This window comes from Symphodus melops (genome assembly GCF_947650265.1).
Source record: "Symphodus melops genome assembly, chromosome: 10".
Taxonomy (NCBI): Eukaryota; Metazoa; Chordata; class Actinopteri; order Labriformes; family Labridae; genus Symphodus; species Symphodus melops.
The window spans coordinates 6,691,997-6,798,124 of NC_136700.1; the positions used below are offsets into that span (position 1 = coordinate 6,691,997).

The window sequence follows — 106,128 nt, forward strand, 5'->3', positions numbered from 1 at the left end:
AACACAACAAGAGAAAAAACATCATCAGTAGCACAATTCCAATAAACAGCAAATTTATCATAGAGGGAAGAAAGACAGAGCAGGAGTCATTAAGAGGGATATTACATCCTGCAGTGGTACCCAAATATGTGCCTTTGGGGTCTTGAGACCATTTTTTATTTTATTTTTTTACATGTACACTGATCGAGATCGAACACAAAAAAAACATTAGTCGGTGCAGTAAAGGTGTGAGGATCACGAAGAACATAATAACTTCCGTTACATTCTTCCTCCAGGGGGAAGATTCGCAGTCTGAGTCTGATTTCTTTTCTAGTGAAAAGTTTGAGTGTGGTTGCTTTTCTAGTGAAAAGTTTGAGTGTGGTTGCTTTTCTAGTGAAAAGTTTGAGTCTGATTTCTTTTCCAGTGAAAAGGTGTGAAGTGTGGTTGCTTTTCCACAGTAGGAAAACAGAAGTGGAAACGTGTACTAAGGCGGGATAGGGAATCAGCAAGCAGTTAGAAGGAGTGGTATGGGGCGATAATCCACAAACTATGCGGTTGCTGAGTGTTTCGTGTTTCCACCTTTGGTGGGAGACGCATGGACAGGGTCTCCCCAAAGGGACCCCCACAAGGGGAGGCACAAGATGGTAAAGCTCCAATGGTGGCCACACAGGAACGCTCTGAGCACCTCAGAGTCATTATGGGGCTGGATTAGGGGCAGCTACTGGGCTCTCCAGTAAAGAGGCGGCAGTGGCTGGCGTGAATCCACGTGGCCATCTCTGCGACCTTCAAACGGTGTGGGTCAGCAGAACCTGGTTCGGACCTAACCGGCGCTTGGACTTTCAGTGGCGGTGCCTGTGGTCCTTCACAGCAACCCACTGTCCTGGCCAGAAGGTGTAGAGCGGTCCAGAGGCCGCTGGAACGGATAGTGCAGCTTCCACCGCCTGGTGGAGACAGAAAGGGACCGTGACAGACTTTTGCAATATTTCAACATGTTATGTTTTAATAAAGCAGTAGATGTAGGAGTTAGTTTTGTGCTGGTTTCCCCTCCAGTGTTATCTAGATGTTCAAACAATATTTCATAAAAGTTAAGTGAGGTGCGTGCACGTGTGCGTGTACGCATTTACATGAGAACAAGCGGAAGTGCTTTTGTCTAGGATTACTTGGTGTCTTCACAACATTTAGCCAATCTGCTTTTTAAAGTGCCATTTTCATGCTCACAGCACCACCTGACTGTAGATGGGAGGCACAGAGTGTTTTTAGCTTGAACCCCTACAGAGCACTTACTTCTTGTTTGGGCTTTCGTAATAAAATGGATGCCATTATCACTGGAGTTTAGGTTTAGGTGTGTCCCACCTTGGAATGATCTCTGTCAAAAGAGCTTTTGCGACGGCACTTCTGTCAACATGTTTAGTTGGAAATGCTTCGACACACATGGAAAAACATGCAAACCACAGTTTAAAATATGTTTACAGTCAGATTTCAGAGAAGAGCGATGTTTCCATAGTGCTCCAATGTCATGAACTACTCCGAAGGGATAACGGGAGTTAGTGTAGATCATGACCGCTTTAGATGCTAATTTGCAGGCCTCAGTTGAAGCCAAAAGTTCTGCTGTTTGTGCAGAGTAATTAGATGACAGTGAGCCAGAGGCCAACACATTGTTTTTAGCAGACGGCGTATTCTACCCTCTTCAGTCCAATGTCAGAGCAGGAGGAGAAACCATCAACGAACAGGATTAGGTCAGGGTTAATCAGGGGTCGGTCAGAGAGGTCAGCACGAGGTGTGCAGACCTGATAGTGACATTGGGGAGACCAAGCAAGATGGTGGAATAGCGCAATCACCTGGCAGCAGACAAGTGTCATGCATTTTGATCAAGCAAAATAATAAACATTACGAGAAACAAGGACTGTAAGATCGAAGCCAATAATGTCACGTGAAGCTAAAACAGCTTCTTCAGCTGCTGCTACAGCTCTAAAAAAAACCCAGGAAGTTCTACAGCCACAGGGTCAAGTTTGGATGAAAAGTAGGCCACCGAGCGGAGTTTATCACCACGCATTTATAACAAGACAGACGAGAGAAATCCTCCCTTTTCGTCCACCGTTTAAACAACAGGACAGGAGGGGTCAGGAAGACCAAAGGCAGGTGGCGACTGAGACAGGGCTTGTTTTAATCAAAATCAGAATCAGTTTTATTGGCCAGGCATGTTTAACACCCAGGGAATTTAATTCAGTAGACTGTGCTCTCTCTCTACAAAATAAACATTAAATAATAACAATTAGCTAAAATATAAACAATTGCTCAAAGGAGCGCTCAGCTTCAGGAAGAAACATGCAGAGAGAAACTGTAAACTCTAAACAATCCTTCCTGAGGCTCCATCAAGGACACGCAGATAGCTGCCACGTGGGCGCTCCAAAACAACGTTAGAGTCAGTCCGTCAGAGGATTATTTGTACCATTGTTTTCCATAAACATGGTCGAAGTCATTAGACGCATGAGAGGTACAGAGTAAGTCAGTAAGTCGCTTGAAGTCTGAGTCAGGAGCAACTTTTCTTTTGTCATTTTAACAAGTTGCTGGGTCGATTGTCCTAACTGTATTCCCAACTCATAGATATATTTTAGTTCCTCCTTCAGCTCCTCCTCGCTGCGGGCAATCGTCCCTTCAACGGTCAGGTTGCCAGCAGTAATGGTACACGTCAGAATGTCAGTCAAGGGCTCGGCCCCCTTCGCATCCGTGTCTTTGGGACAGGCTCTGGAAATGGGCAGCTTATGCAACAGTGTCTCTCTTTTCTTTTCTGCTCCCTTCTCGCTCATTCACCACGTCCTGGGCGTGTAAAACGTGTCTTCGGAGCTCTCCATACCTTACACCATGACGCCATGTCTGCCCTGCAACATCCATAATGTGGTTGCAGAGGAGGCCTGAGTGACGGTTAAAGGCTTAAGTCAGGCAATGCAGGAAATCAGCAGCTTGCTTCTCTGGGCGCTGCATAACACTCCTGACAGCGCCGGTATCAGTGTTTCTGAAGAATTCGTCTCTCAGGTCTCGGGTCAGAGTAGCAACAGCAGCTTTGTATTCCAGTGTCTGTGTTATCCCAATCCGGATGCTTTGCTCTTTGGTCTGGAGCTGGCAATGTTAGGGCTGTCATAACGTTGCGATGTTGGAGAACCGTCTGCTGGGCCCTGTTGACCATGGGAGGAGGCTGGTCGTCTGGTTCCGGCTGGTCTGGTTCCAGTGGTGGCAGGGACGGCGGCATGGGAGGGTAGGAGTCCAGGTCCAAGTCCATCACCCTGAGGGCCTGCAATGGTGCCTGCAATGGGGCATAAGGAGACAGACGTGAGGTATCACTAGACCTATATGGAGGTGGGCTGAACTGGTTTTTTCTTCCAGTTACATCTCCACTTTAAACTCTTCCCTCTGCCATCTTTTACATGACCTTTTTTCTCTCTCTCTCTCTTTTGCAGCGAGAGTCTCACTGCAGTTTTCCACATTGTCATGCATTTGCTATGACTCCCATATCTTTCCAAATCCTTGACTTTCACCTTTACCTTTTTTTTTATTTATACTGTATTTATTATTTATATTATTATTATTATTATTATAACTGATTTAAGTTCAACGAAACTCATTCTGGAAATCCATATTCATTCATCCACTCATTCAGACATTCGAAACATTTTTCACCGTATTTGGTTTTTTTTTGTTGTTTGTTTTTTCCCTTTTTTTTTCCTGTTTTCTCTTTTTCTTTTTTCTTTTTTTTATATCATAATATTACACAATGGACTGTCGGGGAAAGGTACTTGACACTTAGTGGATCCGGACCCCCTGTTACAGTCAAGACGTCTCTTGCTGGCTTTCCTAACTTTATAGTGCCGAAATGCTAAGGGCACTGGCTTGCCACGAGAATATTCTCACCCTTTGAACATCCCTGGAAAGTCCCCTGATTCTTCACTTTTATAGTGCTCGAAATCATAAGAGCACTGAGTCCCCCGGAGAAAATCCAGAGCTCCTAGCTTCATAAAGTTTGAAATACTAAGAGCACCTTGAATTTCCCACTGGGAAGTCTGATTCCTTTTATATTTTTTAGTGCTCGAAATCATAAGAACACTGAGTCTCCAAGAAAAAATCCCTGATTTCTATTCTTTATAGTGCATGTAATCATAAGAACACTCAATTTTCCCCCTGGAAAATCTCCGGATTTTCAGATTTTATTGTGCTTGAAATCATAAGAGCACTGATTTTTCCTTGGAAAGTCCCTGATTTTCTCTCTTTATAGTGCACGAAATCATAAAAACACCCGTCTTCCCTTTCCCAGAGAGTCCATAATTATGATTTGAATAGTATCTCACCCAGTATTCTCTCGGATCAAGTCCGTTGGATCCAGGCGGCCGTAGACGAGATTCCGGCTCCCCTGTTCAAACAGGTGGACTGAGTTTTTTTTCCCTCAGGCTGGCCAAGCACCATTCTCCCGTTCCCCTCGTGTAGCAGCTCGCTGGATCCTGCCGACAACGCCAAATTGTTGTGGAATTTTTCCCATTACCAAAGAGTGAAAATAAAGAGTGAGAAGATCTATTCAAAAAGGAACCCCAAGATCGATCTGGTCTCAATGAACATTTATTCGAAGGCAAGATAAGCGTTCGAAGACCCCTCTCTCACACGGTGAGGAGAGAAAGAGGCCCCGAGAAAAGGCAAACATGAAAACTTACACATTTCCATCACATTACACAGAGCACTTCCCCATCACGCCACATAGAGACACTGCCCACCTGGCAGGGCACAATCTATCCCCTAGTGTGAGAAAAGAGACTACATGACTATTTACCATCTCCCAAGGCTGAGAAGGAGATGGAGTCCAGTGAGAGAGCCTGGGTGACTCTTCCCACATGTACAGAGTGTGAGAAACAGAATAAAGAGAACAAAATGATGGGAAACAAAACACCCAATATGCTGTGCATGTAGTGTTCTAAGACATTTCAGATACATTTTATATGACAGATTCTATGAGACCTTCGTAGTACACATGGAGTAAAATTTTCCACAACATCAGTAAATGCAATATTACATTAAAGCTTATCTAGTGTGGTTTGAGTGTATTCTGATGCTGCCAAAGGTTTCAGTGTCTGTAATGTTAATACATTTAAACTTTATATTCCATGGTTGCACTTAATGAGGTTTGAGTTGAAGTTATTTATCTTAATTTTTCCCCCAGACTTATCCCCGTTTCATTCTTCGCCCAGAAGTTCCCTCAACGCTGGGCTACAAATTGTTTGATTGGTCTGGGAAAAAAAAGACAGTTCTAAATGTGTTCAGTTCATAATGATACAAACAAAGCAAGCTATGAATCCCAATTAAAAATAAGCTTGTATGTGTCGCCTCTTTTCTCATACATGGCTTGAAAAACTAACCTTTTATTGAAGTTTGTTTGTTCTAGCATGATATCCATTGTGCTTGCATGAAAGGCTCCTGCACAATAAATAGCTGCTCCATCATGTGATGTTGAACATGTGACAAAGAAAGTCTGCAAGTTGAGTCCACTTCTTCCAGGATGCATTTGAGGGATCTAAGATTAAGCTAATACTTTTGTCTACTCCTATTATAATGTCAAACATTTTAAGGGATGATATTGCATATTTGTAATTTATTGCACAAACACAGAATGTTTACACTTTTCTTTGAAAACATCGTTCTTATTGGAGGGGTGTTTATGGCTTCTTCTAATGTGTGTTTTTTGTTTAACAGGTTTTGAAAGAAAGACTTTGTTACTGGACATGGCAACACCTGTGTCTGTGCTCCGCCTGCCAAGAGGACCGGACCCCAATAGCCGCGGGTTTGACCCCAAATCCCCCCGCTTCATCGCTCTGTGCCGCACCTCCATTCCAACATCTGCCAAATCAGAGACTGACCCCGAGCAGCTGCAGAAAGAGCAGCATGCACGTTCTGTGCTGAGGGAGACGTTCCTCCGATTTCTCCTCTCTATGACTGACAAGAAGGTTCAGTTTAACATGTACGAGAAGGTGAAGGTGGAGGCCACGTTTGGAGCGTCTGACATCGACGTACTTAACTTTCAGGTGTCAGACCTGCACACTCCGATTGGGGTGCAAAAAGAGGCACTGATTAGGAGTCATGACGTGATTTCATTCACATACGATGTATGAACATCAAATCTAATGCTCTTTGTTTGTTTGGTGATATTGTGGGTGATCAGTGTGTGTCTACATTGCTGCTTTCTATCCTTGCAGTGTGGATCATCCAGTCACAACAGTCTGTAAGCGTTCAAAGACTCGACAAGCAGTGCCACTATTACAGCACTAGAGGGAGCCCTTTGCCTGTTTCAACAGAGAGGCCAAAGCCTTGTGAGAGAGCTTGTTCTGGGTTTTGCTCTCAGTTCTGAGACAGTGTCAACAGATTGAAAAATCAACAATTTTGACCAAGTTGATTGTAATGTAATAATATTTTGTTACTTTATTTTTCCCACAAGAACATTTTGAGAATAAGGTTGTTGGCAGTATATTCCCTCAGTTTAAAATTGAATTCAGTCATTGAGGTTAAAACATTGAATGGTAATAAGATGATGTATTCAAGAGGAAAAAACAAAATGCCACTCGTTCTTTTGTTATCAATATGTCCGCTTGTACATTTCTTCTTTGCAACTCAAGACTCATTGAAGTTCATATGCACTGTTTTTGTTTCCCCTCAGTACACTTGATGAAGAGATATCACTCTACTGGTGTTTGGGTTGACAGTTTATATACCCTTTGTAATCCAACAAAAAGGAAAATTGAACTTTCCATGATCTTTTGAGTTTATTTCTTTTGTATCAAAATGTTTCATTAAATTGTGTTTGGAAAAATACCGAGACGTGGTTCCAAATAAACTTGTGCTTTGTGAATGATAACTGAAAAAACTGAATTCTTATCAGATTGCTGACACTTTGTCTATTTGTCTTTAAGTCTAACAGAAGGATAATATATTTCTGTGTCAATGTCCATCCAATTAGGTTAACAGAGCAAAACAATTACGAGATGATCTGTTCAATAGAAACTAGAAAAAAACCATTTCATTCAATATTCTTTGTGAATCATTGTAAACATGAGGTGAAAAGGTCGACTGTGGATTGATTGACATCACAACACTGAATCTCTGAGTTTCAGACCACTTAAATGTGCTGCAGGAAATCCACACAGGACTTTGTCAGAGTTTTGTGGCCAGGCAATAAGGAGAAGAAGCCACTGATGTGTGCATCTGTCATTTGATATCTTGATTGTTCTAGATCTCTTTTTGGTCTTGAATATTTTGACTCTTGCGTGACTTTTGTTCACTTGTATTTTGCTTGTTATTGTGTTGTGCTTTTTATAACTTTATGTCCAATATGGTGCTCAATAGATCTTTTCTCTGAACTTTTCAGTAGTCTTAACACTAAGTACCATGTCTGATGGTGGCACAGGTTGTTTGTCTGTTATTTCAATTCTTGGTCATAAATATAATCCAAGATGGGGATGGGTCGGGCAGGGGCATCAATACCATTTAATCTTCTTAAAAGGTGTATTTTGCAAGTTCTCAATAAGTCATTTTATCTGAGTGCCATTAGGCAGTCGTGCTGTGCCTGTCTCTCCTTCTGTACCTGAATTATCTGACCACTCAGTGGAGACAGTCATCAATGAGGCAGTGACTCATCCTCTCTCTCTCTCTCTCTCTCTCTCTCTCTCTCTCTCTCTCTCTCTCTCTCTCTCTCTCTCTCTCTCTCTCTCTCTCTCTCTCTCTCTCTCTCTCTCTCTCTCTCTCTCTCTCTCTCTCTCTCTCTCTCTCTCTCTCTCTCTCTCTCTCTCTCTCTCTCTCTCTATCTCGCCCTCCCTAATCCAAAATGTGACTTAAACCTTGCATGACGTCATCGAGCTTGTGTGATTCAATCAGGAAGCCTTCAAGGACGACCAATGTTAATTTCATAAACACAAGCATGCTGTTCTATGACAAGCAGCTCTCAACTCCCTCAGTTCTGACTCACCTCCGGGATGATCCTTCACAGCAGGAACACACAAACATAAGCATGTTTTTTTTTTTTTTTTTTTTCTCTCACAAGAAATACAAGAGATTCATTTGAAAAGATCCGAAATTTTGTTTGTAGTATCTACAAGTGAGAAGTTATCTTTCAAAGCATATGCAGGAGGAAATATTAAAAGATATTTGTGCATCAATTGTTCCAAAATAAAAATACAGCTAAAAGGGTTTTTTCAAATGTTTGAAATACTGTTAAAGTTCACTATAGCAGATCATAAAATAGAAGAACAATGGGGAAAAGAACTTGAAATCAATATCACAACAAAAGACTGGAAGACAACTTAAGTACAAATTTAAGAATAATACAATCAAAATACTGGAGGGACTTGTAAATGTAAATATGAGATATTTAATCACACTATGCCAACACAGTAAATATTCCCCCCTTGCAGGTTCAAACTATTGGAGAGGGTGTGGGGAACAAGTGGCAAACTATGCACATATTTTCTTTCAATTTCCACTTTTATTGTAATTTTTCTGTAAAAAAACAAAGGGATGAAAAACTTTATAAATATTGCTGATATTGCTTTTTAAATAGTTTGCAAGTGGAGCAGATAACAACAACCTCTACCTAGACTTAAGTTACAGTTGTTAACGATTGAACGAACTTTACACAAGGAAGAATGAACATGTGTTACAAGGTGAAACTAAACAATATGTAACCAAAAGAAAGACATGATGGGTTGGACACACTAGCCTGTTTGCTAGGTTATGTCTTCTCTTTTGTGTTGCGGGTACATGTGAAGTGGAGGCATGGCTGTCCAATCAGCCTGACTGAGAGCAGGTCAATCTGCTCAGAGGGAGTTTCTTCATGCCACTTGTTTAGTTACTTGGTCTTCCTTTTCCATCCAAAACATGCACCATACACTTTTTAAACCTCTGCTTATTTACTCTACCGATGTCCAAACTGCATATCTCTTTGCAGTTTCATTTATGTTTTGTAAATAATTGGCAAAATTTTGGTGTAATTAAGGTGTCTCTCCCCTTATTTGACATGGCCTTTAAGTCGACCGTGATGCTTCCCAAAACAACATAAGAGACCATGAAGTATTGTCATGGGATCTAACAATGTGCTTTGAGGAACAAACGTTTAACCAACGTAAGTAAACTTTTTTTGTGCCAAAATGTAAAGATGTTTATTCCTGCTATACAAATTAGAATTTTAATATGGGACCTATAATGAGGATTCTGACTTTCGGAGCCAGCCTCAAGTGGACACTCGTGGAACTACATCTTCATTGTCGTCCTTTTTTAAACACTGGAGTTTGTTTGTTTGGAAAATTGAGTGCCCTCTTGTCAAGACCTGGAGTTAGATTCATGTGTTCTAATTCGAACCTCTGACAGACAGAACACACTGTCTCAGAGTTATCTACTCTTACTGTTTGTCTTTCCTGACAGTCTGCTTCTCCCTGATTTCAGTAGAAAAACATTCCTGTCTCTTAGCATTCGAGTGTACAAGCATATGTGTGAGTGCGTTTGTGTATGTGTGCGTCAGTTATGATGGCACGTGGTATCTGCCCTGTTTAACACTGCCGGCTAACAGGAAGCACATTCCTCTCTGTCCTGTTTGTGGCCCGTTCTGTCTTCCTGTTAAGTGTCTGATAACTTACAAAATCACTTAATCACCTCTTAGTCAAAAACTCTTGCCAGGAGACTAAAATAATTGGACAGTGACCTCATAAATGTGTATTTTTAGCATGTTCTGTTTCAGACATTTAAGAGATGATGATTCAGGAGATAACGTTGATGAGTATTAGGGAAAAAAGCCCTGTGATGTTGTTTTTACAAATGCACTGAACTCCTACAAAATTTCCCATAAATTAGTGTGGTGAGTTTTGAATGCAAATGGTTGAATTTTTAATGGCTGGCATTACCCCAACTTCTGAGCCATCGTATGAAGCAACAAGAAATATTCAGGAGAATCAGAACGAGCCAGAAGGATGGGTTGAACAAAATTAAATTCAGCAACAGGTGTGGATACTCACACTGTTGATGCTGTGAATTCACATTCCATGTCCTGGTTTCCAAATGAAGTCTCAGTAGAAAAGTTTTCTCTCCAATCCATTTCTCTTGTCTTATCTAGCCAATAGGTTTTCTAAGTTTGGTTAAGTCTTCCATTGCACCACATGTCTAAATATGTTTAAATCTGCAACAAAAGTTGCAGAACTTCATGGATTTGTGTTCTGTATACTGATTACTATGGTGTACCAGTGACCTTTCTGCTCGCTCCTTTATTGTATAAAAACCTGTAAAAGTTTGTGAAGTACTTTGGTCTTGTCACTGTCCACACATGCGACAGTCTTTTCTTATTTTTCTAATCTTGATTTTGAAGTCAAGCTCCAAATGTTCCTGTGCTGGCTGCCACACAGAACGATTAACATCGTTTGATATGCATTGACCAGGCCATGGGCATTGGAAAAGATCAGAAATTCCTCTGTTTGATTTCATGGTGACGAAGCATTTTCATGTTGCACTGCTGTCACGATTTGCAGAGACGTCTGCTCTGATTGTGGAGTTACTAGAGATGGTAAATGGAATAATGCAAAATCTAACAAAAAAAGCAAATCTACTCATTCGGAGCTGACCATGCTTTAAAATAAGTTCATTAATGAAGAAAAAACGCCATTTTAAAAAAATCCAAGGCTGCTACTATAACAAAATGACCACATTTCTCCAAGCACAACTAAAAGGGGAAATTTACTGTTAAGGTCTCACTAGAACTGTTGATAAAGCAGCCAGACAGGCAGACACAAGGGGAACGGCTGAGTCATGGTCAGTCCCCAGGTTTGGTTTGTTTGAGTCGTGTCGCGGGGGAATGTTGGAGCAGCTCCAGCAATTGTGAGGACCAGGCGCTGTGTGGCAGCCTCACTTCCCCGACTCAAGTGGTCAGGGAGATAAAGAGGCTTCCAGGGGAGCGTGCCAGCTGCAGCCTTCCCTCCAAACATAAACATACACTGGGACTATGAAAATAATCAGAATTAAATGTAAGTAGATTTAGCTTGAGCTTCAGCTGATTTGCTTTTTACAAGCAGTAAATAATGCAGTTTTTTCCTTTCTTTTTGTTTTTTTCATCGGTCAAAACAGTATGACCTTGGAAGAAGTAAATGAATTGTACTGTATATGTCTAGACAGGAAGACATATGAGGAGGAAAGGGAAGTGCTCAGAATTAGCATGAGATTAAAGTTATCTGTATTTATCTATAAGTTGGTAGACTTCATCCAGGTCCACTCCCATTCCCACTGGAGTAAACACAGGAAGATGCTGCTTATTAGTGTCTGTGATTCCGAAGACCCTCAGATACCAGCTCTGATTGGATAAACTCATCTTCTGTGAGAAGTGACCGTAGAGAGAAGTCATTTTGCTGATGGGTTTTGAGTCTTATGAGAACTCTAAGGTTTGTCTTTAAGGTTTTGTGTTTATACATGCAATGCAAACTAGAGAGCTAAACATAATTGGTTTTAAGCCATTTCAATAGTGCAACTTTAGATGAGGGGAATTGTTTTTTGGTTCAACCCTTATTCAGACTGAGATATCCTACAAATAATCTATTATTTGTGACACAATTTTCTTTCATTTAACAGTCAAATGGATCATCAAAATTGAAACTGAAAACAAGTCTGATTCTGCAGCATTCTCTGATACTTAACCCACCAACAATTTCAAGCATTCAAACAACACTGACAACGCTGTTTTAGCCAGTCACAGGAGAAAAGAAGAATAGCATAGCCTACTCACTGCTAATTTGGATGTCACATAAATGTCTTTCGCACAAGGTCATTCTGTGTCGATGTATGTGCAATATGAAACTGTGAGTCAACAGTGTGCTAACATAAGCCTGCTAACCCAATAATGCAGACCCTAATAGCAGCTCAAACCAAGGACAATTTTGTCTACCAGTTGCTCTTTATTGTGCAAAATGATGGTGTGTCTTTCGTGGGAACCCGATTGGAGATGTGTTGGAGGTGTGCTGCTGGAGGCTTCAGAATCACAAACGTGTCACTAAACAGTGTTTTGGTGAGTTTTGGTGCTCAAGGGTGACATCTACTGCATCAAAAATGTGCACATTCTTCCTTTAAAAATCTTTCACATTTGGCTAAATTCCTTTAAGTTGCTAACTGTTTTATTTTATTTTTTGTCTCAAGAGTATTTTTATTTTATTGTTCTCAAAGGATCCAATATTTTCTTCCATCTTTAGGTTTTTGCATTTTGACTCAGTTAATTATTTCATTTACCACATATGTTTTCATATCCTTTGGTTATTAATTGTACCTTTTAATCTATTAAAGTTTACACATGCATTAGTACTGTAGATCTCTACAAGTGGATCTTTAAAACTTAATCCAATTTCATTTCTTGTCGATCAGTGAGGCAGGAACATGTAAACCTACTTCATACTTTGAATATCCAGGCTGCAGTTTTGACATTAATTCAGTTTCTTACTCACTTCTCAAACATGATTGAAGTCACAGGTTGCACAGGTTTCCCGTTGGAAGCGGCTGCAGGCTCACAACTGAGCTTGACTTCTGCTGTGAGTGCCCACGCTCAAAACGGATCATATTATTATTATCAGCATGCAATGTGGGAAAACACATGTTAGTACTCTGTGAGTGCACATTCCTGCAGAAATGTTGATGCTGACCTTAAATGACTACGTTGCTCTTAATGATATGTGGTTATGGTGATTGTGAGGGAGGCTGGATGATAGTGTTTGTACAGGGGAAGCTTCCCTGTGGGTGGGTGGGGGGCTGCTACAGAGCAATTTAATCAGGAGGAGGATCACATACTTTGGAAAGTTTATCTTCCTGTAGCCATTAGCTGACTCTGTGGGACAAGGCAACAGCAACAAACTCTAAATGATGAATGTATGTTACTGAACACCAGTGGTTGAATAAAACCTCAACAGTTATCCAACAGTTATACACACATGTAACTTAACTTAGTCTGACGATAAAAACATCTGGGTACAGATGTCAGTTTCACTAATTTCAGGAAAGGCATCCTTTGCAACCTCTGCAACATAAATGCCCAGAATAGCGTCCGTTCATTTACTCTCAGGCCGTGTCTTCAAAGCATGCAATGTTGAGTACAAGAGAAACGTCCAGATGTACACCAGATCGGCCAAATTTTCAAGCACACTGGTCAAACTAAACCGCCCCAAGAGTTCCCGAGCCAGCCAACTAGCAACATAATATTGACAATAACCTTAATTAGATATGTTGCTGTCAAATAATATTTAAAAACCCTTGGCAAGACCAAAAGCCTTGCAAAGTTGGTCATCGCTCTCAGGGGCATATATTGTGTTGCTGATCTCCTGACCTCAACCCTTAATCTCGCATGTGTTGTTACCATAAAAAGTATACTGTCATCTGCTAACCTTTGATAGTTTCACATCGCAACTCTCTGTGAAAATTTGAAAGTGGGAAAATTCAACAAAGGCTCTTAACATCATCATTGCCGTTTTCAAAGTAGTCGGTGCAGAAATTCCCAGAAAAAAAATTCAAATCAGTTGTCACTGAACTCAAGGTTATCACTGTTGAGCTAGAAGGGCCTCAGGAGGCAGGTATGATGTAAAAAGAATGACTATCGGACATGGAGGGAACTGAGTTTGATGCAATGGGGACAGATAATCACGGCAGAGAAGAACATACAGCATTTTGTGGAGAGCTGTTATATTATGCAGATACTTGGAGGGGCTGGCAGAAAAAAAAAATCTGGGTGTAAAATTGGGATGTTCGGGTTCACACATGCAGCAGATCATGAAAGTTTTCAGGAGTTTTCTGCCATTGTGATTAGAGCCCATGCTTCATTTGATTGTGATCCCATAAAATATAACAGAAAATTAAAGGTACATTCTAGAAACAATAATTCCTCCCTCTGTTGGTCTTGTTGGTCTTAACCAATCAATATCTTCTAAATTCATCTTCCTGATGATAATCTGCTCCTACTTTTATCCGCAAAGCATTTATTTTCCCTCCATACTGTTTGCTCTACAGATGAACACTCTTCCTCCCTCTGTCTCAACCTTGTCTCGTCAGGTACTGTCCTCTTTATCTGCTTCCACTCCTCCATGTCTCACCTGTTCACTCTGTGTTCTCTAACAGGCCGGCCCACTCACCCAAAACAGCTTAAAACACTTTAACTGAGTCACTTCACCTTCCTCTGCTTCCCCCTCCTTCTTGTTTTTTATCTTCATCAAAACTGCATTTCAACAGTGGACTAAAAGGCTGAAGTAATTGCTTATAATTTCATTCAGACACGCACTCACGTCCAGACACCAATCTCTATCTCTGCCTTACTTGTTTCTTCCCTTCCTCTCCTTCTCTCTTTCTTTCATTCTTACCCCAGGAGACATGATTTACTTGTGTCAGGGACAAGGACATCTGCCTATTAGCAAGTGCCACTGACGTAGGCAACGCCATCCCCTCCTTATTATTCCCCTTCCTCATCTGCCTTCTTCTCTCACTCCTCCTCCTCCTGCCTTTCTCAAATTGGGGTCGTCAACCTTCATCGTGCAGGCTGGTGAATCATCGGTGGGACTTGCGCCGCACCGGGAGGAGGGGACGTCGCCCGTCTGCCCGACTAGGATACTTCCGTCCTCCTTCCCAAATTACCAGGGTAACCCGACATTGTCTGCTCTCTACTGTCACATCACTCTGTCGCACAAAGAGAGGAATAAAGAGAAAGAGGAAGAGGTGGAATATGAATGAGGGACATGGTGGTGTAAGGGGAGCAGCGACTTGTGAAAGATACAGTAATATACCTTTATAGGGGTATCAAGGCTCAGCAGCCGTTTCTGTCCTTATTAAACAGCCATTAGTACAGTTACAATTTAGTCATACCATTAGTTCATTTACTCATTGACTACATTAACAGTGGAGACTGAAAGTAAGCAGAGAGAGCAGCTTACATCTCTTTTTTTTTTCTTATTATGTTTCACCACCAGGATTTTCACTGAAAGGGTCCAGGAACAAAACGCAACAGTTAACTAGATGGTCACTTCACTCACATTTAAATAAGTAAATTCCAAGGAGTGGAAAGTAAAGAGCAAAGTTAAGAAGTAGACGGTTTAGTCTCTTTTCTTCAGTGGAACTTGTTGGATACTTTACATCAGTAGATTTTGTTACTTTATTTGAACATTATCTCTAAATTATCACACAAATATCTCTGCTTTATCATGATTAGGTATACTTAATTAAAACTGGCTCTTAACGTTAGCTTGAAGCCTTTCGAAAGAAATAATTGATTATTATTATTTCTGAATTTCTGCATGCTGTCTTTCAAACACAAAGACCAACATTCAAGGCGCTGGCAACCTAATGGTTAGTGCTCATGTACAGAGGCTGTGGCTCAGGAGCAGGCGGCCCAAGTTCCAATTTGACCTGTGGCTCTTTTCCCGAATGCCATTCCCCACACTCTTTCTCGCTGGGTGCTGACTCTATCCACTGTCCCAGCTCTGAAATAAAGGCATATGAAGCTTAAAAAAATAAATTTAAAAAAACTTTAACGTTGGATAAACAACATGATGTGGAAGGGATAATTCCTCGGAATATGTCTCCCTTCATATCATAGGAGAATGATGAAAAATGTTGAAAAGGACAGCTGTATCAAGACGACACAGAACAGAGACTAAAACATCTATCAATCACTTTCAGCATCATGCCCAAGGACATTTTCGGTGAAAGAACAGTCAACCTTTAAATCAATGGATGTCCAGCAGTACATCCTGATCCACAGTCAACACAATGTTCAAGAAACTTTGAAGATTTCTTTTTTTAATGTTGGTGAACTATACTCTTAAAGAAACTGTAACCTCCCCTTATAGTAGCTATAATACATATAAAGAGGAATGCCTAACTCCTGACCGTACAAACCAAATAAAAAGTCTATGTTTATGTTCCTCAGTTTAACTCAATGTACTGAGATACAGGCTGGTGTTTGTCTTTGGTCCCACCAACACTCAGTGTTTATAAGCAAGCAGAATGTAGAGAACAGCAGGATTGTATGTGTATGTTATCTGTCTGTGTGTGTGTGTGTGTGTGTGTGTGTGTGTGTGTGTGTGTGTGTGTGTGTGTGTGTGTGTGTGTGTGGAAAAGGTCAGCTTCGACTTGGTCCAACAGCACGTCGACTTGGCCGCAGCTTGTTTGCTGATGCTATCTGTGAGCAGGAATCTGAGTAAACAGTGAGGCTAGATAACGCGGAGATCATCACTCACAAACTCCTAATTCCCCAAATTGGGTTTTGGTGCATTCTCACTGAAAACAAAAGCTTTTTTTTTCCATTGAAAACCAACTTTGTCATTTTTCAACACATACAGGTCTGTCTGTCTCTCTTTCTATGCCAGAAAATATAAGACTTGAGTGCTCTTTTCCTCTTGTAAAATTGCCAGATTTCTGTCCTTAAGCGTGCTCCTGTTCTCCTTGCTACAGATATCAACGGGCGCAGATGTCCTGTCTGGACAGAGAGACACATCCTGCCAAAGAAAGTAACCGAGAGATGAATCGCTTTACGAGTTTGTTCACGCAAGAGATGTGCAGTGCAGTGCATCAACAGGACATATCAACATACTAGACTTAGAGACGTTTGTACAGTTGCTAGCTTTTCCTTCACATTTTGTTCTTCTCTGTCACTATACTGGAAATGTATCTGATCCTGAGGGCTGTGTAAGGAGTCCGGGCTGCATGTATGTATGACACTGCAGGCCACACCTGGACACATCTGGGACCGGAGAGGGCAGCCCCTCTCTGACCCCGATACATCTGGAGCAGACACACACAGAGACAGCGAGGGGATACGTAAATAACACTCACACATATTTACAGTATGTGTTCTTCATGTAAAATACACAAACACAGGAAGGCATGCACTTCTACACAATTTTACACACACACACACACACACACACACACACACACACACACTCCCATTCATGTTTCTTGTGTGTGTGATTGCATGCACACACTCACTCACACACACACACGCACACACACACACACACACACACACACACACACACGCACACACACACACACAGTGCACCAGATGCATCTGCCATCTCATGAGTTGTGAGCCTCCCTTTTTATTTTATGCATAAAGGGAGACTTGTGTTTTATCACACTGTCCTGGAGAGAAATATGAGCAGGTGCTGCAGCTGTTTGGGCTGCATTTTGACCTCCCAGAAGATCCCCCTAACAGCAGAGGATAAGACATCCTAAATTAAACCTTTTGAGCCTCCCCCGAGTCAAGGACAATGTTGTAAAATGTTTAGCATGAATAACCGGTCATCTGTATTCAAAGCAATACTAAATGGTGTAAACGTCTGAGATCACGTACCTTTCACCAGTTATCTGTTCTAAATGTGTGCACGTAGGCTTCTTTAATATTCTCTAAGATTTCACATGTACCTTTTTACATATCAGCACTCAATGAATGTTTTCCCTGTCATAAATGGGTTGATGCCTTTTACATCACAGCCTCTATAATAGTGTGCTCCTGTATCTCTTTGACTCTTTCCTCTTTAATCAGTTTGCATTAATCAAACCTTCATTATTGATTTTGTATCAACTTTTTATGTGTTGCTTTTCATCTGTTTTGTGGCCTTGTTGCCATCACAGCTCCTTACTCAGACCAGATCCAACAGTGTCTCTCTCACTTTAAATTCCTACTTTTATGATCACTACTCCCTCCTTCTCCTCTACAAGATATCTGTGATCCTTTTATCGCAAACATAGGCAATACTTTTACCCTCTGTCATCTTCATATCTTCATTTTCAGCTCAGGTTCACCTAACCAGCCGTTTATATTAATGCTGGTATCTGTAAATTTCTCCCACCCATCTTAACTGTACTCGAAACTGTTTGCATGCAGTGAGATTGAGTGTCACAATGCAGAGTCGAGCTAAGTGGGGGACTGCAGGTGTTCCTGTTTGGGTTTGACGCCATGGAGCGCTCAGCGTTTCTTATTTTTAGTCTCATGGAGAACTCTTCTGCTGGTGGGTTGAGTGGGACACTCGTTTGGTAGTTTATTTACTTCCAAAGGCCAATTACTAGGACAGGTTTGTGTCAACATGGAGAGCCAGCTTCCTGTTATTACCGACCACACACACACACAAGCACACGCATATACAAACCTGTACGTACTGCAGTTGTGTGAAGACATGCAGACATATGTGCCTTATGGGGAAGACACATCCACAAACATCCTCCCCTTATGAAGACTGGTTTCACAGCAGCTCAATTTCCCAAAATACTTTATATATGGATGGATAAATGTACTGCAGAGGCATATAAACAAAAAAATCAGGAGAGACACAAACAAATGAGATGATTACATGATTTTATCTCAAATCAGCCAACATATTTGTTTGCATAGCCAGGCATACAGGTTAGTACATTTTAAGTGCTTAAAGAGGATTGATTTGTTTATAATCAAACAAAAAATCAATCTGGGTCTTTAAAGTGCCAATTCATAGCAAGTGTTATCTTCAAGGCACTATAATAAGGCTGTATACTAAAAACTAGTTCCCCATGAAATATATTTGTCACTGGAACCCTTGTCAATAGTTTTAATAACAGGTTGAATTCCTGCTATACTTTGGTGACTCTGACAGTTTCTATACTGGATTTGTGATATTTGTTACTAGCTAGAAAGTTACAGTATGTGTGCTGTATACAGTTAAAATGCTAACTTGTCTTTTGAAAAGTTAAGAATGTTATAACAAAACCAACTGGGAATAGTTGGAGTAATGTAACTGTACGCAAATACACAACTAAGCAAGGCCTGCTGATGAGTGTGGAAAAGACTGCACAGTGGGAAGCTCTAAAGATAAATGATATATCCTATTATTTTCATAATGACAGTGCTCATTAACCTTCAGAGACTGTCAACATTTACTGCTGCAGAACACGTTTATACTTGACATGGACTCAACGTTTACTGTATAAAATACTCAATGTGTACAACCAGAATACTCTCAAATTATTTTAAACAAGAGTGATAAGGAACAGCACAATTAGCTTGTAGCGTTTACACTATGAGGAGAAAAAAGTCGAAGAAGACTTTTACCAAGACGTGTACATGAATGTTTGTTGATGTGTGTAACTGTGTACGTGGTGTGTGTGTGTGCCAGCACTTGAGTACCATTTCTCCCTGAGCGCTGAATCACTGAATGAATCCGTGCAGCAACAATAGTAGTTCCTGGAGTGTGTAGGCGGCTTTTTGAATGAAAAACGAGCCCATCCTTGTTGAAATGTCCTTGAGCAAGATAATGAAAGAGTATCAGCTCATAGGATGCTCTCTCTCTCTCTCTCTCTCTCTCTCTCTCTCTCTCTCTCTCTCACACACACACACACACACACACACACACACACACACACACACACACACACACACACACACACACACACACACACACAAAGGATCCATCTCTGCCTTTTCAGTGACCTTGTCTTTAGCATCTGCAAACACCATATCTACTGTAGAGGAGGAATGTGACAATGAAACTGTCTGTTTTGTTAGCTTTCCATTCCTCATACTGACAGTATAAGCAATTAGTTTGATTACATCATTTTATCACTGATAATGATTTTCTCTTTCTTTACACGCTTGTAGGTAATGCTCTTTTTTTATTGGTATTTAAATTATAAATTTTTCCACATACATTTCTCAAAAAAAAAAGAAGGAGTTTCAGGTAAGAAATCGAGGCCCTCTAAAGCTATTCAGAAGAGAATATTTAGTGAGGGGGCTGCTTGTCGAACTGCCACTAACTTCCAAACCTCTGACATAATATCATTAGTTTTTGTCAATTTCATCACCTTTGGAGGTAAATGGGGTCACTTGAAACATCACCTCATGTTGCTGTGCGATATGGCAGTATGATCTTTCAAGAATGTGAAGAGAATCAACTTGTTATCGAAGTTTCAAAGTAGTAAAGTTAAGAATTTCAGATTGATGCCTTCCCTGATGTTTTTCTGCTTAAATGTTTGAAAAAAAAAGAAGGATGTGACTCAAGCAGAAAAGGCCACGAAATAATAGAATGAGAAATTCCTAATCACAGCTACACACGTACACACCGTCACATTAACTCACCAGGTCTCTCTCACGTCTAAAGAAACACTGACCTCAGGGCAAAGGCATGAAATCTTATCGCTGCAAAAACTCACTCAGGAATGAACAACATCAGACCCTGTTTGTGTGACCGTTTCTGTATAGTCTGCGTGTATGTGTGTGTGTGTGTGTGTGTGTGTGTGTGTGTGTGTGTGTGCGCGTGTTTGTACTGCACTGAGTTGCTACCTCGGTGCAGTACACTCCTTTAAGAGAACATCAAATAAAATGTAATATTTGTCTACTCTCCTTCCTCTGCACTCCACGTTTTGACATCCATTTGTCCTTCCCATCATGCAACACTCACAAATCATCCTCCTCTTCTTTTTCTTTTATTTTGTGCTGTGTCATTCCCTTTTAAGACCTCACAGTGTCCTAAAGTGTCTTAGTATTCAGTGGAAACAAATACTGAAACGCTCTTCTCGTCACGTCTCTCATGTATGCTCTCACCTCTTACTGTTTGGCTCCAGCAGACGTGTCTGTTTGTGTTTATTGACAAACTGTGTTCATCTACTCATGTAGAGTTTAACAAATGTTTCATCCTCTACATTTTTCAGTGATTGAAGAAACTTTTTATTTGTTCATTATCGAATGAGAAAAGATCAAGATCTTTCTTTCAGTACAGTTTAGGTTAAAGTAGTACCACAGTGATCTCCCTCTCTAAGAGCTTATGCTCTCATAGAAAGCTTTCACAGCACAAGCAGCACTTTTAATAAGATTTGATTCACCTTCATGTAACACACTCTAAGGTTAAAGAGTAGAAATCTCAGCATTGTGATTGTTGTTGTTATAAATATGCATGAAACAAAAAGAAAGACAGAGATGAAAAAACCTGAAAATCATCTCAAATGTTTTATATAAATGAATGCGTCTCTGTAGATCTGTCGGGCTCTTTCCACACAAAACAAAATCAAAAAATGACAATTTCCCACCCAAAATTCTTCCTGCCCACCTCCTATAATTCCTGCATGCAGTTAGGATGAGCTGACGTGTAAATACAGGTAATTACATACAGGTATTAAAGGTATTAAATACAGGTATTATCACAGCTAGCGATATATGACTAGATCAGTGCAGCATCTTTTTTACACTTTTTATGTAGTGTATCTCGGTCCAATTACCCCTCATCATTGCATTGGACTGTTGCTTTATCTTGGATGTTTTGTAAACATCACACAGGTACATGTGTGAAAAGGGCTGACACATAACTTGTGTGGATGCGTACAGCATGGCTCATTCATGTGAGCTCTTAACATAACTCTGTGGTCTGTTTCTCATTGTACACAAGAGGCACAAGAATAAGCAACACAATGTAGTGTCATTACACACACACACAATAAAGGAAAATGTCGGAAAAGTGGTAATCACTCTCCTGTTCCTTGTGTTTTTCTTTCAGACTGCTGAGGCATCAATCAACTTAAGTGTTTGAACATAAATCGTTGCCTATTTTAGGTCGGTAAAGCTTTTCTAGCATGACTCACTCTGCTCCATGACGTGCTCTTCTCAGGAAAATGTGATTTTGGGGAAAGTCTATATAGACGGCCGAGTCATTAGGCCCCTTTGTTTCAATAAGTTCTGAACAACACTTCACATTGAGTTGGTAGTTATCAGTGTCAGCTTTTTATCTTCATTTCCTCCGTTTTATTGTCATTCCACTGAAGTATTTGTTTGTTGATTTATATGAAACACAACAATGGTGCAGTCCATATTCAGAATCATGTATTCAATCTGTTTTCAACATTTCTTGGTCTGGTCCAAAAGAAGGACAGTTTCCCAGATTTTCAAGAAGTGATTAAATATCTTATTTAAAAATTACAGAGAGAGATGAAACTCTACAACAGAATCAAACTGTTATTAATGTCTACATTCATTTTACCTGTTGTGAACAGACTTATAAACTGAAATATGCATAATCGTACAAAATCACCTATCAATATCAACTATCGATGATCATACTATATGCATAATGTTTCTATTTGTTGCATTCTTATTTATTAAAACTGAAAAGTCTGAGAAGTTACTCAATGTTTTTGATCAATAGAAAAAAAATGATTGCTGAATTTCAACATTCAACATCAGTCATTCATTCATCTGTCTGTTGATTAAAAGCATAATAAATGATTTGAACTGTAAAGACATCTTTTCTCATGAATATGTTGTTATTGTTCAGACTATCCATGCTGATTATATCAATTATGTGACACGCTGAAAAAGAAACAAGAAAAGTTAAACAGGTAACATTTTGGACACCGTCCTCCTCCTCCTCCTCCTCCTCCTCTTCCTCCTCTCCTGACGAGGCCTCGTCCTATGTGTCCATGGAGGGATGGAGCCGTACGGAGGTGGGAACTCTGGGATGCAGGACGGATGGATGGCTTGTTAAGAGGGCGGTGAGGTATTACTTTAAAGTTTCTCTCCGCCCCCGTCGGAAGTAAGCGGGACAGGCGGCCGACGGCTTTTCCAGAGGATGGGAAACCTGGAGGCTGGAGTTACTGCTGTGGTGAGAGGGCTCACAGCCACAGCTGCTGATCAGCTATGAAGCCTGGACCTTTAATATCTATTGGCCTTCACGCATTCATATAGAACCAATGCTCACACAAGTCATATCTCACATGGCCATGCTGGGGAATTTTGCATGAGTTTATGACTTTTTCATATTTTTAGGATTGGAAAGAATTTTACTGCTTCTGAACTCCTCCTAAGGTCCTTGTACACTTACATATAATTAAGAAAATACACAAAAATTAACATCAATAATTGTTTCGAGTTGCATCAACAAATCAAGTTGACATATTCTGCATGTCTTCAGAATTATTTCCCCTTATTTTGACATGATAAATATGATGTGTTTGCAAATTTCCATGACTTTTCTTGAGTTGATTTACCAACCTGTTGATCAGTGCGGTCTGTGAGGTGGTGTGATTTACACTTCTGATTGATACATTATGTTGCAAGCTTGTTCACGTATGTTGTCTGCAGGTGTGGACAAAATCCTGTAGCTCACACATTAATATGAATTTAACTGTTTCCTCTGACGCACCAAGAGAAAATCTCGTCTAGATCCTGTCCTCAATATTAACAAAGTAATGAACATACAGTCACTCTTTTACAGTCACTATAATGGAATACATACGACCATATAGTTGTACAAAGGCCTAAAGAGAGACAAAAATGAGATTGCTAACATGTCAAAGATGTTGAGCCTTTGAACCCAAAGAATGATACTTGGGGCGGGGGCTTCAGGGTCCATTTGTTTCCTTTAATTACAGAGAAGGAGAAAAAAGCAGATACAAACTGGTCTTTAGGAGGGATATAGATAATAAGGGGAACAGACACACAAACAAAAACGGCAACATAAAGTCAGGCAAAGAGCTTTAGATCAGTGACCAAGAGCTAGTGTTTCCTCTTGAACCTAAATTATCTTAATTAAAAAAGGAAAAATAAATGTAACACAATTAATGGAATATATATAATGGCTACAGGAGGAGCTCAATGATCAGGTTCAGCAGGATTTATGTTCGTCAACTATTGTCACAGCTCAAGAAATGGTAAATGAACAGGGAACCATTGGGCATTTTGGGTTTAGTGCCTTGCAGAAGGACACTTCAACATGTAAACTGCATCAGCTGGGATCAAACTGCCAACCTTTATTGAGAAAGATGAACGACTCTACCATTTATCCACAGCTACCAGACAGAAGATTTGAAATTCTAAGTGTTTTAGTTCCAGATTGGATGTTTACAGTAGGCTGCCAGAGGAAGTGTGATGGAAATAAAGAATTCCATCATCATATACTGATTCTGGTGATACAGAGACTGTCACTGATAAAAAAGAAAACACAACGACGTTTGTCTGACTTGGGGAAATTACTCAGCCAGGGAATGAATGAGGTCTGTGGATGGCTTGTGTGTGTGTGTGTGTGTGTGTGTGTGTGTGTGTGTGTGTGTGTGTGTGTGTGTGTGTGTGTGTGTGTGTGTGTGTGTGTGTGTGTGTGTGACAGGAAGAGCAGGTGGAGGGGACAGAGAGGAGGAGCAGGGGGACGTGGGCTAGTGATTCTCCAGATGAGATCTAATATGTGAGACGATGCATCCTAAAGAGACGTTTTCTCATGGGCCCACACCATGAATACAAATTCTCCTCTACCACCCCCCGATCGGCACTGGAAGGACGGATGCACCTTGCTTCAACCCGTTGTGAAGAAGTACTTCTTTTTTTTTTATTCCCATCCAATCACAAAACTCAACTGAAGTGACTTCACAGCAGCTGTTATGAGTCATCCATTCATACCGTTGTCTTGAAACTGAATCTGTTTGCTCTCATTCGTGTCATGGGGCCTCGTATTTATAATGACGGAGCGAGTGACTGTGAGCATGGAGGCCCACACCTGAAATGTTGCCAAAGACGAGCAGCAGGTGAGTTTGTTAGAGGGAGAAATGTGGAAACTAATCAGTCACTTGCTTCTGTGTGCTAACCTTAAGGTTATCTGGAACAGGTCACTTTGTGTGTTGATCAGTGTGTGTGATTTTGCTATTTCTTGTCTATTTGAGTGTATTTGGTATTGGTATTTTTGTCCATGTGAAAAGGATAAGCATTTGTTTCCAAGTTTGGTTTTGACAATATGCCTGTATTCGCTTGCATGTGTGTGTGTGTGTGTGTGTGTGTGTGTTTTTGTGTGTGTGTGTGTGTGTGTGTGTGTGTGAGGAGAAAGAGAGAGAGAGAGAGAGAGAGAAAGATAACAGCTTGTAAATCTAGGGCCGGTCTTGGTGACATCATTATTTAGGAGGATCTTAGTGGCCAGGAAAGTCAAGAGCTAAACGTAGTTTACCAGCTGGGCACGTAGTATAAGATAAAAAACTTAAAAAGAAAAAAAGTGTGTGTGTGTGTGTGTGCGGGTTGGGGGAGAGAGAGCAATAGAAGAGAGGGAGAGGAAAGGGGGAGGAGATACAAAAAGGGAGGAACACTGTGTAGAGGAGGGGAGAGAGATGTAGTAAGGAAGGTTTAGGAAGAAGAAGGAGTTGTTGCTGGTGTTACACTTCAGACAGACTGACACAACTCATTGTCTTGGCAACTTCCCTGCACATGTGGGTTTTAAACCAACAGGAGTGAAAGTGCAGGCGGCAGAGAAAGGGTGTTGCCAACTAGGAAAGGGTCAAACAGGCAGGCAGGCGGAAGGGAAGCCGGTGGATGTTTTTAGGAGTTTTCTTATCTGACACTGACAACAGGATGAGAAGCTGAGCGAGGACTCAGAGAGGGGGAGAGAAACATGGAGGGAACAGTCCATTTACACAGGAGACATAGGAGAGATAGGGACAGGTTACCTCGAGAAAGGTGAGAAGAAAGAAGAGAGAGAAAGTTAAAAAGTCAAATTTATCCAATTTGTCCAAAGGAGCGGGAGCGAGAGCCGAGGGATCGTAACACTGGAGCTCAAGGATAAACCATGGACTCTGCATACATCCCACTACACCTGGACGTGAGTACTACATGTCTCACACACACACACACATGTACACACATATGTCTGTCTGTCAAGCCACAAGCCACAGGAACTGTGCTGCTGAAACCATTAGTTACTCTGGGGATCAACACACACATACACTCCTGCTCATGCATACACTGCTGGCACACAGTGTTGCTCACTCAAAATCTTGTCCGGTGAGGAACTTGTCCAAGAATAATGTGCCCATTATAAGTTCAAAGAGCATAACGTAATTCACCAGCATGCTCAGTATGAATCGACCCTCAGTGTTAACGCTCTGCAGCTTTTTAATGTGAAAAGCAGAGGTGTGTTTTTGTTCCGTATTTCACGTCAGTTGAGCTGTCAGACACACGATGAGAGCAGCCTCGGAGCTTTCAGCAGTCACGGGTTAGATATGTCAGTGTTTCCACTGATGCCTTTGCTGTGCTGCGCCTCGCGAGGCCTCCTGTTAACCACAATGCTCTTGTGAGACTGAGATCTCCAGGTGTCACTGGCTGAAACACAAAAAGAGATTCTGCAGGGAGTAAAGAAGCATGAATGAATATGAATGAGAGGAGACACCTTTTGATGCTTGGCTAACGCTCAAAGAAAGGATACTACATCCAAAACAGTGTGTGGGTGTGCGTGTGTACCTGTGGGAGTGTTAGCATGTTTGTGCGTGTTAAATGTGCGGGGAAATGCGACCAGAATGCAGTTCAATTTTGAAGACAGGCAAAGTTTGAGGTCTTCTTAACTTCTAAATGTCTACTAAACCAGGCCAGTATGTGCATTATGTGTTTGTCTGTGTGTACGTGTGTGTTTGTGTCCTTACCTTTATCCAATTTAAACATATTTGCAACCTAGCTTATCCACAGGTTTGTGTTTCTTTGTACTGAAGAGCTCAGTCTGCTTTCATTGTCATGTCTGGACCCTGTGCAGTTCTTAGCATTTGATTGTGCATGTGTGTATTCATCAGTGTGTCCAAACCTATGCTCAACTGCTTTCACAGTTTAACAATTCAGTTTCTCCACAGCTAGACGTTTCAAAGTGTGTTTCTGCTTACATGTTAGCGCTTACTCCCACCTTGCATATTGTATGTTTGCAGCCTGTGCTTCTAAGCATGTGTGTGTGTATTCAACAGAAACAGTAACATAATGTTTGACGCGTAGGTCATTAGCCTGCTAATCGACCCAGCTGGGATGAATTAGAGAGCTGTGCTAAATAGAGTGCAATAAAAACCACACAGCAGCCAACCTGGAATATTGTTCTAATGATTTCATCTGTTACATCTCAGCGAGCTGAACCACAACTCCAACAGCAACTCTTCTGGACGCCCTAATTAACTCCATTCACAGTTGAGCATTAATGGCTAGTTAATGGGGGCTACTGTGAAGTCATAAAATCACAGTATTAAATGTATATACTATGGTTTGAATTGGCTGGTGTGGAAAAGAACAGCAGTGGAAGCAGCTGTATCCTCGGTGTATGAGTACACTGAACATCACACTTGTGATCACAGGGATATCTGACACAACATATTTTCAAATATTTCAGTGCACTCAGAGCGAGAAAATGAACCCTGTGGCATATATCATGTTCTGCAAGATTAAAACAGCAGCATAGAAAAATGAGATCTGGAAGGGGGTGGGGGGTGAGGGGGTTAGAACATATGAGAGGAGGAATTTGGGAAAAGAAACACGGGAAGAACAACAGGAAGGGAAAGTTGAGGGACCAGGCGTAACATGAAGACAGCGGCGGTGGATAAATCAGCCGGCTGCGGTGACACTTGGGCCCTCTGGCCTGGCAACAGACCACTGCACTCTTCCGCAAAAACACCATTCATTTAAGGCCAAGGAAAAAAGAGCAAGATAAGCAAGAGAGAGTCAGATAGAGACTGGAAAGTTGATGCAGACGATCATGGAAACAGATCTAATAAATGAGAATGAACAAGAGATTTCAGAAGAGGGGAAGAAGAAAATAGAAAGGCATTTGCTTTAAGACAACCCTGAAGACAAAGCAGAAGGACAGAGTTCAAGGAATGTAAAGAGGAAGGAGGAAAAGGAAAAGGAACAGGGGTGAAAATAAACAGATAAAAAGAGAGGAAGAGACAGAAGCCCGAAAAAGAGGGCATCAGAGGTCGGAGGTTTTAATCAGCAAGTTCAGAAAGACACGAGGCACGCCGGTGACAACACTCGCCTGCCTCGCGCCAGGGTCATGCTACTGTCAGCTTGGGAGGTCAGGTCCCATCTAATATGTCTAATACAGTAGGCAGAGCCACATGCTTAGGGAAGCTGGAAACACTGCAGCAGATTACAAACCCTTCATTTCACCTTATCTCTAACTCATTCATCATACAGTAACACAGAACATTTGATTAGTTTGTGCCAAAAGACTACAGTAAGGAAGGGGCAGTAAGACGTAAGAGCAGGAATTGTGGGGGTGTAATCATAAAAATGTCACGGTTCACAGATAACTAGAATGAGTCGACATCAGGGTGGGTGGAACCCTGATACACTTGATGGATAGAGATGGTGAATTAGACTTGCCTCGGACAGAACCACACATAGAGCAACATCAAATGAGGTGTGTGAAAGTGATGTATGGCAAGCTGGCCTCTACTTGCAAACCTCCTTTCGTCCTCTTCGTCAGTGTTTCTCTTCGCAGAGACACGCACCCTGTGGTGTGACGAATAAACCTTTGAACCACCTCGAAGTCACCTGGGTGGTTTTGTAGGTGAGGAAAGTACAGGAGAGCTGTGTTGTTGCCCTCAATCTGCTTTACAAGCCCTCACAGTATATGGGAGAGGCCTGTCCAGCAGAGTGTCTAATCTGTAATTGTCTTCTGCTGCATGCCTCAGGTGAAACAGCCCTGGGTGGGGCTGCAACAGTTTAATGGGTAGCTAGCAACAATCCCACGCTTGGAGGTGGCTTATTTTCCCAGGCCTGCCCTTTGAACCTTGTACCACACCAACAACACACATATACACAGGCACAAATACATAAAAAACAAACACACCTTCACACCTGTGACCTCCTTTTAACCCTTTTTCTGTCAGTGTGTGGAGATTAGCAGTCATTACAGCGTCATTATGTGTTTGCTGGACCGTAAAAGGCCTCTGTTATCTTGTTGTAAATGGTCAAATGAATTCTCTGTCCCCAAGAGAGATGAGATAAAGATATGGAGGAGGAGAGAGATATGGGAGGGCTCAGACAAGGAAAGAGATAACGGCATTACAGTTCACCTTTGAGTAAGAAATAAGTCAGCTGCATCTTATTTTAAAGAAGTCCTGCAGGAGGACAAACTCTAAACTATTCCACCCTAATCCATTCAACCCATATTTTGCAGGTTTTAATCCTCTCACCTCTACTTCATCAGGTCAAGAAGGCGGTTAACTTTCTGGTTTCTAATTATCAGCTCAGTCATTAACACCTGCGCTACACAGAAGTCCAGGGTGTTAGCCAGGTCGTGGAGGTAATTGTGTGACCCCTGTCTGTGACAACGTTCTCGCACTGAGCATAGTCATAGAAGGAAAGGAGGTGATTTTAAACAGAGCACTGCATAGCTGATGCACAATGCTGCTACTTTAGCTATTTGAAAATCATGTAGCACGTCTTCATGTGAATGTAGAAAGTAAAGAGACTAGCTCTGTGACCATGAGTCCAAAAGCACACAACATTAAAAGTTCTATAGTGCATTCACTTGTGTTTCAGAGGGCTTTCCATTCTTTGAAAACATTCAATTAAAATATGGAAACTAAACATCCTCAAAGAAAGAAAAAAAAAACAGTCAATAGCTTACAGTTCATATACCTGTCGCAAAATTAGAACAGCAACATCATCTTTTTTTTTGTAAAGTAAGTACACGTACATGCATCAGAACAAGACAACTTTTGTGAGCCATAAATCTGAGTTGTAACATTTCAACTAACATTTTTTATCACTAATAAATGTTGATTCAAATACCAAGTAGGCATCTAAAGCGTGAAATTCAATGATCTCTCTTTTTCACTCGCCCCACACGGACAAAAGCTGTAGGAATGTTTTCATACTTGTATTCTCAAAAGATTTGAAAAGGAAAAAAGAAAAAAAAATCCAGTTATCCGTCATTGTGACAGACACTTACAACTTCATTACATGTCACTCAAGTCCACCTCGCTTGATAAATGTTATTTGTCTTTCATACACAGCACCTTAATATGTTTTACACACAAACAAGCAGCATTAAATTAAATGAAATTACAGATAAAGCCTTCTTTACTCCTGCTTCGGTGTTCTGGGGGATAGATGGGCCTTGGGGGTAAGAAGATCGTCATAAATTAACTGAAAAAAAAAACAAAGTGGCACTGTTTCTGCAGCCAGGAGTAACGAGCAAACAACTTCATATGTGGACAGTAAATTTCTTGAACATATGCCACATGAAGGCTAAAGACTAATGAGAAACTAGCGTGTCCAGGAAGGAGAGGACATAAGCATGATATACAGAGTACAGGAGCATCTCAGAGCAGCTATCTCTTTTGCAGATTTCTCTACCAATACTTTATATGGAGTCATTATGTCATATGATTTACACCGTCCCTGAGTAAAGCACATAAATCCTAAGCACATAATATAAAAGCACTGCTGCATAGCCTGATTTCACAGGTTTATTTCTTTATAATTAGATCACCTCTCTTTTTTTAATCCACCTCTTTTCTACACTTCCTTTGTTTCTCCACCAATCCCTGTCCTCCCATCATCTTTCTTCTTCTCTCTCCAGGTCCACCATGTTCCCTGCTAACCTCCTGCTCCTCATGGTCCTGCTGCTACCTCAAGCCTCGTCTGGTCGCCAGGGCGGAGACACCAGCGAGATCAACAATGGCAGGGTACCCCCCATGCCTTCCTCCTTGCCACCCTCGTCAGCTGGTTCCTTCTTAAAGCCCAGTCTGGCTCAGACCATTCAGAGTCTCCTCCTCAGCCGGCTTGGCCTCCAATCACAGCCAAACCCTCGGCCTGGAGTCCCAGTGCCCCGATACCTCCTGGATCTTTACCGCTTCCACCAGCAGCAGTACCATCTAGTGGAGGACCCTTTGTTTAGCTTCCCCAGCCAGCACATCCAGCAGGCTAACACTGTACGCAGCTTTCACCACAGTGGTAAGCCTTTTTTTAGCCCAAGGTTTTACTGGATGTTAAATAACAATTAAGATATTTGATCTGTCTTTGATTTTGTCCCTTTTTAACATTGAAGCTGTTTTTGCAATCTTTTACATGTCACAGAAAGTATAAAGATCCCATTTATGACAGCATCAGATGTTTGTCCTGACTCACCATTTGACAATCTAAAGCCTCAGTCAGATCCATCTGTGCACCTTTAGATAAGATGAGCTGTTACAATCCTAAAGTCTTCTCTCAAAACGTGTGCTAACAAAGTTGGACATCTAACACCAAATTCATTTTGGGCCCTCCACAGTCATTGTGAGCATGGCTGGAATAACCTGTTAAGGGGTCCTTACTGTATATTAGGGGGTTGCAAGAAATCTTAATCCTGCATTCATCCATTTATTTTAGTTCATGCTTTTAAAATCAGCAGCACAAGAGCAAAGGCTGAAGACACCTGATTAGCGAGCCCTTTTGCACTGACTCTGCGAAGTAATCAGAACACTTAAACGCACTTAGAGGCTGTTATCTGGACTCAAAGGTCATTCAGGGAGAAGTTTCCCCCAACCCCTCTAGAGGCGCTGTTTTTAAGCACCAGCGTAGTCAATATCACAACAGCGGCCTTTGTAAAGAAGTCAAGAAGTTTACAGCCAAACAGCACTATTGCACATTCAGGCCTGTTACAAATGTAACAGTAGACCACCAGAGTAACATAATGCTTGTGGTTTTATTCACTTGCGGTACTTAATCTTAAATAGCTTTAAGCAAGTATAAGATAGAACTTAGAAAAAGCCTACAATAGCATCACATCTGTATACCTTCACTAGTGATTTTCTGATACTGGTGGATCATCTGGGAGTTGTCTAGTTCTGGAGAATGAGAAAAGATCTGTCAAATATTGCCATTTTGTTTAAACCACACTTAATTCTAATATACTTTCTTTGTTTTTTTCCTAGAGCACCTTGCAGAATTTCCCAAGGCAGAGGATCATAAGAGGGTGCACATCTCCTTTAATATTTCCTCCATCCCTCAGGATGAGAGGCTGCTCTCCGCTGAGCTTCGGATCCTCCGCAGTAACAGAGCCTCACCGGGCTCTGGAGCCCACAGACTAAATGTATACCTCTCTGAACACCATGAGGATCCTGAGTCCACCCTGCTGGAGACAAGGTTACTCAACACTGGCCTCAAAAGTCAAAAAGCAAATAGCTGGGAAGCTTTTAGCTTAAACACAGAGCTTCTCCAAAAGGCTCTTGCTGGAAGTGGGACCGGCAGCCTTGGCTTCCTCCTGGAGATTCAACCAGAGAATAGCACCACTTCCTTCCCTGATTACAGCCTCTCTGCTGCAGGTGATGAGGACGTAGAGAGACATAAAGTGGGACACCTAAGAGTATGTAGGTCTGTGGGTCAGGAAGAGCACAGCTGGGCCCAGGAAAGACCTCTCTTGGTGACTTATACTCATGATGGGCATGGAGAGCCTTTGGTAAAACATGGCAGGAGGACACCAAGTGGTGGCCAAAGGCTGAGAGGAAGAAAAGGGAAAAAAGAGAGGGGCAGAAGCAGCAATAAGGACCAAATCTTGCGGAGGGCCAAAAAAACTGAGTACACAGGACCAGGCTGGAGTGATGATAAAGGAGGAATCAGTTGGAGCGATCGTGGAAGGGTTAAAAGAAATGGCGGTCGTGCTGCCAAACTGAAACGCCTGTCCCGTAACAGATGCCGTCGTCATCCTCTCTATGTAGATTTCAATGATGTGGGCTGGCACAAGTGGATCATAGCACCAAGTGGCTACGACGCCTTCTTCTGCCTGGGAGAGTGTCGCTTTCCTTTGGCTGACCACATGAACTCCTCTAGCCACGCAATGGTTCAAACTCTGGTCAACTCCGTGAATGGAGCAGTGCCCCGGGCATGCTGCGTCCCCACCTCCCTTAGCCCCATCGCACTGCTCTACCTGGACCCTCAAGACCGAGTGGTGCTGAAGAACTACCAGGACATGGTGGTGGAGGGCTGCGGATGCCGATAGTGGGTCGAAGCACTCATCCCAAAAAAATCTAGATCAGGATGCCGGAGTATCATGGAAATCGGGTAGAGACAGAAGCAGGAAAATGCAGATGGTGAGAAGAAGAGGCCGTAGCCAGCTCACTGCAAGCAGATAGAGATTGATCAAGAATATATGTAGCAGCAAAAGAAGGATGAGTGGGGAGGAGGAAGACCAGAGAAGGCATATAGTAGCTTTATCATCATTGTCAGAAGCAAGAAAAGAGTCAGGCATAGAAGGAAAAGTCAGACAGTCAAATCTGCCACACAGTAGCATAAAAGATCAGATAATAAGGCAACATATGTAAACTGCCAGGAATTACTGTTCAATGTTCTCCCATATGCTGATGATGCAGCTGTTTACACCACCAACCAACAGGCTACTTGTTCTCTCATGAGAAACCAGCGCTTCAACGTCGAAGGTGTCTATTCAACATCGTGGTGTTTTCCACCCATTACACTCTCACATGATTGTCTGACAGGCATATGCACATGTGTTTAGCTTTTTTAACGTTGAGTTAAAATGGTTATTTCTGGGGAAGGCAGTTGAGAGCGTTAGATTTGAAACTCTGGAGCAGGATTGTGCAACTTTCTGAAGGACTTCCTGATGATCAACATCATTTGCAATATGACGATGGCACTAGCACAGTGTCCAAACTGTGCGCCAGTGTTGTTTTTGCAGTATTTGAACCAAGAGGTGGGGTGCATTTGTTTTCATTAAAGACATACTGTTGCTTACAAGCACCCTTACATCACAAGCTATTTAATACCACAACAATAATGCCGATGAACTGTTTTTTTTTTGGTTTTTGTTTGAATGTACTACCATCATCATTATTTAAGAAGACTTTTTTGTACATTTCTTTTGCAGATGTGAAAAAATACAAATGACGGTTGTGTTGTGATTATACATAATTCCACTGAAAGGCTATTCTAACTTAAAAGACACATTAAGTATTTAAATAGCTGCAACATGTTGTATTTAATCTTAAAAATATTTAAGATACCTGCACTCAACAGAGTAAGTTATGGTAGCTTTACATCTGTAAAACTGTTCAGTATATTGAATTAACAGTCTGTGTTACTTAAACATTCCACCTTATCATTGCACACATTTTAGTGTACAACACATGATAGCAGACATGAGTGGTGTTGCCTTGAACAGCTCAATTAACAAGCCATTTGAAAGCTCTATGTATTGTAGCTACTGAAGTGTTAGTCGTGTCTGCATGTGTCAAGAAAAAAGGAAAACTGAAAATAAAACTGAGACTTTAGAGCCTTTCAAACGGGGACTTTCAAAGTGTTCTCTGCTGAGCTTAGTAACCGTTTTCAGTGTTGCATTTTTCTCTCTAAATGGAAACATTTAAGCAACAGCTTGTAAAATGTTTGACAATATACCTCTAATAAACAAAGCAAACAGAATAACTGTCACTTGACTTTTCTTACCATCAAGAGCTTTATCATTTTTGCAAAGTTTGGGGAAATAAAAGATATTTAAAAAGCCATACTTGGTTTGTTTCCTCTTCAGCCCACACTGGAGATAGTGCCATGTTTAGGAAGAAAAAAGGTTTCTTAGTCTTACATTGAACCAGCTATATGTTGAGAGTTTAAACCAATGGGTAAGGTCTTATCTTCCCGTCCTTACTGCCCAAACCAGATCCCACTGTATCATTTTGTACTACCATCTGTGAACAGTGTCCACATGTTTCTGTTACCAGGAATCTCAAATGAAGGCAAAAAAAAGACAAAGACACAAGAGGTGAATTAAGATGAGTCACGGTTCAAATCTCTGTCACTTATTGGTCCTCAATGCAGGTGGGTGGAGCCAGCTCAACTTGACCTGCACGATCTTGCATGTTTAAAAAAATGATCCTGCCCGCTCAGATTCCAACAGATGGATCATCTTATGGCAGCTTACAGGCGAGTGCAGCATGGGAAGAGAGAGTTTAACTGAAGGTTAGCTCCTTATATGACCATTGTCCCTGGATTTGTCTACTGTAGAATATCTTGCTATCTCATTCTTTCACACAGTATTTGTTAGAGGTTATGGGTTAATAACAAATTCTCTTGGTTTGCTAAAAGTACAAACATTGGAGGAAAATCCATGGCATGCACATGACCTTTGATGGTGGTTTAAAGAGTCGTGCAACACATTGCTATTTAAAAAGAAAAATCTCAATACAACAATTCATGAATATTGAAAGACATATGGCTGAGTCGAGCCGTTTAGTCCTCAAATTGCGTCTATCGTGTCAGGTCTAACAAATTGGCAGTAATATTCACACACTGGAGACAGAGGATGCTAACGGGCCTTTCAATATTAACATATTACATTCATACAACAAATGTACCGTTCTAGGATCCAATAAAGAAACCTTGAACCAATCACACATTGGTGTTGACTAAAGACCCTGAAACATGTGAGTACAGTAGCCAGGGATCGAACCCTGAATTTATCGTTGAGAGAAGACCAACTTTACCACTGAGACACAGCTTCCCCATATTGTGAAACCGCTGGTGCACTGCTTTTCAACCTGTTAAATTCTTCTTTGTACTGGGATTTATGGAAAGTACGTGGCTATGGTATACTGCTGCATAGTTTTTATTTTATTTAAATAAATATTGCTTACATTATTGGCACCATCTACAATATGAGATACAGATATTGCCACTTGATGCATTGTACTACAGTAAAATCTGTAAGATAATAAGTAAGATAACTAGCTTTTAATACTTAACTTCTTCTTTCCCCTCTTCTCTTTCTGTTTCTCTGTCTTTTAATGTTCTTCTACTGTTTTTAACTGTTTACTGTGATTTCTTTTTACATGTAAAGTGCCTTTGAGCCCTCGTAAAAGCGCTTACAAATTAAATGTATTATTATTATTATTATTATTATATTTTATATACAGGTGTGATAACAGCCTGAGTTACTGCCAATACATTTCATCTCACTTACTTTAACGCATCATGTTTCACTTAGGCTGAGTGATAACCTCTGCGTTTTTCCGTCATGACCCCCTACTCACCAGTTCACCAGTCATCCATTAATTATTCTGCCATCCCAAACTCAAAGATGTCTCTCATCTTCCAGCATCCTTCTTTCCAATCTCATCTCTCCAGGAGTTTGTCTTAGGCTCAAACTGTTTTCTCTTTCAAGCCTTCACCTCTTTGAACCTTCTTTTATAGTTGGATTCGAAACAGGTGTGGTGGTCCAGTCGTCCCATATAATAAAGGGAGCAGACTTATTTACTTTTTAATCATTTGTTCATTTACATCATCACTATTTTATTGCATTGTAAAAAAAAAAAAAAAAAAAAAAAATATATAAAATGTTTTAATGAGTGTCATTTTCGTGTTCTGGTCCAGAAAATATGTTTGCAACAAAATGGATATTATGTTTAGAGGATTATTCAGACCCTTTCAAATTGTCTGATATATTAATGAGTCCCAGCAGGTGGTGATAAAATGATGCTCTACCGACCTTTAACGTCTTTACTTCCAGCATCCTGCTGTTATGAATTGGCATCTCAAACTCGTGAAAAACAGCCAAACTTCAGTTTTCAAACACAATCTTAATTCCAATGTTTCCAAAGATAGTCCAGATATTGTAAGTTGACATTTATATGTAGTTTCTTAAAAAATATAGGGTTTCAATATTCAATCTGTGTGAATGCCACACGCTCTGTGTTATATGTCAGACAATATGGATTTGACAGTTTTCCACTTTTGATGCCACTTTAGAAGAGGAGGTTAAACATTTTTTAAATAGAATATTGTTTAAAATGGTTCAAGATGCTTGATACATGTGTATGTTATTCTCCTCTAGTTGCATTTGCAGTATTTGCCTTAAAGGCAGCACCATCCATTCTTTCCATTGACCTCTATAACATATCTATCTCTGAGCCACTTGTTCTCGCAGGTGCTGGTTATGAATTTTTTCAGGGTGAGGTTGTTGCGCACAAACTCAGGATATGACCTGGCTTATCTTGTCAGATGTTGAAGTCTGTTTGAGGCTTTGTATCAGTGTCCTTGACCCAGTCAGCCCTGAGGAACACCTTCAGTCTGCCCATAAATCATACAGAGGGCTACAGAGGATCAGGGGGAGTTTTTATTGTCTGAGACTGGGGCCGCACGGACACATGGACACACTTCTGACCAGGTGTCTGTCTTTATCTGTGTCAGATAAGACCGAGGCGAGCAGAAGGGAGTACAAATGCCTCACATTACAAAGAGCTCTTCAGACAAAGAGTGGACAAGCACTATCTGGGATTTGTTTTAGATCATTACAACCAGAGTCTCGCTAACAAATATGATACAGCCAGAGCAATAACGACATTTTAAAAACATTCAGAGAATCCGTAAAAGACGGATTCAGTCCATTTTTGTTTCAATAATTATCTCATGTTAATCAACGTAGAGAGGCCTATGTCCTTGAAAACTATCCTTTGATTAATAACATGAGAACATGAGAAACCCTGCTATATTCAGTTACACTGATATAAATTTAAAACCTGCCATGTATGACTCTCTCTCTCTCTCTCTCTCTCTCTCTCTCTCTCTCTCTCTCTCTCTCTCTCTCTCTCTCTCTCTCTCTCTCCTGTGTGCTCCCCAGGTGTTGTTCCTCAAGTCTTCGCAATCAGGGGCAGAGATATAAAGAGCAGGAGAGAGAAGGTGAATTTATCAGAGGAACATTTGACTGTGTGCTAATCTGAAGACTCATAATTGTGTGCCTTCTGTTGAAAGACAGTGTTTATCCAGTGGGAAAGACTTAGTGCAGATTGTTTAACATTTTATGTTTTGGTTAAAGTATAGGCTTCTTTTTAGTTGTGTTTTTTAAAAGAAGATTATTTTGTCAGTATACTGCGCTGCAGCTGTAAAGCACATCAGTTATTTAGTATCATATTGGGATGGTGGAAGTTGGGATCACTTCCTGGTTCACAGCAGTGCAGTCTGAGTGTAGAAAGAGCATTAGAGGACTGTCCAGGCTATCCCTTACATTCACTCAGATAGAGCAAGAGAAAGTTTGCAGCATAGGACCGTAGGAGTTTCTGTGCAGCTCACACACTGCACATTTGATATTTTTAATGAACCTTTCTGAAGTCTATTCTTGGATTACTAGCAGTAACAGCATGTACGTTTTAATATTTCAGAGGAATGAAAGACAATCTACACAAGCATAGATTAAAATGAACGTGTCTCCTTTCGTTACAAAACCTCTTTTGTATGGCTATGCAAACAGCTACAGCTTTTGCCTGCCAATTTATTCAGACAGTGGAAATGAATAAAAGCCAAGATGACAAGTGATATAGAGGCAGCAGAAGTCCAAGGGCATCACTTGTGCAGTTGGGGTCACAGACCCTTAAATGGCTGTAAGAGATTCCCTTTTGGACATCAGAAACAGTTTTCAATCATAGCTAACCCCGTAAGTACAATAAATTGTGGTTTGATACATATAGTGTGTCACACTATAAAATGATAGTGTCCCAAATCACTGTAGCAGATGTGGATGAATCTACCAGTTGTGTGCTGCTGCTGAGTTGGTGTTTTCAGTGTGGAACACATAAAACAGATAGCGAGGGTCTTGGGTTTCGCCTTCAAGCTTCAAAGACAGACTCATGCTGAAACTGAACGAGAAAAACTGGACCTCTGGGTCGCAGAGAGAGGCAGGTGCAGAACTTCGAAATGCCGGGGCAGGCAAACCGGAAGCAGGTATGTCACGAGCCAGATCCCCGGTCTGCTGAGAGGACTGCTGTGTCTGCCTGTCTCTGAGTGTAAGTGTCTTTTTCCCCAACTCTGTGTGAGTGTATAGAAATTGCATAAGGAGCAGCTGTTGCCCTAAATGTATCTATGTCAGATGTCTTTGCATGAAGATACAAGATAGCATGTTGACACCAATTCAAATATTGAATTGAAAAACAACTTTCAGTTCCCCACCCATGTCCACATTGCTTCTGTCATCTGTTTATCTCTTTCGTTTCATTTCATCTTCATCGCCCCTTCTCCCTTTCCCTTACAGCTCTATGATGAAAAATTATGTTTTTTCAGGTGTCTCAAAATGCGGATGCTGTCCCTGGTTGAATGGAAATGTCATTCATTCCTTCCCCCCTCTCTGCTATTCCAAACTTCTCTCACCGCCTCTGATTTGCTTTCGACACTTGAGGCAGGCATTTGGGGAAATAAACCACTGGAGTGGAGAAGAGGTGTGGGGGGGAGGGGTGTGCATATGTGCATGTGGGGGGGATTTCAGTTTAGTTTTAATTAGACCCAAGCTGAGACTGGAGGAGAGATTTAGACCTCATGGGTCCTCCTCTTAGGGCATTTACTTCTTACACACACATTCAAGGATCAGTGTGTGGGATTTAGGAGCATGGAACACAATATTCATGAGTCTTTTTTATTGGTGTATAATAACCTGTGAATCAGAATTGTAGCATTTTCATTCACTCAGAATGAACTGTTTGCATATACCAAGAGAAGCCAACAGCGGAAAACGCTGACTCCAGAGTGGACCTTTTACATTTTTTGCAAGCTTCCTTACCATCCAAGGGAGGGAAATGTAGAGTTAAACCAGTAAGATCAGTGAAATACATTAAACCTAATTCTTGAGTAAGAGCTTGTACTTGAATGATTGAGTAATCATAGAGGTGTACGGGGGAAAAAAAGAACTGTATTACTGAAAACGAGCGTCAAATCCTATTCTTTAGACCTTTTATCATTGTATTTTATATACAGTGTAATGGAACACTGTAAACGTGAGTACAGCTAAACATTTTCATTGTCAACTTGTAAGGAAATAAATGCCTTGAGTCTTTTTAGGCCAACTGCCTGTGATGTCCTGTATTTAAGCAACATGATATTAATTCTCTCCCATTCTTTTGTGAGGTCTTCGACACTAAAATATCAGCATGTTTATTTGACACGAATCAAAGCAATGCTCACCCATCATTTAAAGAACAGTCAAATGCCCTGAAAGACTTTTTTTTTTTAACACTGTCAGTTGAAATGATCCCTAAATTAGGCATAGGATGAAATTATCCATTTATTTTCTATGGCTTGCCCAAACTTCCTGGAAATCTCTGGAGTGAAGGCAGTAAAAGTGAGCCGTTAAATGAAAGCATCAATCATCATGGTGTGCTCAGTGTCCTTCGTCACTCCCATCACAAAAGCCAGACCTGCGGAGTAACAGCAGAACAAACACATTCATCACCGATGTTTACCTATTGATGAGCCAACACACAAGAAACCAAGAGGGAGAGGGGGGAGAGAGAGTGAATCAGAAACTTTCACAAAGCCGCGGAAGAAAATGAGGGAGAATTATAAGGAGGAAACAACTGATGAAGGAAGCGAGAGCTGGCAAAGCGAGAAGTGAGGAGCTGGTGGACAGATGTTGGTCTGTTTACTTCGAGGATATTGCTCTTCTCCAGATGTTTAGAAGCACAGAGGGATGAGAGCGGTTGGCAGCTGCCAGGTTGGACTCATCGTGGTGTATTTTACGACCTGAAAATTCAAAGTGATTCGTGGAACCAGGTAACCAGGACTGAACACAGGGAACAAACTCCAGTCTCAATCACATCCACTGATCCCCTAAATCACCCAGCGTGAAAAACATAAAGTGAAAATAGCAATGTGGACAGGGTCTGTAATTAATAACACATGTCCAAATGTAGAAAATGATTCAGTGCTTTCTTTCTTCTCACACTTCCACATGTACCTCTAACCTCCGGCTATATTTCCAGGTTTTGTGACCTGGGGGGATTTTTCTGGCAGTGGCCTCTTTGTTTCTTGTCTAGCGTGTCAAGAGGAAGAGGTTTAAACCGCAGGATTTGAGATTGCTGTTAAATTCTTCATAGCAGGATTAACTCCTGTGCAAGTACATCCGCTGAATATGAAGGAATGTGTCAGTGTGTTTCAATGCAGCCACTGTCTGTCCCTCCTTTTCGTCAGGCAGAAACAGGGAGGAGGCAGAAAAAGTAAATGGGAGAAATCAAGAAGAATGACAAGGGGAGGAAATGAGTTTAAACTCAAAGTGGGGCCTTAAATTTATTCTCATATCAAATCAAATCTGGGAAGTCAACGTTATCCCCCTTCATCCTGCATCAGAGCCATGTAACACAAAAACAGCACTCTTTTGGCCGAGATTTAAAAACATGATCAATGAGATGTCAGTGAAACAGAAAACATAATGCAGAACCCCTGATGAATGATCGCCATGGGTGATGTTCCCAAAAAGGAATAACAGTCCCCCCTTTCACTACCCTTGTCTTCATATCTGTATTTATTGTATGAAGGTCTGAGCAAGGTCTTTTTAAAAAAAATAATTTGTTCATTGAAATTTCACGTCTGTAAACAAGTATGGTAAAAGGCACATATGTCCCACCACTGAGCAGCAGCAGGACATGATGCTCCTGAGATGCATTAACACAAGCAGCACTCGATCCAACCTCCGTTCAGAGAATTGAAAGGAGGAGAAGAACCAAAAAAAAAAAAAAAAAAACGAGGACAGGGAGAGGGGAAAGAACGAGAAAGAGAGGAGGGGGAAGGCCTGGCATAAAGATTAGATTAGCACTTTAAAACATCTGTGAACTTGTCCGGCCCAAGCTACCGCTTCCCAACAGATTTGGGCCTGATCTCACAGTTTCTTTCTTCCACTTCCCCTCCTCTGCTCTTCGCTCTTTTCTCCACCCTCATCCCCCTTCATGTGGTTTTTCTTGTCTGTTTTTTTTTCTGTCATCAGCCTGTCGACATCAGGCCAGACATTTAATTTAATGTCAGGCCTGATTTTGATTTCCTCTTTCTAAAATGTTATTAGCGAATACTGTTTGTGTTTCCTGTTTGATTATGTCCCTGTTCCAGAGAACCATACTGTATACAAATTAAAACACAGTGACAACATGTTAGATGTCCTTAAGTTGCTCTGTCTCACCAGGGATGGGATTGCATTGGCCACCAGTGTTTGTTGACAAAGTTGTCAAAGTTATCAATGTAACTGCTAAAACTAACAGCTGCATGAAAACAAACCTGTTTTAATAGAAATGTGTACAAAGATGACCTTGGATAGGCCAACCTAAGATTTTAGTCACACTACAAAAGATAACCAATAGAAGACCTTTTTTCATGATGGGTACCCAAACCTTCTAAAAACATTTAACATTGTATTAAGAGGGATTATAACGATGGTGGTGAAAACAGGATACAAGAGATCGGGTTCTGTGTTAGGAAATAAACAATGAATTGTTTTCTCCTCTGACATTGTATCACTCTTGCCACCATAGAAGCAGGTTTATCACTGTTTCGATTATTTCGATTAGAAGTATTTGAATTTGAACTGTGTGTTTCTGATTTATTTGAACCATACATGGACAAAATACGCCTCAAACAAGACCAGAATAGCTGTTACAGTCTTGCTGAACTGAAGAAATCCACAGCAGCATTATCATGATTTAAAAATACAGTGCACAAAAATACAGTGCACATAATGTTAAGTGTGTATAGGCTACATTGAAAGACAGGGTGAAACATCATTATCATTCACTTTGCTTCATAGAAGCTAAAGATACTGCCATACTTACAAACATAAGACACAAATACATTTAAAGGCATGAAATTAACAAGTAAAGCAGCACACATTTCTCAAGATCATCTATTTCTTTTGAATTTTGTTTTTTTTTTAACTTCAAAAGAAGGCTGTCAGAATAGTTAATCATGCAGACCCTTATGCATCAACAAATCCTATTTTCCTTATGTTAGGTATATTAAAAATATATGATATTGTCAACCTTTACACACTGGCGGTGATGTACAAGGCACACAGTTGCAATCATCCACCGTATATTCAGAACATGTTTGAGCCCAGAGAGAGTCCGTACGAACTCAGATGAACTTTTTCGTTTAAAAGACATAAGGCAAGAACTAATAAAAAAAGTAGATGCAAGAGGAGGACGATCATTTAGAAAAATCAATTTATTTAAGGACATTTAAAAGACAGCTGAAGTTTAAGGAGAATGTCTATTTTTTTCCTCTGTTGTTTTTTTGACTGAATAAACGAGAGCGCAGCATACATTACTTATTCCCAGTTCAGTTCTGATATTTGAACCTGAAGAAGCTTTAATATTAAGAGTGTGCATAAGCACAAGGAGAATGAACCCATCATCAATGCATGTCTCTATCGTTCCTTTTTAACTGATTGGACAAAGTTGGCAATCAGAAACATGATAAAGAGCTTGATGATAGATTCATAGTGTGCATACCATGTCAGCCTAATGTTCCTATGAACCGCTGCAGCACCAACATTCCCACCTTCCCAGAGGATTGTTCATTTAGGGCTTGATAATGTGTGTTACATTAAACACCCTCTGCAAGTGAAAGTATGGGATGACTTCCTCACTCTGTTCACATCACTATTATGCATCCATTGAGGATACTGCGTTGGCCTGGCGCAGAGGAAAAGGGGCTTCCTCCAGTTCTTCTCCCTTTTAGCTATGAGCTTGTTTCCAGCAGCGCTGAGCTGTAACTCCAAAGGGAGGAAGGGCGGGAACAGTATGAAGGCAAAGCGATGGAAATACTGATATACCCTCTAATCTCTACTGGTGGGCCGATGGAGACGCAATTAGTCTGTCTGAAAATGAAGAGATGAGCTGAGACTCTTTAGGGGCTGTTGGAATGTCAGTGAAAACCACAATGTTGGGCCGAAAACTGCATATCTATAAACCGCATGAAATCTTGCATGCCTTGAAGCATTCTAACTCTTTTTAAACACAGTTCTCAATGTCCTGTGAGTTACTGGCAAAAGGGGAAAAAGTAATGTAGCACATAACTGAGTTCCTGCATTATTTATTTATAAAAAAGATAATTACTGGGGTGTTTACAATCTCTTGTCACTGTGACAGCAATGATTCCATATAAAATATGGTTTGAAGGTACGATAACTTGGCAAAAACTACAGAATAAAACAGGAAACACAACCATCTTAAACTCAAGAATATGAACAATTGACCAACATTGTCTTGCTCAAGGGAACATCTGCAGTGTTCAGGAAGTGAACTGATCATTGGAAACAACAGAGATGTGAAGGTATGGCAGCAGTAACCAAAAGGGGAGGAGGTCAAAGAAGGATTAGTTGCCAGGTACAACTGGCTGTTTGTGTCTGAACGCTCTAAAAATAATATTTTCATTGAAACACAATCTTCTTCATGGCCTGCTGTAAAGCTCCTCTCATTTCTCTTACTGATGTATTTCCCCTCTCTGTTTTTAACGTCTGCCTTTTCTGGCTTTACTAAAACACAAACCTTACTTTAATCCAAACTCCAGATTTTGCAGACAATTTCACCATCAACCAGATGTTCATCCCAGATCAGTGGTTTACTGGAAGCATGTACCCTTTTTGAACAAAAACAAGCCGCCACATGGCCCTGCAGATTCCCAAAACAAAGTCTAGATCAGGTGTGTGTTGTGTGTAAGAGTGTGTTTTTGTGGGGATACTATGTACCTCACATTTGGCAGATCTTAACAACAGATATTAGGAAGGAAGAGAACAGAAGCCAGAAAGAGGCTATTTCCATGTGAGTGCTTACGGGACATCGCCTACGTCTGCTGTAATATCAAAAAGCTCTAAAACAGGTGCCCAGGTATAATAGGCTACTTGTTAAGACAATTCCTGGCAAGAGAAATTGTTACAAAACATTTTCTATTTTGATATAACATGATGTTTTATTTGGTAGACAGAGAGAGACATGGTGGTTGTATTTGCAGCAGGAACACTAAAAACATGTGTCTTGAACATCTTCCACACTCCATTTTAAATAATTAATGGAGCAGTAAAAAAAGGCTAAGAAGGTTGACTCCATTAAAACACAGACCTGTATACCCGTACAGCAGAATGCATAAAAATGGGGAAAGCAGCACTAGCAGCAGATCAGAGATGAAATTGTATGTTGCTCGTGTGCCGACATGATGTTTGTATAGATGACAACATTATGCACATTATTACTCTTAATGTTTGTATTCGTTTACACAACTAATGTAACTGAGCAGACGTGCAGCGAAACAGTATTTTCCACTTTATTGTTTGTGTCAGGCAGATTTAGCACCGTTTTTAGAGCAGGCCTTCCATGAACAGAGGCTACAGTCCTTGATGCACTGGTTGCAGATTCAACTCACAGTCCTGATGATATTTGATGCATGATGTCGCCTACTCTCTCTCTCTCTCTCTCTCTCTCCAAACATTTCCTGTCTATCTTCAGCTACCCAATCAAATAAAGGCAAAAGGTGTGAAGGGCTGTGCTCTGCTCCATATTGTTTTGTCCTATTAAGTCAAAATCTCCAAATTCATAGTTTTCAACAGTGAGTTGCATTCTTTGTTTATTCTTTGTGTATTATCGAATATACATTCAACACATTGCTCAAATGTCTATTTCAGTGCATTTATTTCACAATAATCACTGTTATGTTGATACCTCTACATAAATCATTATCACCAGCTGTAATGACAAACATCTCAGGTTTGCAACATTACAAACTGTCACACTTTCCTCTGTCCGGTGGTCCTCACGTCTGTCCCTGTGTCCCATTATCCCTCTTCCAGTCAGTGTTTTGGCCAAACACCACAATAAGATAAATCACCGGTCTGTTTGTCACTGGAATGAGAAAAACAAGCCTGAAGCTGCCAGAGCATCTGTTCTTCCTTCTTAAGCTTACAAACATAAACAGATATGCATGCAAACAAACACAAGTCTGAGAGCTGTCAGCGCAATGAACTGAATCCTCAAACAGGTTAGTCTTAAATATACACTCAACAAAAATATAAACGCAACACTTTTGTTTTTGCTCCCATTTGTCATGAGATGGACTCAAAGATCTAAAATTCATTCCAGATACACAATATTACCATTTCTCTCAAACATTGTTCATAAATCTGTCTAAATGTGTGATAGTGAGCACTTTTGCTTTGCTGAGACAATCCATCCCACCTCACAGGTGTGCCACATCAAGATGCTCATCAGACACCATGATTAGTGCATAGGTGTACCTTAGACTGTCCACAATAAAAGGCCACCCTGAAATGTGCAGTTTTTGCTTTATTGAGGGTCTGGGGACTCAGAACCAGTCAGTATCTGGTGTGACCACCATTTGCCTCATGCAGTGCAACACATCTTCTTCGCATAGAGTTTATCAGATTGTCAATTGTGGCCTGTGGAATGTTGGTCCACTCCTCTTCAATGGCTGTGCGAAGTTGCTGGATATTAGTGGGAACTGGTACGCGCTGTCGTATACGCCGGTCAAGCACATCCCAAACATGCTCAATGGGTGACATGTCCGGTGAGTATGCTGGCCATGCAAGAACTGGGACATTTTCAGCTTCCAAGAATTGTGTACAGATCCTTGCAACATGGGGCCGTGCATTATCTTGCTGAAACATGAGGTGATGTTCATGGATGTATGGCACAACAATGGGCCTCAGGATCTCATCACGGTATCTCTGTGCATTCAAAATGCCATCAATAAAATGCACCTGTGTTCTTCGTCCATAACAGATGCCTGCCCATACCATAACCCCACCACCACCATGGGCCACTCGATCCACAACATTGACATCAGCAAAGCGCTCACCCACACGACGCCACACACGCTGTCTGCCATCTGCCCTGAACAATGTAAACCGAGATTCATCCGTGAAGAGAACACCTCTCCAACGTGCCAGACGCCATCGAATGTGAGCATTTGCCCACTCAAGTCTGTTACGGCGACGATCTGGAGTCAGGTTAAGACCCCGATGAGGACGACGAGCATGCAGTTGAGCTTCCCTGAGACGGTTTCTGACAGTTTGTGCAGAAATTCTTTGGTTATGCAAACCAATTGTTTCAGCAGCTGTCTGAGTAGCTGGTCTCAGACGATCTTGGAGGTGAACCTGCTGGATGTGGAGGTCCTGGGCTGGTGTGGTTACACGTGGTCTGCGGTTGTGAGGCCGGTTGGATGTACTGCCATATTCTCTGAAACGCCTTTGGAGACGGCTTATGGTGGAGAAATGAACATTCAATGCCCGAGCAACAGATCTGGTTGACATTCCTGCTGTCAGCATGCCAATTGCACGCTCCCTCAATGCTTGCGCCATCTGTGGCATTTTGCTGTGAGACAAAACTGCACATTTCAGAGTGGCCTTTTATTGTGGGCAGTATAAGGTACACCTATGCACTAATCATGGTGTCTGATGAGCATCTTGATGTGGCACACCTGTGAGGTGGGATGGATTGTCTCAGCAAAGCAAAAGTGCTCACTATCACACATTTAGACAGATTTATGAACAATGTTTGAGAGAAATGGTAATATTGTGTATCTGGAATGAATTTTAGATCTTTGAGTCCATCTCATGACAAATGGGAGCAAAAACAAAAGTGTTGCGTTTATATTTTTGTTGAGTATATATGCTGATGAGCAGGGAAGCTCAGATCTGAGGGATGGGAGAGGGAGGTAAGAATTAAATCATGGAGGGGCAGTGAAAAGGTCAGACACATCAGACTAACCAGAAGGAGCAAACTTTGACAAGAGTAAGAAAGGAAAGACGCAGAAAATAAAACAGTCTGAGATGATAAAGCTGGTATTTCAAAAAAGCTGCGTCATGGTCGCCATATATCAGAATATGTATATAGCCTAGGACACATCAATAAATCCATACATGAAAAGTTTGCAGGGAACATAAATCCATTACAGATGAAATAATACAAAGGGTTAACATGTACAGACCACCCACTTCCAATGTTTTTACCCAAGAATTAAACACGTTTTGATCTCTGTCATATTTCCACATATTTCACATGATGTAAAAACAGCTTCACTCACCTGAGAAAGATTCTCTCATACTTTGCTTTCAAACTATTCTTTACCCTCTGTGACCTGAAAACTTAACTTTAATTCATGATGTCAGATACAACTAGTAAATATTCTCCAGTCTGAAATAAAGTTGCACAGATTAGAGTTCACTTTTTATGATCAGGAAAAACTGACTGAAAAGTTTTTAGTCACACACTGGGAATAGTTTCTGTCAAAAGAATCAGAGAAATTCTAAGAAACATCCAGCTGTGAAATAGAGTAATATGCTTAGTGTATTAGCTACCACAGTTGAGCTGGCTGTCCAGTAAAGAGGTAGTTATTGTCTGGGAAAAGGCTATTGCAACAACATTTTTTGTAACAGAGCCCAGGAGCCAGTAATAAGAAATGGACAGTAACTTTAATGGAAGGGATCCATTGCTCTCTCTTTCCCTCTATTGCCCTCTCAGTTGTAAGGTGGGAATGTGACCGGTTGGAGGCGGAGGACGAGGACTCAGTGCCAGGACTGCCACTTCCTACATGGAGGTTCTCAGGGAAGCAGGAGGGCTGGGAACAGGAAGCTCCCCAAAACACATCACAGACAGACGGAAATGAATATTTAAAGAAATGAAGTGTGTGAATGCCTCTGTGTGTGTGTGTGTGTGTGTGTGTGTGTGTGTGTGTGTGTGTGTGTGTGTGTGTGTGTGTGTGTGTGTGTGTGTGCGAGAAACAGAGAAAGAGAGAGAGAGGACAGGAAGAGAAGTAGGTCGAAAAAAAGGACTTGTGCAGTGGAGAATTATGTGGGAGGGAGCCAAAACTAGTTATGGCTGAAAAGAAAGAGAGACACAAAGGAAAGACAGAAAAACAGATGGAGGAATTAAAAGCATGGGTCTTAGCACAGGTGGGACGGACGGATGAGCGGCTGGGTGGATAATGGAAAATCTCTTTGTCCTTCGTTGTTCTAATGATGTGGCAGTGGATATGTGGTGGTCTTCTTCTGGTCAGTCCCCACACACAGGTGCTTAGTACCAGATCAAATCTTACCCTGATTTTATATATCCCCAGGTCCACCCTGTGTTTTTATAATGTTTAAAAAGGGAAATGGTTTTTATTGGGAAACCAGTGACATGTGGTATGGACATATGGTATCCATCACAGCTGGCTACGGACCTGCGGCGGATAAAAGACGCGTAGGAAGATGCAAAAGATGAGGAAGGGCAGAGAATTCTACACTGCTCTAAAATTCAATATCCCGAAATAGTAAGCAAGGGGAGGACCAGACTTCAATCTATTTAAATAACATATCAAGGTGAGGACTGCATAGTGGGAATGTTCAAATGAAAATGTTTCCTTTGTACCACACATCGATTTGAGGATATATAAGGTTTATGTGACATTTTGATTTATGCCTTCAGCTTATCTTGATAAAAAATTACGTCATCCGACAGTGAACTGGGTTATTTTTCTGGCCCATAAATCAATTATATGATGATAACAACAATAACTGTGTGTAATGTTCATTTAAACTAGTAAAATATTAGCAATCAGTTTTACCTCAGGTGTTGAAAAAACAAAGGTTGTTGTTTGTCTGAAGGCTTACAGCCCGCTTCAGCTTCACCTTCACCTCTATGCCTTTTTCTGGATTGATTAAACAATACTGTAGGAGGCCTTGTCCCGGCAGCAGAAGCCAGGCTCAACAAGGCAATCTGGCACTAGTACCGCCCGACATCTTTGACACAAAGCTACCACCATCTGACTGTGTCGTCCCTCAACCACCGCCAGAAACCCAGCCACCACAATCAGACTGTTCATCAAAGATATTTTCTTATCGTTTCCTGCTCAGCAAGAAAGCTTTGGCAAACAGAAAGAACACTTAACATTTGATGTACTGTGGTTTTTCATCACCTGATTTTTCCCACACAACCACTCTCTAGTCCTATTTTTTTTTCACACAAGCTTCTAAGACAAAAAACAAACATGCTTGTTATACCCTTACATTTGTTTTTCTGCCAAAATGTCCAAAAAAAAAGCTAAAACTGAAATGATATTGAACATAAAATACCGCATAATTGACTCAGAGCATAACGTGAGACCTTGTCTTGGAGTTGTTTCTTGTTTATTTAATAGGAGAGAGCCCTGGCTGATGCAGAAGAACTTATGGAAAAATAATCACAGCTTCACAGGATTTTTTTTTTTTTTTCCAGAGGCGTCACACTTCAAGCACCTAAGGATACGGAGACCTCAGCACACTGGGCTGCACTCTAGCTGTCTAGAGGTTTCATCATCAAAGTAAATCGACTCACAGATCGACTCACCCTCCAATGCAGACGCCTCCCATTAATAGTGTTTTTATTACTTTAGATTGCAAGAGGGGCAAGGTGCATTTGCCACCTTTTCTCTGCTGACAAGCACCATATGAGGCTAATGATGCTGTCCTCTGGAAATTTATGAAAGAGAGAGAAGATTGGTCTGTAAAGAATGGGCTATTATTGTTTGAAAGAGATGAACAGTATCAAAGAAAAATGTCTGGAGAGCTTTTCTAATTTTGAGTTGGGTCATGCACGCCCTTTGAAAACGGCTCGTAATTCAAAAGAGAACACTCTTTCCACGTAAAAGCTTTACTCCTGTTGTGCAGCTGGTCTGCATGTCTGAAAGAAGTCATTGACCCATGAGTTTGATTCATGTAGAAGATGAATCGCTTTCTGTAAAACAGACAATCTCCTGTAGTCTCCATAAAGTTGAGGAAAGGGGAAAAACTAGCGGTCAAAGTAACAGCGCTATCCACCTTAAGGCCACATGGCCACAAATGTATTACTGCTCAGAGAAAAGAGAAAGAGACCTCAGTGTCAGCTCAAGACGCTCTTCATCGCAAACCTGCCCATGTCTCTGATGCAAAGAACTAGCTGTCAATTAATTTTGGAAAAGACATCACACAATTTGCTGTGATTTTGCCAACACACATGAAAGAAGTTTTCATATAGCTTTGATGTCTGGTTTTGCCTTCAACCTGTGAGTTTCATCGTGTTCTTGGATCAATTCGTTGCTTCCTCCGCTCCCCTTTCATCACTCGGCAGCAGACTACAAGCTTCAGTGTTAGTAGCTACTGTTGCTAATAAATACAGAGGGCCTTCAATCTTTATCCAGATGAAGACTCCCAGGAGAACAACACAAAAAAAACAACAAATGGCTTGTTTCAATGATGACAACTTGCATGATGAAAAACTACAGCTTACAGGGATCCAGTCTCCACTGAGTGCAAATAAATTGTGTTAGGAAACCAGCTCAATTCGTGCACTGGCTTTATGCTTATACTTTCTTGAAAGCCCATCCGCAGAGATGTGCACTGGGAGTCGCTTTGTGACAGCTCGTGAGTCCCATCCTGTCCTCCTCATGTCGGGGAGGATGTTGAGAGGTTGAACAGAATCACATCCAATCTGGCCAAGGACGACCTGCTGGGAAGGTCCCCGCTCAATTTGTCTTCCCGCTGCTCTGCAATTGGCCCTTTGCCATATTTTAAAGTGAATACAAACAGTCAAAATGTCTCTGTCCCCCCTCCATCCTATTGGAGAACGCAAAAGCAACAAAGGACGAATATGGTAAACTTTGACTTATCATTGCATATAAGAAAAAAGAAACTGATATAATATGTTTAAAACAGGTGGCTGACATTGCTTTCAGAGTGATGGTAAGATATTTACTGACAGCTCAGCAAAGGGAGATCGTCTTGAAGGTCCTCTTTGTCCATTCTACATAATTAATACACCCCACTGGGAGTTTAACCTGCATGTGCAAAAGCGAGGCTAGATCTATCCGGTTTATTTATGTCTGCTTATGTTTTCCATAAGAACCAAATCTTTGATTGCTTTTCATACACCTATCTTCATTGACTAACATTACACCTTTTTTTTCCCCAGTCTTAAAAGCTGTTCTGTGTCACCTTTTAACTGAATCATATGCATATGGAGATGGCACTGCATTGATATTGAGACCCATTGAGTTAAAAGCAATATCACTTCTGGAAAAGGTTTCATGCATTTTGATTAACTAGAATATGTGATGAATTTAAAATGAACATGTTGCAAAGATCAAGAAGATATGGCTGAACATTTCAGTGAAAGCATGTGAGAGGACGTCAATTCAGAGGTTGATAAAGAACTTTGATCCTTAAGTGCTACACCCTCAGAATCAGATATTACCACTAAAAGTTAGAAAACACAGACCCCTAAAAACAATTGTATGAAACGTTTGTCTCTTTATGAGCCTCAGTGTGTTCTACTGTAACAGAAGGATGTTTGTACACGAAGGTAAAGGAGATGAGTCATCAATACCCCACCCCAAAAGCAGTTAGTAAGCACAGCAGGCACTGAGGGAGACAGACACAGTTAAGCAACTCATCTTCAACTGAAGGACCATGACACCATTAGGTGTTATTTAAAAAGTGCTCCAGCATTAAGAGTAAGTGGTTGTGTAAAATACAAAATAAGGCCAAATTGCGTCAAGTAGTGTTAAATTTGAAGTATGTGCTGCCATCTGCTGGAGGTGTTGATCAGCACATTTAAAAGATGGAATCTATGGAAATATTTCATTTTTTATAGTAATTTACACAATTGCTTAAATGATATGTATTAAATGCAGCATAGATGTTTTAATAGGGGAAAAGCCAGTAAAAAATATGCAGTATAAAGTAGTATTCAATGTAAAACACTTAAAAGTATATACCTAATGTTCTTAGCTACATAAAACACATGCAAATTATCCATGCCAATGTGCAACTATTATTGAAATTTCCCTGAAGCAATTACAATTTCTGACCAGTAATCTTTGATTGACTAAGAGGTTCGACTGTCTAAATTTCATTGACCACTCATTTTAATTTGTAATCTCTCTTCACCATTCTATTTTGATTAGGTGTCCTGTCACTGCTCACAGTGAAATGAACCTTATAGGACAAAAGTGTGTGATCTTTGGCTAATTGGAACTGTGTAGGTGGTCACGATAACCTACCAGGTGTGAGCAATCAACAAAGGACTGCCTGAATGATATAAAAGCAGAGCTCTGTGTTTCAGTGAGGAGCTGTGGTCCTGTCTTGAAAGAAGTTCAGAATACTGGTGAGTTTGTTTACAGTGAAGTTTGATGTGATTCACCTCAATGGGTGCAGAGTTGTTCAACTGAAGGTGAAAAATGCCTTTTAACTTTAGGTTGGGGTGGAAACTGTTGTTACTTTCAGGCCTTTTCTTAACTAGCCTCTATGTAATCTGTAATTAATTGTTTCTCTTTACTTAGGTCAAAGATGTCTGGACGTGGGAAGAAAGCTGCACCCAAACAAAAAACCTCAGTGTCCCGGTCTTCCAGGGCAGGGGTCAGTTTCCCTGTAGGCCGCATTCACAGACTACTGAAAAAAGGCCACTATTCAGAGAGGGTTGGCAGTGGTGCTTCAGTTTACCTGGCTGCTGTCCTGGAGTATCTCTGTGCTGAAATCCTGGAACTGGCAGGAAACGCCTGCCGTGACAATAAGAAGCAACGTATTGCCCCCCGGCACATCTTGCTGGCGGTGAAAAATGATGAAGAGCTTAATAGACTGCTGGCAGGGGTCACAATCTCAGAGGGTGGTGTCATCCCAAACATCCAGGCAACCCTTCTGCCCAAAAAGAGCAAGGCACCCAAGGATGACGTCACAGCTAAGGATGTCCAGTCTCAAGAGTTTTAAATGATTTATGTGTTCTGTGAATGTATCTTAATAAAAAATGTTCTTAAAGCATGCTTGTCTTAGTTATTTAGCATGGTATGTGTCCTTACTTCAAGGGACCCATGTGTTTCAATGGCAGCGGAACTCTTAGCATAAGTGATTCATTGTACTCTTCTTTAAAACGCCATTACCCTCTGAACATTTTTCTTCAGTCTCACTTTGTAAAACTAATTGGAAGACTCGTACCAAACTGTTTCTGCAGAAGAATTGGAGAAACACACATCACTTCTGCAGGTGTTTGAGTTGGCTGCAATGCAAACCATGGCCTACCTTAAATCAATTTATTAAACGGTTACATTTCAGTGAGCCAAAGTGTCATTTTTGCATTGCAGCAACTGTAAGTGTCAACATGTATAAATAGTACAGCACAATTGGTCCAATCTTCACTGTAAAATCATTGTCAACGTAAATGAGACAAATTATCTAGGGGTTAGAGCCGTGACCAAAGAAACAAGATGACATAGCCTAGGGTTTAAAAAATAGAAACCTGGTTGTTTAGCTGAATGGAGAGCCTTAATGGCAAAGTCTATATTTTTGATTGCTGAGAGCATGTCACCTACTCAATTTAAACGTGCGTCAAACTTCCCCGTTGTTCACCCCCAAATAATTTTATAATTTCAATTGAGTTGAAGGATCAACACCAAACTTTGCTACACACAGTGTAAACTGTTTAATCTACGGATGCTGTAAAGTATTGTCTTAACTCGCTTCTTCTTTTGCAACCCTCTGTAACACTGCGCGTGCTGAACGTACCCCTGCAGGTACCCGACGTGCTGACGTCAGACGTGTGAACAACAAACAGTTGTCGGACTTCAAGCTAGCGAATGGTAAGGCTAGACAAAAACAGGTTGAGCGCACATCTCCCGGATAGGGATCTACATCGGAGACCTGAGTGGCTGCTATATCTTTATAATCTCATATTAATCCATCGTGTCAATAGCGGCAGGTGTGTTAGCTCCGGGACGGTTCATTGGCGCTAACAGGAGCCGCTCATTACTCGAGTGTGACGCCTGTGTGTGTGTCTGTGTGTGTTGTTTTTTTTTTTATCGCTGGTCGAGGTTTGTGATGCCAGGGTGAGAAAGGAGCAACAGCCGGAAAATATTTTTGCTCGACGCAGAAGAATGGACTTTGTTTGGGAGAGACGGACTGACATTACAGTCCCTTATTACACGGGCCTCCTGGACGTCATCGTCGAGCAACAACTTTAGCGAGCTAGCTAACGTTCGCTCGGTCAAAAATACATGCAGCTGAATTAGCTTGGCGTCGGGGCTGTAGCGTAATGGAGGCACCCTGAGTGACTTGTTCGTTTCAATTTGACTGTACCGCTGCTTTTAAACACTGTTAGCAATGTGCTGACTGTCTGTGAGTCAGCTGTCGGTTCACATTTGAAGCATAGGACACGGTTAGTAAAAATAATAAGTGGTGTCTGCCTGTCTTGACTAATGTTGAAAAGTTCCCTGCTTTAAAAAATGTTATTGAAGCAACAACTTTGTTTGCATGAATATCACACATTCCTTGTATTGAAGGTGTGTTTAATCTCACTTTAACAAGAATACTTTTATTTTGGGGTGAGTTGACTCGCCCTCCTCTTCATTTAAACAGTTTGTGATTGCACTTAGATATAATTTAGTCTGTAAGGACACAGTTAGGTGCCCTTCTACATAAATTGATCCTAGACAGAGATCTAAGACGGACTTATCCATGTCAGTTTGGTTCCTAGTTACTGTTTAACTCAATATCAAGGCTGTCTGGCACAGTGAAGTCTGAGTTTGGCTGGAAATGAAAACATGAATATCGAAGAGCAGTGTCTAGATTTGTGCAATGTCAAGACAAAGAGCAATGTGGATGATGATCACAACACTACCAACAACACAGAAGGGGTCACTCCCCGAATATCTGAACTGATGACGGACAGCAACATAGAAATACAAAATATTGTTCCCACAGATGCCTCTGAAACGTACCTGATGCCTCAGCTCACGGACAACCTTCAGGCAGCCGAGGAGGATAACCACCAGGCTCAAGATGCTCTGGAAATAGACGAGGTTAATGGGAATACAAAGGGAAGTGACAAAGACACCCCTGCAGTAGTGAATCCCACTGACTTAATCCTTTCTAATGACGAGCAGCACAGGGACAATGTTGAAGTCGAGCCCATACAAGAAGAAAAGGATGACAGTCTGGCTGGGTTTGTTGTCGAGGAAGGGGATGATGATGGTGGTGACATGGACATAGGTGTGGATCTTAGTCTCGACGAGAGTGGGGTGCTGGAGGCTGAATTGACAAACACGTCACTCTCAGACAATACTTCAGACTCAGAGTCCAAGTCTCAGGATGTCCCAGCTGAGAGCCTGTCAGAAGGGAACCAGACTGGCAGCACAGAAGCTGCCCCAACAGACCAGGCTGGACTGTACCCTACAGTGAAGGAGGGAGATGACAAACACAAACCAAGTGGCAAAAGGGTGACATTTCCTTCAGATGAGGATATAGTGTCTGGTGCAGTGGAGCCCAAGGACCCCTGGAGACATGGTAATGTATTTGTCTCTGCATGTCTTTATGTGTGAATTACTTTCCATTGATTGCTCTCGTCTATTGTACTAGTATGAGCATGTCATTTTAATACTGTTTGTCAAGATTTCCTCTCAAAGGACCTTTTGCAGCATCTATATGAAGTGCCAAATCTAAAGAGCTTTCGTTCTTGTTGAAAGGCTACATGCCGTGTCATAGCCTACAGCGTACAGTTCATGTGTCGTCAGTAAAAACGTGATTGTGGGAAGGATATTGACAGTGATGCCTGAGAGGTGTGTCTCTGAGAGGAATGTTCTTTTGTGTCCTTATTCAAAGCTCGTCATCCTATGTACAGTAACACCACCGCCAGTTACGTCCTCAGGCAGCACCTTCGCCCCTGCACCTTTTTCAAACAGAAGTTCTTCTCTTGGTTTGAATAGTGAAATAAGTCAAAGAAAACCTTGTTTTTCCACCCTAAACAGCTAAATATCTCGGTATAGTCCCAGGCTGGTGCTGTTTGCCATTTTGTGATCCCACCACTCCTTGAGGTGTGCCGCTGGGTTCCTGTTTGTTCAGTGAAAAACCCGACTAAAGGAAGCTCATGCAGGATGGTGCTCAGCCTTTACTGTGTTTATACAAGGAACCAGATCTTACGTCCAAATGAGATCTTTCACATTCATATGCTTTAATGAATGTCTTTTGTTTTACATCGAATCAAGGTTTTTTTTTCTGATTTCCTGGTTTGATTCCTATTAGATCTGTTATTTGATTTTATTACATTTTTGTGTCTGTTTATTATTCCTCCTTTTAACACTTAGGCAGAGTTTTTCAGCTGTCGTGGTGGCTTGTTTTTCTTTTCTTTTTTTGAGAAGCTAGCTACGCTCCTTTTTAGAAAGTGCTGGAGGTGTTTGCTCACAGTACTGTGACAGCAGTTGACAAAGTTACACAGTAAACTTCTATCTGACAATATGTGATATTTCATTGTTGTTTTGACTGTACAGCTGGCCCCGTGGTTTCAGTGTCCATGTGACTTTTGCAGTTCTAAGGTTAAGCCAGTGAATGTGTTTTTTTTTTTTTCTTTCCTAATGATATAACCTTTAAAACTACAAATGTAGGCCAGGCCAAGGCAAGGGTCAGTGATGGGGGAGGGGGCATAAAAAGAAGTAGCTACAAGCTTGATATGCATGAACAGTGCTGTCTCATAATCTCCTTTATTACATGTGTGTGATCGGTCAGTCGGACACTTGGAGAGATCCCATCCTCATCCGTCCATTCATGTTGAGTGTAATCGTAACTGACTCGGCATCATATTACTTCTGTAGCATTCATGCCCTTCACTTCCCTTGACCAAACCCTGTTGAATTGTCAGATGTTTCTGTATCTGTCCATGCCAGGCGACTACTCTGATAGTAACATGCACATTAAATATCTTTACCCTAACTCCACGGGGGCAAAGTCAAGCAGTAAAGGCCGGTGAGCCAAGATCTCAAGGACCTTATGAAACACCTGGCACAGGAAACAGTCAAGCATCTAGATGACTGTATTGTTGGCTCAGATTCTTCACCCCAACACATTTATCTTGTAGTTTATTTATGTTCCAAAGGTCCAACTGATTGTGTCAAGGAGGGGACGGTGGTAGGACTTCATCACATGAGATGTGATGTTTTGTTTTACTGGTTGGGAACATGTCAGTCATTGGGTTTTGTGTGAAAGCTTGCTTGTAGAGCTCTGAATTTTCAACCCATGAAACCGTTTTTTGTTTTTTTTAAAGTAAAGTAAACTGCTCTGAAGAGAAAAACTAATGTCAGTTTAATATGGCCCCAAAGACAAACTCCAAAAAAAACCTCCAAACTCCAATGTGGCTGCATCTTTGTCCCCTTGAAATGACGTGCATGCCATTCAACAGTTCACACAGACGCATAGTTGGCAGAGCTGCTGGGTGTAAACTGGGGTTGGTATCTTGACAGACGATATTACTTTATTGATCCCAAGAGGGGAAATTCTGGGAAAATCGTGCACACGGACGTTCAGAGTTGAATATAAAATGCAACAGGAACTGGTTGAAGTTCTTGAAGACAGTTTGCCTCCCACCTCAAAGGCTTCTTTTGGTCATTTTCTTCAGCTCACGATTAGAGAAGCCTTTTCAGACGAGAGTCAAAAGGGCTTTGAAAAAAATCCACTCAGTCCGGTTTCATTTTAAATAAAACTTTGCATTGCCATGACCTGACTCAGAACTTAAACAGAGTATTACCATAACAACAGGATTTTAAACCCTTGAGGTAAGCAGATGAAGACCCTTTTTTTAAATTCCTTTTCAAACTCATCTTCAGGGTTATGTGTTTTTGCAGGGCTGATTGTTTCTTTACAGCACATACAACCTCGATTTATAATAAGTTGGGAAAATGTGTAGTCTTTGAGTAATTTAAGGACTCCTGTCCTATTTCTCTTTTTTTTCTGATCCTTTACGCTTTATGTTAACATCAACATCCATTCTTTGCTCTGCTGACATCTCTGTTGAGGACAGGCTCAGAGTTCATCTGAGTATGTATATCTGTATCTATATCTGTTATCTGCGTTTAAATCCAGGAAATGAAATGTATCTCAATCTCATCTCTGAGGCTCTTCGTGCTTCATTTGCTGCTCTGTGCCACAATAGATTCAGGATCCAGCCGGAGCCTTTATGTGATGAGCCAGTGTCAGGTTCTCTAGGTCCCTGTGTTATGTCATCTGTCACAAACACGACAGCCTGAGCTCACAGAGCCACAAGCTTCATCCACTCACAGCTGGAGTTTTAGCTGGTTAAGAGAAAGGGCCATATTTTTCTTTTGCAGATTGAAGTGTGATTTCAGCGAGCATATGATGTGTGGGCTTTACATCCAAACATAAAAGAGTTGAATTGCTTCTGCGAGCTTTAGTTTTGAAGTATTATGAGGCTATAGTAAAAGTTTAATATCACTAAAATATTCTAAGGTTGTAGTAACTAATGCCTATCTTGTTTTGTTCTGACTTAGAGCATACCATCTCATGAACTTGCTCACCTCTCTGTACTTCCCAACATGTTGCGTTGCTTCCCCTGCTCCCTTCGCTCCTCCTCCCAGACCGGCCAGTTCAGTGAAGCTCTGGCCAAAATCAGGGAAGCACTGTGTCATGGAAGCATGTGCAAAGCTCTATCAGACGTTTTAGCTATTCATACACTCTTAAACGGAGACAAACAGTTTATGTTCAGTCACGTTTGCTTGTTTGTGTTTTTAGAGAAACACTGGAGAGATAATTAGCAACTCTTGAAAGATCATTTGTTACATCTGGTGTCGTTTTTATTCCAACGTTTTGTAGTTGAGTAGTAAATTCCTTCACTTTAATGACTGTTTGTCCTGCAAGCCACCCGACTCTTTGGCCGACGTGCCGTTCTGTCTCTTGTTCAGACCCAAGGCCCATTTGGCACCAGGATGTTCGAGGCTCTCTGACCCATGAAATGTTATGTGTTGTGGCTGGGGACCAAGTTACATACTGATAAGCAAAGCTTCCAGTTCACAGAGTGGAAAACCTTGACTTCAGTTCAGCTTTTGGAAGCGTTCTGGACTAACTAGACACTTGAACTTGTTTTTAAACGACGTTAGATCTGAACCACCCTCGTCACATTTGATAAACTGAACAATAATGTTGACTCTATTTCTGCAATGTGCCTGTCTCGTACATTTTAGATGTGCAAATGTTCTTCTATTGGAACAGACATGAGTGCAAATATTTGAGAGTTCATTGAGCCAAGTTAAGTCTAAAGTCAGCTGGTAATGCCAGCTGTCATACAAATGTCACCTCTTTATTAACACGAGGAGACGTAAAGTGAGTTTGTACTTCTACTGAGGAGAATAAATTACAAGTCAAAAGATATTTAATGAAGTAAATGTTTGTCATTCTGTTGTTATTCTAGTGGACATGGACATTTGCTGAAAAAAACAACGGCATGATGACATTGTTTCCAAAACAAGAAGTTTGCACGTGTGTTTAGATTTATTATCTTACCAACAATACACGCTAACAATACGTCTGTGATTCAGTAATATCTGTATCACAGACGTAATATAATATCTGCTGAGTGCACAGCCCTCTAGTTTTAACTCTCATTCGTTGTGCAATTCAGCCGGTCTACATGAACCTTTGTTTCAGTCGTTGAGAAAGAAAGTCCGTCTGTGTATGTTTTGTGATAAACCCTCCAAACGTACCACGCTAAGCTGGTTAGGGAGGAATCGACTTACTTACCCATCACTCCCGATGCTTTTGAAAGTTACACATTTCAATATGACATTTCTCACAGTAGTTGCTTTGTCTGCAGTAATGTGTCAACAAACCAAGCATACTGCAGCTCTGTGTATGTGAGCCCTGAGGGCCAGTACAGGACTAGTAGTGTGTTGTTGGATGTAAGTTTCCGAGGAAGCCTGGGGGTTTGCAGGTGTTGTAATTGAGTCAGATCTGGCCTCAGTCTCACCACACTGCGGTCTGTTAATTATTGATCTGGACTTGGAATAGATGACAGGGGTTTTACTCATATGCAGTGATTACACTCCTGCAAAGCAGTGCGAGTTCTTAAGCCACATCATTAAATTCATCAAATTTACTTTGTTTGCTTTTGACCCACTGCCCTGGGCATGTCTGTGCGGGGATGGATTGAGTTCAATTATGTAAAGGGGGTGGTGAAATCCTTTGATCATCTATTCTTAAGCAGAAAGCTTGTGCCTGAAATATGCCCATTCTGTCTTCCTTCTTTGCATTTACCCGCCGCCGCTGCTGCTGCTGCTGCTGCTGCTGCTGCTGCTGCTGCTGCTGCTGCTGCTGTCTTGTCATGCAGACTGGTAGGGGTAAACAGCAGCAGTGACACAGTCCCCTGCCTTTTTGCCCCACCTCTGACCAGCCAGGCAGCCAGCTGTCATGTGTGAATGACGCTGCTGTCACCATCCACAGCACGGCTGTGTGAAATGGCAGGGAGTGAGACTGGGAGAGGGGGCTATTTTGAACACTGGCACTTGAATGTTAAGTAGGAGATGGCAACACTTCTGTGCTCCACCTCAAACATACTCAAATCTGTCTCTGGAAGTGTGCCCAAAAGGCTTTGCATGTTATTGCATACGTTGGTGTCATCGTGTGAATGCTGTTGTTTTCACTTAGACAAAATGCTGTTAGCTTGTAAAAAGTGTTTACTCCGATGTTGTCAGTCTGTTCTCAAAGCATGCTGAAATGCTCCTTCTGGTTTGGTTGAATTAAATTATGTTGAACTGACAGCTGTCATCTTCTGTCCTCCTCATTTCTATCAATGAGGGACGAAGGAAAAAAGGGAGGCCTCTCTTTGTGATATGATTCAGTACAATGGTACCACAGAAAACCTCCTCAAAAGGGACTTTACAGTTGAATCCAATTTTGATCAGATTCATCGTCATCTTGAGACAACATGCAACATCTCTGGGTGTGTACAGACTTGCACAAGTTAAAGACGGCATAATATAGCAGACAGAACTTAGACTTGGTTATATTTGTGTTTACTGTGCTTTGTTTCAAGTCAAAAAAATTTAAGAAACCTTTTTTTTTTTTTTCAACCACTGGCTGAAAGGAATTTCACCTTGAAGTGTTACCTGTTGCGTCAACGCTGCATCCTCAGTTGTTGCTTTTTATTGAAGACTCCGAAACCTGATGAATGATGTCTAAATGATCATTTTAAGGTGATCCTGAAGACCTCATGCTTCCTGCTGTCACCTACTTTATCTTTCCCTTTCTGTCACAAAGCAAATCCTTCTAAAGAACTGGTCGTCACTTCTTATGGATTAGTATGGCCTGCTAGGATACTGTTACATCACTTCACATTGTTCTGGGCTTAAACCAGATGTGACGACAAAAACTATTTTGTAGTAGTTTTACAGTCTTCAACATATGTAAAGCTCTCCACACACGGAGTAAGCTTTATCCTTGTCAGTGAGTGAAACCCGACTGTGTCGATCCGTTAGGGCGGAGGTTTTTTCAGACCTTATTTCAGGTCGTACATTTTCAGTGGAATCTTTGTTTGATGCCGAGTCTGTCAGTTGTCTGCCTGACGATGCAATAAAGTGCCCCATCTTCCTCTGTACACGTGCAAAAACTTGCTTCGCCCATTTCCCCCTCCTTGTTGGTGTGGGGGAGGGTGAAGTGCCTGCACAGTCTGTTTTCACTCTGTTTCAACAGGCCGAAGAATCAGAGTAAGAGATTAAGGTGTGAAAGATGACGAGGCCAAAGCAGATAAGTTTCCAGATATCTGTGGAAACCAATATCTTCCAAGTCCTTTACAACCATCACAGATGTATTTATTTCTAAACCATTCAAACGAAGGCCCATGCTACATGTGTGCTACCTGCTAAGTTGTTTTTTTTTGGTTTTTTTAATTTTTTATGATGGTATATTTTGTTAGGCAATGAACCACTTGTGGTTTGACCTTCAAAGATGACCTCTTTGAAGTCGTTCAGTTCATTTGGATTTGCCTTAGATCTGACTTTACGCTGATTATTTCTTTACAGAAACGACTCAGCTATATATGATTTGCAGGGACGTTGCTTTTTTGATGATGCCCGGGTGGGTTGGGGTACAAAAACACTATGAAGCCTTTTGTAGGGACGCTAACATTTGAAACAGCTATTCATCCACAGTCCAGTCATCTGTCACAGTAAGAGTAGCTCAAACTGAGGCAGCTACTGGAGCCCACACTTACTGTCGGCCCTCTGTGGGTCGATGTGTTCTGACCTTTTGTGGGTGGCTCAGGAGGCTTTGACTGCATCAGTGGTATGATGTGCAGCTGCAGAGAGGAGAGAACGTCTTGTGTTTTGTAGCTGCTGCAGTTAGTAACAAACAATGCATTATGTACGAGGAGTTGTCACAATTACACAGAAGGAAGTTTATATGCAGTATGAACTCACAAATGTGGCACAGCGTTACATTGGCAATGACTTATTATAATGAGTTCACAGCTGAATACTTCTGTTCTGCTTTACACAAAATACAGAAATGAGGAGGCAATCTGTGTCCATCAGAAAGTCTGGCATGAAAACGTCATTTGGCCGAAAAACATTTAACTCAGTTTTGCAGGAAGTTTTTCTTGTTGAATTTAAAAGCAGGTTTTTTTTTTAAATATTAGCCACTAAATCTGTTTTGCCCTTAACATGATCAATTCTGGGTAAGGCAAGTTCATAATTATGCTTACCAAACATAACAAGAGAAAGTTGTGCACAGAATGAAAAAGAGAAAAACGGGGATCGTCGGTGGCGCAGCGGCAAGGCGCGCGATCCCATGTAGTGAGGCTATAGTCCTCGTGCGGGCGGCCCGAGTTCGCGTCCGGCCTGTGGCCCATTTCCCGCATGTCTCTCCCCACTCTCTCTCCCCCTTTCCGACTCTATCCACTTTCCTCCCTCTACAATAAAGGCATAAAAAGGCCCAAAATAAATCTTTAAAAAAAAAAAAAAAAAAGAGAAAAATGTATTTTTTTAGTTTTTTATTAATCGGTTTACCGGTAGTTAACAGGGACGCATAAAAGGAGGTTTCTAGCTGTGGCTAATTTGCCTCCCTTGTCCTTGACTAGGCTACAATTTTTAAGAAGCTCGTTCAAGCTTTTGACTAAAGTCACAAGAAGAAGAAGGATGCAGTCAACCTGATCTGATGTCAGACAGGTTTGAGGGATGTGTGTTTTTTCTTTTTTTCTTCCTACCTTTACAAACAATGACCTGCCCAGCAAAACCCTTTCCAAAGCCTAGTTCATACCAGGGCTGGGTCTCTCTCGCACCTTGAAATCTCCACTCACATCAAGTTAAAAGGAATGATAGAACACGTGTGAGAAAGATGTGTGAGAAAAAAAGTGTTCAGGTAAAGTCTTCACAAAGTTGACCCGACTGGATCGTTCACATCCAATTAGTTACATAAATCAGATTCCCAATGCAGATTTTCTTTAACACACGAGGAATTGAACTTCAGTAGACTGTGCTCTCAAATATAGACATTAAATATTAACAATTAACTAAGAACTCTAAACAAGTAATTAGAGACTTATGTATAAGAATAGAAAGCTAACAGTGCAGTGGTGAGTAGTGCAAAAGGACGATGAAGTGAACCTGAGGTCGTTTATCTTTGCAGTATTTACCATCTGAAACGTGATCTACAGAAGTTACACTGTCGTGTCTTTGTATTGATTCTAAACTCAGGTCATTTGAGGTCTACTGCTCTGATCACTGCCTGCTATTGTTGGACTCAAATGCATGTTAATCATTTTGCGCTGACAAGCTTGACCTCACCTGCTGCTTTTATAACTCAAGTTCATTTAAGGTGTGGAAGGACCGAGCAGGTTGGCGGCTCTAACTGAAAAATCTTTGTTTTCTTGAAGGAGCTTTTGGCATAATGTCAGTTCAGCGCTGTCATCTCAACGTGTCTGCACTTGTCGTAGCTCTGCCAGTTGTTCAGCTAATAGATTTATAATTAATGGCAGGTAAAGCTCCCTGGTTGCCTTCATTTTTTTTCCCTCGCCCCAAGATACCAATCCAACTGGCTGTGAACTGTGGACAAGATGCCACAGAGCAACAATATGCTCGATCTTAATCCAACCTGGTTTAATGATGACCTACAGTAAATCAAGCCTCTGTCTTTACACTTGTGTTATAATCACAATCCAGTCGACAGTTTCAGGCACATCCTTCAACATACAAGATCAAACCAGTTTGAATTCGGTCTCTCTTGTCGGGCATCGGTTTCCATTTTCCTGCTCTAGATCATCCTTATTACCTTCAGTAAGGTCAAAAACTCTGTGTCAAAAAATTCTCTGTTTCGTTTTATGTTGCCATGAAATTGATTGCTAAGTCAATCCATCCGGACATTTCTTGTTTTGTTTTGGGGTTGGGTTTTTTTGAGTAAGGAGCAGGCAAAACAAGATGTATTCTTCTCCCTGCTCCTTTCTGAACATGGATTGGATTGTGAATAGTTTTTATTCTGTGAGCATTGTGTGTCGTAATGTGCGGAACAAATAAAAAAGAAAAAATGAAGAAGAAGCTCAACTTTGATTTGTATTCACTTGTTAGCACATAAACAGCCATTTTATGGCAAAAATAACTGCAGCTCACAAAATGTTCGCTCAATTAAAAGCTACATCTGCCGCAGCCAGATAGTGGTCGAGCACTCATCATTATTCCGAACCATGAAGCCCACAGTGCTAAATTTACCTCTGTTGATCTGAGTCAGCAAGCTCGAAACTGTTACTGCAGAATCCTGCTTTTATTATGATTTTGCTCACAGGCCCGGCAATGCTAGCCGAGAGAGAGATAAAGTGTGTGTTGTCGCACGAGAAGACACAAGGCTCGCTGTTTGTCTTTGTCAAAGTCGAGATGCACTCCTTTTTTCCGTGTGGTTTTCGTCTCCTCTTCGCTCCTCCACACCTGAAATCTCAATCCAGAGCAATAAGCGGCCCTTCCCTTGCTCTCTGCCTTCAGTCCAACATGAAGAGCAGGTTTTTGACTGTCAAAGGAAAGGTCAGAGCACAAATAAGAAAAGCGTTTGACAGCTCACTTTGGATTTTTAACATGAGCATGACATGAGCATGGGCTGACTGACTTCTCACCGTGTGTGGGGGTGAGACCACCTAGTCTGGATGGCAGTGATTTATTCAGAAATCAAGGTATTGCCTCTCAGAGGATGAGGTGTGTTTATTGATCCTTTGCACTCTGGCTTTATACAAACCTTTTTCTGCACTTCATTACCTCTCCACTTCCCCTACCTTGGTTTTCCAACATGTCTTTTGAGCGGTTGTTTCCACTCCCCCTCTCCCCCTTTTTGCTGTAGCTCCTCATAGCCACTCCCTCCATGCATGTACAAGCAGTACTTGGGGCGGGTGTAATAAAACAAAGACAGAGCAAGCAAAAACACAGACAACAGCTTCAACTCAGCTCCAAAGAATTTAACGTTTTCTCTCTCCGTTACTGGTTTTTGTCTTTCTTTCTTTTATATACACTATGTGCCTTTTAACCTCAGCTTCTTCACTTGTATCAGTTGATTTTGTGCCCAGGAGCGAAATATTGCCTTTCATTCATGAGAACCATGTGCTTTTATTATTCAGTCTGTGTCTGTGTCGCTCTCGGCTCTCCTTCTCTGATTAATGTCCGACAGTATGTGTGAGAATATTGTGTACTTAGCATGGGACCCTGAACCCCACCTTTCCCTCAGGAAGTGTTTACACACACTTGCTCCACAGCAGCTCTGTACAATAACACTTTTTCAAGGACACAGTGTTCACTGGCAGCACACACTGTACTGTCACACGCTCATGTGCTGAAGACATTTATGTCGAATCCACACAATACATCCAGAGACTTTATCAGGAAAGAAAGCAAAAAGCGTTTATTGGGTGACATTGATTTCTGCTGCTACGGATGCTTATGACAGTCATCATGATCATGACTGTCTTTTTGTGATCTTTAATGTTAATTAACTCTAAAAAGAGCAAAATAAAATAGTTTACCTTAAAGCTTTTTTTTAACACGTGTTGTAGCCCTCGCTGTGCTTTCTCATAACACACTTCAAGCCTGCTTTTGAGTCCGCTTACATTTCTGTCCTTTTGATTTTTAACTAAGACGTGTAACGCTTTACCACGGAGTTAAAGCATTAACTTTTCAGGCTGCAGGCAAAATGCTAAAATTTTATGCACATCCATACACTCATTTTCACACATAAACAGGCTTTTCTAAGGCGGGCCATACAATGTCATTGGTGTGAAGAGCCATTCTAATCTAATATGAGCCCTTTGATGCCTGGTGTCCTTCAAATCCAGCTGGTATCATTTGTTTGATTAAAAAGATGAGAAGGCAATACAAGACCAAACAGGGACTGTTCTATTTTTACCAATTGTGTTGTGTCCAAAGCTCTTGAAGTGAAATCAAAAAGGGCACATTGGTGGGACAGGCATGAAGCTCCTGTACAGCGTGCAGCTACAAAGAGCTTGCTTCCCAGTAGTGAAACCACTGGCCTGGTCATGTGGTCAACAAAGTTGTTTGAAGAGTTAAACCAAAAGAGGGTTTCCATGCTTATTGCTGCACCAGGGATTCTTACTGGAAGACAGCAGGGAGGAGACACTTACTGGGGAAAAAGTCCAAAAAAGAAAAGACGTTTGAAACGATCACATCAAGAAATGACCGAGCCTCATTTGTGATACTATCACGTATAATGGTCTTGTGTCTTCTGCTGTTTTGATTTTTCAATATCTATACTGGAATAACATAACAATGTCAACACCTACACCTGAGTATTGACTGATATCAAGTAACCCTTCAATAGTAGTGGGAAGTCTACCTCCAGCACAATACTGTTGTTGTTGTTTGTTATCATTGTGTCTTAACCAGAGGTTACTATTCAGTCTGATATGGTTTTTAGGACAAATCTAAATATCTATTCACATTTAATTGATAGCTTAAAGTGAAGAAATTTATTTTCTGTGCCTGATCACAATTTATTAACAGCCGTGTGAACGTGCATCCTTTTTATGTATCGTAAGAAAACTGTGAGTCTTTAGTTTAAGTTGAAGTAAGAATATGTATCTTAGCAGTAGTTGTCTTCTTTTCTTTTTTTCTAGCTTTACTATTTGTTTGTGTACATGTACCAGGGCCTGCTGTTGGACTCCAACAGTTTTCTGAAGGACTGCTTGATCTGGGCTTCAAAACAAGTAAACGATGTCTTCTCATTGTTTTCTTGTTGCCCTGGCTAACTCTTTCATATAGCCTCCCACATGCACACACACCAGTACTTCAGACTTACCACAATAATGTCTCTTGTATTATTTTGAACCATGGTCTGACATTTGATTATTGCATTGAGGTTGAGCAGAGCACGGTTGGACAGACATGTATGCTCTTTGTTCTGTGAGCATCTTATTTATTCTGACCTGTTTGTTAACAAACACAGAGACGTACAGTTTAACCGCCTTCATCTCCACACGGTTGTTGCTGCTGCTGCACTCTTGTCTCGCATGCTCGACGTTGTCACTAATAACAGATGATCATAACTCTGCTTAGTCCAGTCTGCTCTTAGCCTTTTCTCTTATTGCCCATGTTTGCAAGGACAGACACGTCTCACCTTGGTAAGAGAAAGAATGTTGGCTGCAGCACAAAATCCCATTCACACACCGAGCACCTCAATGTATTAGTAAAGTGAAAGCACATGTGGAGGTTATAATATTTTTGGTTTCATTTGCTTCATAATTTTTCTGTCCTTCATTCAAGTGCCTCACACTTCATCTCCCAGCAGTCTCTTAGCCAGAACAGTGGGTTCAAATGTTGCCCAGTCATGTGACTGGAGTTAGACCCTGCAACAGTCTGGAGTGGCAGCAGACTGACCCACACACTCACCGAGAACAATACCTCCTTTTTTTGCTGATTTAAGTAATGGAGCCCTTTGACAGGGTTCTAGTTTCTGATCCTCTCTGTCAAGAGAGTGCTCCTCAAGGCAGACACAAACAGGTGACCTAACCGAGACTCTGACCCAGTGCTTAACTTCATCATGTTGATACTTTTGGATTTTGCAGGAGAACCTTTTTATATTTATTTTTGCAGGGTTAGGGTTAGCATCTGAATCGTGAATATCCAGTTGAACTCATTTCAGATGCTTTGTTTGTCTGTTTTGAAAAAGGTGACTGTCAGAAAATAACAATAGCAAATGCAGCAACCGTGATGCATTTGTACTTCAGCTTTGCTATTAAAAAAAAAAAAAAAGAGGCTTTGTAAATCATTTTACAAACCTATAGGTTATCGGAAACCACCAACCAACCGCTAAATGTGTTTTCAAATGATTATAATCTGTCATTTTAACGATCGAAACTATCAAAAAGCAGGAAAGCTTTTAAAAACACTCAAATCTACAGACATATTGCTAACCATATATTGTGTGTCTGTGTGTTTGTGTACTCATTTACTCTACAAAAAGTGACAGATGTGTTCACGTATTAAAAGCAATGCTAATCTTTATTTTTATTTTTGTGTGTTGCAGCTCAGAATGTGACGGTGGAGGAGATCCTCTCTTCCTACAAGCAGGCCTGTCAGACACTCAACTGTAAGCCCATACCCAAAGTGCTCAAACAAATACAGGTGAGGTTCAAGTAAAACACAGAAACACAGCTGAACACACAAATCAGCGTAAACACAGTCACTCCTTTGTCGCAGACCTAATTCTGACAAAGTACACTTAGATATCTGTTCATTGGATTCAAATAGTTTAGATCACATGCACTCATTTAGGGTAGAAAAGTGTTCCTGTTCATGTAACACAATTCAAAATCACACACAAAAATTGCCCCACTGTTGGGGGCCCACTTCAGCGCTAATCAGACTGTCGTTTCAAGGCACATTGTTGTTGCCTGTGACTGACGTGTCGTCTTCAATATGAATGTCTCGGAGGCGTAATGGAGGGAAGAAGTGGTCTGCCCTCTGTCTCGTCTTCCCAAACAGTAACAGGTATCAGCATTACACTATCGGCGGAGCCAACGGGGGAGACGAGTGCTGTGTGTGTGCGCGCATGTCTGACTGTGTGTATGTGGAGCTCCTGCTGTGCCGTGCTCTCTTGGTTGCTACATCACCGTAAAACAATCTGAATTCAAAGTACGAAGAATTAATGGCAGCTTATTTACAGGTCTGTTGCTGAAACACAATCTGAAAAGGTCTAAAGACTCTCAGTAAAGACTAAACTTTAAAACGCTCGTGAACTTTGGAAAATTGTTGCTACACAGTATTAGTTATTGTTTGTTTTCTCTAATTAACTCACTGATGTTTTGGCTTTAACTCAATTTGTTTGCAGATAGAAAAGGAAAATATTTTTTTGATCCATTTAAGACGTTTCAAAGAAAAGGTTCTGAATGAGAACAGTGGTTCTCCTTGAAATGAGGTTATTTGCCACCTCTCGTGAGACATCTTAATCCCCAGTGAAATCCCTTTGGCAGTCAAAAGCCTCTGTAACCCCAGCCTGCTGAGCTCCTGCTTTCTTTCCCCTTTTTTAATACTCCAAATATGATTGATGCAATCATCACTCACTGCATACATACGTTATCATGAAGCAGCTTCCAGACAGTTTTTGACAGGAAAAGCTTTGTCGGGTGATAGAAAATTAACTTAAACTTTGTTGAATTCTGCAGCTCCCCCACAGAGAGAGCTGAGAAACATTCATTCAGAAATCATGATCCCTCAGACAGAAGCAGATCTTTGTAGGATAAAAACGGCATTTTGATGCATTGATTGGTTGATTTGAAAGCAACTCAAAAAAATAAAAAGTTCCGACTTTCACTTTAACAGTTCCATCAACCTGTTCATAAACAAAGACACCAAGTGTGTGTAGATGTTTATTTAGTGAAAACTGTGTTTGCCCAGTCATCAGGGAGTGAAGCCAGTGCCTCAATATTCACAATACAAACTTCTAGAAAGAAAGAAACTTACATTCAAACTTCAATTGGACAGAACAAAGGTTAAACGTATGTTTTAAGATATGCTTCCTCTTGAGTGGAAAGTTTGGTTTTTCAACGGGTAGTATTATGGGCTGTATTCATATGTCCAACCCTCCTGTCGTATAGACCACAATTTGTACTTTACATACATTCAAAACACTAGTATGGGCTTTGACATGTCCCTGTGCTAGAAGGGCCATAAGAAGAAGAAGATGGACGAGTACATGCTGTGCAAGTTAAATAAAATAGCTGGAGTAAAAACAATATGTAAAACAGGGCTCTACAGCATAACTATACTATCATAAAAATAATGATTGCATCACTCGGGTGCACTGAGCAGCCAGGTGCTGGATTAGCTGAGAACATTTAGGAACTCCTGGTAGCTCCACTCAAAACTTTTATAAAAGTTCCTGTTTGAGTATTTGAACATAAAGTTGTTCCAAGAATGAAACTGTAAACCTTCTCTTGAGACGATGAAAACACTTCAGGCGCCTGTTACTGATGTTTTAGGGCACAACATGAGGCACCATGGCATGACTCTGATCAAGAGCTCTACCAGTTTCAGTAAAAATGGAACCTTCACTTCTTTCTTTTTTTTTCTCCAACACGAGTGATTACTGCTCCGAGCAGGGACACACATTTTTCTATCTTTTTTTTTTTTTTTTTTTCTGCCTTCCCTTGTGGGTTAGGCAGCACAGTCATGTGTCCCATAATCTCTCTGCATAAGTAGTTCTTGAAGCCCAGTGGGGGAAGCCTGAGAGCACTTTCTGTATTCCTAATGACCTTGTGCCTTAGTACATGATTTACTGCACATTAATGATTGTATCTGCACAATCATTGTCAAAGGTTTCCACTGAATGTATATTTTGTTAGAGGACAGAAAATGGATGGGAGGTGTGACCTCATTGTAAGAAAAAGAGGGGGAAAAAGGCTTTTAAACCTCCCTTTGAGTTGTGAACTACTTCCCACGGATCGACCAGTCCCAATGAAAGTGGTATCATGATACTAGAGGGGGGTACATGTTCTCAGATAAAACAGCTTAAAGAGTCTGCTTCTTTGTTGCTTTGGGTCCTATCGGTCCTGCCTCACTAAAACAGTACCCGAGCTTGTGTAAGTCAGCTTTAAACATAGACTGTCTGGAAAAGTATAAATCAGTTTCTTGTTCATATCTGACCTGGTGCTCCCTTTTTCTAAGGCTACATACATCACCCTGTTGTTGTTGTTGAAAATATCAATGTTGGATAACATATCTCTGACACATATAAGCATACGGATGCATGTTTTTTTTGTAGGAACATCATGTCATGCCCTCTCCAGTCAGACTGACAGAACAGAAGGGAGACTTGGCAGCAGAGACACATTAACACTTTCTCCTATTTGTTTGGCCCAACAGGCGCTGCAGCAAACACTCATTAACCCTTCGCTGTGCCTCTCCACTGGAGCTGTGCACGTGTGTGACTTCATGTAAAGCGAGCCACAGATCTTTGATTCAATAGACCCCGCAAAGAAATCCCCATACGCCTGGTCAGCTGAGAGACGTTAGGTTAACGTCTCAGCCACTCGTAGAAAAGCACATCACTCTGCTAATCGACTGCTGCTAGCCTTGTTTAGTCCTGCTGTCTGGATTCATTTCCACTGGGAGTAGGAGCACGTGGACCTGGGATTTCTGGATATCACAGAGATATCACGCCTTTTTCCCGTCCTTCCCTCCCCACCGTATTCAGCGTTTTCTTTGATTGCTCATGTTTGCAAAGTCTGGCTGCACTCCATCCCTCCCTACCTCTGTGGTCTTTTAGTCCAAAACCACCCCCTCTCGTTTTTGCTGAGTCATCCTTACGGTAACCATCCACATAAACAAGTCAGACCAACAGGCTGACCAGTGAGGAGCTCAGCCTTTTTACAGTTCATTCCTCTTTTACTCTAAATGCTTCCTTTATTAAGTCCAACTGTACACGTGGCTGCTTGCCAGAGGTCCTATAGGCTACGTATTTCTCTGGCCAGTTGTTCGAGTCTCAGTTTTAGAAGGGTCACTATTTAGCAGCTTCATGTTGAATGCCGGCTCTGCAGTAACTTCCAGCAGAGTCTTGGGTCCTGAACACTTGGTAGCCTTGTGTCACATTTTGCCACCACATTTCCCTGTACGATAAGTGGTTTCCCTGTTAGCCAACGTCCTGCATACAGCCAGGGTGCACACTTTATTTCTCTGAATATGCAGAAAAATGCTCCCTCTAGACTGGTCGACTTGGTTGGCCGAAACCTAAAGTAGAGCCAGACTCTTAGCAGTACGTGTGCCCGGACTAAATGAGTGAGAGATATGGACAACGACGGATAACTCTGGTTTATTGTTACAATGCAAAGACATATTGTTATTTTAATGAGCGGGATTTAAAAAACGATACCGAGATTATGAGGGATGTCTTGGCCAATAGACTGAGCTTTAAGATATTTTCCACAAAATATTCATCAGATTATTTTTGCACTTGCAGGGAAGGTTAATTTCACATATCAGCAATGAGGCAATTTAAAGTCCTTTACACAACATACACATGGGACACATGGGAAAAGAAACATGAAATACAGTAATTGGTTTTGGTTTATTTGACATGCTGGACTCATATCCCCCCATGTTTGGGTTGTTGCTTGAGCTTCACAAGCTACAGTACAACAAGCTGTTACTCACCAACTAACGACATAGTTTGAGCGAAAAGAAAAAAAAAAAGTGTGAGAGACGGGTTTGATTGCAGCCCTTTCCTGATGAAGGGAAGTGCTTAAATTAGCTCCAGGAACTTTATTTAGCTTCCTGAACACGTTCTTTCACTGGAGATTGTTCTTTCTTGAAGTAATGGGACCGGGTTTGGTTCTTGCAGCACTGAACATTTCTAACTGGTTGAATATTTCCAGAATTGAGAAATCCGGCCATTTAAACTTTTGCATTTTTTATATATATATATATATATATATATATATATATATATATATATATATATATGTATATAAAATATAGATAGATAGATAGATAGATAGATAGATAGATAGATGTTCCACGTTTGTCTCCGTAAAGCCATTCAGTGCTGTTAAGGAACACTATGCAGGGTTTATTTCATCACCCACTCTTTTTGAATTACTTTCGATTTAGCTATCAAATCCATTTATTACTGGCCACTGTCAAGATTTCAAAAGCCCCTGAACAGTCTGCAGATACAATACAGATGTTTTGTTTGATTGACTTCAGGTCTGCTGATAATTTGACTTGATTTGAAGCGTCCTCATGATCAGGAAATGTCACTAAAAGAACAGTGAAGCACAGTGAAGAAAGAATGATTAAACCATTTAATAGCAAGATCAGAAAGGGAATCAACAGCTACATGTTTTCCACCCACCACACACACACGCACACACACACACACACATACACACACACACACACACACACACACACACACACACACACATACACACTGACACCAGCACTCATGCAGAGGCGCCCTGTGCGTCATGCACTATTTTTGGTTCTGGCAGCTCTTTCAGAGAGGTATTTACACTGATGAAGTCTTCCACACTGACAGGTGCCTCAGTTAATGGTAGGTGAGGATTGGCTGTTAATTCACACTGAATGTGTGCTCACAGCTTACAAAGTGAACATTTAAGACGTGTTTCATCTCACTGTTGCTGGAGTGTCTTTCATGTTTTTTTTGTATCAGGGCAATGAAGCTCTTCAGATTTGTCACATGACTTCATATTTTCTGGAGTCACGCAGGAGGCCTTGAACTGCCAGAGCAACTAAACCCTCCTCAGTATGTTCACGCCACACACCCATGGATCAGTGATGGCAGGAGGGCGGAGGTTATGGAGTTTATGCTGAACAGAGCGAGCCGCCAGCTAGGGAGAGGGATATGCTGGTCGACCGTTGATAAGGCAGCACTCGGAGCATGTTTTCCCAGTTTGTGTGTCCAGTTGGATGTTGAGAGGAAGAGCAAGCAGTCTTTTTTTTTTTTTTTACCTTGTAAAATGTAATATCTGAGGTGTATTACACCACCTAAAACTATGGTGATATTATCCCAGACAACTATCCCACCCATCAATCACACTGTGTGTGTCTTGTGCTTAAACTATTGGCAACGTAAGAAATTAAAAGAAGTTGTTGAGTCATTGATTATCTTCTTGTTGAGTCTCCCTGGCTTAAAATCTAGTTTTACTCCATCATGTTGCTCAGTTTGTATTATCATTTTATTTGAATGCTTTCACCATAGTGAAGCTGAGAAATGTAGTACAGGCAAAAACGGCCATATGGAGGAAACGACTGTCTACACAATGATCTTCAAGGAAGCTGTCCAGTTAAAGCCACGTGCAATCTGACTGATTCATCAAATTCTAAATCTAATCTGCGATGTCCTCATTCAGTCCTATGCATTAGTCATATTTGGTGTTTCATAAAACCAATATGATGGCACTATTTATGTATTTCAGCAAAGTTTTCTGCTGCTGCTTCTGTTTTGAGTGAGGGTCTATTCTTTTTCACAGAGTATCTCCAGGGCTAATTTAATGAATATCCTCCTTTTGTCAGACATAAAAGATTCAACATGTAGCGCAAAGTTTGTATCTTCAGGGTAAAACAGAAGCTCAACTGACTGACACTGCTTTTATTTTGTCTTTGTAGGAACTGAAAGACCTGACACAGCGAAATGAATGCTTAGATCTAAAAGGTAAGCACCAAAACACCAGCTATCTTCAACATGACACATGTAACTTGTAGGAATAATCGTACAGAATGTTCTCCTTTGTTTCATTCAGTAACATACTCTAATGCAGAATTCATTGTATGTATGTATGTTTGATTTGTGTAGGTGAGAAGCTTGACTACAAAGCATGTGAGTCTCTGGAGGAGATTTTGAAGCGGGTCCAGTTTAAAGTGATAGACCTGGAGCAGACCAACCTGGATGAAGACGTAAGAAGATCCTGCCTTTTAAATCTGTCTCTGATTTGTTCCCATCTTTCAGTCCTCTCAGGGCGTCGAGCATCCTTCCACCATTTATCCCTGTTCATGTCTCTCTCCCTTTTCTCAGCCTCATTCACTTCTCCTCTTTGCCCTCATTCATACTCTAAACCTCTCTTTCACTCATCCTGCGACGGCAGGATGTGGACTGTTTGTCATGGCTTTTCTGATTACTCCAGATGTCTTCTTGTGTAAACACCATTTGGGACGTTAAAGCTCCAGACACACACAGAGAAAGAGACGGTGCTGCAGTGTGAGGTTGAAAGACACAGACCACTTCCTGCTCTAAATACACTGTGTAGTACTGTATCACACACAGACACAACTCTGCAGTTAGCTGGAGACATACAGGAGAGGTTTGTTAAGGTCACTTTCAATCATTTCAGATTATTTTATAGGCCCAAATATCCTGCTTTTTTTTTTTTTTTTTTTACACCATCTAGAAATGTTGTCATTGTTTTATCTTTTGCAGATGTAATGTTTCCCCGTAATTTGTAATTTAAAATTTAAAATTGATTTAACTTAATTTAAAGGAACAATCCTATGTAGGGCTAAAACAATTCCTTGAATCAATCTCGTACCTCAATTTCTAAAAAGGTTCATTTAAATCCGGACTTCTTCACAGCGCTCTGTCGAAAGGAAAGACACACTTAATATATGGACTTAACACTTTAATTCTGCCGAGCGTGTGTACGTGTTATCTGTCCTCATCATCTTGAGTGTTCCTACTGAGAGCGAGTTGACACAGTCACGCTGGCTGACAGCAGCGCCAGGATGTGACTTTTGGCTGAGCCTAAAGAAGTTACAACTGTGTACTTTTCCTGTACCATGTGCTTTTGACTTTCTTTGGAGGAAAAAAAAGGCATTTCTCTGAAATCTTTAAGATACAAAGACCATATATAGACTATAGTTACTCCACTGATTATATAAAAGGTGATGTGCTATGTCATCCTGCTCTGCTTAATTTGCACATTAAGGTGATTGAATGTAAACATTGGGCGTTGAAAAAGGATTCAAATGACATTTTACCTCCAGGTATAAAAAGAGGAAACCAATTGTGTTAGCACTGAGGTGAGTGTTTCCAAAAGTTACTGACAGAGTAAAGGTGGAGCCTCACAATGTTGCCTGGACACCCGGTCCACTTCAATGAGCACATTTCAAATGTAACCTACCGAAGTTTAGTCCAGGATTGTTGCATCCAGTGTATCAAGAACTGTGTATACATGATGATGAAATACGGCACAGGCCTCGTTTGTAATGATTGTAGCAAAGTGTTGCAGTGACATCACTGAACTTATTTATAGGACAGATCCTTTTGTTAGAAAGGCTGAGACAGACGCACACAAACACACACAAGCTTCCCATAATCCTAACCAATGCAGAGTGACGTGCGCACTTTGGTCGCCAAACGTGTAATTCAGTCCCAGAAATGTGAATGAAGTAGCCTGAATGAGTCAGTGGTTTAGTCACCAGGGAGCTGCATCTCCTTCGATTCAAGTGGGCCGCTTTGGGCTCTGAGTAAACGGCACGCTGAAAGGCAAAAAATATGGAGGAAGTGTCGCTGGAAGAGGCGAATGTAAAGTACTGTTGGATAGAAAAGGAACCGAAAGGGGAAGTGAAAGATGGGATCATCTTTTGAAGTGTAGTGAGAGACACAGCGGATGGCTGGATTTGGCAGAGCGTCATATATCTGCAGCATTCGCGTCTTGTTGGGAAGATGAAAGAAGAAAATAGTTTTGGAGAGATATTTTGAAGAGCACAGGGAGGAGCAGTAATGCAAGTCTGATTTTTATTGGCTCAATGTGACTCATCCTCGCCCACCCTGTAGATAAACACATTTGAGTCTACTCAGTATCACACCAGTGTGCGTGTGCGCACACACACAAACACAAAAGGTTATGAGAAGCTAGCAGCCTGTCTGACTGTGTTACCTCTCATCCTGCGTTCAGGCTGCTTTTAAAAAGTTTCTCAGTGAAACGCAACACAATCCATACAAAAAAAAAAAGAATGACACAGCTCATTTATTTGTTCAAATGTGCTGATGACTTTTTATCCAATGAAAGTGAATGGGGGGGACAGGAAAGCAGATTAAACAGCCATCCACCTGCACTCTAGATTCATCCACAGCTGTACAGACTTCCTTTTTTCAGTGAGAGATAAAAGAGATGCACCAACACAGCACCACCCAAACCAAAATGAGATTATTACAGTCATCGTCTGAGGTGACACTCTCTCGCCCTTTGCTGCTTCACCTGTTCTCTCACTTCAGTCCTTCATGTTCTCCTTTTCAGCACGATTCTTCACACTGAGCTTACTGTCTGTGTTGTTTAACGCGTCACAACACTCGTATTTTTAAGGCATAGTCTTACATCAAATGTTCTCTACCCGCTCTGCAAATGTGTGGAAGCTTTTCTTTGTGACACATAAGAGTAATCAGAGTAAATGCTTTGAATAGATCTATTGAAACTTTTTCTCTCACTTTATGATCTTTTATATAAAACATTTAAGAAACACTGCAGATTCATGGAGAAGAAAATAACATTTCATTGCTGTCCAACTCTCAACTCAAATTAAGCAGATGCCTGTGAGCTCGTTCAGGCAGGCACACGGGCTGCACTGATTTCACACTTGACATGCGTCAGTCTCACAGTCACCTGACTAACACGTCATCCTTTTTGGCGGTCTATTTAAACGGCAGGATTTCCATTCTCTCCCGCTGCAGCTCTGCTTCATACTGTATCTTGTGGCCAACAATTAGGTCTCTTTCAAACTGTTGGATTTAAATTCTAAAATGACTCGTTTAACGTCCATCTCTTTTTTTTTTGTCATTTTTTTTTTCTGTCTCACTTTGTTCTTCTCAGGGAGCATCAGCCTTGTTCGACATGATCGAATACTACGAGTCAGCCACCCATCTCAACATCTCATTCAACAAGCACATCGGCACACGAGGATGGCAAGCCGCAGCTCACATGATGAGAAAGGTGAGAGGTTGTCCCTATCCTGGGGCGGATAAAATCATCTGCAGAGAAAGACGAGGATGAGATTAAACTCATGTTTGGACTTAAAAAAAAAAAAAAAAAACTCACCAATCGTGTAAAAGAAACAACCACATGAAACGATTAAGTGTTAATACAGACTACACTGAAAGCTTAACACATATAGAGCCTAATGCAACGAAATGACACCTGACCTAACCTCAGTGTTCATCCTCCTGCCCTCCAGGTGTCATAATAAGTTTACACATTGGGGATTGAATTGTATTTCTCTGCTGCTGGTTTACAAATGCAACCAAGTTGGAGTAAAAATAATTAACATTTTCTAAATGAAAACTCTGAGTAGTGTAAGTTGGGAAAAATAATGAAGAAAGAGAAAAGTGCATCGAGTCATCTGGAGAAGCACAATACAGTGAAAGTCCCTCTTAGTTTGATCAGCCTTTCATTTGAGTGAAAGCTGAAGCACCACTATAAATACAATATTAAGGAGCTTAGAGATTTTCACAGAAACACGGTATGATTTCAGCATCTAGGGAAAGATGACTTCTACCAAAAGAAGACAGCGAGGATAGATCATTTAAAAAAAGCAGTGTAATTTTCATCTGTCACAGAAGCTTCTTTTGGCCTGTATATGGTGTTTGGTCTAAAATATGACTGTCGACAATACAGTCTGTCTTTGCTGCTCTGTTGTTATTGTAGCTCTGTGTCCATGCCAGAATGCTGATCTCTTTGCTTCTTTCTCTTTCCGATCTGTCTTTCGTCAGTTCTCTTTCATCGCATTTCTGCTGCACTTAATATTCAGTCGACCGTTCATCGAGTTAGGAAGACAAACTGGTTGCAGGGTGAAAATGTTTACACATCAACTTTCAACATCAATTTCTGTGAACGAAAGAACACAAACATCTTCAGGTCAGTTTTACTTTGAAGCAGCTTAAATGTCTTAAGGACACAGTGGCATGTGACAGCAAGAGCTGGGGATCGAACCCTGACCTTCCAGTAGAGAGAGATGACGGACTCTACCACTGAGACACAGCCGTCCCAACGCAGAGCAACATAATCACAGAAAGCACAAATGCCTTTTCAGCTTTTATTATTAACATTGCGCCCCATCTTAGTATGTTTGTTTGTTTGTTTGTTTATTTTGTTTTATCCTGCAAGGAAAACGATACATTCAACAATTCTTAATCAGGTTAGAAATGATCAAATCAGTATGAAGGAAAACGTCGGAGTAGGAGATCCACATTTAACCTGTACAATAGAGATCCTTGACTTCATTTTTTGTGTTAATTTTTTGCAGCCACAACGTTTGTTTTTATCACCGTGATAAGGACATGATCTCTGCTGTCCTTTTTGTCTGAGCTGCCAGATTTTTATCTCTTTAATCGTTTCTCCTCAGACGAGCTCTCTGCAGTACCTGGATGCACGTAACACTCCGCTGCTGGATCACTCGGCTCCATTTGTCGCTCGAGCGCTCAGGATCAGCGGCAGCCTGGCAGTCCTCCACCTGGAGAACGCTGGCCTTTCTGGCAGACCGCTCATGTTACTGGGTAAGGTTGGGGAAGCCTTGACATCATAATCTCTGACATTTAGCTTTTCTTTTTTTGCATTTAACCTTCATGTCTTTATTTTTCTGTGCAGCTACGGCTCTGAAGATGAATATGAACCTGCGGGAGTTGTACCTGGCAGACAACAAACTCAACGGTCTGCAAGACTCGGCCCAACTTGGCAACTTGCTCAAGTTTAACTACAACATTCAGATCCTAGACCTGCGCAACAACCACATCCTGGACTCAGGTACGCAGCAGTGATTTGTAACGCCTTTCCAAAGTTTGAACCGTCTTGTTGAAAATCTATTATTTTATTGAGCATAACCTTGCACCGAAATCAATAGAACACAGGGATATAAATACAGTAGACAGGTGCATCAAGAGTTAATCATTAGTCTGCAGTATGGCTGCCCATAGATCTGCATTCTTTCCTGAGGTGTGTTTTGTCTTTTAAGATCAGAGCAGTGTACAGCAGGATTGTTAAAATGGACTTTGAAGTTGAATGCATATAGATCATTGTTGAATCCGATGTTTTATCTTCTATCGCCCTACCCCCATAACGTTTGTGTTGCTACCTCCAAAGGCTGATCAGGGCCAGAAGGACTTCTGTCCCCGTACGTCACACATCACAGTCGAGGCTTAGCAGGAGCAGAAATATTCCGCCTCCAACTATCAAGATATAAGAGCTCTAAGTCTTCCTTTCTTGGTGTTTGCAGGACTGGCCTATGTGTGTGAAGGACTGAAAGAGCAGAGGAAAGGCCTCGTCACTTTGGTGCTATGGAACAATCAGCTCACACACAACGGCATGGGATACCTAGCTGCTGCACTGGTACACACACACACACACACTGTTGGGGGGGGGGGACAATAAAGCCACTCTGCACCCACATCTATCAGATGTTTTATGAGGACAAACAATGGCGGTGTGTGTTCTGTATCAGCTCCAAGAGGGAGGACTCGCAAGCTTTCCATGAGCAGATGTCTCCCTCCCTTCATCTCCGTTTGATTGTGCACTCGTGTTTGTAAAGACAACACACTACTCGAGACGCTTCCTCCTCTGTTTTTAAGTGATTGTGCATAAAGGTCTAACGCACGCTGTCCTTGTTATAAAAACAACATTGAAATGTAATGTAAACAGCGATGAGTCATTTGAGTCATCGGCCAGAGCGAGATAAACTTTTGTCCTGCTGTGACAGTTTGACCATTTCCTGTGCAAATCCACATTTTATTAACAGCACATATTTAGAGGTCTGTCCATTACCCTGACCATTATAGTCTTTAAAAATGTCTGTAAAATAATCCAAATAATCATCAGGACTTTGGTCGAAGTGAAGAGTAACTACTGATCCGATCAGCAGCTCTTGCTTTTGGAAACACATGATGCCATTCCTCCCAGATTATGATTTATTAGTATTTCTTTATCTCTTCCAAGAAATCTCTCCGGTGGTGGTTTTATCTGAGGCTGCAACGATGTTACAGTATACACAAGAAGATTAAAATCTTCACTTGGCTGTCCTGGCTGCTGCGTAATGTTTAACATGAACACGTCCTTGTGTTGTGATAATCCAGTATACTGTGATTATCTCCAGTGTTTGTTCTCAGCAGCCAGGACAGCCATGTGAAGATTGTGATCAGTGGGATTTGACGTTTTAAGGCCATTCTTGTGTATCATGTAACGTCTTTGCAGGATATACAAGATGACAAAATTATTTGTCCCTGGTTCAATTAGTTAGAGGCTGTCATGTGAAATACTTCCAGTTGTTGTGCAGTAACAGACGTGTAGTGAAAAAAACATCAACATGCACAGACTGGGCAGTAAGAGCATTCAGATACTTGCAAAAAAAATTAACTTTGTTCAGTGAAACAAAAACAGCAGGAATAAGAACAAACACGTAGTAAATCAAGCCCGATTATTTGAGTCAGACATAATCACACTTGTCATTTATTTTGTTGTTGTTTTTCACTGGGTGTAACCTGTTACCATAGTAATCAATGTAAATCAGAACACGTCAATGTGGACGGGCTGATTGGATCTGGTTACTTGCAATTTGTAATATGTGGACAGTCAGTCAGTAAGATCAGATTTGGAGAAAAATCTGATTAGGGCGTCAGTCTGAACAAAGCGTATGAAAGACTTTCTGGATTTTTACATTTAATGTTGTCATCACTCATCACACTCCTGAAGCTTTCGCCTTAAAAAACATGTACTGTCAAAGTCTTCATTCAAATAACGGGGTTAATAACTACTCTGTTGCTTAACATCTCTCTCACGTTTTTTGTCTTTCTCCATCAGCCATGCACCCAGAGTCTGGAGACTCTGAACCTCGGCCATAACTCGGTGGGTAACGAAGGAATCCACAAGCTGAAAGACGGACTGATCGCTAACCGCTCAGTGCTCAGACTGGGCCTCGCTTCAACCAAGCTGTCCTGTGAAGGTGAGGAACTCGTCCCTGCGTGACCTCGGCTTCAGGCTGTAGTGTCACCCTCTCTGATGTTACAGCTCCTGGTGTCTCTTTCTGCCGTCTGTGCTACAGGAGCCGTGGCTGTGGCTGAATTCATCGCTGAGAGCCCCCGACTGCTGCGTCTCGACCTTCGAGAGAATGAGATCAAGACAGGTGGACTGATGGCTCTGTCTCTGGCCCTGAAAGTCAACACCTCTCTGCTGCGTCTGGACCTCGACCGGGAGCCCAAGAAAGAAACTGTGAGCATGGGGGGGGATGAAAGACCAACAAAGAATTTATCCTGTTATTAACAATCATCTTCAGTCAATGTCCAGTAGATGTCATTAAGGTTTCATTTGAGTGACTTCAGGGTTTTATGATATTAATGGCGAGGGAGAGATGACAGGAAATGATGGGAAAAGGCCGTCCAGCCTCAGCTACTCAAATAACACAGTTCTGTTAAATATAACTGTAACAGCAGACTGAATGGAGGTTGCTTCCTCAAAGTTAGTGTAGGAAATGCTCTACATCGTGTTTGTTTTGGATTTCTTATGGTGTGTAGCAGCCTCTTGAAGACTTGTTTTTTTGTCTCTCAGGTAAAGAGCTTCATTGAAACTCAGCGCGCCCTGCTGACCGAGATACAGAACGGCTGCAAGAGAAACTTCATCTTTGCTAAGGAGAAGGAAGAAACAGAGCAGAAGATGAGGCAGTCTGCGTCCATGGCTGAAATCGCCACAGAGGACGGGGTCAGAGAAGAAGGAGAAGAAGAGGTGGTGGTGGCGGCGGCAGCAGCAGAGGACAAAGGGGAAACGAAGGAGAAAGAGGCGGGAGAAAGTGAAACAGCAGGTAAAGAAGTACAGACCAGCAGCCAATCAGGCGAGAGCTTGGACACAAATGTCTCCAAAACTAACCTCGAGTCGGACTCTGACACGGAGGATGAGGAAGAGGTGGTTACAAAGTCCTCGTCCACATCAAAGTCCTGCGTGCTCTTAAACCAGACCGCTCCTGAAAGGCAGACAGCAGCTGCACCTCCTCTCCTCAGTGCCTCAAGTACGTCTTCACCTCCGTCTGCCTCACCTGCCGGGGGGCCGAATATCATTTTGGGTATCACCGTCACAGAATCTACTGCTCCTCCTGGCACCCCTCCATCCCCTGGTCGCTGTATATCTGTCTCAAGTCCAGGAAGGGGTCATAAAATCTTTATGGTTACTCGGGTGGAGAGCCCTCCTGAGCAGCAGCAGCAGCAGCAGCTACAGCACCTGCAGAAAAGTGCGGCGAAAGAAGGCTTGAAGAAGCCTGCGGACGTGAACACAAAGCCGACGCAGCCGCCGCCCTCATCTCAACCACAACTGACACAGGAGGACGTGAAGGATCGCTCAACAGCTCCGTCATCACGCTGTCAACTGACCCATCAAAGTCCTGTCGCTTACTTAGAGCCTGCACTAAACGCCACACAGACCCACACACTAGAACCCCAACGTACCAATCCAGCCGCAGAGGATGCAGCAGCTAGCACTTTAGACCCAGAGGTGACAGATTTAAGTCCAGCCCTGCCTTCAGATCCCCCGTCTGTGCAGCACACAGAAGAGGAAACAGAGAGCACTGAAAGCCCCCAAACTGAGCCCACATGTGTGGAAGAAAACGGTCCAGGAGAGGACAAGGAATGTGTAGCAGATGACATGCAGGTGGTGAGCTCTGAAAGCACAGAGGAGACTGAACAGTTAGACAAACTCGACACTCGCATCACTGCAGCTGAAACACAGCAGCCGCTCATAGCATCTGCGTCTGAACAGCTACAGAATGAGCTTGCGTCAGCATCAGAGGAGACTCAGTCCCTGAACCAAACAGTAGAAGAAATTGAGTCACTTTCACTGCAGGGGAAGCAGGAAGCGCCAGCCACCGTGTTGGAAAATGAAAAACCAAGTTTAACAGAGGAGAAGTCATTCCAAGAGGAGCTGGGTCCAAAGCAGCAAACGGAGGCGGAGGAACGGGGAGGAGAGACTGCTCCAGCTCTCCACACTGATGAAACTCCACCTGCCAGTCATGATGCAGCTCAGGAGTCAAATCCTCAGACTCCTGAACCTGCCTCAACTGTGACCGTCGCCGCGGTCAAAGGAGAGGAGTCCCCCGATGAGAGCTCTGCAGACGAGGACAAGGGTTGTTCAAAGGCTGAGGAGGACGAGGAAGAGGAGGAGGAGGAGGTCAACTTAGCTCTTCCCAACGGCCTGAAGCCTGAGTTCTCCCTCCATCTTCTCAAAGCTGAAAGTCACAAACCAGGCAGCTGTGTGATGGAGCATGGTAAGTCACTGTAATTACTCTCTTATCTATAATAATATAATAAGTGCAGTGGACTGTTGGTGCGATGATCAGAGGTATGTCGTTTTGTAATTCTTCTCGTGTGTCGCTCTCGTAGTGAGCGTCAGCTGTGGACAAGACCTGGAGGAGCTGCTGCTCGAAGCCAGTTTGGAGACTGGGAGAGACGCCCCATGAGGAGTAAGGTGAACTTTATCTCCAGTCTTTTATGATTAAAAGAACATGTAAAAATGATATGTATTGCCACACTAATACCACACTGAAGTTTTTTTTTAATATTAGAAAGTAAAGTCAGGTAAAAGTTCTCCAGCTTCCAGACGATCCTGTGGTGTTTTCCCACTTAAAGAAAACTCCTGACTGAGCTGAACGCAAGCCGCCAGACTTTTTCCTACCGGTCCCCTTGTAAAATCTCTGAGTGAAGTCGGGGTGAAACAAAGAAGGAAATATTTTTGAAAAACAAACAGACAGGTGGGGGTGATGAAAGAAGGGAGCGACTGTTAGAAATGATGCAGTGAAGCTGCTTTCGGTCTTTTCTTCTTGTGAGATGTTCTCCTTCATGGATCCTGTGAATACATCCAGTTTACACACAGCGTTGATATTTATGCAGGAACATTTCCCACGTCAACATTTTCACTTTTAACGTCAAGAGGCAAGTCAGGAAGGTTTCCTGGAGGCTTGTGAGGAGGTGTGCATGAGTGAACAAGTCTCCAATGTTTTCGACTTTTTATCCTTTACGGATGTGAAGGCACATTTTTTAAGTTTGTTTCCCCAATTTTTACACTTAACCACCAAGGTTTTTTATATGCCTGTATATGACTGAACTGGTATTGCCATGTGGTTACTGTTTATCATATCCTGTTATGTTTAAGCTGTTTAATATTCATTTACTATGCTCATGATTTGCCCCTTCAGGATTAAGAACAAATTGTATCCACCTGAGCTGAATTAAAATCTTTGTGCAGACAGACGAGCTGTGAGGCTGGCGGTGTCTTCAGATTGGTCACCGCTCGAAGCACAGAGTGGGGTTCTTTTGGTCTGAAACATATTGCACCCTCCTGTGTAAATGTTTTGTTTGGCAACTTTTTCGCAACTAGTTCGAGATATTATTTGATGTGTTGAAATGAAAAGAACTAGCTGTGGAAGTGTTTAAATTCCCTCTGACACGGCAGGTTTATCTAACTGCGAGAGGTGTGTATAACGGCTCTTCCCTCAGCAGTCATGTCAAACGTGATTAATGTGTATTGCTCATTAATCTTAAATCACCTTATTTGCTTTGATTGATTGTTTGAGTTTAGTAATGTTCTCTGCTACGCTCAGGGTTAATCTGTTTGTTTTCTCCTTCCACAGGGATCCACAGGGTGGCGACAGGAGAAAACAGCACTTGGATAGTTTGTCTGGATCTGCTACGTGACCGGTTGCCCTCAAACGTTTTCGTTGTTTCTTTGACTTTTACCGCTGACAGAAACTTTCTGTAGCGGACTGAAGAGGTGGTGTTACAGTCAAAGCGTGACAACACAAATATACTAACAAATCATGGGAAGACACAAAGGACTAAATCCACTTTTGGATGTTGTCTGTGACAAATAAGGAATCATCTGCATCATCTCTATGACACACGCATATACGCACACTACATACAAGGAAGAAAGAATCTAAGAAATAAAATCACCCTGTTATCACTACATTTTGTCAATCTGCAATCTTTACGAACAGAAAGTCTCCTGTGAGTGAGAGAAGAAGAATGGGGGGGAACACTAACCAAAGACAGAGCTTTCTCACAGACCTACTACTCTCTCTCCTGTGTAAATGTCCACTGTAGTATGGAAAATAACTAGCATCAAAGGTTTTTATCATTACTCATACATACAAAGACATAATAGTGATAATAAGGAAGCTGGAGTTGATGGCACAATCACAAGTCAGAGTACCGGTGATGGACCCTGCTGTGCCGACCTGCTGGCTCTCAACACTTCCAGGTGGAAGTCGGTCACCGTCTGAGGCTTTTATATCCAAGGAAAGCTGAAGATGTTAACGTGTCTGTTTTAAATGTCTGTGGTCCTACTTTCCCCGCTTCAGGAAGTGAAAAGAAAAACTCTGAATGGACCTCTGCCAAAGTGACCTCCCACTTATATGTCGTCTCACCCTCCGCTCACTTTGGCCCCCCCTCAGGAAATCTGCGCCCTCACCTCTCGTCGATCACGTTAGAACCTGACATGGACGTGATTTTGAACAGGCACAGTACTTCGTTCCTCAGCTGGAAAAAAAACAAAACAAAAAAAACCCTGAATGTTGGATAGCAAAGTGTGTGCTTTGATTTCCGTTATCTACAGTTTAGGAAATATATAGTTTATCACATGATTCTCTGCAACTTCAGACACTATTACTTGTTTTTTCATGTTTTGTTTTTTTTAAAAAGCAGCTCTGTCGTCACCTCCCTCTCCTGTCGCTCATTTTTCCATATGTCACGTTCTTCGCTCCATCTCGTCATTCATGTTGCCTTCAACGCATCACCTTTGATTCACTCTTTTGACTCAGATTCAGTCTTTGTTCTGTGGTCTTGTTTTGTCTGGCTGCTTTAAGAAATCATGTGTTTTGTATTTATTTCATAGCTATATGAGCCTTCTCTCATTCATTTCCTCCCTTTTCATCCTTATTTTATCCCTTTGTTTCTGGGTGGCTTTTTGGCCCCTTTTTGATGTATATTTCAGATTCAAACTAGAGCAAATATTTAGGGGTTTTTTTTCTCCGAGGGGTGGGGGGGGGGTAATCTGTGTTGGAAGAAAGGTGAATATTATGTAGTGGTTGATTATGGAGGTGTCGGTCAGTGTGAAGAAATTGAAGCAGCAAACTTGATTCTTTTCATCCATGTTCTAAATGTTTGAACGCTGCTCTGCTGGGTGAAGCTGCAGCCACATGGGGGTGCTGGTGGCTGTGTTGTTTTCCCGTGTGGAGACAGAAAGACCACAAACAGCCCACGGCAAGAGCTGAAGTCTCTTGTCAGATCCATGTCCTGTCCTGAGTTTTTCCCAAAGTGAGACTTACTATGAAATGCCAGCTTCATGTGCGTTCAGGATGGCTGATGAGAGAGGTTTGTTTTTCATTTCTTCTGAAAAGCTGCACCTTTCAACCCTCCTGCTTCTCTCCACCCGACAGATAGTGTGCCCCCACTGTTTGTTATGCTTTAATTTTTAGACATTTTTAATGATAATTTGTTAACTTAATTGAAATGTGCTGGTAATCACAAAGATATGTATGGCGAAATTTGTTCCTCTCAAATAAATGCATGTAATGACTAATGATATGAGTGAATGTTTCAATTCAAAACGTCTGATGGATGGGATTTTAACCTGTTTGTTACTGCTTTGAAAGCCTGTATGTAACATATTTAATTATTGAAAACTTCTACAGAAAAGTCACCTCTTCAGATGCAGTTCTGCTTGATGAATACAGTATATTTCAATGTAGCGTAACTTTATATGGATCCGTTATCATATGGTTTAGTGCAAGTTTACAGCTGTCAGTTAATGTCTTGGTTTTGTCCAATTATCATCTCGAGAGTTGGAAACTAAAGCCAACACAGTCGAGCAAAAAAAAAAAAAAGTCATTCCTGAAGACCAGTTGAGTCTAACTGGATCCACGTTAGATCCAAACTTCTCAGAAATAGGTTTTTTGTCTGGTTTCAAAAACTAACGATTTTGGTCCTGGCAGCACATTTCTTTAGAGTTAAAAACTTAATGGGGTTACTTTTTTGTAATGAATTAGTTCAGATTATGTTATGGATAAGTGTTATGAATAGATTTGCATTATTAAGATTAAAGGCCAGCTTCAGCTCCACCTCTGCTTGTTTCTAGATTGGTCGAAAGCCAGGGACCTTGAAGCTGAAGACCTATAGACCACGTGTGGTCCCGCCTTCCCATTATGGCTGTTATAGAATTTATTTAAAAAATGACTTAATGTGTATTGTTAATTCACTGTTGCCTGATAAAGTTCAGATTTGTCTAGAGAACAAGGACAGCTCAGAGACGCTCCACAGCTCTTAATATCTGCAAAGATGTTTGGAAGAACATGTTCACTCTAAGCTCCTAGACATGACAGATTATTCTAGGTGGGTCAATGTGACCCTGATAATGAGAATATCTTTTTGGATGTATGCAGAGCCTTTGGAAGTGTCTGGCAGTTTTGTTTGAGCATGACACTGAACCACCAGTGTGATGTTGAATCATGTCTCAATGAGTGGGCCTTCTCATCATAGTCATTATCATAAGTAAAAAAAAAACGATCAAATAAAATAAATATGAATATTTTTCTACTGATCTTAAAAATAAATGTAATTTCTGTATGATTCCAAAACATTTAAATCATTTTATTATCAAAATGGCTGAATTTGCAATATTTTTTACTGAGCGAGGCGAGGTGAGGCAGCAACGAGCTGACCCTCACCTCAGATTGCGCAATCCCTCACAAACTGGGTTGAGCGTATGCCTTTTTCTTTCTGTTTATCACCAATGTAATGTTTGTAGTCACTTTTATTACACGTCCTCACTTTCCATAGAATAGGTAATGTATTTCAAGTGTTTTGATTACATATTTGCTCCTGTCGGTTTGACATTAAACCGCACTGAAAAAGCACGAGGTGAGGCAATCTCTACCTCTGCCTCAACTGAAGTGGGCGTGCGTCACAGAGCGTGGGGCTAATAAGGCCAAGAGTTTATGCCTGGTTACTCTTCTTTTATTCATAATCGAGTTCACTACAGAAGTTTGTTTGGTTTTTTTTGTTTGTTTATTTTTGTCTGATTGCAAAAATGCAGGAGGAAGATTTTATATCAAAGATTATAGCTTTTTCAAAACTGGACTTTCAGTCAAAACGTTAACTGATAAATAATGGAAGACCAATACCGGAGCTAAAAGGACTTTCATCCCTGGCAGTAATCTCTATTGAGACAGAGAGAGTTTTAAAACTAAAGATAGAAAGATAAGGAGGACTGTACAACAAAGTCACAGATATTTTTGTCCAGAAGGATAGGCAAATGGACTTCATTTAAAAGTAAAGGTAAGACCACAAATCCACCGCAATTTTATTTTTGAGGGCAAATGCACTCTTTCTCTGAGGCGCTATGAATATAACGTTCTTCCATGGCCAAATATGTCTCTATGTGTGTAATAATCTTGATATGAGATATAAAAGACAACCAGTAGTCAATGTGCAAGCTCCTTGAATGGTGAATTTAAGCTCCTCTATAAATGGTTTCATATATTTGTACATCTGACTCTGGAAAAAGTCAGTGCCTCATCTGAGTCTTATTGTGTGGAGTCCAGTCTTCATCATTTCCTCAACAATGGCGACTTTCATCGTCTGGCTTCAGAAAGCAATGGGTAATTTCACTGACAATACGTCCACGTTTTGTACAGTAGATAGTCTTTGCAAACCAACGATCGCCCTCACAGGGACCTTGAAGCTGAAGTTGCAGACCATCTGTGGTATGAAACAGATTTATGCAAACAAATATGATCTTGACCTCTGCTTTTTGTTTTTGTGTGACAAGCTTTTTGAAGATTATACGTTTACAGTAATATTGAGGGAAAAGAAAAACCAACAGTCCACAGCCATGCTAATGTAATTAGGTTGTAAAGCACACAAGATTAAAGCACTGTACGCTATAATCACACTGAACAACAATCCTCGACCACAGACAACAGGTATCTATCTATTGATCTATCGTAATATTTCTAACATTGCCATCTTATAAAACTAGTAAACTCATGAGCTAGTGTTGGTATACAGTAGAGCTATATGATAGAAAGATGTTTACATACATACAAACATAATCATATTATCTCTGCCAGTAGTATGAACTCCTTTAATAAGTAATGTGCGAAATATATTTATTTTAAAATCTCTCCATAACTAAAGAATAATCTTTTCATGCAAGCAAAAGCAAAATTAATCTTCTTTCCAAAACCACACTGATTTTGTTTTATTCACAAATTCCTGCTGTTGATATTTGAGATGATTCTGAATGTTGTGCCGACGAATGCTTCTCAAACTTGGACTCCATTAAATGAAAGGGAACCATCCCATGTCTCCTGCAGTGAAGGTTGTGTAGTAACGCCTGGGGCTCGAGTCCAGGGTGGGATCTCTGCTCTGTATGTGTTACTGAAGGAATTCCAGACTGCACTAATCCACTCCCAACGAACAACACCGACATTACAGAGAGTGCAGAGAGCATGACGCTTTACAGTGTCATTTTAAAAACTCTGCTTCAAAGAATTGATTTTTGTGGGAGCCCTTAGCAGACATGCATCCATACATTTTATGTTGTGTGTTTTTCTGAGATAAAGAGTAAATCTCAACTTCTCCTTCTATTTAGAGATAGAACAGGTTTACGAGTAAGTATCAGTTGAAAGAAATCAATCACAAATTACACCATTATGTCTGCTTAGGGCTTCCATAGTTTTGCCATCTTTTTTCTTTTGAACCAGTAGCACTTTCATGATCAATGTGATACAAATCACATGACATTCAAAATGGGTCCACTGCCAGCAGCAGGTTGTCTCCTCAACCTCACAGTGACTACAGCACTTGAAAAAAAGTGTTGCTCCCGGTGACGACAAAGTGCTCTTCATAAACAAATACAGAGTCTGTTGCTGAATCAGTAAGAAAGTAATATGTCCATTTAAATATTTGTATATTACAAGATGCTTGAACAATATAAAATGTGTTAAAAAAAAAATATCAAGATGGTCTCAGCGGTGGTCTTCATAAGGTAACACCACATCATCTGCAGGACATTTCATTTAAACAGTTAGATTTGTGTTTCCTTCAGAAATAGTTTTGTAAGTGATTGAATAGCATTTATTCACTCAAAATACTCACACAGTTAAAATAAAAATATATTAGGTGGACTTCTCTACCCATCACTGACACTGAAGGTTTATTTTTTGCTTTACTTTTTAAAGTTTTACTTTAAAAGGTCTCAGTTCTTATTACACAATATGGATCAACAAAAGGGTTTTGGTTCCCATAAAATTCAGGATAAATTAAAATATTTCCTGGTGTTCTGTTTGTCTCATGTTTTTCTTTTTTGTGACTCCTTATATTGTCAGAGAAACTCCTGAGGCTCTGGTTCTCTCCTCACATATGAAACATGTGATTGTGCACCTCAGGGTGACCAGTTCATCAATGTAAATGTTTGTTTCTGTGAAGACGCTGGACCTATCATTGTGTAATCGTTTTAATGCTGAAAAATACCATTAAAAACTCTTATCAAACCGTATACTGACTTAGATCCTTTATGATACATACTACAAAATGATGTAAATGTAAAAATTATTGATTAATTTTATATTTGTCTTGTCCAGGACACTCCTGAAAAAAAGTTATCTTTCCTGGTTAAATAAAGGTTAAATAAAATGTCATGTTTGTAGCTCTTTAAACCAGTTGTAGAATGCTCTATATCTTAAATTAGATGTGTTGATAAATCCAAACATCTAAGAAGGGGTGCATACTAACAGCAGAGCAAAAATAAATTCAGCCAAAGCTTAGCATGATTCTTTTGGTCCGCTGAGGGTTGTTTGCTTATTCTGTTCCATCTTTATTCATTGATAAGAGGTTTATTGGGGTTTTTTCTTAAACAATTGTTCTCTTGCTACCAAGTAACCAGTTTCCAATTAACCATCTTCAAGAACGATTTTAAAAAGCAGGGACTCCCACAGAACAAAACAAGAACAAACCTAAAGCTTTAGCCAGGCTGCTGGATCTATGGCCTCTCATTCTACAGGGGGACAGTGACAAGTGATCAGATGCTTCCTCGCTCAGTCTTTCCTTGGGCTTGGTCGTGCCTCAGGAATGTGCTGCTCGAACAGTAGGGATTTAGCTACGGTGTCAGTCCCTATCTGCCCTGTTGGTTCGCAGTCCACTGGACTGCAACAAACCCCATGCACTGCTGGCACCACAGAGCAGGGGCTGATGGGCCTGCTGCATCATCTGTGAGGTCATGAGTGCTGAGAACAGGACACAGAGGTTGAACAACCTCAACTGAGCTTTAAAGAGCTTAAGAGTTGCTGGTGCAAAGATAATGTTACTTTTCTATATCGTCATGTTAGCTGTTTCTCCTCAATTCAGGTGAATCCTGTTGCTACCTTACTTGCTCTCAGTAGGCATGAGCAAATCGATCTTGTATCTGCCAAAACATTGTCATGATATATTTTTTATACATTTTACCATGTTTTATTTGACAAAATTGCCAATGTTTTCATTTTAATAGTGAGAGCTGATCAAATCATGGCAGAGGAAATGGCAAACTAGTCAACCTAAATGTCTTCACCGATGGTAGCCTATTTGAAAGCAACAGCATTATCACAACAAGCCCGCAAGCAGTGATACAATCTTTACCTATTGTAGGCCAAGGTTGCTGCAAGGGTGTCATAAACATTAGTTTATCAGGTTACTTTAAAGTTATGAGGGTGTTAAACTGGTGCATGCTGGGAGCTGCCATCCTGCTGCTAGTGTGTCAGGTCATCATCCATCAGTTGAGCAAGTGGATGGATTTCACTTTTCTCTTTATGCTCGTGCGCATGGCTTTCCCCCCCTTCCTCCTATGAGTGTGAGAAAACCTCGTTCTCCCGTGGACTCCCCTGTTTCCTCCTCCACATCTGCTCCTCCTTCCCTCCTGGCTTTACAGGAAACCTGTACTTGGTATGATCACCAGCTAATAATCACTTTCATTACAATATACTGTATTTCTTTTTCCCTAATTACCTTGGCTGTCTACATCTTATACCCAAGTATTTTTTTTACAGGAACATGAAGTAAAAAAAAAGTTGTATTATTCAATGTGTTCTCCATACTTATGTGTGTACCTGTTTGCTCTTGCTTGATCCAATCATTGCTCTCTGTCCTCACTTTTGTTTGGAGATTCTGATTATCTGTGTAAAATCCACAGCTGAGGAAAAAGTTGTTCAGATGTTAATCTGATTCAAGTTTATGAAGTCAGTTTCCTGGCTGATCAGGTTATGTAATAGCAGTTCTGGTATCTGTAATCCTGACAACACAAAGGTGATTTAATTATTGCAAATTAGCTTCACTCAGACTGCTCCTAGTATGTGAAGGGTGGGTGGGCTGTGTGATCCTCTCCCACCAACCAGCTGAGGAGGGAATGCAAACAGGGATAGATGAAGAGAGGACGATACCACCCAACCCCTCCCAGGCTCACATGACTGTGATTAGAGCAGAGGAGTGAGGTGGGAGAGAGAAAGAGAGAGAGAGAGAGGGGGAGATGGGGAAACATTATGAATGACATTTTTCTGATCTCGCTGCACAGATCACATCCAAGAGCCCAACTTGTCCTGATTGCTGACTGATGGTCATCCACTTCACTGCGGTAAATCTCTTTTTAACCAGAGTACTTGCAATGTTTCTCTTATTTTTTGATTACAGAGTTGTGCTTTTGTTTGAGGTGTTTTACAAGTACATGTTTTATTCTGGACTTTCATGGAATAAGTATTGTTGTATTTTTAAATGAACAACACCAAAGTAGTGAAATTACGTTCTTTAAAAGTCGATTTCATGCATTCAATATTTTTATTAGTGAAATGAACATATTGTTAAATACAGATATGAGAGTCCTTTAATGCTTGATTGTCCTTATCACAATAATATATAAGAGAATGAAATGTATATGTCTGACTTTTACAGTGATGTCTTCTGACTAGCCTTATGGAGATGTACCTAAATAGTAAATTATTTGCAGACTGTAACTTCTATTAGCATGTAAGAAAGTTTATTATCATAAAAAACTTTGTCAGCTAGCAGTTGTCAATAATTGTTTTCATTGCATTGTTTTCTGACTTCAGCCAAAATAAACCATAATAATAATAATAGTCTGTTATCATTAGACTTAGACAGCAAAAACAACACCCACCTAACAATCAATGGGGTTTTTTTTACATTATAAATACTTAAAGATAAAGAGCTGTTTTGTTACATGTTGCCCAATATATCAAGCCAATCCTCTCAGTCAAGCTCTCATTATGTTTCCTAAAAGTTGTTCTTTCATTTGTCAAAAAACATTAGCTAATAAAAAATATAGCTGCTCATTTGTAATCAATTTGGATTCATGAAATGTTGTAATTTGTGCTTTATTAACTCAGTTGCCGTTATGAGGGTGCTAAACTGGTGCATGCTGGGAGCAGGCGTCCTGCTGCTGGTGTGCCAGATCATCATCCATCAGTTGTGCGAGTCCCTCATTGTTCTGGTGGATGGCTTTCACACACTCTTCATGCTCGTACGCATGGCGTTCCCTCCTTCTAAGCCCATGAGCGTGAGAAAACCTCCTCTCTCTCCTGTGGACTCCCCTGCAGACTCTCTCCCCTCCTCAGCTGCCCCTCCTTCCCTCCTGCCTGGAGAGTCTGTCGTCAAAGCACCACCACCTGACACCCACACCTCCACTGATGACTCACAAATCCAAGAGCAGCCTCCTATTCGTCAACCTCCTCTTGAAGCAGCCTCACAGGTTAACTCCCCAGAAGTCTCTCCAGCTCTGAACTGTGGTCTGTCGTACGCCAGCAGCAGGACTCAGGTTGTGGGAGCTTTCATCTCCGCTCTAGCCCTGACCTCTCTGTGTCTCTCTTGCATCACTGAAATCGTCAGCTTCTTTCTGGATCCACACCCAGTACAGCACCCTCCGCTGCCTGTGTTGGTTGGAGCCATTAGTCTGCTCTATAAGATGCTGTGGCTCTGGCTTAAATGGGATCAGATGAAACAAGAGCACACAGGTGCAGGCAGGCAGCCAGAGACTGAATCTCACCTTGAAGTGAACCACAAAGGTAACAAACCATGACAAAACATTTCTCCAAACTGAAGGAGCAAAGTAAGAAAGAATGATTTTTTCTCAATAGAATTAACAACTATGACTATGTGCTGATTGAAAATGAACAGACTGTCACTGTCTCTTTGATAACATTGTTCTGACTGCTCCCACTTTGATGTATCTGCCAAGTGTATATTCAGCTGTATGAAAGATCAAACTGTGCCCATGTTTGTTTTTCATTCCTCTGCCTGACTCCTACAGTGTCGACTCAACGGAAAGCCAAGGGTTGGACTGATCCAGAGAGAATCCTGGATGACGTTAGCCAATGTCTTGCGGATGACTCTCTTCACAATGGGGCACTTTTACTCAGTAACCCGGGCATCTCCACCAGCATCGCTGACAGGGACTCTGAAACCCCTCAACCACAGCCAGGAGTCCACGCGCATGCAGCCGCACCTCAGGACAGCAGTGACTGTGAAGGTCTGAACTGTGTTGCAGGTTTCAGTCAAAAGGAAGAGGTTGCAGGACTCTCCAAAGACAGAACCTGTATGGGACACCTTGGTAAGAAAGTTAAGATCCTTGGACTGTCGCCTTTCTCATCTCAGCTTCCCACAAAGCATAAGGCATGAATGCAGTCAAATATGTGATTTCAAATCCGTTTGCTTTAACACTAAACTTTGAGATTTGAAATTGTCCCTTTTTACATAAAAGCAGAGGCAGATATATTATTTATTGAGTTGGAATGAAACTAGAGTTGTCGATTGTGAATTGTGAATGTTTTTCCCTGGAGCAAATACACTGAGAAGGCTGCGTCTGAGACAAACACCTTATTGAAGAATATTCAACTTTACTAAACGTTTGCAACAAGTTCTTGTGCAAACACTGTGACGCACTGCTACACATACTGCAGACAGTGCTAGGGGAAGATGCACTCTATTTAAATTAATTACATGTTGATGCCATTTGTAAAGTTTTCTACTCTAATTAAAACATATAAACCTGTCCTCCTCAAAAAATATTCCTCTAATAACATGTTGATACTAATGTCAATTCACTGCTTGTGTATCACACAATATAAAGAAGGACAAGTTATGCTGTAATCATGACTTCTCTCTTTAAATTAAACACGAGAGAAGTCATCCCATGTTTTTGAAACATGATGTTTGAAATGTTCATGGAAGTCACAGGTGTTAAAGAAAACGTTTTCTTCTGTTGTCTTTGTGGTCCAAGGGAATCAAAATGCAGCTGATATCTCCGCAGTCTGCAAATCCTCACATCACACTGAGAGTCCTGTTCCTACCAGCCAGGAAGTAGTCCTCGCCTTGCCGTCCATCCTCGTCGTGCAGAGCCTTTGCTCCCCCATCCTGTCTCTGATCAACAGCTTGGTGACACTGCTGGGTGGTCCGCTGTGTCTGCACAGCTCTGCAGCCTGTGGCCTGCTGGTTTACCTGGACCCTTGCCTGTCTCTGTTGGCTGTGTGTATGCTGATTGCCATGGCGATGCCAGAGGTCAGACTTTGACATGATATCCTGACATCTAGTTGGATAGTTGCTGAAGCTGTTATAGAGACTGAATTAAGAGTTGAACTACAAGCAACGTGAAAAAGATTATTTTCAGGAGATTGATAAAAAAAATAATAATAATAAGATGCATGTATTCAATGTTCTTCTCTGGTTAATGTTTCAAGGTGCACAGGTATGGACTGTTATTGCTACAGGCAACACCTCCACATATTTGTGTGTCTGATCTTGGAAAGAGGATTGAAGGTGTCCCTGGCGTGCAGGCTGTGCACGACCTCCATGTCTGGCAGTTAACTGGATCACTAACAGTGGCCTCAGTGCATGTACACTGTCATGCTGGGTTTCCATTACACAGGTGAGTTGAACAAAATTGTACTTCTGTGCTGCTTATATTTTTCTGTTGAATGACAAAAATTGTGCAATTATGTGTTTTTTATTAATGAGGAATCCACTCACACGTCTAGGGCTGCTGATGTGCTGTCTGGGGTCACAAAGGTGCTGCAGAGTGTCGGAGTGAGTTGTTGCACCGTTCAACCAGAGTTTGCCTCCTATTCCGGCTCCTCTGGAGGCAGTGAAGGGGAAGCCTCCCCAGTCATCCACAGACAGGATCCCACCATGCCTCCGCTCCTGCTGAGCTGCAGCATCGCTTGTGAAAATGCCTGCGCTGGTCACATGTGCTGTTCTCTCAAAGACGGGCAGACCAGTAGACTGCTGACACCAGCTGGAGAAACAAAGGAAGAGCCTCAAACACTGGTCATCGAGAACACGTTCCTTTGACCATCAGATTTAACCATCGAATTAGCCTAAAAGATATCCATGTGCAGATGTAAAGTTTAACAAAGTGGACGGTAGAGACTGTAAAGATTTGAAAGTGTGATGTTAAACAAAACACCAGATGCATATATGTACTGCATACACTGTTTATATATATACTGTAAGTGTTCTAATAGATAAACAACATTAACACGGTGCTGTGCCAAAGATTTTTATGGAATACCAAATAAATGTAAGTGCTTAATAAGACTTTCTATACAAGCTGTTACTTTGTTTGTACCTGAAAACTCTGCTGTTACATACTGGTGTGTGTGTGTGTGTGTGTGTGTGTGTGTGTGTGTGTGTGTGTGTGTGTGTGTGTATGTATGGATATATACACACACACACACACACACATATATATATATAAAGTTTAAGTTTTAAGCATCTTCTTTATGTAGCAAAAATATCCAGTGGCGCAAAGTAAAAGAGCACATTCATTTAAGTAATATACTCGAGTCAAATAATAATTTTGTTTAATGCTACAGCTTTCTGATTATCCCTGATAATATCATAACTTTGAAGGCATAACTCTGTTTTCTTTTTGTAAGAACTTGTAAGAATACTGTCATTCCATAGTTTTGGTAATCTGACCAATTATCTATTAATTTGGGAAATATATATAGTATTTGTGATTTACTGTAAACATAAGAATGAATTCTCACATACCTGCGATGACGTCATGTGGCAACACCTTACATTTTAAGGCAGCCAATCACGATGCTTCTAATTTGCATAAAAAACACAGAGGAGACCATGTTTCCCTTGTTTCTACTTATTACTACTACTTGTGCTTTAAGTATCAGTTGTATGATTATACAATACGAAAACGACCTTTCTGTGACAAATGCAGACACATTTTCAAACCTTATAATAAAACCATGAGTCAAATTGTGTTTAAAGATACCACACTATATAGTTGGATGAATTCGATCCTTAGAATTGCCCGGATGATCCTCGGTGGTCCGGGGTGCAGGCTTCAAACCTGTAGCTGCCTAGCGGCAGAGTGGTTCAATTCCACCTTTCGGGCGAGTTCATGATGAATTGATTTAATTGGTTACAGCCAAACGAATTAGCCAATGAAAACAATAATTCAGACAATATTTCCGCTCGGTGAGGAAGTGATAATCGTGATATCTAACACATTCCCAGCTGAGTTGGCACAACAATTGTGTACTTAGAAATATTGACAACAAATATTTTCACTTTCCTAATACTATAAAATGTCCATACAAGCCTACTTTCCGTCACTATTTTCGATACATTCACAATACATTTCCAAATTAACGTGCCTCCCCCTTTCCACGATTTAGGCTATTTATTTAATCTTTTGCAAAACAATTGATGAACTTTGTATTAAATTTATATTAAATAAATAATTTGTTTTATGGTTGTGGTTTACTTGTTCAACTTCGTTGTCTTCTTGGCCGTGTGTGACAGCTTGTTTAGGATTATAACTCACCTCAGATTCAGTTTGCACCATCTGCTAAATATTATTCTTCATTTATGTGAAGAATAAACAAACTCAAAACCCTGAAAATTAATATGCAGGGTGATGTTAGCATTTACCTGGTAAACGTGTAAGACACTTCCTTACAAAATAATGCATGACATATTCAGTTACCATCAATGTTAAGAGAGCCAATTAATACTAATAAAAGAGAGGGGGTAAACGTAAATCCAAATATATAGTATCACAAATCCACATCCGTTTTGGCTGTGAAAATAAATGATTGATAGCCAGTAAAAGCCAATCATCGCTGAAGATGTCTTGTCAGCCAATCACAGACGTGTTTGTAGGCAGGTCTATGAAAGCGGAAACCAGCCTGGGCTGCAGAGATGCATGGTGTCCTTGTCTGGCTTATTTTAGGCTAACTTGGATTAAAGTCGGTCCTTGTTCTTGGTGACGGTCATCGTTTGTCTTATTAAAGGGTAAGGGAGGCCTGTACGTTTTCTCACACTCGTAGAGTATTATTTCTCACACTAACATTATATATAAATATATATTCAAATATACATCGGTGTTATTGGCCTCTGCCACATAGCATGCTGCTAACAAGCAACTTTATGAAAGTAATACACTGGAGTGTATATCAGTAAATCAATATTCAGACATTTAAAGATGACTTCAAAGATCTCCTTATTTATAAATAAAGTGTAAAGCTTTACATCAGTATTAATAATGAGTGTGACACAAGGCCTTAGACTGCAAGAGCAACATATGACCTCTTAGCACTTTATAATCAACATGACTGATGATATGTTTAATTGTGGTTGTTGTTTTTTGATCATTCTGTTAAGTTCTTGAGTCAAATAAAATGCATAAAACCTGGGTTATGTAATTGACCTGTTTATGACATTTAAATCTGTACTTTTTTTTAAAGAATGGGAACCTGACGAAAGAACACCATCACTGCTTGTCACACTAAGTTCAGAAAGTGTTTCAGGCTTTAGCTCGGTTTGGTGTTAATCAAAACATTTAGTGCATGTGGTGGATAAGCTCCTGTAGAAAACAATGATTTTATCCTGTTTATTGATGAGTTTTTTCTTCATATCTCTGTCCTCATTCCCTCTTCCAGGTTCACTTTAAAACAGTCTGTTATGCCTCTTTTTAAATACTCACCCAAAATCTGGGACGCACTGAAACTGAAGCAGGGCATCTATGCTCGCCTTCCCAAACATTACCTCAAGTCCCTCGAGCAGAAAGAACCAACCCCTGTCCATTCAAGGCCTTTGGGAGTCAATTACCGAGCAAACCCAAAGACAGGGCATAAGGAACGGGTGCAGGATGTCCCAATTCCCATCTTCTACCCCCCGCCCTCCCAGGACGGCCTGTGGGGAGGAGAGGGCTTCATATCAGGGTTCAGATACGCCAACAACGACAAAGTGAGTCCACGGAGATACTTTTCCTCTATCAGTGTTGACATTGCGTAGCTTCATTCATCATTCTTAAGTTATCTCTCTCAGCCATTGAAAAAAATTAATTCACTTCTAACTGTGCGTCTGAAGCTGTCGACTCGTCTGAGAAAGACCTGGAAACCGCAGCTGTTCAAGAGGGAGTTGTACAGCGAGATCCTCGACCACAAGTTTACCATCACCGTCACAATGCGCACTCTGGACCTCATCGACGCTGCCTATGGATTTGACTTTTACATTCTTAAAGTAAGAAGAACACTGCCGCGCTGTATCATATGACCACCCGTAGTTTTTTTTTCCAGTCATTTATTACACTAACTTCTCCTAACTTTGATTAGACATCAAAAGAGGACCTTAACTCCAAGCTGGGGATGGACCTGAAGAGGGCAATGCTGCTTCGCCTGGCACGTAAAGACACAGAGCTTTACCCCAATGACCCAGCGAAGAGAGAGAAGGTTTACAACAAATACAAGGTAGGTGGGATGTGTTCAGAGTCATATCTGGTACAACTAATCTGGATTTATACTTTAAAAGAGAGGGTTTGAAATCAAATATTGGGCTTCTCTTTGTCTATATAAGCAGCAGTTTGAGATCCCAGAGGAGGAGGCGGAGTGGCTTGGTCTGAGTCTGGAGGAAGCCGTGGAGAAACAGAGGCAGCTTGAGCACAAGGTGAGAAAGTCCTCATATACAGCTGCCTAAAGCTCACCACCCTCTAAACTCTGTTTCAGAAGTTTGTCCTCCTGAAGATTGCATTGCTCCTCTTTAGTATGCCAAACACATTTTATAACAACTTCGAGAAGAGAAAAGATGAAGCTTACATGCTAAACTTGTGAACATTTTCCATAAATTTGGGGGCGAATACAAAAAGGCCCATTTCTTTTTCATCTTGGAGTTTTTCCTGCCGTCCCTGGCAAAACGTCAGGGTTGAAGCCGATGTGAGAACAAAGTTTAAAATATTCAGCTCAATTCCCTGCAGGCCAAATAGAGGAAGGGATGATGTTCGTATCCTGCAACTAGTGTGCCACCAGTGTAGTCTCCCTGGGCATGCATGTAATAAAACGGCTCCATTATATTTTTTTATTCGCCAGTATCTTCTTCTCTGAGAATGTGTCAAACTGCACAGTGCTTCGTTATGAAGGCCAAAACTCTCGTCATCTTCTCATCACTCTGCATGTGTGAACAACTTTGAAAAGTGCATGAGTGGGCAAGACTGTAAAATTTTCAAAAAGAGAGATTATTTTAGAATAAAGATTTCACAACTCTACCTCACAGATCTCTAAGAGATGTGAAAACAGATGTGCTTGGTTGTGATGAACGCTATGATTAGTCTGTCTTGTTGGTGCTGACTCTGTTTTCTGTCCGTCAGGAGCCTGAGCCACTCTTTAAGGCCTGTGTGGACACCTTAGTGGAGGAGCTGCATATCCAAAAACTCTCTGAACCGCACCTCATAGAGAAGAAGTAAAGACTGTTTTTGCAGCAACAGAGGAAGATTTGAGAAATGAAGTAAGTTAAACTGTCAGGCTTCTCCAGAAGGTGGTGGGCGTCAGATTTTTGATTCGGCCGCTCACCTGGGAGAATTTCCTGCAGTTTTCAAACTTAATTTCCATCTGGGAGCAACACACGAGTGGAAACGACACGAACGAAGAGGTGGTGTTGGAGTTATACTTATTTATTTCCCTCTAACATACTGACTCTCTTGTAGGTAACGCACCGAGTGTGATTGACACCTTATATTTTCTGCGACAGTGCCACAATTAATATATCAATGCTTGTTTGAGAGGAAGTTGGTATTGCTTTTAACAGGAAGTTATGTGATAAACCAGTTCTATAAATTCATAGCAGTCCTGCAATTAACTTTGCTGCTCACCTTGACCGATATTGTTGTATCAAAGGAGGCGTGTCCATAAATGTAAATACTCCCAGACCAGCTGTGATATGAGGCCCCACTGTACAGGATATCAAATAAAACAAATGCATCTTTTTTTTTTCTTAAACTTTGTGTCTGCTCATCTGTTCTCCAATATTTACTAAATTACTGTTTAAGTACATGCTTTTGATGCAACCTCACTTTCTTGCAAATACATGGCTATGAAGACAACAGTGATTCTGTCTGCCAGTTCAAAATCAAAGTATAAAATCATCATTAGCTGTTGTAATGCTATTGTTTAGAAGAAGTACTTTCCTAGAGTCTGTTCTGAGACTCGATAAAGTAACCACCCCTTTAGCTTTAGTCCAACATTAATGTTCGATTCCTTTATTTACCCGAACAAGACATATATCAGGGGTGCTGGGCTAACTCTGTTGGTAGAGGAGGCTCTCTCTTCCAAACGTCTTCATCTCTCTTCAACTATGATGTCTAATTTTGTTTTAAATCTTGAGAAAAGAAAATAGAGATGAACATTTTTACATGATGAAATGAATTCAAACGTCACAGAAACAGAGGGCAGCAGAAAGATTCACTGTGTGTGTAAAGAAAGTGTGACAAAGCACATTAATGAGGTGCAGTCATAATTTTTTAGGTGTGTGTACATGACTGTTTCCACTTCGAGTGGAAAATATATCACACTTTCACTATTTATTTGTCTCCAGACTTATATACAATATAGAGCACATATTCTAAGAACAGTAAACAAATGAAATATGATGCAAAGATATAGATCACACAACCCAGAAGAATAAAAACATTTGTTATCAGCCTGATAAAAGTGTTTCAATGCATTATTAGACATGAACACAAACATTATTATACAGTCTTCTTCATCATAAATACTTTTTAGCTTCCTAATGTTCTGTTGCTTTTCTAAAGTGTCTGTGCGCCTACGTGTTACCTGTAACGGAGTAGTTTAACAGTGTTGTTAGATTTTTATGAACTCTTGTTGTTGGAAGGCAGTAAGCGTTTTTTCCTGTTTCACAATCTTTAAGGTTGTAGGATGGGTAATGTTTCTTAGTGCCAACAGGTGGAGCTAAAACACTGTTATAGATTTTTACTTTCTTCCTGTTTCTCAGAGTCTAAAGAGACTTCTTTAGAGTTGAAGTTCACAATCCAGCAAATTCTTCACAATATGTCATCTATGCAAAAAAAAAAAAGAGCACTTATTATAATCTGCTCATCTTGATTTTCTGAGTTGAATACTCTCCAGTATGTGTAAAAAGTCTATTATTGTGTAAGTCATCACATGCAGAGTATTTCTTAATTCTTTCAAATATGCTGAGCTATCAACTCTTCTTCTTGGAAATTAATACATTTCTAATCATCTATTAACCAAAAGACGGGCGGGTGGGTTTTTGGTCTCAGTCGGGGGCCAACATTTTCAGATGTCTGTGTCAACATATTGAACTGTTTTTAAAAATTACATTCAGATTATCATTTGTTTCACAACATGAAATCAGAAACTGTGGGCTCAGCATCTGAGGTGTTTCCTTTTAAAACACAACTGTCACTTTTCTTCTTAGTAAAATGCAGAATGGTAGAGGAGTTGTTCAGTTTCAGTCGACACGTCAGACCCTTGCATTTCTCGCTTTTACTCTCAACATGCTCATTTTACATTTAGCTAGTCGTGCTTTATTCATCCACACAGTAACTGCGTATTTTGAAACATTTCTAACAAACTATTTAGATTGTATTGTTCTGTGGTTTTTATGAATTGTTTTGTGAAATACAAGTGCTCAGATCTTTAAACATGTTTTGAGAGATGTTCCAAAACCATTGAGTAGACAGCTAGATAGATTATTGAATTATTGAGCCTGTTCACGTTTCATAGAAACTAAATCCTTTAAACTGTTGACCATCACTATGTCAAAGATAAAGGCAGTCATGTCTAGAAAACATAAAGTGTCGTCAGCTCTATCACAGTAAAAGGTCCTGAAAGTATGCACGAGTTCACCAGAGGTTAAAATGAAAAAAAGACAAGAGAAAACAGCCGTTTGTCGCACTGGTTTCACTTTCAACACTTCCTGCTGCGATCTGTGTCAGTTGTATGTGGTGTAGATTTGTGGTTGCAGCACACTATTATGGAAAGGTGGGGAGTCCCGTGGGTGTTGTAACCTAGCAACAGGGGGGGGGGGGAATATATATACAAACCACCTGTAAACATGAAGCTCTACTCCTTATATAGACAAGACCTCAGTGTGGAATTACCCTTTAATGGAGTGGCAACAATTACGAAATAATTCATGTTGACAATGACTCTGACACAAACCAAAGGTCAAATATGAACCAGTGACTTTAGATGAAGATGGACAAGTCCCCAGCCCCTCCCTTTGTGCCAAACAGTGCCAAAGGACATGATTGATGACTGGCACTATTGACGTCTCACCTCTTCTACAAACCAAAACACACATATAACTTCCCGTCACAAAGCAAAGGTCCTCCTATTAAAGAGGTCAGGACAGTCTAAAGTCTATTATTAGGTTGAAGCAGACACTCTTAATTAAGTGATCCACCTCTACTCTGCTAATCTGGTACACCTGTTTTAGGTCTACGTATTTGTTAAACTCAAGTGATCTGTAGTTTAGTATGTTGCTAATGGCATACTAACAGTCAAATTAATATGCTATTTCATTAATAAGAGAAATGTTGTTTCTGATATTGCCTATACAGAACACACTTAAAAGGTTCCTCTTCTCTTGACCTCTCGAACCAAACTACATGTTTTTAACTCTTAACTGTTTCTATTCAAAATCTGGCTATGAAAACATTTGAGTACATGTATTCTTGAGGCTACCTGAAGCAGCAATCATATCCATTTATAATCAGCAGTTTGACATATTCTCACGTTACTAATATCTGTAGTGACATCCATCTGTAGCCTCCAGATGATTGTCCCTTCTTACTAATGCTTATGTTGGCACTCTTATTCTTATGTGTGTTTTTTACCAAGTGCCTGATAAACAAACGTAACCTGACAGTGTGGCTGTGACTTCAGTGAAAGCGCTGGCGTTCACAGAGCTTGTGTGACATCATCCAAGACATGCAAATGAAAGGTAAACCTCTAGGGTGGAAAAGGTGTTACACTATTCAAGCTTCCTGTTGATAATTCTCCCCATCATCATCATGTCACGATTTGAATGTTTTCAACACATGCAGTGACTCAGTGCCTCCGTTCGGTTACCTTTTTTGTCCCTAAAAAAGACAGACACTTCTGCATATCACAGAACAGAACATTAAGGTGCTGCCTAATATTGATGTATAACTCATTTTAATAAATTAAAATAAAAACCTCAAATACCCTGTTCTAATAACAACATAACTGTAATTCAATTTGTTTGAAGCTTCTGTGAAGAACTTCGTTTGCAGTAACTCTTGTTTTTGTTGATGTGTCTGAAAACATAATGAAAGGCTGTTTCTGAAGATTATCGTTAAAGGCCTTTTAATCACCAATCTATACACTGATGTTTTTGTTTGTTTTCTAGTTGATTAAAAGCCATAAACATTAAATTCAGTGTGTTTTATAACTAGTTAAAAATTCCACATAGGAGTTTTAATGTCATAACATTAAATTGACCAACTCGTCTTATCCTTGAT

General features: G+C 41.0%; 6 protein-coding genes across 10 annotated transcripts in view; all 6 read left to right on the plus strand.

Moving 5' to 3' along the window:
* The window catches only part of gemin7 (gem (nuclear organelle) associated protein 7), an 8,207-nt gene extending 1,381 nt beyond the window's left edge, over positions 1-6,826 (plus strand). For both annotated transcript variants that reach the window (XM_079353315.1, XM_079353314.1), the window contains exon 2: positions 5,710-6,826. In XM_079353315.1, coding sequence (XP_079209441.1) covers positions 5,739-6,125 — 387 coding nt within the window. In that variant the 5' untranslated portion in view covers positions 5,710-5,738 and the 3' untranslated portion in view covers positions 6,126-6,826. The remainder of the gene's footprint in view (positions 1-5,709) is intronic.
* A 17,511-nt stretch (positions 6,827-24,337) lies between these two features.
* bmp16 (bone morphogenetic protein 16) lies at positions 24,338-34,248 on the plus strand. The gene is made up of 4 exons (XM_079353591.1): positions 24,338-24,534; positions 25,509-25,592; positions 30,333-30,706; positions 31,666-34,248. Exons 1-4 carry the CDS (start codon positions 24,512-24,514, stop codon positions 32,727-32,729), a joined length of 1,545 nt encoding a protein of 514 aa, XP_079209717.1. The 5' UTR covers positions 24,338-24,511; the 3' UTR covers positions 32,730-34,248.
* Positions 34,249-52,832: 18,584 nt separating this feature from the next.
* h2af1al (H2A histone family member 1a like) lies at positions 52,833-53,249 on the plus strand (the record flags this gene model as incomplete). The annotated part of the gene is made up of 1 exon (XM_079353182.1): positions 52,833-53,249. One exon carries the CDS (start codon positions 52,833-52,835, stop codon positions 53,247-53,249), a length of 417 nt encoding a protein of 138 aa, XP_079209308.1.
* Positions 53,250-54,027: 778 nt separating this feature from the next.
* Positions 54,028-87,846, plus strand: ppp1r37 (protein phosphatase 1, regulatory subunit 37). 2 transcript variants are annotated; one of them, XM_079353583.1, is made up of 14 exons: positions 54,028-54,115; positions 55,236-55,817; positions 68,817-68,914; positions 74,918-74,963; positions 75,105-75,205; positions 78,115-78,234; positions 79,643-79,793; positions 79,885-80,040; positions 80,510-80,622; positions 82,087-82,228; positions 82,328-82,494; positions 82,831-84,532; positions 84,648-84,727; positions 85,895-87,846. In XM_079353583.1, exons 2-13 carry the CDS (start codon positions 55,256-55,258, stop codon positions 84,722-84,724), a joined length of 3,435 nt encoding a protein of 1,144 aa, XP_079209709.1. In that variant the 5' UTR covers positions 54,028-54,115; positions 55,236-55,255; the 3' UTR covers positions 84,725-84,727; positions 85,895-87,846. The 2 variants fall into 2 exon arrangements, with proteins under 2 accessions (XP_079209709.1, XP_079209708.1); XM_079353582.1 differs by having other exon boundaries at positions 54,041-55,817.
* Positions 87,847-93,801: 5,955 nt separating this feature from the next.
* On the plus strand, positions 93,802-97,906 carry LOC306830401 (proton-coupled zinc antiporter SLC30A1). Of its 2 annotated transcripts, XM_079353864.1 has the most exons (6): positions 93,802-93,927; positions 94,697-95,371; positions 95,617-95,916; positions 96,586-96,863; positions 97,043-97,230; positions 97,340-97,906. In XM_079353864.1, the coding sequence occupies exons 2-6, from the start codon at positions 94,705-94,707 to the stop codon at positions 97,650-97,652; spliced, it is 1,746 nt and encodes a 581-aa protein (XP_079209990.1). In that variant the 5' UTR covers positions 93,802-93,927; positions 94,697-94,704; the 3' UTR covers positions 97,653-97,906. The 2 variants fall into 2 exon arrangements, with proteins under 2 accessions (XP_079209990.1, XP_079209989.1); XM_079353863.1 differs by lacking the exon at positions 93,802-93,927 and having other exon boundaries at positions 94,637-95,371.
* A 1,571-nt stretch (positions 97,907-99,477) lies between these two features.
* Positions 99,478-102,598, plus strand: mrpl28 (mitochondrial ribosomal protein L28). 2 transcript variants are annotated; one of them, XM_079353866.1, is made up of 6 exons: positions 99,478-99,620; positions 100,268-100,574; positions 100,698-100,850; positions 100,943-101,077; positions 101,187-101,273; positions 101,971-102,598. In XM_079353866.1, the coding sequence occupies exons 2-6, from the start codon at positions 100,290-100,292 to the stop codon at positions 102,064-102,066; spliced, it is 756 nt and encodes a 251-aa protein (XP_079209992.1). In that variant the 5' UTR covers positions 99,478-99,620; positions 100,268-100,289; the 3' UTR covers positions 102,067-102,598. The 2 variants fall into 2 exon arrangements, with proteins under 2 accessions (XP_079209992.1, XP_079209991.1); XM_079353865.1 differs by having other exon boundaries at positions 99,479-99,620; positions 101,184-101,273.
* Positions 102,599-106,128: the final 3,530 nt, after the last annotated feature.

Coding starts and splice junctions, on each gene's coding strand:
- ppp1r37 (XM_079353582.1), top strand. CDS start 55,076: ATGAATATCGAAGAGCAGTGTCTAGATTTGTGCAATGTCAAGACAAAG. Junction 75,206..78,114: donor AGACCAACCTGGATGAAGAC/GTAAGAAGATCC, acceptor TGTTCTTCTCAG/GGAGCATCAGCCTTGTTCGA. Junction 79,794..79,884: donor CAGACCGCTCATGTTACTGG/GTAAGGTTGGGG, acceptor TTTTCTGTGCAG/CTACGGCTCTGAAGATGAAT.
- mrpl28 (XM_079353865.1), top strand. CDS start 100,290: ATGCCTCTTTTTAAATACTCACCCAAAATCTGGGACGCACTGAAACTG. Junction 101,078..101,183: donor AGGTTTACAACAAATACAAG/GTAGGTGGGATG, acceptor TGTCTATATAAG/CAGCAGTTTGAGATCCCAGA. Junction 101,274..101,970: donor AGAGGCAGCTTGAGCACAAG/GTGAGAAAGTCC, acceptor TCTGTCCGTCAG/GAGCCTGAGCCACTCTTTAA.
- bmp16 (XM_079353591.1), top strand. CDS start 24,512: ATGTTGCCAAAGACGAGCAGCAG. Junction 24,535..25,508: donor TTGCCAAAGACGAGCAGCAG/GTGAGTTTGTTA, acceptor ATTTGTCCAAAG/GAGCGGGAGCGAGAGCCGAG. Junction 25,593..30,332: donor ACATCCCACTACACCTGGAC/GTGAGTACTACA, acceptor TTCTCTCTCCAG/GTCCACCATGTTCCCTGCTA.
- LOC306830401 (XM_079353863.1), top strand. CDS start 94,663: ATGAAATGTTGTAATTTGTGCTTTATTAACTCAGTTGCCGTTATGAGG. Junction 95,917..96,585: donor AACCTGTATGGGACACCTTG/GTAAGAAAGTTA, acceptor TTGTGGTCCAAG/GGAATCAAAATGCAGCTGAT. Junction 96,864..97,042: donor TTGCCATGGCGATGCCAGAG/GTCAGACTTTGA, acceptor TAATGTTTCAAG/GTGCACAGGTATGGACTGTT.